General features: G+C 45.8%; 2 protein-coding genes, 2 long non-coding RNA genes and 1 pseudogene across 23 annotated transcripts in view; 2 read left to right on the forward strand and 3 right to left on the reverse strand.

Annotated features, from left to right (window-relative positions):
- Positions 1–21,328: 21,328 nt before the first annotated feature.
- On the reverse strand, positions 21,329–67,869 carry LOC148142773 (uncharacterized). Of its 5 annotated transcripts, none has more exons than XM_087973832.1 (4): positions 67,744–67,869; positions 42,412–42,595; positions 27,484–27,546; positions 21,329–24,208 (listed from the first exon to the last, which is right to left on the reverse strand). In XM_087973832.1, the coding sequence occupies exon 4, from the start codon at positions 23,823–23,825 to the stop codon at positions 22,650–22,652; it is 1,176 nt and encodes a 391-aa protein (XP_087829958.1). In that variant the 5' UTR covers positions 23,826–24,208; positions 27,484–27,546; positions 42,412–42,595; positions 67,744–67,869; the 3' UTR covers positions 21,329–22,649. The 5 variants fall into 5 exon arrangements, with proteins under 5 accessions (XP_087829958.1, XP_087829957.1, XP_087829959.1 ...); XM_087973831.1 differs by lacking the exon at positions 67,744–67,869 and adding an exon at positions 47,291–47,427; XM_087973833.1 differs by lacking the exon at positions 67,744–67,869 and adding an exon at positions 47,171–47,284.
- Positions 67,262–68,306, reverse strand: LOC148142774 (uncharacterized; annotated as a pseudogene).
- Positions 68,307–69,565: 1,259 nt separating this feature from the next.
- On the forward strand, positions 69,566–94,004 carry LOC122545675 (uncharacterized). Of its 4 annotated transcripts, XR_015751028.1 has the most exons (4): positions 69,566–69,799; positions 70,573–70,700; positions 80,093–80,286; positions 93,200–94,004. It is a non-coding gene; the product is annotated as an uncharacterized LOC122545675 (long non-coding RNA). The 4 variants fall into 4 exon arrangements; XR_015751026.1 differs by lacking the exons at positions 69,566–69,799; positions 70,573–70,700 and adding an exon at positions 72,622–72,686 and having other exon boundaries at positions 93,200–94,002; XR_015751027.1 differs by lacking the exons at positions 69,566–69,799; positions 70,573–70,700 and adding an exon at positions 78,179–78,292 and having other exon boundaries at positions 93,200–94,002.
- Positions 94,005–95,934: 1,930 nt separating this feature from the next.
- Positions 95,935–111,957, reverse strand: LOC148142775 (uncharacterized). Of its 13 annotated transcripts, none has more exons than XM_087973839.1 (4): positions 111,239–111,957; positions 101,998–103,791; positions 98,919–99,861; positions 95,935–97,557 (listed from the first exon to the last, which is right to left on the reverse strand). In XM_087973839.1, exon 2 carries the CDS (start codon positions 103,396–103,398, stop codon positions 102,583–102,585), a length of 816 nt encoding a protein of 271 aa, XP_087829965.1. In that variant the 5' UTR covers positions 103,399–103,791; positions 111,239–111,957; the 3' UTR covers positions 95,935–97,557; positions 98,919–99,861; positions 101,998–102,582. The 13 variants fall into 13 exon arrangements, with proteins under 13 accessions (XP_087829965.1, XP_087829970.1, XP_087829962.1 ...); XM_087973844.1 differs by lacking the exon at positions 111,239–111,957 and adding an exon at positions 104,975–105,090 and having other exon boundaries at positions 103,446–103,791; XM_087973836.1 differs by lacking the exon at positions 111,239–111,957 and adding an exon at positions 104,975–105,090.
- Positions 111,958–133,512: 21,555 nt separating this feature from the next.
- Positions 133,513–144,179, forward strand: part of LOC148142776 (uncharacterized) — a 17,309-nt gene continuing 6,642 nt past the window's right edge. The window contains exons 1-2 of the long non-coding RNA XR_015751023.1: positions 133,513–133,633; positions 141,617–141,994. This is a non-coding gene — a long non-coding RNA (uncharacterized LOC148142776). The remainder of the gene's footprint in view (positions 133,634–141,616; positions 141,995–144,179) is intronic.

Raw genomic sequence — 144,179 nt, forward strand, 5'->3', positions numbered from 1 at the left:
TACCTGATCTGCTGTGCTTTTCCAGCACCACTCTAATCTAGACTCTGGTTTCCAGCATCTGCAGTCCTTGTTTTAGCCTTTTACGTCGGGTATACTCAGATCTACTTATGTTCTGTTCAATGCTGGTGCAAGCTCGACAGGCTAAATGCCCTATTCCTGCTCCCAATTTGCACACTCCTAGTCCAGAACAGCAAGAGACCATAAAACACAGGAGCAGAAATTAGGCCTCTGAGCCCATCAGGGGTGCTGCACTATTAAGTTCTGGCTGATAAGTTTCTCAATCCCATTCTCCCACTTTCTCCCTGTAACCCTCCATCCCCTTGATACTCAAGAACCTATCTATCTCCATCTTAAATCTACTCAGTGACCTGGCCTCCACAGCCTTCTGTAGCAATGAATTCCACATATTCACCACTCACCGGCTGAAAATGTTTCGCCTTATCTTTGTTCTAAAAGATATTCCTTTTACTCTGATGCTGTGCCCTCGGGTCCTAGACTCTCCTACCAATAGGAACATCTTCCCCATGTGCACTTTGTCCAGGCCATTCAGAATTCTGTCTGTTTCAATTAGATCTCCACTTCCCCCGAGTGTGGGTCTGTTAATCAGCATGAACCACACCCTTCAGGATGAGTTACAGCAGGAATTAGGTTCAGCAAAGTCAGAACGGGGGGAGTGTGTGTGGGATGGAGATTCTCAGCTTTTAGGGGATGAGAGAGGAAATAAAGTTCAATATAAATTAGAATTGATCGGATGGGCTGATGGGCCGAGGAATGGCAACATGAATTTAATTTAGATAAATGTGAGGTGTTACATTTTGAAAGGCAAATCAGGGCACGACTTACATAATTAATGGGGAGTGTTGCTAAACAGTGTCCTTGCAGGTTCATAATTCCTTGAAAGTGGAATTGCAGGGAGACAGGATTGTGAAGAAGGCATTTGGTACACTTTCCTTTATTGGTCAGAGCATTGAGTACAGGGGTTGGGAGGTCATGTTAGGCCACTTTTGGAATGAGTTGGACCGAGTTGGACCGAAGGCTCTGTTTCTGTGCTGTATGACTTTAATCATCTTGTGTGAAAGCAGAAGTGTTGTTGTGAAGATTGGACTTTCAGAGCAGCTTTCAAAGGTGTTTTGCCTTTACTGGAAGCAGAAGAAGTGACAATGAATGGTGAGACAGCAACTGAGTACGCCTAGGATTTTGGTGGAAATTGGGAATCATTGCACTGTGGGGGTGAAGTGCTTTAAGGCTTACCAGCAGTAAGGACAGTGTGCTGATTGGGGTGCCCAGTGAAGGGTTAGGTGGAATTTTGAGTGAAACTGCTCATTTCTGCCAGCCTCCAACATTGTATTTCCAATGTTGTCCATCAGGAGGACGGTGAATCAGTAACTGGTATTGTTAGAAGCCTTACGATTTTCAGTACTGCAGGAATGGCATTGTTTCATCAGCATTGTAAACGTTACTGGCAGCAGAGGGAGGTGTGGGCTGTATTTACTAGAAACAATTAAGCATTTAGATAACGTACATACGAGAGGGCAGGGTGGGATTTGTCTTTCGATTTGCAGAAGGTGGGAGATTCTGGGAGCTGTGATCTGAGGCAAACACAACTGCGGTAAATCATAGAAGCCCTAGAGTGTGGAAGCTGGCTATTCAGCCCATCAAGTCCATTCTGACCCCTCCAAAGACCATCCTGCTCATACACCCCTCGCGCCCCCACCCCTTAGGGAATCAAGAGTTTGAGATAACACAAGTAAGAAGAGCTGAGATGATGGATAGATCAGCCACGATCTTAATAAATGGTGAAGCAGACTCAACAGGTCAAACGGCCTACTCCTACTTCTATTACTATGAAACAATAACCCTGCATTTCCCATTGGCTAACCCACCTAACCTGTACATCCCTGGGCACTATGGGCAATTTAGCATGGCTAATCCAAATCAAGGTTGGTAAGCAATGTAGTGATGTGGAAAATGGACGTCAGAGAAAAATAGAAAGGAACAAGGAGAATAAAAGTACCAGCAATTAATACTGGATTCAAAAGATTACAAACAATAAAACTAAAACCTCAGTATCTGAATTTGTGCTTGTTATGAAGGGTTAGAGGTACTGTACCTTGAAGGGGTAGAGGTACTGTACCTTGAAGGGGTAGAGGTACTGTACCTTGAAGGGAGTTAAAAAGCTGAGCAGAACAAAGTGTTCTAAACAAGGTGAGAATGTAATATTTGGTCAACACAAATAGAGCAACTGGGTTGCCATGAGGCACAAACAAATTCAAATTTGGCCAATCAGTTTAAATTTTGCCCCAAAGTCCAATCAAGTTTGAATTAAGTATTTTGATAATATTGATACCAATAAAATGATCCGATGATTTGGACTATAAAACCCGGCATTTTTGTGAGTTTTAATACTCTGTGTTGGACATAAAGAGTAAAGTTGTTAATTCTTACTTTAAATATTTACCTCTGGGATAGTACTTTGCCTCTCAAACTTTTACATATTACTGCGTGGGGTGAATCATTTCTGTGTTTCTGGTTTAATTTAGCAGAGGGGGTTACTCTGTGTCGTAATAGCGCTGCAACATAACAAAAGTGAATGAATTGACTGCACACATTGAAGAGAATAATTATGATCTGGGACTCCTTACAGAGACATAGCTTCAGGATGACAAGGATTGGATCATAAATATTGAGGGGAGATGTGGCATGCAAGTCGAATGAGAAGCTAGGTAAAGGTAGCGGGTTGACGCTGCTAATCAAAGCACTGATCACAGGGTAGTCTGGTGTCAGCTCGGATTTCAGGTCCTGGTTTCTTTGTCCTCTATTGATCTCCCTGTTCCCACACAGTTGTTGTCCGTTCTCAGCTCTGCTTCATTTCTGCTGAAGCTTTAACCTCCTTTGACACCTTCCGGAACAATAAAAGTCAATCAAAGTCCAACCCACAATCTCCCAGCCTGTCAACCATCCAGACACAGAGTATCATACCAGAAAATATAACAAAAAAGGCGAAAAGTTAGAATTAAACAGGTGCTTGTGTCTGTTCATTGGCAAGTAAACTAGAAATAAGGGTCTGCCAGGATTCTTATAGTGCCCTGATTGAAGAATTCTCTCTCCCTTACATCTAAGTATTAGTACCCAGCTATGATTTATAACAATATTTACATCAACAGAAATAAAGCATCTGTTATGCAATAGACATAGAGATATACAGTATGGAACTAGACTTTTACTCTCTCTCGTGTGTGCGCGCGCGTGCACACACACACCGAGGTCTATGGGGTGAATTTGTATTTGCAGATACCATCTATTTTGCTCAAAAAATGCACAATCTGCAGGCAGATAATACATGGAATATTTTATAAATTCCACTTTGGAAATAGAACCAGTCTGACTCAAAAAATGGGATACAGACAGACTCTGGCCTCACACCTTTAATGCATTGTCTGAGCTAAGTTGTCATCTTTTCTTATAAAACCTTAAGTTATCTCGAGTAGGTGTCTTATAAGAAGTTCTGGGGTTTACATATTAATGACACCAGCAACTCATTCTAAAGATGAAAGACTTTACAATCCAGGTTTCTTCAATGTATCATTTCAGTGGCATGACTCTGTAATGTTTTGCTGTAGACTCAGTGTCTTATGATCTTATACTCCACAACCACCTGATGAAGGAGCAGTGCTCTGAAAGCTAGTGCTTCCAAAATAACCTGTTGGACGGGCGTCATGTGATTTTTAGCTTTGCCAAGGTTCGGGTGGATTGGCCCTGCTAAATTACCCATGGTGCTCAGGGTTTTGCAGGTGTGGGAGAATTGTTAGAAGCGATTTGATTCCACCTTCTCATGACTGTCTGTGTGAACTTTGGTATGTTCTCCCCCTTCTGTCTGCGCGGGTTACCTCTGGGTGCTCTGGTTTCCTTCCACAGTCCAAGGATCTGCAGTTTCGGATGGATCGGCTGTGCTAAAGTGTCCAGGGATGTGCAGGTTAGAGTGGGTTAGCCATGGGGAACAGCAGGGCTGTAGAGTAAGTTGATGAGTCTGGGTGGGATGCTGTGTGGAAGGTCGGTGTGAATTTGATAGGTGAAATGGCCTGCAGGGATTATATAATTCTTCTCCTTTAGCCATATGTGGATTGAGAAATGACCTGCTGTGGGAGGAGTAGGCTCCAGTTCATGGGACACTGCCCCAGTCCTGGGGAAGGTGGGAATTGTGCTGTCTTTCTCCCCACCCACCGCCCCCATCCATTCTCTCTCACCCCGCAACTCTCTGCCCCCCATTTTCGCTCTCTCCCCCTCATTCTCTTCCTCCACCCTTTGACCCCCTAGTCTTTCCTTTCAGCCCCCACCACCCTCTGTTCCCCCCACTCTCGCAATGGCCCCCACACTCTGTCACCCTGTCCATTCTGTATCTCTTCCAACTCCCACTGAACTTTCTCATGCCTCACGCTCTCTTTGATCGCTGTATCAAGCTCTTAGAAGAGAGAGAGAGAGAGAGAGAGAGAGAATGGTTGGTGATGAAACTGCCTGGGAGATGGGGGTGCACGAGAAATGGCTGATCTTTCAAATTGAGAATAGCTAACATAATATATTCAGAAACAGCATTAAAGTTTGAATGCATGTTCAATTTTATATGAAGACAAAGCTGCAGCCATCTTTCTCAAACTTGCTTTGAACTATGTGCAGTTGAGGACAGGCTGTTCGGGGTGAATGAGGCTTTTGCTCGAAATGTCAATTTTCCTGCTCCTCGGATGTTGCCTGACCTGCTGTGCTTTTCCAGCACCACATTCTTGACTCTAATCTCCAGCATCTGCAGTACTCACTTTCTCCTGTTAGGGGTGAATGGCCGAACCCTAGTCTTGAAAAATTGGTTCTGTTAGAAGGTGTAGAGGTGTATTCTACCTTCAAGAGAATTGAAAAGCGAGCAGAATCACCTGACATAGCACCAAACGTTGTGAACAAGGTAACAATTTAACATTTGGTCAAACAGCTCAGCTGGGTTGCCTGGAGACAAAAACATACTCAATTTTGGCCAATCGATTTAAAATCTTGCCCCAAAATACTGAATTCCAATCAAGTTTGAATTTAGTATTTTGAGAATATTGGTTAGCACTGCTGCCTCACACCACCAGGGTCGATTCCAGCCTTGGGTGACTGACTGTGTGGAGTTTGCACATTCTCCCCGTGTCTGCGTGGGTTTGCTCTGGGTGCTCCAGTTTCCTCCCACAGTCCAAAGATGTGCAGGTCAAGTGAAGTGACTATGCTATATTGCCCGTAGTGTTAGGTGCATTCGTCAGAGGGAATTGGGTCTGGGTGGGTTACTCTTTGGAGTGTCAGTGTGGACTGGTTGGGCCGAAGGGCCTGGTTCCGCACTGTAGGGAATTTAATCCAATCTAATATTAACACCAATGAAACGATTTGATGCTTTGGAGTACAAAATCAAAACAAAAAGTTGAACAGTTACAGGAGAACTGTCAAAAGACCAATAAATGTAGGCTGCGAGTGAGAACTCTGAGAGGTACCTGTCCAGAGAAGGAGTCTGCACAGAGAAATAAACATCGACACTGACTTGGAGAGCAAATCTACAGAGGAAGGTACAAAGAGAAGATTTAACAGCTGGCTGGGTTTAAAGTTTGAATCTTTCGGTAAATCTTAATCAGGGTTTTTATTGGACTGGTATCATACAGGGGAAGGTAGAAGATAGGTTAGAGACAGGAGTTGTAAATAGTTGTTAATTAATTATTCTCCGTTAGACTTTAATAAATAAAGTTGTTGATTTTTACTTTAAATACTGACCTTTGGGAATAGTTTCTTGGTTCTTGAATTTTCACCGATTACCACATGGGTTAAACCTTCTCTATGTTGCTGGTTTAAATTAGGTAGGGGAGGTTGCACCCAGTGTTGTAAAATTTGGGGGCTTTCGTCCGAGATTTGAACTGGTTTAGACAGATTTGAATAGATTTGGCGGTACGAAAAATCCCAGCAGATTTAAACACTTGCAAGTTAGTGTCCTCGATCATTAAATAAAACTTTAAATAGTGACTTTTAGAAACAGTTCCTTACCTCTTGAATTTTCACATTACCACATGGGGTAAATCTTTTTTGGGTTTAAATTAGTTGGGGGGGGGGGGGGGGGGGGGGAAGGTGCAGTCCGTGTCATAACAATTCTGACTATGTAGAAACAGTAGTGGAGCGTGGAAACAAACTGTTTGTTCTGTGCCAGTCGGATATCCTAAATTAATCTAGGCCCATTTGCCAGCTCCTGGCCCATATCCCTCCAAACCTTCCTGTTCATATACCCATCCAGATGCCTTTCGAATATTGTAATTGTACCAGCCTCCACCACTTTCTCTGGGAGCTCATTCAATCCACGCACCACCTGCTGCGTAAAATAGTTGCCTTTTAGGTCCCTTTTAGTCCTTTCCCCTCTCACCCTAATATAAATCAATTGCTGCTTTTTCTGAACAGGCTCAGTGGCTGGCATTGCTGCCTTGTAGCGCTAGGGACCCGGGTTTGATCCCAGTTTCGGGCAACTGTCTGAGTGGAGTTTGCACCTTCTCCCCATGTCTGCGTGGGATTCCTTTGGTGCTCCGGTTTCTTCCCACAATCCAAAGATGTGCAGGTTTGGAGAGGGCACTTGTGGGGAATTAACTTTCACACTTTTTTTCTACTCCTTAGGTCCCTTTTAAATCTTTCCCCCCTCACCTTCAACCTATACCCTCCAGTTTGGGAGTCCCCTACCCTGAGGAAAAGATGAGTAGTCAAATAAAATGCAAAAGGAATAAAATGGGCGGGGGGGGGGGAGCAGAAAGGAGATGCATTGTTTAAATGGTGATATATTGGGATGTGGAGAAAGTGAGGACCGCAAATGTTGGAGATCAGAGTCAAAAAGTGTGGTGCTCGAAAAGCACAGCAGATGAGGCAGCATCCGAGGAGCAGGAGAGTCAGCGTTACAGGCACGAGCCCTTCATCAGGAATGTGTATAAAGGGGCCTCAGCGTCCTTCCATACCAGTCAATGCCTGTTGTGAGGTAGGTGCAGCAAGCAATGAGCAAAGCAGGTGTTATCTTAGCAAGAGGAATTGAGTTCAGAAGTGGGGATGTCTTCCTGCAGTTATGGGATCATTGAATATATTCAAGGCTGAGTTCATCTGATTTTGGAACAACAACGAAGTGGATGTTTATGGGGGAAGGCAAGGGAATGGTTTTCAGACCATTGCAGAACAATTACCGAGTCAAACAGCACAGAAACAGTCCCTTCAGTCCAACTACTCCATGCTATGTTCTCAAACTAATCTAATCCCATCTGCCAGTGTTTGGCCTATATCCCTCAGTCACAAAGCTGGTCCTTTTTACTAAAAGCTGGTCCTTTTTACTAAAAGCTGGTCCTTTTACTAAAAGCTGGTCCTTCTTCTCAAGGATGCTGTGTCCTTGGTTTTTTTTCAGAGGGGTGGTAAAAAAAAACCCGGGCTCCGAAGTGACTGGTTTAGTACAGAGATGTAAAATGGTATTGGGAGGCATTTTTGGTTATATGTGAACAGATGAGACTTGAGGCCAAAGCTTTTATGTTTTAGAAGTGACCTGTACAATGAAAGGGGAGTGGTCAGTCCTGAAAGCTGAAGTCTTGTTTGGGTGAGTTAAGCAGTGGACTATGTGGAGAAAGGCTGCTAACACTGTCTCCTTCTGCCCTTCTAACTTCAACTGTAAGCCTCTGTTCAGTTTTACTTTGTTTTAGGGATTTGTTTTTTTTTTTCGTACTGTTGTGAACCAGCATTGTGAAGAGTGTTAAGAGTTTCTCCACAGCTTGTACTGTACTTAATAAAGTTTGGTTGTTCACAGAAGTTGGCGTATTGCAGTGTAAGAAGCTCAAGCAAAAGAACTTAACAAAGGAACCTAAGGGATAAGTCTTTCATGCAGAAAGTGGCATGTTTAAGGAAAGAGCTGTCAGAGGAAGTGGTGGGTGCTGGTACAATTATGACATTAAAAGGCATCTGGATGGGTATACGATTAGGAAGGGTTTAGACGATATGGGCCAAATGCTGGCAAATTGGCCGAGATTAGGTTAGGTTATCTAGTTGGCACGCATGAATTAGACCGAAGGGTCTGTTTCTGTGCTACATATCTCTATCACTCTGGCTTGCCACTAACATTTGCCACATCTATATGTACAGTTTCTCTCTGGTGTCAGTGTCAATGCCTTGATATCTCATTCTTAACTGGACTGGCAGTACTTGAAATATAATGCAGCAAAATGAGGACAATTCACATAAAACATCCCCCTATGCACCGATAGTGGGAGCATGGGGATTCCAACCGGAGTTTACAGATGCCACTTTTAAACTCTGGAGATCCAGGGGTATCTCATGTTGAGGGGATCTATTTAAAGATGGGGTCCTGATGTCTTTTGAACAGCTGCGTCAGAAATTCGGATTACCTAATGGAGACCTCTTTTGATACTTCCAAATTCGAGATTATATACAGAAGAAGACCACGTTATTAGATAGTCTTTATAAATCAGATAGAGAATGTAATGTCCTACGACCAGTGGGGGTATCTTCCGTCAGTACTATTTATCATTTACTACATGATGAAGTATCGGGAGATATGGATAATCTGCTTAAAACATGGGATCAGGATTTGGGACTAGAAATCTCTATAGAAACGTGGAATGATATTTGGGAAAATGCTAGAAGAATTACTATCTGTAACAGAACCCAGGCTATCCAGCTGAAAATACTTCATAGGGCCCATATAGCACCGTTTCGATTGGCAAAATTTAAGGCAGGAGCATCTCCAATGTGTCCTCAATGCAAAATAGAGGTGGGCACTCTTATACATTGCCTATGGACCTGTCATAAGATCCGTAGATATTGGACTAAAGTAGCAAGTACCCTGACAGAAATTTTAGGAACGGAAATTAAAGTGGACCCTGTATCTCTCCTCTTGGGCTTTTCGAACCTTCCCTCCCTGGACACCTACGGGAAGAGACTATTTTCTATTCTTTCTTTCGTGCAAGGAAAAATATTTTGGTGAACTGGGCGGCTGAGGGCCACCCTGGACTTTCAAATTGGCACAGATTAATTATGGAATGTATTCCCCTTGACTTCCTTACAAATATGGTGCACCGAAAGACTGAATTATTTTATAAAATATGGCAGCCCTTTTTGAATTACACAAATACAGATATTTTGGCTATCCAAACAAGGGCTTTTATTTAATTGAGATTACAAACCTGGCTGGTCCGGGGCCCCTCGAGGGAGGAATCCCGCACGAATACGGGTTTTATTACATCTGATGTTAACACATTCCGAGCGTGTAAGAGACTTAAATATACACTCTGGTTAGTTGTAGGTTAGATTAGTAGATAGTTGAGTTTTGTTTGTTTTTTCTTCTTCTTTTTCTTTTTTTTCTGTTTTTTGTTAAATTTTGACTATTGTATATTTGAGTTAATTGTATATCAATGTTTATATCTGAGAGTTTTGTTTATTTTTGTAAACTTGTTAAAATGTTAAATTTCTAATAAAAATATCTATAAAAAAAACCGGACTGGCAGTGATGACTTTTGTAATCTTTTCTTACAGACTATCTGAAGACAGAAGTTTCAAGTCAACAGATAAAGGGCTTATGTCCAAAATGTTGATTCTCCTGCTTCTCTGATGCTGCTTGCCGTGCTGCCCTTTTCCAGCGATGCAGTTTTTGACTCTGACTCTCCAGCGTCTCCAATCCTCACTTTCACGTCAATGTCTGATAGTTACTCAATCCATCAGGACCGCAACAATTTTTAACTATGATTCTGTGAGAAGGAGCAAAGCTTTCTTTTTGGTCCCTGTTTGAGTACGGAGGCACTGGTTGAAAGACCCTACTATTGCAGCGCACTGAGTGTGGAGTTTGAAACAACTCTACTGCCTGGAAAGAAGAATTCATGGCAGGGTTGTACACGTGTGTGTGCAGCTGAAGCTTCGGCCATGGAGAAACCCGAGGAAACACGCCCTGTTGAGAAACCATGGAGTTGTGGCGACTGCGGGAAGGGCTTCCATGTCCCACCTGTTCTGGCGGCTCATCAGTGCAATCACACTGGGAAGAGGCCGTTCTCCTGCCCCAAGCGGGCAAAGGGCTTTACTTGCTCCTGTGTCCTGCTGGCCCATCAGCATATAAACACTTGTGAGAGGAAGTTTTACTGCTCCATGTGCGGGAAAGGATTCACTTGGGTGGACAACCTCCAGACCCACCAGCGATTCCACGCAGGGGAGAGGCTCTTTAGTTGCCATGAGTGCGGGAAAGCCTTCAGCAATTCCTCCAACCTGCTGACGCACCGGCGGGTCCACACAGGGGAGAGGCCATTCAGCTGCCCTGAATGCGGGAAGGCCTTCAGCGATTCCTCCAACCTGCTGAGGCACCGGCGGGTCCACACGGGGGAGAGGCCCTTCAGCTGCCCAGATTGTGGGAAGGCTTCAGCAATTCCTCCTCCCTGCTGGCCCATCAGCGGGTCCACACGGGGGAGAGGCCCTTCAGCTGCCCAGAGTGTGGGAAGGCCTTCAGTAAGTCCTCCAACCTGCTGGCCCATCAGCAGGTCCACACAGGGGAGAGGCCCTTCAGCTGCCCAGAGTGTGGGAAGGGCTTCAGTAAATCCTCGGACCTGCTGAGACACCGGCGAATCCACACGGGAGAGAGGCCCTTCACCTGCTCTGAGTGTGGTAAGGCCTTCAGCAATTCCTCTGACCTGCTGTCCCACCAGCGGGTCCACACCAGGGAAAGGCCATTCAGCTGCCCCGAGTGCGGGAAGGGGTTCACCCACTCCTCCAAACTGCTGGCCCATCAATGGGTCCACACCGGGGGGAGGCCGTTTGCCTGCCCCGACTGCGGGCGGAGGTTCACATTGTCCTGCAACTTGCGGAGGCACCAGTGCATCCAACAATCAGATTCCACCAGTGACGCTGCAGTGGGTCACCCCCAGGGCTGAACCTCCTGCCCATTCTGACAGTGGGTGCAGTGAGCTTTTGTGTTTTGTGCTGGACTCACCCCCACCAAGCCCACCTACGTGGCTCAGGGGTGGCATGGTGACTCTGTGGTTAGTACCACTGCCTCACGATGCTGACCTGGGTTCAATTCCACCCTTGGGGAGACAGTCTGTATGTAGCTTTCACATTGCACGCCCCACGTCTGTATGGGTTACCTCTGAGTGCTCTGGTTTCCTTCCCCTGGTCTAAAGGTGTGCAGGTTAGGATGAATTGGCCCATCTAAATTGTCCCATAGTGTTCAGGGATGTGTCGGTGTGGTGCATTAGTTGGGGTAAATGTAGAGGAATAGAGATAGGGGAATGGCTGGGTTACTCTGCGGAGGGCCAGTGTGGACTTGTTGAGCGAAAGGACCTGTTTCCATACTGTAGGGAATCTAATCTTTAAAAAAAAGAATTCCTCCAAGCAATCTTGATAAAATATGCCGAGTTGGACAAAGTATCCCATCAAGTTTGAGTTGAAGAAGTCAGAAGTGACACGACACCATGTTACAGTGCAACAAGTTTATTTGAAATCACAAGCTTTAGGAGCATTGCTCTTTCATGAGTGCTGCTCCTTCATCACTTCATCTGGTGTCGTGTGACTTCTGACCTTGTCCACCCCAATTCAACACCAGCACCTCCGCATCAGAGTTGACGAATGAGATTGGATTTTATTCGGCCTGATTGTGAGATGTTCCATTTGGAAACTCAAAACTGTCTGACCAACAAAGAGATGCAAATCATAGAGTCCTACAGCAGGAGACAGGCCCTTCGGCCCAACATGGTCCACACCGACCAAACTGTCCATCAACACTAAGCCCATTTCCCTGCAGTTGGCCCATTTCCTACCATACCTTTCCTATCCACGTATTTGCCCAAATGACTTTTAAATGTTGTTAATGTACCCACCTCAACCACTTCCGCTGGCATCTCATTCCATATGTGTACCACCGTCTGCGTGAAAAGAAATGTTGCCCCTCACATTCCCTTTTATTCTTTTTCCTCGAACCTTAAACTGATGCCCTCTAGCCCTCACTTCCCCAACCCCGTGCATTCACCCTCTCATGATCTCTTCACTTCTCTAAGGGCCTCTCTCAGACTCTTAATCCTCTAAATAAAAATATCTTAGCTTGTCCAACCTCTCCCTTTTACACAGACCCTTGAATCCTGGTAACATCCTTGGAAATGTCTTCAGCACTCTTCCAAGTTGAATAACATATTTGTTATAGACACTGCCCTGTCTACCTGTTTTGTTGGAAATATAGGACCTAATCCAAACTGGATAATCTGGCTGATGGGGCAGGAAACCACTTCCTTTCTTGAGAGACAAGTCTCCTGGAGAGAACTGGCTGGCTGACTGATCTACTGACCCTCAGTGTCCCACTGCCCTCAGTTATCTGGAGGGAGTCCACACATTTGTCTAAGGTGGTGCTTGAAAACTTTATCATCTTTGGGATGGATCCCCATTCATTCCGTGCTATGGAGTCATGCAGCCTGGAAACAGACCCTTCAGACCAACCAGTCCATGATCCCCAACTAAACTAGTGCCACCCATCTGCTCCTGGCCTGTATCCAGTATGTTAATACTTTTGTTCATTTGTTCACCGTGAGAGTTGGATAAATAAATTGCTGATTGTTGATTTTAAAGTGTTGGGGATTTATTCTTATCACTAGAGCAGGTTACACCACTTTTCATGCTAATTTTACAGATTATTGGGTGACACGCTCCTCTGGGTGTTTCTGTTTGAGATAGGTGTGGCTGTCAGCCTTTGCTTTATAAAAGTATTGACGTAATGTAGTGCTGAATGCAATGGAGTCAACATGAATCCCAGCCTCTCACTGTGGTTGTGGGTGAATCGTCTTAATTTGGCTCTTAACTCAGAAACTGCACACAATTAACTGCTGAAACAATGATTAATACTTTATTGTATGGAGCAACCAAAAATAAAACTCCTCAAGTTTTCATTGGAGAAAAGAAGGTTTAGGGGTGACTTGATAGAGGTGTACAAGATGATAAGAGGTTTAGATAGGGTTGACCATAAGAACCTTTTTCCACGTATGGAGTCAGCTATTACAAGGGGGCATAGCTTTAAATTAAGGGGTGATCGGTGTAGGACAGATGTTAGGGGTAGATTCTTTACTCAGCGAGTAGTGAGTTCATGAAATGCCCTGCCAGTAGCACTGGTGGACTCTCCCTCTTTATGGGCATTTAAGCAGACATTGGATAGGCATATGGAGGATAGTGGGTTAGTGTAGGTTAGGTGGGCTTGGATCGGCACAACATCGAGGGCCAAAGGGCCTGTACTGCGCTGTATTCTTCTATGTAACCAAGTTCAACCTCACTCACAACTTGGCTATCACCCAATTGATGGCAGAATTTAACTGAGTTTCCCCCAACAGTATCTGTCTCTGGAAGTGTCCAGGGATTCAATGCAACATTCTTCTTCCAAGTACTGCTGCTACATCATTCTGGAGTTGAATTCTGGTGGAGATTCCTCGCTTTCAAATCTGTGATGTGATGCTTATTTAGATTCTAACACCACCTCCCCACACTTCTGGAGATCTCTGGTCTGTAGCTTGCCTTCTCATCCTCGAGGTTTAGTGGTTTGTTTGATACAGCGTTTCCTGCAAAAAACTCCTTTACGTCAGGGCCTTCCTTCCACAGACAAACTTAATTGTCCTTTTATCATGAGCTTATTAAACACTTCGCTCATCTGTCCCAGGAAACAGCTTGTTGTTTTGCGTCCTTCTTCCCAGGGATGGTTAACTACCAGAAATTAGGCCATTCAGCCTATTGAGTCTGCTCTACTATTCAATCGTGGCTGATACGTTTCTCAACCCAATTCTCCCTGTAACCCTTGATACTTAAGAATGATTGAGTCTGCTCCAACATTCAATGGGCTGAATGGCCTAATTTCTGCCTCCTGATGTAGCAGTTTCTCAGTGGCCCTTTTGTTTCTTGGTCCAGAAAGAGTTCCTGCTAACTCGGGGAGTTGGAAAGTTCTGCAGTTTACAGAACCACACCACATTCCCCTCTGCCTCCTCCTGAGATACTGGCAATTCCCAAGATCCCTTGGTATCCCTGAAAACAATCGAGGTGTCTGGAAATCTCTGCTGCTACTCTGGAACAGAAGGATTATGGGGAGAAAATTCAGAAATCTGATGTGCAAAGGGACTATGGAGTTCTACTCCAGGATTCTTTCAAGGTAAACTTACAGGTTGAGTCAGTAGTTGGAGAGGCAAATGCAATGATGGCATTTATTTTGATCAGACTTGAATATAAATGCAGGGATGTACTTCTGAGGCTCTGTAAGGCTCCGGTCAGCCCACAATTAGAGTACTGTGTGTAGATTTGGGCCCCATATCTCAGGAAGGATGTACTGGCCCTGGAACATGTTCAGAGGAGGTTCACAAGAATGGTCCAGGAATGAAAAATTTAACATATGAAGAACATTAGAGGACTCTAGGTTTATACTTCATGGAGTTCAGAAGGATGAGAAGGAATCTAATTGAAACCTACAAAATAATGAACGGTGTGGATGTTGGGAAGGTGTTTCCATTGGTAGGACAGACTAGAACCTGAGGGCTCAGCCTTCGCGTCAAGGGAAGACCCTTTAGAACAGAGGGAAGAGAGGCTCCTTCAGCCAGAGTGTGGTGAGTCTATGGAATTCACTGCCACAAGGCTGTGGAGGCCAGGTTACTGAATATATTTAAGACGGAGATAGATAGGTTCGTGAGGATCAAGGGTTAAGGGAGAGAATGGGGTTGAGAAACTTATCAGCCATAATTGAATGGCGAAGCAGACTCAATGGGCTGAATGGCCTAATTTCTGCTGCTATGGTCTTATGATATGCTGATGAGTGGAGGGATGAGAAGGAGGGAAAGAGATGAAGAGAGAAAGACAGTCAAGGTGAAGCTCGATAGAGATGAAGGAAATATAAGAATTGTATGATAAATGGCAGAACACATAGGAGCACTGGCATACAGAGAGATCTTGGCATATAGATCCGTGGAAGTGGTAATGCAGGTGGGCACGGTGGTCAAAAAAGCACAAAGCACACTTCCTTGAGTGTAAGAGTTACGTTACAGCTGTTTATTATGGCCACATTCAGAATATAGTGTGCAGTTCTGGTCACTGTGCTACTGGAAGGATGTGGGTGCTCTGGCAGAGGGTACAGACAAGGTTCACCAGGACATTGTCTAGTCTGGAGGGCTCTCGTTATGAGCAGAAGAGGCATAAACCTAGATTGTTTTCTTTGGAAAAACAGAAGCTGAGAGGAGACCTCGACAAAATGCTGAGATACACAGATTGGCTGGACAGGGGTGGCAGGGTAGCTCAGTGGTTCGCACTGACGCCTCACAGTGCCAGGGACCTGCGTTCGATTTTAGTCTCAGGCATCTATCTGTGTGGAGTTGGCACATTGTCCCTGCACCCCACCTCCCATATCTGTGTGGGTTTGCTCCAGGTGCTCCGGCTTCCTCCTACAATCCAAACGTGTATAGGTTAGGGTGGATTACTGAAGCTAAATTACCCATAGTGTCCAAGGAGAGGCAGGTTCAGTTGGATTGTCTGTATGTAAATTGCCCCAATTTTCTGGGATGTGTAAGTTCGGTGCATTAGTCAAGAGTAAATGTAAATCACAGGGGTAAGGGAACGGGTCTCTATGTTAATCTTTGGAGGGCCGGTGTTGACTTGTTGGGCTGAATTGTCTGTTTCCACGCTGGAGGGATTCTATGATAGTCAGAGGCGTTTTTTCCCTCCAAAGTGGAAAGGTCAACTAAAAGAGGGCACAGGTTCAAGGTGAGAGGGGGACTGTTTGGGGGACAAGTGGTGGGGGTGGGGAATTTATACAGAGGAGTGGTGGGGTTCTGGAATGCACTGCCAGTGGAGGTAGTGGAAGCAGGCACCTTAACAATGTTTAAGGTGTATCTTGATAGACACATGAAGGGGAGGTGAATAGAGGAACAGAAACCACACATGGGCAATAAATTGCAGGTCTAAGTAAGGATTAAGAATTAGTACAGGCTTGAGGGGGTGTGTGGGCCTAAACCAAGTGAGAAGGGCCTGTGACTGTGCTGTATTGTATTGATACAGCTTTCCCCCACTATTTGAAAGTAGAGTGTTCCTTTCATAAGCCGAAATGGCCTAAAGCGAAGAAGCAGTTACCATGAATTAATTTATGTTATGCCTTTCTTTGTAAAAGCGACAATCCTCTTCGAATTTCTTTCGGTTTGTGAGAACAGGTATTAATGTAGGTCTTTTGTAAAAGTGAAGTAGTGTAAAGTGAACTTTCGAAAAGTGGGGGATATCTTTATGCTGATGGAGGGGAGATGGGGGAGCAATGAAGAGGGGTAGATGGAGGCTCAGATGGAGAATAAACACTGAGACACCAATTGAGCAGCCCAGCCTGGCCCTGTGCTGGAGACTCAATGGGACAGAGACAAATGTATCTATTTCGGTATACCTGCAGTATGCTCCATCCAGGATAAAAAAAAAAATGTCCTTCATCTGCTTCAGCATACAGGGCAGATGAGCAGTTTCTCCCCAATGTGGACCAGGAGGTGATGCGACTGAATTAAGCCTTTCCTGTGCTGAATGTAGGTGAATGGCCGCTGCCCAGTGTATAAATGCTGATGAATATCGGGCAGGTGGGGAAGGAAAACCGTTCCTACACTCCCTGCATTTTCATGATTTCTCCATGGTGCAGGTGTCCTCTTATTTCTCCAGGTTCAACAATCAGTTGAAACTCGCTCACACTTACAGCACAGGTGTGGTGTTACTGGTGGACTGGTAATTGGAGGACTCTCATTCAGTCTGTAAAGCATGTTCCAGTCACTGCTCTGGTGTGTGGGTATGTGAGACTCTGAGTTTCCAGTCACACTGACGTTTAAAACCTAACTAAGCAGACAGACCTTCTCCCCTTTGTTTTCAAGGCTATCAATATCCAAGTCCTGGTGAATCAAGCGACTGTCAGACTTCGATGTGATGTTTGGTCTGAGATTTCTGCCTCCAAATTCTTCTCTTGTAATATTCCTGTGGAAATAGATTGCAAAGGTCATTGCTGTCAGTCCACAATAGAAAATCAGAACACACAATTCTAGTTTCTGTGGATCATTCTTTCCTCTCTTAATACCCAAGATCTTTGTGCTGATCTATATGTAAATGTATACAGCAGGGTAATGTGGTGGATTGCATACTCCATGAAGAGTCCACTCAAGTTGCTGAATGGACATCTATCATGCGGTATTGACGTTCTTACTGAAGATATACAATATGCTGCAGTGCAATATTATGAGCCCAGAAACACTGAAAATCAGGCTTTTAGAGCCAATAAACATTCCATCAAATATGTACCATATACCCCAGACTTATCTGTCTTATATTAACGCACGGTTGTCTTAGATTCCCAGAAGACTCGGATTTACGTGTGAGTTTCTGTAAAAGAAGCCGTCGTTTTGGACTCCTTCCATGCCATACTGACTATTACTGGAAATACAGCCATACTACACCAGGATTCATTGATCAATGACGTGAGGTTTATCTTTACCCTCTTATAATTTTCTGTTGCATAAATGTTTCGACGAATGTCAATGCTTTTCACCAGTCATACAGTCAGAGACATAAAGCACAGAAACAGATCCTTCAATCTAACTTGTCCATGCCGACCGGATATCCAAAATTAGTCTAGTTCCATTTGCCATCACTTGGTCCATATCCATCTAAACCCTTCCTTTTCATATACCCATCCAGATGCCTCCACCACTTCCTCTGGCAGCTCATTCCATATACGCATCACCCTCTGCAAAAAAAGGTTGACTGCAAGGTCCTTTCAAATTTTTCCCCCCTCGCCCTAAACCTATGCCCTCTAGTTCTGCACTCCCCATATCCCAGGGAAAAGACCTTGTCTATTCACCCCATCCACACTCCTCAATTTTCATAAGCCTCTTTAAAAAACACACACTAAGCCTGCGATGCTCTAGGGAAAACAGCCCCAGCTTATTCAGCCTCTCCTTGTGGTTCAAACCCTCCTACCCTGGCAACAGCCTTGTGACTCTTCCCTGAATCCTTTCAAGTTTCACAACATCCTGCCTATAGGAGGGAGACCAGAATTGCACACGATATTCCAGAAGAAGCCGACTGAAACTGACTTTTGCAGAGTCTGATCCCTGCTTGGATTCATACTCTCTGCCTCCCGTTGCTGCAAGTGAACAGTGCTTCCCCCCTTCTCTTTCCCTCCCAGGATAAGGAATGGAAAGGGGGAGACATTGCTTCATTCCCAGAAGAGCCCCCCTATTGTCTGAATGCGCAAGTTGGACCATGAGCTTCTGAAGCTACTGCTGCTCCTCTCTTTCTCTGAATGAAGATTGAGCTTCACCCCAGACTGCAACTCCCTTTCTCTGTCCAAACATCTGTGAGCACAGCACATTTTTGTTGAAATAAGGCATCTTTCCTGAATGTTAGAATTGAAGGGGGTGTCTTCCCCCTGATATTCAAAGGGATGGTAAGTCAGAGAAGGACCACGCCTTGTGTTGTGTGGCATGTGTGACAGTTGCAACAGGATGTCCCAACTTCAATGCTCAATTCAAAGTTTGTGAGAAGATTTGTAGCTCGGGTGCTCATTGTTGTGGTTCTGTTCCCCGAGCTGGGAATTTTTGTTGCAGACGTTTCATCCCCTGTCTAGGTGACATCCTCAGTGCTAGGGATCCTCTTGTGAAGCGCTTCTGTGATGTTTCCTCCAGCATTTATAGTGGTTTGTCTCTGCCGCTTCCGGTTGTCAGTTCCAACTGTCTGCTGCAGTGGCTGGTATATTGGGTCCAGGTCAATGTGTTTGTTGATAGAATCTGTGGATGAGTGCCATGCCAGAGAACAGCCTGGGAATTCCGAAAGGCATGGCCTCGAGGCATTTTTTCAGCGCCACATTTGTCAACTCTGGATCTGGGACAAGGTGTGTGGTATGGGGGGGGGGGGGGGGGGGATGAATAAAGAAACTGGTGAAATTTACATTGATCCCATGTAGTTAGTGGGTCCCAAGGCAGAAGACAAGGTGTTCTTCCTACAAGTGTCAGGTAGCTACAGCTTGAAGGGGGAGGCAGCAGAGTACTTGCGTGTCTTTGACAGATTGGGAGGGGAAGTTAAAGCATTTAGAAACAAGGCAGTGGGGTCGTTTAGTTTAGGTGTCCCAGGGCTGTTCCCTGAAATGTTCTGCAAGTTGGTGTCCAGTCTCCCAATATGGCAGAGACCACGTCGAGAGCAAGGGACACATAAATAAATCTTATAAACAAATTGTACAAATCTTAGCCTGCTAGGGTTATTTTCTTCAATTAAGTCAAAGAAAATTTTAATTAAATTGGGTGACTACATGAAATGGTTTGTTGGTCAGACTCAAATGAGACAATGCCATGAATATCAGTGAACTGCTTTTTTTGTCAGAACCACAAGTTCTTGATTTATTTTCACAACTTACTGATATTCACATCTGCACATTCAATGTCAAACTCTGACATCAGAAATGACATGACACCATTAATTTTTTCTTACAATAATCCAACAAATTAATAACACACAGTGAATACCAAGTCTCATTAATATGAAATTAAATTTGACCAAATAAAATGTAAAATCAAATGGGAGATAACAAATGGGGGAAGGGCAGAAGGCAAGAAATGCAGCATCATAGAAGGTGCTCCTCCAGGGAGTGTATTTTACCAACTACAACTGCTAAATATAAACAAACACTCTGACATGACCCTCCGGTTTTAATGTAAACCATATCCCCATACAGTAGGTACCATTTAAATAAGTTCATAGATACAAGCCTTGAGCAAATCCAGCCTCCAGCCGGACCCCCCGCTTCTTGGAGCTCGGACCTTCCTCCAGCTCTGGGGGGGTTGTTGAGCTCCTGGGCTCCGGCCGCCGGCTCTCTCTCTCTTCCACCGCCGACATTTTTAATTTGTTTTCTCGTTCACCCGGTTACCGTCACCTCCCCCTTCCCGGGCCCCGGGAGTTATACACAAATAAACAATAAACCCCACCGGGGACTGTCTCCTTTTTTTCACAACTTTTGTTTGAAAAGGTCCGACTTTAATTTGAAATGTATTTTAAAGGTATTTTCTGAGGTAAACGATGCCTGTCTGCCCCCTTCCTCCGTCAGAAACCGCCCGCTGAGTCAATGAGAAAACCGCAGACTCGCGCCATCTTTGTTTTTCTTCTTCTTTCCGTCTCCTCCTTCAGTGGCGCTTGTCATCCGCGTCCCCTCCAATCAGAGCGCACCTTACTCCACCTGACCAATGGCAGCTGGCATTCCGTGTCGTGTTGGTCTAACCTTCTGTAATCTCTCTCTCCGATTAGTTGGTACCGACCACAAGCTTTGGGATTGGTTGGGAATTTCACAACCACGTCAGTGTATCCGCCCTTTTCATTCCCGTTCATTCATTCAACAGCAGATGACCCGCTTTACTGCAACGGGCTCTGGGGCTATAGCGGTAGTGTCACATATTCAGTGAGAAGATGTGATTTTTAATGTTATCAACCAATTCAACTCTGGCACCTCCACATCCATTCATTCAATCGAAGAGGGCTCAATTTAGTGTCATGGGCTCTGAGGGTATAATATTTGTATCCCATGGTGAGAAGGAACCTCTGCCCATTCATTCAATAGAAGAAGGCCTATTTGCTGCAGAGGGTTATTTTTATGGCGCAGTGGTAGTGTCCCTATCTTCGAGCCCTGAAATCCCACAGCTATGAGGATGCGTAATAACAAATTTTTTAGTCATAAGTCACATGACACCAGGTTATAGTCCAGCAGGTTTGTTTGGAGGGGATCTTACAGAAATATATTAAATTATGAAAGAAATAAAAGTAGGATGTTGCATTGGTAGGTGAGACTAGGATAAAAGCGCATGGCCTCAAGATTAGAGGAAGCAGGTTTAAAACTGAACTGAGAAGAAACTTCTTCACCCAGAGGGTTGTTAATCTATGGAATTACTTGCCCAGGGAAGTATTTGACATTACTTCAGCAATCACTAGAATCAGTAGATACGTTTTTGAAAAATAAAAGAATTAAGGATATGGTGAAAACGCAGATAAGTGCAGCATAGTCCACGAAAAGATTAGTCATGATCTTATTGAGTGGTGGAGCAGACTCGAAGGGCCGGAAGGCTGAACCTTGCTCCTAGTTCTTATGCTCTTATGTTGAAATCACAAGCTTTTGGAGTGTCGTCACTTCAGCAGATGAAGTCATGAAAAAACAAGTGCAGGAAAGAGAATTTAGATAAATGAAAGACAGAGCATCTCAACGGTCAATTACTTACTCCCATTCCTATTTCTGATGATCTTACGACACAGCAAGTTGTGTTTTCCAAACATTAATTTTATTTCCATTGTTTAAAATCAAATATTTAAGATGAACAGTTTGTTTTTTGTCACTTGGACACACTGTGAATATCATAAACCCTCTCATGAGATATCATAGGAACAATTCATAAACTAGATTTGTCACTGAGTCACTCAAGGAGATATAGAAAGGAGAAAAAATCCCAACATGTGCAGGATGCTAACGAAAAGTTAGCAACCTGAAATGGAAACAGGAGCAAGTGAACAGCCCCAAACAGGAAACTCATATTAGATTAGATTACTTACAGTGTGGAAACAGGCCCTTCGGCCCAACAAGTCCACACCGCCCCGCCGAAGCGCAACCCACCCATATCCCTACATCTACCCCTTACCTAACACTACGGGCAATTTAGTATGGCCAATTCACCTGACCTGCACATCTTTGGACTGTGGGAGGAAACCGGAGCACCCGGAGGAAACCCATGCAGACACGGGGAGAACGTGCAAACTCCACACAGTCAGTCGCCTGAGGCGGGAATTGAACCCAGATCTCCACTGTGCCACCGTGCCGCCCACTGTCCTAACCACTGTGCCACCGTGCCGCCCACTACAGTACCTTGTACTATTCTTCACTGAACACTGCAATTGCTTTCCTTTTCAGTTTAATGATCCATAATTGAATCTGACTCCAACACACTCTCTGGCAGACAGTTCCAGAGGTCCAAGTAATTTCAATCATTAACAAAGTTAGTTTTGGATCCATCCCAAAGACAATTCCGATGGACGTTTGCTTCCAAACATTTACAGTAAGTTCTTGGTATGGACACATTTCCAACTTAGTAGGTTTATTCCAGTTTTATAACATATTGGGGTGGCACACTGCTTAGCATTGCTACCTCACAGCATAAGGGACCCAGGTTCAATTCCAGCCTCAGGTAACTGTCTGTGTGGAGTTTGCACGTTTTCCCTGTCTGCACAGGTTTCCTTCCACTGTCTAAAGAGGGGCTTCGGTACATCCATGTGGACCTCCTCCAATTAACTGAGGGCAATGGGGCACTGTGAGGATCAACAGATCAGACAGTCAGTCAGCAACTTCTCTCCGGGAGACTTGTCTCAAGAAAGGCAGCGGTTTCTTATCTCATCCATTCTCCTACCCTCCACAAACTCCACACAGACAGACGCCCCAAGGGTGGAATTGATCCTTGGTTCCTGGTGCCATGAGGCAGCAGTGCTAATCACTGAGCCACCATGCCACCCCTGAGCCACCGTGGGGTTGCAGTCCAATGGAAAACAAATACAGTGCACCAACTCTCCCACTGCACCCACTGTCAGGAGAATCAGTCCTGGGGGGGACTCATGGCAATGTCAGCAGTGGAATCTGATTGTTGTGAGCGCTGGTGCCCCCGCTGGTGCTTCCGCAAGTTGCGGGAAAATGTAAACCTCTTCCCGCACTCAGGGCAGCTGAAGGGCCTCTCCCCGGTGTGGGCTCGCTGGTGCTTCAGCAGGGCAGAGGAATCACTGAAGGTCTTCCTGCACTCGGGGCAGCTGAATGGCCTCTCCCCCGTGTGGACCCGCCGGTGGGTCAGCAGTGTGGAGGAGCGGGTAAAGCCCTTCCCGCACTCGGGGCAGGAGAACGGCTTCTCTCCAGTGTGGACGCGCTGGTGCCGAAGCAGGGCAGAGGAATTGCTGAAGGCCTTCCCGCACTCGGGACAACTGAATGGCCTCTCCCCTGTGTGGACCCGCCGGTGGGCCACGAGGTGAGAGGAAACAGCAAAACCCTTCCCGCACTCGGGGCAGGAGAATGGTCTCTCGCAGGTGTGGATCCGCTGGTGGGTCAGCAGGTTGGAGGGCTGGGTAAAGCACTTTCCGCACTGGAGGCAGGAGAAGGGCCTCTCCCCAGTGTGGACCCGCTGGTGCCTCAGCAGGTGGGAAGACCTGCTGAAGGCCATCCCACACTCGGGGCAGCTGAAGGGCTTCTCACCCGTGTGGACCCGCAGATGGGTCAGCAGAGCAGAAGAGCGGGTGAAGCCCTTCCTGCACTCAGGGCACGAGTACGGTCTTTTCCCCGTGTGGACCCACTGGTGCCTCAGCAGGGTAGAGGAATCACTGAAGGCCTTCCCGCACTCAGGGCAGCTGAATGGCCTCTCCCCTCTGTGGACCCGTTGGTGCTTCAGCAGGTCCGAGGATTTGCTGAAGGTCTTCCCACACTCAGAGCAGGGGAAGGGCCTCTCCCCAGCGTGGACGCGCTGGTGGGCCAGCAGGTGGGAGGAGTAGGTGAAGCCCTTCCCACACTCAGGGCAGGAGAATGGCTTCTCCCCAGTGTGGACTCGGCGGTGATCCAGCAGGCGGGAGGAGCAAGTAAAGCCTTTCCCGCACTCGGGGCAGGAGAACGGCCTTTCCCCAGTGTGACTTCGCCGATGAATCTCCAGGACAGATGGTGCATGGAAGCCTCTCCCGCAGTCGCAACACTTCCATGGTTTCTCCACGGTGTGGGATTCCTGTGGTTTCACCATGGCCGCAGCTACAGCCCCTGCCCACAGTAAATTCCTTTTTCCTGGCTGTATAACTGTTTCAGGCTTTACACACAGTGCGCTGTAACAGTAGAGACTCTCATCCAGTCCCAATAATGCTGAAAATGGTCTGAAACAGGAACCAAAATGTTTTGCTCCTTCTCACAGAATCATAGTTCAAAATCGTTGAGGTCCCGATGGATTGAGTGACTGTCAGACATCGATGTGAAAGTGGGGACTGCAGACGCTGGAGGGGAGTTGAAAAGTGCGGTGCTGGAACAGCACAGCAGGTCAGGCAGCATCCAAACAGCAGGAGAATCGACGATTCAGGCATAGGCCCTTCATCTGTTGATTTTTAAACTTCAGTCTTCAGATCTTCAAATACTCTGGAAAAAGAGATTACAAAAGTCATCACGGTCAGTCCAGGGTAGAAATTCAGAACAAGCTACTCCACTTTCTGCAGAACATTTTTTTCTTTTGCTGTTCCACAAAATTGAAAGCATCCCACACTCTCTCTCTTCCTCTATTCTCACTCCCTCAAATTAATTCTCCTGAAGTTGCTGATTCAGGATCTTACAGGGACAGAAAAAGCAAAAACGTCAGGACTGACACCTTCGAATTTTGGATAACACCACGTGAAAATTAATATCTTTCAGGATATTGGGTTATTGCTGAGAGTGAGCAAGTCTGATTTTGGGAAGCAAAACAAGTGTAAATTCAGGTTGAACCTGCAATACAGCTTCTTGATAAAAAAAAAGACATGAATTGGTTATCGTCCCTGTGGTGGTGGTGGTATGTGGTGGGTGGAATGTGACATTAAGGCATTGACACAGACAACCCGAGAGAAACTAAACATACAGACAGGGCAAATGTTAGTGGCAAGCCAGAGTCAGATCTACAGCACAGAAACAGCCCCTTCGGGCCAACCAGATATCCTAGCCTAATCTAGTCCCATTTACCAGCACTTGGTCCATATCCCTCTAAATCTTTCCTATTCATATACCTATCCAGATGCCTTTTAAATGTCATAGCTGTATCAACATCCACCACTTCCTCTGGCAGCTCATTCCTTACACACACCACCCTCTGCATGAAAAGGTTACTCCTTAGGACCCTTTTAAATCTTGCCCTCCTCCACCCTAAACCTTTTACCCTCTAGTTCTGGACTCTCTCACCCAGGGAAATGTCCTTGTCTATTTACCCTATCCATGCCTCTCATGATTTTATTATTGACTCTCAGTCACCCCTCAGCCTCTGATGCACGAGGAAAAACAGCCCAGCCCATTCAGCTCAAACCCTGGCAACATCCTTTTAAATGCGTTCTGAACCCTTTCAAGTTTCACAACATCATTCTGATAGGAGCGAGACCAGAATTGCACACAATATTCCAAAAGTGGTCTACCCAATGTCCTGTACAGCCACAACACAACTTCCCAACTCTTATCCTCAGTCAGAGGATTGGGAAAGTTTTCAAAACCCACAAAAGACAGCCAGGAAAGAATGCAGGGACAAACCAAATTTGAGGGTTAGCTTGGAAGCAATGAGAAATCGGCGGACTGGGTTTATTGGGTATCCGTTCTTGAGTACGTATACATATTTCTCTTCTGCTCTTCGCAGTTCCTCTGTGCTGCAATGTGTGGTGGCTCGTTGAAATAATCTTCTGATGCAGCTTCGTTTGTGGGCGTTGGGATGATTGCTTCTGTAGTTAGGTATTTGGTCCGTGTGTATTGTTTCTTGTAGACGCTAGTGTGAAGTTCCCCATTGACTGTTCGCTCGACTGTGACATCTAGGAAATGGCACTTTGTTGTTGTCCTCCTCCTCTGCAAACTAGGAGCCCCCCGCCCGCCTCAGGCCCATAGTCTCACTACCCGGAACACCACCAATATACAGACTAGTCAAAGACCTCCAGTGAAGACTAAAACACCAAGTCGAAGATTCATGCCACTCCATTCACTCTACCCAAGAATTCCTGAACACCAAAGACACCAAGATAGAAGAGGATGAAATTATGCTGTCCTTTGACATAACAGCCCCGTTCACATCCATTAACATCAACGTGGCCAAAGAAACACTGACTACACTACAAGAACCACCAAAGACACAAACACCAAACAGCACCAACTTCATCAGCAAAGATAACATTGTCAAGCTTGTGGACCCGTATCTTATTACCCACTTCACATTCAATAACAAGACCTACAAACAAATCAACAGAACACCCATGAGACCACCAATATCAAGGTTCCTAGCAGAAGCAATAATGCAGAGACTCGAACAAACAGCCCTCCCAATGCTCCAACCCAAATTTTGGGTCCGCCACAGTGACGACACCTTTGTCATCACAAAATGAAACAAATGAGAGGAAACCTACAACACCATCAACAATATCCTTACTGGCATAAAATTCACAAAAGAGGAGAACAACAACAAAGTGCCATTCCTAGATGTCAGTAGAGCGAACAGTCAATAGGGAACTTCAGACTAACGTCTACAGGAAAACAACATACACAGACCCAAGTACCTAATGCAGAAGCAAATCATCCCAAACAAATCTGCATCAGGACACTATTTCAACGAGCCACTACACACTGCACCATCCAGAAACTACGAAGAGCAGAAGATAAATACTTATACAACATATTCAAGAAGAACGGTACCCAATAAACCGTGTCCGCTGATTTCTCAACAACAAACTCAAACAAGCAGACACATGCGAAGAAACCCTAGCCACATTACCTTACATCAAAGACATCTGTGAAATGATGTCCAGACAACTCAAACCTCTCCGCATCATGGTAGCCCACAAATCTACCAACACACTTAAGCAGCAGCTAATGATCCTGAAAAAACAAATGTTATTTACAAATTACCATGCAAGGAAGTATACACATGGACTCTGCCCCCATAGTTCTCGGTGGCAAGAAATGCTGGGATGAGATAAGGAAGATTTTTTTCAGTCAGAAAGAGCTGACTCTGTGGAACTCATTGCCACTGAAATGAGGAAAGTAACTGAGTGCTTTTAAAACAGATACAGATAGGCTCTTGATTAGTAAGGAAATCAAGGGTTACAGGGGGGAGGCAGGAGAATGGGGTTGAGAAACATTGGCCATGATCGAATGGTGGAGCAGACTCAACAAGTCGAATGGACTGATTCTGCTTCTGTATCTTATGGATCTGTAACCACAAAGATCTGACTTAATTTTCATACTTTTACTGTGTCCCTGTCGTATTTATGGCAAGCATGTGGCAATACGTTGTAGATTTCTCAAGCTAGATCTTCTAATTTCATATCAAATATTGATAATTGGAGCTAATATTAGAGAGAGTAAAGGTGCTTATTTCTTGGATAAATAAACCTGTCATGCATTTTAAGCTTAAACCTTGCATACTTGCGAAATTAGAGTTGCCATTTTGCCCGCTGTCATCAAATCCCCAATACTTCCCTTTTACTTGATAACCCATTTTGGGAAATAATGAACATAACTGTGGTTGTGTTTTATGCAAGCGCTTTAAGCTTTTAATATAATGATTTTAAGCCATCTACACAGAATGTGATTGAATTTCTAAACTTAATTAACAGCCTTAAAGTATTGTTATTTGTGTCACTCACATAACTGTAATTAATGTAAATATTGAATTAAACTTATTGAAAAGAACATACTTGCTGAATTAGAGTCAGCATTGTTTTCATTGCTTTGTCCATTATTCCCTTTCACCTCATTACCTATTTTAGAGAAAGAAAAATTTTGCATATGTTGAACATTTACTTTTTTTGGCAATATTTTAAAATGAATAAAGCAGTTCAGTCAACTTCAATCTTCATCCGGTCACTTTTTAGAAAAGGTTTTGAGCACAGTTATAAAATAATAATGCAAGGTTACCTAATTTGCAGCATTGCTGGAGACAGATTTAATAGTACAAGAAGTTATGATTTCCATTCAGTAATGTCTCGATTTGAACATAGTTTAAGTTAAGCTAAGGGTGTTGCAGGAATTGAAGTCATTGTGAAAATGTTACCAGGGAAAACATTGGATAAAAAAATTTCTGGTTTGAGTTTCTTCTTTGGGTATAAACAGATACTGGATCCAAGTGTCCTCCCAATCTTCTTAAAATATCCCACAAAATAAACACATAGCAACCTAAATAAATCAGTCCCAAAAGAAATTCAGAACCCACACTAATACATGGCAAGGAGGAAAGTTTTAGACTACAGGGCAATAAAGATGGGTTAGTCAGATGGGCAGAACAATGACAGATGGAGTTCAATCCTGAAAAGATTGAGATGGTACATTTCAGGAGGATCAACAGGCAAGGGAGTACATGATGAATCACAAGAACTTAGAATGTACTGAAGATCAGAGAAAGGTATATGTGTTCATAGATTCTTGAAGGCAACAGGACATGTGGATGAAATGGTTAAGGCGGCAGATGAAATACTTGCCCTCAATAGTTAAGGCATTGAACATGAGAGCCAGGAGATCATGATGGAACTGTACAAGACATTCGTTGGGCCACAGCTGGAGTAGTGGATCTGGTCGTCACATTATTAGAAGGATGTGATGGCACTAGAAAGGGTGCAGAAGGGAATACTAACCCTGGGTGGTGCATGTTGGTGGGTTTCAGCTAGGAGAGTGATTAGATCGGCTGAGGGTATTTTCCTTAGAGCAGAGAAGGATGGGTGAGGACCTGTTTGTACAGATAAGACACTTAGGGTCTAGATAGGAAGAAACTTTTCCCCTTGGTGGACGGCTTCAGCAATTAGGGGGCATAGATTTAAGGAAAGAGATAGGACATTTTAATGGAATTTAAGGAAAAATATCACCTAGAATGTGCTGGAGATGGATGAATTTACTTATGGGAAGAATTGGTTTGTTTGAAGGGATGGATATAATGAAATAAAACTAGTTCAGAAGATCATTATAATGTGCTAAGAAAAAGAACTGGAGGTAGACCTCCAATAGTGGAAACAATCTAAAGAAGTTTCACTGTCCCATCTGAGAAAAACAATTCTGCTAAACTTCTCAAACGAACCTGAACATGTGTCAGAACTTGTTTGTTTAAAATTAATTGAATCTATTTCAAGTATTTAGGAAAATGAGAATCATCTTTAATATTGGCCCTATTGGCTGCAACCAAAAGTGATAGGAAGCTTTTTCAGTTTCATTGAAATGGAGCTATCAGAGATATTGGCTCATGAGAAGAACAGAAGAGGGTTGTTTGAGCTTATTGAGCAGTTTGTAGACTCAAACAAGGATCCAGAAAACAATTTTTTGTGGCACAGAAGCAAGGACAATTAACAAGGATTGATGTTGGTACTGTGTGTCCAAGTGTCTCAGTCTTCAAAGTTCTAGATAAGTTAAACTTCTGAAAAATTGAAGGTGTCAAAGGAAGATCAGTGGGGAATCAAGGGTTTTGGGGAAAAGGCAGGAAAATGGAATTGAGGGTTATCAGATCAGACATGATCTCACTGAATGGTGGAGCAGAATGGCCAATACTGCTATTTCTTGCGGTAAATCGATCTGGGTGTTGATAAATGCTTTTGTGTGATTTTTCTTTGTAGTCAGCAACATTTTGTATTTGGAAGAAATTGGCTTTTGTGTTGGATCTCAAATAACGCTTGAGGCTCCACTGAGGGTTGTTTAGCAACTGAGGTTACATATCATCATCAAGTTAAATCAAAATAAGCAGCAAAATATATGGTAAAACTGTAGGTGTGACTGCTGAAGGCCAAATAAAACATTTTCAGTCGCAAAAATGTCTTTACTCCATAATGTTTCGTTTTACATGCAGTCAGCGACAACCAATCAAGGTGTCGCAGAGTAAAGTTAGGTCTCACCAAGACAGCTGACATGTCCGTACAATACTGTTGTAGCGCTCTTTAACCACAGGGTATATACCAGTGATTCATTTATTTTGCACTTTCCCCAACATCCCAAATTAGGTTGAGGTTTGTGACAGCATCCTGATGGGAAGCCCGATGTGACGTGCTCAGATACTGCTGCAGTAGTGTGATGTGTTAAATTCCCAATGATTTTCAAAAAAAAGTGTGAAAGGCAGTGGTTGCATGTGTTGACACCACAGGTATTATTTATATTGGCTTTGAGATAGGGAACAACCATCACCTCCCAAATTGTGTTTTGTTTGCACAGCAACTTTGAGTATGAAAAGCATTCTATTTTTAGACAGCCTAAATGCATACATCGTTTCTTATCAGCGTACCTTAAAATCAACATTAAAAAGCACAAACAATTCATTTTCACTGTAAATTACATATTTTAAAATCAAATATTGCAAGACGTACAAACACATCAAGAAGTTAAAATTTGTGAAGAAAGCACATCTTTGACAGTTCAGACAGGGAAAAACTTTGTTCTTGTGGTGGTCAGTGGAGACTTACTCGATCAAATATTAACTCCCATGTATCTCACATAGATGCTGTATCAATCAAGATCTTATTGATCACTGGACAAAATTAAACCTATTGACCTGACTCTTTACAAAATAAGAACAGATTTTAGTACATAACATTTTCCCATAATACAGACATTTGCAGTAGTGCAGTTATGTGAAAAGAAACCTGAGTTGTTAATTTAGTTTGTTGCTCCAATTCATAAATGTTGTTTTTATTTATTTTGAAAAATCAACCCTTCCACTCTTTCTAAAGGTACATGACATTTTAATTTTCTTTTCTTTGCCAATTTTCTTTCACAATAAAAGCATTCACTTTTTTGGCATTGGGTGGGGGAGCTCTGCCAGCTGCCAATTTCTTCCTGAAATTGTTTCACTTGACATGAGTCTTGCCAATAAATGACAGCAACAGCAGCAGCTAATACTGATGATAACATTTCAACAAAAGTATACCAAGGTGCTTCACATTATGTATCACCCAAGCTGGAGAAATGTGAGGATCTCCTTCTCGGCCTTTCCCCTCAGCTGAGGTGTGGTGACCCTCAAGATAAACCACCACCAGCCATCTCTAATGAGAGAGAACAGTCTAATCCTCTGGGAAGACTGTGATGAATGTGTTTAAAGTTGAAAGACTGTTGAAATACAAGTGGTTAGCACTGCTGCCTCACAGCACCAGGGACCCGGGTTCAATCCCATCCTGGGGCGACTGTCTGTGTGAAATGTGCACAATCTCCCAGTGTCTGTGTTGGTTTCCGCCGGATGCTCCGGTTTCCTCCCACAATCCAAAGATATGCAGGCGAAGTGAATTGGACATGCTAAAATTGCCCATAGTGGTACATAAGTCAGGGGTAATTGTACAGGAATGGGCTTGGCTGGCATACTCTCTGCAGGGTCGGTATGGAGCTGTTGGGCCGAAGGGCATATTCCCACACATAGGGATTCTATGACTGTAACAAACACTACATCTGACAAACAGGAATAAAACTAGCCACCAGGATATATGAACATCAACTAGCCACAAAAACACATGCTCCACTATCACTAGTATCTTTACATACAGACAAAGGAGGACACCATGTTGACTGGGACCATACATCCATCCTATGACAAGCCACCATCCAATAAGCCAACCAGAAACACACACAAGAATTTCTTGGAACATGTCATTCCAACTGGAAATCTATTGATTTGGACCCCATCTACCATGCTCTGAGAAAAATAACGGAAATGATATCACCCATCCTAAAACCAAAAGACATAAATAGAAAGCAGGACATAATACCAGCGCTTCACTCGACTCACTGATGTTGTTACCAAGTATGGTGATGAAACATCTGAAAATGATGTTCCAGCTCAGCGAGCAAACTTACATACAGAATGAGAAAATCCTAGTTGACACAAAGGCTGCCACAAAGTTGGAATTCTCTCCCAGAAATGACAGTTGATGGTGCCCACACCAACATGAATGCTCGCGCTCCCCGCCCCAAGACAACATGCGTCTTACCCTCACAAATATGGCGACCAGTTGCCCCCAGAGGTCCTTCCCCAAGCAAAGTAAACACTGGGCCTGTGGAGCTTTTATTCGCAGCCTCAGGCCTCCCCTAGGACTTTATAAATCCCCAGTCTCCCTCCTCCCGCAGTTCCCAATCCTCCCCTGTCTCACTGTCTCCTCTCGGTAAAAATAATGACTGCAGATGCTGGAAATCAGAGTCTAGATTAGAATGGTGCTGGAAAAACACAGCAGTTCAGGCTGCATCCGAGGAGCAGTAAAATCGACATTTCGGGCAAAAGCCCTTCATCAGGAATACAGGCAGAGATCCTGAAGGGTGGAGAGATAAATGAGAGTAGGGTGGGGGTGGGGAGAAAGTAACAGAGTACAATAGGTGAGTGGGGGTGGGAAGAAGGTGATAGGTATGGGGGAGGGTTTGGTGGAGTGGATATGTGGAAAAGAAGATAGGCAGGTAGGACAAGTCATGGGGACAATGCTAAGCTGGAAGTTTGGAAGTGGGGTGAGGTGGAGGAAGGGGAAATGAGGAAATTGTTGAAGTCCACATTGATGCCCTGGGGTTGAAGTGTTCCAAGGCTGAAGATGAGGTGTTCTTCCTCCAGGCATCTGGTGGTGAAGGAGCAGTGGTGAAGGAGGCCCACGACCTCCATGTCCTCGGCAGAGTGTGAGTGGGAGTTGAAATGTTGGGCCATAGGGCGGTGTGGTTGATTGGTGCGGGTGTCCCAGAGGTGTTCCCTAATGGCTCTGCTAGGAGGCGTCCAGTCTCCACATCTGGATCAACAGATACAATAAATGATATTGGTGGATGTGCAGGCAAAACTTTGACGGATGTGGAAGGCTCCTTTAGGAGGGAGGTGGTGAGGGAGGAGGTGTGGACGCAGGCTTTGCAATTCCTGCGGTGGTAGGGGAAGGTGCCAGGATGGGAGGGTGGGTTGTATGGGGGCATGGACCTGACCAGGTAGTCACAGAGGGAACGGTCTTTGCGGAAGGTGGAAAGGGATGGGGAGGGAAATATATCCCTGGTGGTGGGGTCTGTTTGGAGGTGGCGGAAATGTCGGCGGATGATTTGGTTTAAGCGAAGGTTGGTAGGGTGGAAGGTGAGCACCAGGGGCGTTCTAACCTTGTTACGGTTTGAGGGGTGGGGTCTGAGGGCGGAGGTGCGGGATGTGGACAATATGCTTTGGAGGGCATCTTTAATCATGTGAAGAGAAAATGAGGTCTGCAGATGCTGGAGATCAGAGATGGAAATGTGTTGCTGGAGAAGCGCAGCAGGTCAGGCAGCATCTAGGGAACAGGAGAATCGATGTTTCGGGCATTAGCCTTTCCTGAAGAAGGGCTAATGCCCGAAACGTCGATTCTCCTGTTCCCTAGATGCTGCCTGACCTGCTGTGCTTCTCCAGCAACACATTTCCATCTTTAACCATGTGGGAAGGGAAATTGCAGTATCTTAAGGAGGAGGCCATCTGGTGTGTTCTGTGGTGGAACTGGTCCTCCTGGGAGCAGATACGGCGGAGGTAAAGGAATAGGAAATACGGGATGGCATTTTTGTAGGAGGTAGGGTGGGAAGAGATGTAATCCAGGTAGCTGTGGGAGTCGGTGGGTTTATAAAACGCCGGTGTCAAGTCGGTCGTTATTAATGGAGATGTAGAGATCCAGTAAGGGGAGGGAGGTGTCAGATGGTCGAGGTAAATTTAAGGTCCGGATGGAATGTGTCAGTGAAGTTTGCTCAACCTCCTCGCGGGTGCACGAGATGGCGCCAATGCAGTCATGAATGTAGCGGAGAAAGAGGTGGGGAGTGGTGCCGGTTTAATTACGGAAGATGGACTGTTCTACGTAGCCAACAAAGAGACAGGCATAGCTGGGGCCCATACGGGTGCCCATGGCTGTCCCTTTGGTCTGGAGGAAGTGGGAGGATTCGAAGGAGAAATTGTTAAGGGTGAGGACCAGTTCAGCCAGATGAATGAGAGAGTTGGGGACGTCGGGAGAGGCAGAAACTGAGGGCTTGGAGGCCCTGGTCATGGCGGAGGGAGGTGTAGAGGGATTGGGTATCCGTGGTGAAGATGAGGCGTTGGGGGCTGGGGAAACGGAAGTCTTGGAGGAGGTGGAGGGCGTGGGTGGTGTCTCGAACGTATGTGGGGAGTTCCTGGACTCGGGGGGAATAGGACAGTGTCGAGGGAGGTACTCACTGTCCCCTCTCCCCGGGCGCTCATGCCTGGCGACCTCTCCGGGATGTTTCCGAAACCTGTTTCTGTTCTGAAGGAGGATCACTGGACCCGTAACGTTCCCTCGGATTCTCTTGACACATGCAGCCAGGGCTGCTCAGCTTTTCCAGCGGGTCCTGTTCTTGTTCCTTAAGCCACCGGCGCCATTCCTCTCCCACACTCAGTAACACTCCCTTTGTCTCGCTACATGACCTACACTGCACATGCGCCAACTCACAAGGGGCTAGGTGGCCAGACCGTGACGTCACCCCGCGTGTCGTGGGCGCGGTTCGACGAGGCATCCAACCAATCGGAGACAATGGGGGCGGGGCGAATGTGTTCCCTGCTCCCCTCGCCAGCCACCTGAAAGGTGGGTTTGTCTTTAAGTTTTAACGTTGTTTTAAACATTTTCAGTCTTTTCCGAAATGTTATTCCAGACCTCGAAGGCTGAAACATTGGAAAACTTGCAAACATAAAACGAAGGGATACTAAAAAAAATGAATAAAGATAAATTACCAAAGAAACCTTGCGCAAAATATCAAAAAGAATAGCAAAAGCTTCTGTTGGCATGCAGAAGAAAACAGAGTCGCTATGGCCCCTTGGAAAATGAAACCAGTGAGTTAATAGGAGGAACACTGAAATGGCAGAGATGCTAAGTCAATCCTTTTCCTCAGTTTTCAAGCTGGAGGACAATAGTACCATTCCTATTGGAACGGCAAGTCAGAGGTGATAGAAAGGATAGAACTTAAACAATCAACGTTGAGAGGGAAAAGGTACACAGCAAACTTTTAGGATTGAGGGCAGACAAGTCCCCTGGGCCTGACGGCCTACATGCCAGGGTACTAGATAGACTTTAGTAAGGCGTTTGACAAGATTCCCCAAGGGAGACAGATTCACAAGGTTAGATATCATGGAATACAGGGAGAACTAGCCATTTGGATACAGAACCAGCTCACACGTAGGAAGACAGAGGGTGGTGGTGGAGAGTTGCTTTTCAGACTGGAGGCCTGTGACCAGTAGTATACCACAAGGATGGGTGCTGGGTCCACTACTTTTCATCATTTATATAAATGCTGTGGATGTCAATATACGAGGTATAGTTACTAAGTTTGCAGATGACACCAAAATTAGAGGTGTAGTGGACAGTGAAGATGCTTAGCTCAGAGGATAACAGGGTGGAGTTTAATTTAGATACATATGCGGCACTGCATTTTGGAAAAGCATATCAGAGGAGGACTTATACACTTAATGGTAAGATCCAAGGGACTGTTGCTGAACAAAGAGACCTTGGCGTGCAGGTTCATAGCTCCTTGAAAGTGGAGTCACAGGCAGATAGGATAACGAAGGTGGCGTTTGGAATGCTTTCCTTTATTGGTCAGAGTATCAAGTATTGAAGTTGGGAGATGATGTTGCAGCTGTACAGGGCATTGGTTAGACCACTTTTGGAATATTGTGTGCAGTTCTGGTCTCCTTCCTGTCAGAAGTTTGTTGTGAAACTTGAAAGGGTTCAGAAAAGATTTAGAAGGACGTTGAGCTATTGGGAGAAGCTGAATAGGTTGGTGCTGTTTTCCCTGGAGCGTCGGAGGCTGAGAGGCGACCTTATGCCCGAAACGTCGATTCTCCTGTTCCCTGGATGCTGCCTGACCTGCTGCGCTTTTCCAGCAACACATTTTCAGCTCTGATCTGCAGCATCTGCAGTCCTCACTTTCTCCTCAAAGACTTCAACCTACTGCGAATCCTCTTACAAGGATGCCTTCCTTGAAGAAGCTCTCTTCCTCCCTCTACAAAGATTTCAGTGAGTCCCTCTCTCACTGCACCCCCCAGGTCATCTCCACTTCAAGTGCCCTGGCAGGTTACTCTGATATACTGCTACAAAGTGGTTTCCTTTACACAAAGGTTTACAAAAACATTGCATGTTCTTAATTCGTAAGGAAGAAAAGTTAATTGACAGGTCCCTGTACGCTTGACTAATCACTCCTACAGGCCCTAAGCCATTCATCAGGTGAGAAAAACATATCCAGCCGAGTTAGGTGCCTGCTAGCGAGATAAACTCCCATCATAAAGAGGTACCAGTCTGAGCTAATTGGAGAGTTCCTAACCTTGCACAGGTCACAAGTCAGATACACTTATTTTCCAAAACGGCTTCTTAGCAGGAGGGCAAACTTTTGACCATAAAATGGCTTCCTGACACATTGTGCCTGAATCTCTTCAATGTTAGGCTGAGAATAATTTCTAAGCTAGGAGTAAACTCCTGCTTTTTAGGCACTGAATCATACTGTACCTGAAGCTGAGATGTTACCAAAAGGTTGCATTTAAACTGATTCATTAGTCTTCGAATTAAACATGTTCTCTTTTCAGGGTTGTGATTCAAATAAGACATAAGATCTGATTAGTTGGAATTGACAGTGGGGTAGTCTGAAAGGTCTGTAGAGTGGTCTGCAAGAACAGCAAGTAAGTTAAAGCTTCGTCAATGTTACCTTTTACAGAGTTCATATTTAATAACCAGGAATGGCAACTCAATACCATCATAAAGTCTCAAAAATACAATTACGTTCAATCCAAAGCAGGTAATTTTTTAATGGCTTCGGGAGCCCCAGCGCTACAATGGTTTCTCTCTCTTGTCCTTTTGAACTCTCAAGTCAGGGACTTTTAACAGCAAAGATGTTTTCCCTCTGTTTGCCTAGCTTGCAAAGGGTAATAGGAATCTATTATAATTAACAGGACCTGACTGTCAATTACAAGGTTTTTGACAGTACCAAGTTTCGTTTCGGGGTCAGAATCAAACGCTGTCATTAATTTCACAAGGGAACAGCCATGAATGTTATCACTCTGTGTCCTATTTGCACAGATTCACTGTTAAGGCAAATGTACTTAATTGCCTTAGGGTATCCTGTTATCATTTGGTTATCTTCTGCATACCTTGAGTTCTCCCCTTTTACCAAGCCTCCCTGCCTGTCTATTTTCTAGTGTGCAGCAAATGTGCTCTATAATTCAACATTATATTTTAGTTTAAATGTTTAAAAACAAGTTTTATGCTATAGACTTTCTTATTCCCTTCTTTTGTTATTTCATGACAACTACTTGGCTTATAACAATAATTAGTCCATTCAGTCAATTTGTATTTTCAAATAAGTCAAGTGCCTCCTCTGCCAGGTCATCGTCCAGAGAAGCAGAGTCTGAAAGATACTGGATTTCAGCATGGAAGTTCAGGCATAGAGGTAGAGGGTTAGACAAGGGTCAATTAAGCAGACTCTTCTTTGGCTTAGGTGAAAAACAATGTACAGTCCATTTCATGCATAAGCGGACGACAGTGTATATTCCTAGGATGAGACCAAGGACTATCAGTACAATCCATCCACACAGCGATCATAGCCAGCAAGTAAACTTCCATCCATTTGAATCAGACAACAGTTGGGCAAGTATCTTCCCTGCATCTTGACCAGTTTTGTTGATCACATCTGTGTTGTCCGTAAGATCAGGACATGGTTTAGTAACAAGTTCATTTATGAGAACACAATCATGGGGAGGATCAGGCAGTTCAAGCGGTTCTTCCTGCAGGAATGTAGAGGGTTAATGTTAGAGCAGCATTTAAAGGAGAGAAACGGATTCAGAAGTAATGAAACCTCACAGCGACTGAGACGAACCTTAACGAGGTGTTGAGTATATTTAGAAATCAGCAAGGATACTGCAGAATGCGAGGTACAGACTTCTACATTTTGATGTAAAGTTTTATTAGAGGCAGCCACTACCATAGTATGGATGGCAGAGAGAATCTGGGTGCAGGAAGGCATACCTTGAGCAATGGGGTCAAGTTGAGTAGAAAAATAGGCAATAGGGCGCCAAGAGGAGCCATGCTGATGGGTGAGAACAGCTGAAGCACAGGTATCAAGGATGGCAACATAAAGATGAAAGTGGCAGTCATACAAACATCGGCCTAGTGTGGGTGCTGAAGAGAGGGCAGTTTTAAGCTCCATAAAGACTTGTAGTTGCTATGGGGTGAGTTCATACCGTTAAGGCTCATTAGACGAGGACAGGGGAGATAATGTTTGGGTCAGAAGGGCACAATTAGGAATCCATTGTCGGCAATAATTGATGAGGTTGAGAAACTACCTTATGTTTAGGAGTGGTTGGAGGGGCAATACAAAGAATAGGATCAATACGTTCAGGTGTCAAGCACCAATCGAATTCAGAAATGAGAGTACCTAGGAACTTAACTTCTTTCTGATTAGTCTTAACTTTGCTGGGGGGTACAAGAGAGCCACATTGATGTGGATGGTTGAGAAAGGTAGTGGAGTCAGTGTGATTGGACACTTTGTCAGGGCTAGCGAGGAGGTCATCGATGTATTGAACTAGGGTAGCGTCTCCAGAAAATTCAAATATTTCAAGCTGGGCATGAAGAGTCTCTGAAGAGAGTGTCGGCGACTGAATAAACCCTTGAGGTAGGCAAGTCCACATATATTGGTGGCCCTTAAAAGGAGGCAAAAATGTATTGGGCTATCTGGATGTAAAGGAAGACAAAAGAATGCATGTTGGAGGTCAACGATAGTGAAGAGCTTGGCATCAACTGGAACTTGGCTGAGGATAGTAGCAGGATTAGCAACTGGAGGATTATGAGCCTCAATGATTTTATTTACTTCACGAAGGTCGTGAACGACATTCAGGACATCCCGGTGTAGGGATCGGAAAGATAGGTGTATTGACAGAAGAATGGCATGGTACTAGAAGGCCTTGCTGTAGAAATAAAGCAATGACAGGTTGAATGCCAGCTTCACCTTCTGGTTTCAGGGGGTATTGAGATATAGACAGGAGGACAGAATTAGGTTTGATCAGAACAATGATGGGTGGGACCTTAGCAAGGCCCACTTGTGTTTTAGAGTCCATCCAGATTCCAGGGTATACTGAGTCCTGCGGGTGATGGTGGGCATGATGATGATGCAGGCTGCCATGAATCGACTAAGGTTGTGCATAAAATAGGATTGATCCTTGAGTGAGCGGCTGAATTTCACAGCAAGTTTGATCAGCATGATCAAAAAGAGTCTTAGTGTCAAAACCTACTTCTTAGGTTTTATGTTCTGGGTTCAAGTGAGTGGTGACACAGGGGAAAATGAGAGGGCCAGTTTTCCAGCTATGAAGAGGAACTGACACCAGCTGGTGATCTGATCTCACCAATCACCCAAGCGTGCGGAGTCGTGCCCAGTAAGGGATTATAGTATCTGTTCAAACCTGAGATCATTCCCGGATGAGTCATAAGCTAAAATAATGTGGGGGTGAGGGACGTTATGTAAAATAGGATCAAAAGCATAAGGATCCAAATCAAATGACCACCATCGAGGAGGCTTTGGTTTGGTATTGATGCATTGAACAAAATGAGGTGGATCCTGAATCAGGATGCCATCATGACATTCAATAGTAATATTTAGAGGACAGAGGAGATCTCTAGCGAGTAGAGGGATACGTAATCCATTAGTAACAACAAAGCAAAAAGGGAGCATGGCACAAGTTTTCCACACCACTGTCAGAGGGACAGCGTATGCATGTTTATTAGAGGAACCATCAAAACATTGCAGGATTTCATCATCGTCCGAGATTTGAAAATCAAAAGCATTAGAAAGATGGATGGGAAGTGATGAAACAGTGGCTCCTGTGTCAAACATAAATTCAATATCGTGGCCATTATGGTTAAGAATTAGCATAGGTCCATCTTCTGGGCTAGCGGTAAGTATGGGAAAATTCAAAGCAGGAAGCTGCTCTATATCCGGGAGTCAGTTTTGAAAAGGGTTTTGTGCAGTAAAAGGGGCAACCTGCTGAGGTCACTGGGGAGGGAGACCAGGAGATTGTCTGTTGTTTTTACTGCGGTGATGAACCAGGGTCTGCTACGGAAAGGGCAGTTCTTGGACCAATGTCCTGGTTCACTGCAATTGAAACAAAGGTGTAGTTGTTGGGGGACTCTAGGGGGTGGGGGAGGAAGTGAAGAGTAATGAGAGGGTGTATAGGGGCATCATGGACTGTTGGGGAAGGATACATAGGAGGACCGCAAGGTCCATTGGGATGTTGTGAATACACAGTACCATTTCTACTGTCGTGCCATACTGGACGATAGTATGAGAGTTTCATTTGCTAGCTTGACTGACCTTGCAGACGTAAAGGTCTTCTTTGAATACCGGGTTTAAGGTTAGCCACTGTAGTTTGGGCAAGTTCTGTCTTGACCGTGCCGATGGTAGCCTTACTCTTGGGATCCTTTAGTTCTCAGAAGTAACAAACCTCTCGGCTGAATTGTGCATCCTCAGCATCTTGCCAGTGGATATTGTGTGTTTTAATAGCTTTCTGTACCTGATCAGGTAAGAATCATACATAGGGCATTAAATTGGGATGATCATTCTTGTAGGTAGTTAGTGTCACCAGAGGAAGCGCCATAGCATTCCTTAAAACAGGTAAGGAACTCCTCAGCCTCTTCGCCTGAGCTGGGTTTACATGTTAAGACTTTACCCACATCAACTACACGATGCACTGCTTGATGGAGACAGGTAATAATCCAATCTGATAGTTTCCGCCGGGTGCCAGACTACAAGCTGGGTATGATTATTACCTTGTAAAATTTCTCAGAACCCGCCCATTTTTCAGGCAAAAAGCTGCATTCTGAGGTGAATTAGGTCTTGGGAGGCAGCATTATAAATGGTCTTAGTCCTATTAATGTAATTAACAGATCCCTCAGGATTCCTTCAATAATCTGCAGCCTTATTGATAATGCTTGACAGTCATGAGGTTTCCATGGTTGATAAAGATCCATAAATTGGGCTTGTCCCGGATTCAGAGCCTGTGGGTTAGGGACCTCTTCTATTCGGGAAATTTCTTTTTGGCCCTCCCACATCAGGGTGAGTGCAAGGTCTGATATTAAGGTCCTGAGACTTTGATTGCAAATCATCAGTGTCTTCGGGACTTATTAGTTTAGGGGCAGTGGAAATCAAAAGGAGTCTCTTCAGTGTTTCTTCCAGGTTTTAATTTTAATTGACTCCTAGTACAGTAGGCACCGGGTTTGTGGTAAGCCGAATTCTTATTCGGCAGGACAGCTGGGGGGAGGTCATGAGCCTTGGCACGTTCGTCATCAGAGTAAGGGGGGAGGGTTCAGGCAGGGAACCGGAGGTGGTCAGCTGACAGGATTAGAAGCATAAAATATTTCCTCCTCCGAATCAATATCTCCCCCACCATCTACAAACTGATCAGGATTCCTTTGTAATGGGTCTATGGAAGAGGGGAGGGTGGGGTATAAGGAACAGTCCTTGTCAGCTTCGTACTGCGCAGCTGCAATTGCAGTCTGTTGTTTGTTCATCAGTTTCCTTTTTCTTTGGTGCCCTTGACGTTTCAACGTAGATTCTGAATCTTCGCGTTTTTTAAATTTTCTCCCTTGCCTATCCCAATTCTGCTTCTAAATCATGTGCTTCACATTTATGTTTTAGTTCTGTCCAATTTAGTTCACATCCTTCCTCAGTTAATGGACTATCTCCCCTTTTAATACAGTTTTGTCTCCATGATGATTGCATGGATTTTTCCCATTTTTCCCCGAGCTACCCTTTCCCACTCTGATAAGACTTCTTTCTGCTTACTTCCCTTTCTTTTTTCCCAAATCCCTTGTTCAATTTTAGTGAATAGAGTTAAATCATGTGTGCCTCCGAGAGACCAATCCTTATTCTGTTGAGCAGCTGCAGCTGATATCCTCCTTAATTGTTTCTCATAATTAATAATACAGACTTGTTATTTCTGTTAGGGGACATTTGTCTTCCATCTTATCTAGGGGCACACTCACAGTTATCCGACCTACTTTAAATCTTCACAAAACTACTGATCAACAAGGGCTCCAACCCCACAAAGTACAAACGCAAACATTCATTCATCAACAAGCAAATGTGCATCCAAACCAAATCTCACAGGATTAAACTTTCTGCAAGCTGCAGGGAATCAGTGCTGAGTCTCTGTCTGTCTCACATGCGCACTCTCTCGTACATACACATGAACATTTTAAGAGAAATGAGGCACTCACATTCCAGATTTCTCATAAATCCTGGATGTGGCACATAGTTGCTTAACCAAGTATGCAAGAATTGTATCACTGGCCAGCTTTTTTTTGATATAAATGACAAAAGCAGCAGCCACCCTCTATTTCATAAATGAAGAACACCCAACAGAACAAAACTATAACTAACAAACAACACAAACAGCAAATCAAGACAAGCCAAGATGAATAGATACAACAGAGAAGATAATCTCGACTTAAAACTTTCACTAATCAACAACCCGACAATGAACAACAAGACTAATGATTTCTGCAAAACATTCTCAACATTGTAAAATCCTGACAGTTTCTGTTTTTAGTCCTATTTAAACGATCTCATTTAGGGTTCCGTCAGGGTACCGAGAGAGTGAAATGGGGGAAACACCACACAGATGTAGACAGAGAGTAATCAAGGTACAATTTTACCTTTGGGCCCATTGGTCTTGAGTCCAACCCTTCGATGGAACTCCTCTTTTCCAGTTTCACTCAAATGTAGCCCTTGTTGGAACCCTGCTTGCAGCGCCAAATTGAGACAGCCCAGGGAGTCCCTTGTGGACTCAGACCTGTCAGCCTATCTTGGTTCATCCCGGAGATCGTACTCTTTGGAAGTCTGGAATAAAAATAAAACTCTTACAGACAGTTTAGTTTAATTTTAAATTATCCCCTTCATTAATACCATCACCGTGACAGCATAACACTGATACCTATAAGACAAGCTAACTGGATTCTATTAACCCAGAAGAGTAGCAATCTCTCTTCTTCCAAGAGCCCTGGCGGGCTACTCTGTATAATATCTTTATACACAAGTTTTTTTACAAAGGCGGTGCTGTGACAAACACGCTTTCTTTATATGAATTTTTTTTTTTACAAAAGCACTGCATGTTCTGAACTAGACAGATAACAGTGAAAGGGCTGAAAATGTGTTGCTGGAAAAGCGCAGCAGGTCAGGCAGCATCCAGGGAACAGGAGAATCGACGTTTCGGGCATAAGCCCTTCTTCAGGAATGAGGAAAGTGTGTCCGGGGGGGGGAGGGGGGGGAGGGGGGGGAGGGGGGGGAGGGGGGGGGGAGGGGGGGGGGAGGGGAAATGAGGAAACTGGTGAAATCAGAGTTCATCCGTTGTGGTTGGAGGGTTCCTAGGCGGAAGATGAGGCGCTCTTCCTCCAACCGTCATGTTGTTGTGGTCTGGCGATGGAGGAGTCCAAAGACCTGCATATCCTTGGTGGAGTGGGAGGGGGAGTTGAAGTGTTGAGCCACAGGGTGGTTGGGTTGGTTGGTCCAGGTGTCCCAGAGGTGTTCTCTGAAACGCTCCGCAAGTAGGCGGCCTGTCTCCCCAATATAGAGGAGGCCACATCAGGTGCAGAGGATGCAATAGATGGTGTGTGTGGAGGTGCAGGTGAATTTGTGGCGGATATGGAAGTTTCCTTTGGGGCCTTGGAGGGAGGTGAGGGGGGAGGTGTGGGCGCAAGTCTTGCACCTCCTGCGGTCGCAGGGGAAGGTGCCGGGAGTGGAGGTTGGGTTGGTGGGGGGTGTGGATCTGACGAGGGAGTCACAGAGGGAGTGGTCTTTATGGAATGCTGATAGGGGAGGGGAGGGAAATATATCCTTGGTGGTGGGGTCCGTTTGAAGGTGGCGGAAATGACGGTGGATGATGTGCTGTACATGGAGATTGGTGGGGTGGTAGGTGAGGACCAGTGGGGTTCTGTCCTGGTGGCGGTTGGAGGGGCGGGAAGTGGAAGAGATGCGGTGGAGGGCATCGTCGACCACGTCGGGGGGGAGATTGCAGTCCTTGAAGAAGGAGGACATCTGGGTTGTACGTTTTTGGAAGTGGTCCTCCTGGGAGCAGATGCGGCGGAGACGAAGGAATTGGGAGAATGGGTTGGCGTTTTTACAGGGGGCAGGGTGGGAGGAGTGAAAGGCAATAATTCGGGAGAGAAGTAATTGATACCGAGTTTCATTTCGAGGTCAGAATCAAACACTTATTCATTTCACAAAGGAACTGCCGTGAATGTGATCACTCAATATCCTGTTTATACAAATTCACTGATGTTAAGGCAAATGTTCTTATATGCCTTACCCTCCCTGCCTGTCTATTTTCTAGTGTGGAGCAAATGTGTTCTATAATTCAACATTACATTTTAGTCTAAATGCTGAAGGACAAGTTTTCCTTACAAACATTCTCACGACCCCTTTCAAATTTTCATAAGTTCTTTCCTATATCAGGGGGAGCAGAAATTAACGTAGTTTCCAAAAATGCCCTCACCAATGTACAGCCACAATGTGACCTCACAACTCCTTTATTCAATGCTCTGACCAATAAAGGAAATCATACCAAACGCCTTCTTCACTAGCCTATCGACCTGCAACTCAAAGATCTCTTTATTTAGCAACACTCCCCTTAACTGTCAGTCCTGCCTGGATTGCTCAACCAAAATGCAATACCTCATTTCTCTGAATTAAACTCCATCTGACACTCCTCAGCCTGTTGCCCACCCCAGAAATTCTAACTTCTAGCAAACTCTCTTTGCTCTCTTATACCCTAGAAGCTGAAAGTCTCCATACCACACAGGCCCCCTCTGTTTTCACTTTGCTGAACCGAATCCCTACTCTGAAGGGTCAAAATACTGACCAGCCGGGACAGAGTGGACGTTGGGAAGATGCTTCCATGGGTAGGAGAGACAAGGAGCGGAGGGCACAGCCTTAGATAAAGGGAAGACGTTTTAGAAAGAGAGAAGGAGAAACGTCTTCAGCCAGACAGTGGTGAACTTATGGAATTCATTGCCATAGACAGCTATGGAGGCCAGGTCACTGAGGATAGGCAGCAAATTTTGAAGGTGAGAGAACAAAGATTTTAAAAAGACTTGAGGGGCAGCATTTTTTAAAAAAAGAGTGTGGTTTGTGTGTGGAATGAATGTCCAGACATTTTCTCACCTTCCCCCCGCCCCATAAACATCCACTTCTTTGTTGTTCAAAAATCACATGAACTCAGCCTTGAATATGTTCAATGACCCCTTAACTGCAGGAAGAAATCCCCACTTCTGAACTCAATTCCTCTTGCTAATGTACCACTTGCACTACTCATTGCTCGCTGCACCTGACAACTGGCATTGTCTGGTGAGGAAGGACGCTGAGGCCTGAAAATGTGTTGCTGGAAAAGCGCAGCAGGTCAGGCAGCATCCAAGGAGTAGGAGAATCGACGTTTCGGGCATGTGCCCTTCTTCAGGAAACTCATACCCGAAACGTCGATTCTCCTACTCCTTGGATGCTGCCTGACTTGCTGCGCTGTTCCAGCAACACATTTTCAGCTCTGATCTCCAGCATCTGCAGTCCTCACTTTCTCCTAGAGGATGCCGAGGTCCCTTTGTACATCCACACGTCATTCCTGATAAAGGGTTCATGCCCAAAATGTCAATTCTCCTGCTCCTGGAATGCTGTTTGATCTGCTGTGCTTTTCTAGCACCACACGTTTCGACTCTGATCTCCAGCAACTGCTGTCCTCACTTTCTCCAAATCCCAAAACATTATATCAACATTTAAACAAAGCACCTCCTTTCTGCTTTTTTTTTACACAGCAAAAGCTCTAACTTCACATTGGCCACGTGTTTGCCAATTGTGGTCTTCTCTACACTGGGGAAACTGAGCATAAACTTGGGGACCAGTCCGCAGAGGCTGACCAGACCTCCCAGTCGCCACCCATTTTAATTCCCCTTCCCACTCCATTTCTGATATGACCATCTTTGGCCTCCTCCATTGCCACAACGAACCAAACCGCAAATTGGAGGAACAACATATCTTCCACCTGGGCAGCCTACAGCCTGGTGGACTCAACATGGAGTTCACCAATTTCAAATAACCTCCCTCGCCACCCCTTGAATTCCTTCCTAGCCCCTCCCTGCCGCCACCAACCAGATTCCTTCCTACCACTGACCTACCAGGTTGTACCCTCTCCCTGTCCCCGCCTATCCCCAATTCACCACCTTGCCCCCAGCACATCATCGTTCTGCAGCTCTCCCTACACCCATCCCCAGTCCTCAACAAGGGTGACACCCAAAACATCGACTTGACCTCCTGATGCTGCCTGGCTTGCTACGTTCTTCCAGCCTCCTGCATGTCTATTTTGCCAATTAAGTCACAGACCTGGCCCAACTTTTCCCAAGTCTGTCCCCTCCCTGGATTCACTCCCTTTCCTTTCAGTTGCAGCAAGTCAACAATTGAACATCACAATGGAAAATAAATGGAAAAGGGGATGAGAAATGAGTGTGTCGTACTCTTGGTCAATCAAAAGAAGGTCTCACACCTTTCTGCCGACAGTGAGGAACATGTGCAATGTTTTGGTGACACCGGTGAACATGGCCGTGCTTGTTAACACAGGAACGCACACAATATGCTCAGTGGCGCTGCTGGTATTATTGACAGATTTTAAGTGTCAAATGCCAATAGGAGAAAAAAAAGGGTAGAGCCATAATTGTTTTCCCCATACGGCACAACATTTTATTGCTTTTCCATCTTGTCTGGCTGCTCAACGTTTTTGACTTTTCCCCAGTGTCGGGGTGAAGTTCAGAACGAGAGGGCATAGGTTTAGGGTGAGCGCGGAAATATATAAAAGGTATACATAAGGGGCAACTTTTCGATGCAGAGGGTGGGGTGGTGTGTGTATGGAATGAGCTGCCAGAAGAAGTGGTGGTGGCTGGTACAATTACAGCACTTAAGAGGCATCTGGATGGGTATATAAATGGGAAGGGTTGAGAGGGATATGAGCCAAGTGCTGGCTAATGGGACGAGATTAATTTAGGATATCTGGTCGGCATGGAGGGGTTGGACCAAAGGTGTCTGTTTCCGTGCTGTACAACTCTGACGACTCTAAATAATACAAAGTATAATTTGACAAATAACAAACTATATCCATGTTAACCAGGCTTAGCACACCACATGCTTTACTAACCATTCTCCACAGGTCCTGCCCCTTCAATGACTGAGGAACATATGCTGGTGCATAATCTCCTTCACTAGTATTTACACACTAGTCTAAGGAATTGCACAAGTAACAGTGAGGGGTAAACAGCACAAGCGCCAGTAAAAGCAGATGGAAAGTGAGTGTAAAATGTCACTATGACAGGACAGGCCCCACATTCCTTCCCCTCCGTCCCCCCCCAACCTGCCTCATCTTTCACCTCCCGGGCCCAGTACCTTCCAGGTGGCCCCATAGTTGACACAGGGGCCGCCCCACGACCAGTAGAACTCCACCACCCAGGCGGCCGACGAGTTCCCAAGCAGGCCCTTAACCCCATCCGCCTCCAGAATGTTCACCGGCTCCTGCCTGCTGTACAGCCGGCCGGTGTGGCCGTGACACAGCAGCTGCGCCAGGAAGGCGGCGGTGCCCAGTGACGGGTGTCTGCCCCGGGCCGCACGGCGCCATTTTCCTAACGGCCGCCCTCCCGCCGCTTCCCCGCTCGAGCGACTTCTCCTCCCAACCGCCTTCACCCCCGCGTGACGTCTGCACGGGGGGATGGGCGGGGCCGGGGGAGCCTCACCGTCACCAAGCAACAGCCACCTCGCGCTACAACTGCTCATTCACAAAAACAAACTCTCCTGTCTCACTCTGCAGCTGCAGGGGGGACACTGCCACGTTTCCAGGAGCCCTGTCTACATTGGGAAAGCTCACGGCTCAATTTAAACAGATATTCCGACATCCAACGGAACGGCGTCATATCTAAAGGGGGAAATCTGCATTTTAAAAGGCATGGACATTTTAACGGGCTATTTCTGCAAATAAAGAGATTTAAATGGACAAGATTATATTTCAAACGGATGCGTGCACATTAAAAGGAATATCTTAATATGTAAAGTGACGCAGTCATATCTAAATGAATCTACATTTCGAGGAGACGTTGCCCTATTTATAAGCAGAAATATCCCTTTAAGAGACAATAGGTGTGAATTCTGTCTGAGTCCCAATGTTGTCAGACTGACATTTTTCTTAGAAAAGTTCTGCATTTAAATTACATTCTCGAGAAGGTAATTTATAGATAAGGGTGTAGGGTAGGGTGGATTGGTTGTACTATATTGCCCATAGTGCCCAGGGATGTGCCAGTTAGGGTGGACTGGCCATGGGAAATATGGAGTAACGGGATGGGTATGGGTGGGATGCTCTTCGGAGGGCCAGTGTGGAATAGATGGGCTGAAAGGCCTGCTTCCACATTGTCGGGATTCTATGACTCCTTCCACAATGGAGCATTTTATCTGCATCTATCCTGTCAAGCCCCTTTCAGAATTCTATTGGTTTCAATAAGATCACTTCTTTGGTTCAGAGACATATAGCACAAAAACAGACACTTCGTCCAACTCATCCATGCCGACCAGGATTCCCAAACTAAACTAGTCCCACTTGCCTGCAATTGGCCCATATCCCTCTTAAACCTTTGACAAAGGGTCAGTTAGACTCGAAACGTCAGTTCTTTTCTCTCCTTACAGATGCTGCCAGACCTGCTGAGATTTTCCAGCATTTTCTCTTTTGATTTCAGATTCCAGCATCTGCAGTAATTTGCTTTCATCCCTCTTCAACCTTTCTATTCATGTACCCATCCAAATATCATTTAAACGTTGTAACTGCCCCTACATCTACCACTTCCTCAGCAAGTTCATTCCACATGCAAACCACCCTCTGTCAAAACATTGCCCCTCAGGTTCCTTTTAAATCTCTCTCCTCTCATCTTGAAAAAAATGCCCGTAGTTTTGAGCTCCCTCTTTGCTGTTCACCTTACCTCCACTCCTCATGATTTTATAAATCTCAATAAGGTCACCCCTCATCCTCCTGTGCTCCAATGAAAAAAGTCCCAGCCTCTCCTTATAGCTCAAACCCTCCAGTCCTGGGAACATCCTGGTAGATCTTTACCGAACCCTCTTAATAGAATTCTTCCTGTTACAGAGCCACCAGAAATGCTCTCCGTACCTGGAAAGTGTCCTCACCAACATCCTGCACAACCTCAACATGATGTCCAATCTCCTATCCTCAATGGTGAAACAGTGAAGGGAATGGTGCTAAATGACTTCTTAACCGCCATGTCTACCAGTGATGCAACTTTCAAAGAACTATGTAGCTGAACTTCTCACTGTTTTGCAATACAACCCAAGGTCCTACCATTAATTGTACAAGTCTTGCACTTCCTTGTTTTAGCAAAATGCAACCCCTCGCTTTTATTCACACCTCTCTCATACACACACACACATACAACCCCCCAACACTCTCACAGGCTTATATTCCATCACACTCACAATTTACCAAGCATGCAAACACTCTTACACACACTCTCACGCACAAACTCTCATGCACACAATCACACTCTCTCATGCACGCACACACACACATATAACTCTATGGGGTGAATTTGTATTGGCAGAATTACATTTGCAGATACTTTCAATTTTGCTCAAAATGTGCACAGTCTGCAGGCAGCCAATTCATGTAATATTTTATAAAGTTCCTACTTTGGAAATAGAACCAGTCTAATTCAAGATTGGGATACTGACAGACTCAAACCCTACACCGTTCACGCATTTTCTGAGCTATCACTTTTTTTAATGAAATCTTAAGTCATCTTGAGAACGTGACAGAAAGGATGTTCTGGGATTTACATATTAATGAACTGAAACCTGCAACCCATTCTAAAAGGTGAATGACTTAACAGCAATCCAGGTTTGTTCAATATATCCTATCAGTTGCATGACACTGAACTTTGGCTACAAAATCTGTGCCTTTTGATCCTGCTTCACAGCTACCCGATGAAGGAGCACTGCTCCAAAAGTTAGTGCTTCCACATAAACCTGTTGGATTATAACCTGGTGTTGTGTGATTTTTAACTTTGTCCTTCCCAGTCCAACACTGGCTCCTCCATATCATTTCTAGTGAACGCAGCCCACACCTTGGTGCTGCCAGTAAATTGTACAATGACGATGAAACGATGCACTCTGCGCTCCTGAAAAATTTACAATTTCTAATGATACCAGCTACTCATTCACTGCTCCACCTGATACACGACATTGGAAAGAAATGAGCAGCTTTAAAACAAAAACCTCTTGGAGCACAAAGCTTTCATTGAGAGTCTGAGCCTGGCCATAAGTTCAGTAACCTTTATTGTGACCCAACTTTGTTACAGCTTCAGATCTCCCCAGCAAAAAAGGTGTAGAAAAAGTAGCTACTTTTTAAACAGCTCGAGGTCAAAGCGCGCACACTCCCCTCCGCTCCCCCCCATGCCACCTCACTTCTTTTACTATTGGTCCAGTCAATAATGGCACTCGGCCATTGTTCCTTCACTACCCTTGCGATGGCACATGAACTCGCTGGTGGCTCTGTCGGTGGGAGGTGCGGGTGATGCCCTTCCTGCACAGAGTGGGTGATTGGCCTCTCCCCAGTGTGAATCTGCTGGTGCTTCAGCAGGGTGGAAGAATTGCTGAACGCGTTCCCACACTTGGGGCACGAGAACGGCCTCTCCCCAGTGTGGACCCACTGGTGCTTCAACAGGGCAGAGGAATTGCTGAAGGCGTTCCCACACTCAGGGCATTTGAATGGCCTCTTCCCTGTGTGGACCTGCTGGTGCTTCAGCAGGGCAGAGGAATTGCTGAAGGCCTTCCAGCACTCGGGGCAGGAGAATGGACTCTCCCCAATGTGGACCTGCCAATGCCTCAGCAGGTTGGAAGAATTGCTGAAGGCCTTCCCGCATTCGTGGCAACTGAAAGGCCTCTCCCTGTGTGCAACCGCTGGTGCTTCAGCAGGGCGGAGGAATCGCTGAAGGCCTTCCAGCACTCGGTGCAGGAGAATGGCCCCTCCCTCGTGTGGACCCATCAGTGGGTCAGCAGGTTGGAGGAATTGTTGAAGGCCTTCCAGCACTCAGGCAGCTGAAGGGCCTCTTCCCAGTGTGGACCCGCCGGTGCTTCAGCAGGGAAGAGGAATTGCTGAAGGCCTTCCTGCACTTGGGGGAGATGCCTTTCTGCTGCCCCAACTGCGGGAAAGTCTTCAGCAATTCCTCCACCCTGCCGAAGCACTGGCGGGTCCACACGAGGGAGAGGCCTTTCAGCTGTCCTGTCAGGGCCCGCCAGTGCTTCAGCAGGATGGAGGAATCGCTGAAGACTTTCCCGCTGACAGGGCAGGAGAACGGCCTTTCCCCAGTGTGGCTGCGCCAATGAGACTCCAGGACAGATGGGACATGAAAGCCTTTTCCACGGTTGCCACACTTCCATGGTTTCTCCAAAGGGCAGGATTCCTCTGGTTTCTCCATGGCTGAAGCTTGCGCTGCACACAAATGCGTGTACAGTCCCTCTCTGCCGTGAATTCCTCTTTCCAGACCGTATCGCTGTTACATGATCCACATTCAGTGCGCTGCACCAACAGGATTTCTCATCCAGTCCCACTGACGCTGAAAATGTACCGAAACAGGAACCAAAAAGCTTTGCTCCTTCTCACAGAATTATAGTTGAAAATTGTTGCGGTCCCGATGGATTGAGTGACTGTCAGACATTGACGTCAAAGTGAGGACTGCAGACGCTGGAGAGTCAGTGTTGAAAAGTGCGGCACTGGAAAAGCACAGCAAGTCAGGCAGCATCCGAGGAGCAGGAGAGTCAATGTTTTGGGCAGGCGGCCTTCTCTGTTGATTTTGAAACTTCTGTCTTCAGATCTTCAAATACTCTGCAAAAAGAGATTACAAAAGTCATTATTACCATTGCAGGGTTGAAATTCAGAACAAGCAATTCTACTTTCTGCAGAATATTCTTTTCTTTTGTTGTTCCTCAAAAAGGAAAACACCATCCCACTCTCTCTCTCTCCCTCTGCTCTAACTAATCCTCCTGAAAGTGCTGATTCAGGATCTTACAGGGGCAGAAAAGCGAAAACATCAATTGGGTAACTCCACCTGAAAGTTAATATCTTTCACAACATTGGGCTCCTGCTGACAGTGAGCAAGTCTGATTTTGGAAAGCAAAACAAAAGTTTGTCAATTCAGGGTGAACCTGCAATTCAGCTTCTTGATGAACAACCAGACATGAAATGGTTAACATCCCCAGAAAGGTGGGAACAAAATGAGACATCAAGGCATTAACACCGACACACTTCAGTCAAATTCTTCTGTTCCCAGTAAGAGCAAAACATCCTTGAAAGCTGCTTTGAAAGTCCAGTCTTCACAACGACCCTTTTGCTTTCACCGCCGACGACTAGAGTCATACAGCACGGAAACAGACCCTTCGATTCAACTCGTCTGTGCCAAACAGATATCCTAAATTAATCTAGTCCAATTTGCCTGCATGTGGTCCATATCCCTCTAAACCCTTCATATTCATGTACCCATCTAGATGCCTTTTAAAATTCCCCTCTCATCTCAAACTTATGCCTTCTAGTTTTGGACTCCCCTACCCTGGGCAAAAGACCTTGGGTATTCACCCTATCCATGCCCCTTATGAACGTGTATAAGGTCACCCCTCAGCCTCCGATGCTCCAGGGAAAATATCCCCAGCCTATTCAGCTTCTTCTTGTACCTCAAACCCTCCAACTCTGGCAACAGCCTTGTAAATCTTTTCCGATCCTATTCAAAGTTTCACAATATCTTTCCTATAACAGGGAAACCAGAAATGAACGCAGTCTTCCAAATGTGGCCTAACCAATGTCCTGTACAGTCACAACATGACCTCCCAACTCCTATACTCAATGCTCTAGCCAATAAAGGAAAACCTACCAAATTCCTTCTTCACTGTCCTGTCTACCTGAGACTCCACTTTCAAGGAACTATGAACCCGCACTCGAGGTCTCTTTGTTCTGCAACACTCCCCTTAACTGTGTCAGTCCTGCCTGGATTACTTGACCAAAATGCAAACCACACACTTCATTAAATTAAACACCATCTGCCACTCCTTGGCCCATCAGCCCATCTGATCAAATCTAATTTATAGTGAACTCTCTTTCCTCTCTTATTCCTTTGAAGCTGAAAATCTCTATCCCACACACACTCCCTCCATTCTCACTTTGTTGAACCTCATCCCTGCTGTATCTCATCCTGAAGGGTGTGGTTCATGCTGATTAACAGGGCCACACTCAGGGGGGTTCCAATTGAAACATTCAAAATCCTGACCAGCTTGGACAGAGTGGACGTTGGGAAGATGTTTCCATTGGTTCTAGTCTCTCCAACCAGTGGGCACAGCCTCAGAGTAAAGGGAAGACCTTTAAGAATGGAGATAAGAAGAAACTTCTTCAGCCAGACAGTCGTGAATCTATGGAATTCACTGCCACAGAAGGCTGTGGTGGACAGGTCATTGAGGATATTGAAGACTGAGATAGATAGGTTCTAGAGTATCAAGGAGATCGAGGATTACGGAGACAAAGTAGGAGAATGGAGCTGAGAAACCTATCAGCCATGATTGAATGGAAGAGCAGACCCGTTGGGCTGAATGACCTAAATGTGCTCCTATGTCTTATGGTCTCTTGCCGTCCTGGACACAGACTGTGAGAATTGGGAGCAAGAGTCAGCCATTGGGCCTTTGAAGCCTGCACCAGCATTCAACAGATCCTAACTCGACATGAATCTACTAACATCTAGGTGAATAGGCTGGGAAGTTTTCATTGGAGCATAGTTTGAGAGGTGATCTTACAGAGGTTTATAAAATCATGAGTTGCATAGATGAGATGACTGCTGGGTATCCTTTCCCGAGGGTGGGGTTTCAAGATTATGCGGCAAATTTGAAGGAGAGAGGAGAAAGATTTTAAAAAGGCATGAGGGGCACTTTTTTTTTGTTTACACAGAATGGTTTGTGTGTGGAATGAAGATCCAGAGGAAGTGGTGGATACAGGTACAGTAACAACATTTAAAAGACATTTGGGTAAGTACATATATTGGAAAGATTTGGAGGGATATGGGCCAAACACTGGCAGGTGGGACTAGTTTAGTTTGTGTGAATATAGTCAGCATGGACTAGTCCGACTGTAGGGTCTGTTTCTGTGCTGTATGACTCTGTAACTGTTCTGTACCGGTCTTAAAACCATTTTCTTGCCTTTTCCCATAAACATCCACTTCTTTGTTGTTCAAACATTAGATGAAGTCAGCCTTGAATATATTCAATGTCCCCATAACTGCAAGAAGACATCCCCACTTCTGAACTCAATTTCTCTTGCTAAGATACCACTTGCCTTGCTGATTGCTTGCTGCACCCATCTGACAACTGGTATTGACTGGTTCCAAAGGACGCTGAGGCCTCTTTGTACATCCACACATCAGTCCTGATGAAGGGTTCGTGCCCGAAACATCGACTCTCCTACTTCTTGGATGCTGTCTAACCTGCTGTGCTATTCCAGTACCACACTTTTGACTCTGATCTCCAGCATCTGCACATCCCATTATATCACCATTTAAACAATACACCTCCATTCTGCTTTTTCGTCACATTAAAAGCTATAACTTCACATTGTGGTACTGCATTTGCCACCTGTTTGCAAATTGTGGTCTTCTCTACATCAGGGAGACAGAGCGTAAACTTAGGGAATGGTTCGCTGAACATCGCAGCTGAGTCCACAGAGGCCAACCAGACCTCCCAGTCATCATCCATTTTAATTCCCCTTTCCACTCGCTTTCTGACATGACCATCATAGACCTTCCATTGCCACAACAAACCAAACCGCAAATTGGAGGAACAACATCTCATCTTCCACCTGGACAGCCTACAGCCCGGAGAACTCAACATTGAGTGCTCCAATTTCAAAACAAAATCGCCCTGCCCTTCCCTTCCCATCCCTTGATTCCATTCCTCCCTCCCTCCCAGATTCATTCCTCCCATTGACCAACCAGGACGTACCCTCTACCTGTCTTCACCTATCCCCACTTCACCACCCTGCCCCCAGCACACCCTTTATCTGCACCTCTACCCCCACCCACACCCCCACCCCTGTCATGAAGAAACCGAAACGTCCACTTCTCCTTCTCCTGATGCTATCTGGTTTGCTGTGTTCTTCTTCCAGCCACCTGTCTGTCTATTTTGCTCATTGCGTCACAGACCTGGACCAACGTTTCCAGAGTCTGTCCCCTCCAGAATTCACTCCCTTTCCTCTCAGTTTCTGCAAGTCAACAATTGAACCCCAGAATTAAAAAGAAATGGAACAGGGGGCGAGAAAATAGACTGCCATACTCACAGATCTTAGACAGAGGAAGGAATTTGCAGTCTGGGTGAAGCACAATCTTCATTCAGAGAGAGAGGAGCAGCAGCTTCAGAAGCTCATGCTGAAACCTCCGCATTCAGACAATGGGGTGGCTCTGATTGGCAGGAGGGCCAATCTCCTTCCGATCCTCCAGGGTTCTCTATTGGTTCGTCAAAAGAAGGTCTCGCGCCTTTTTTGCGGACAGCGATGAGCATGCCCAGTGTTTTGCTGACACGGCAGACATGCGCACTGCGTTGCTGACACCGGCAAACATACATAGAATGCTCAATGGGGATGCTCGTGTTCCTTGACAGATTTTGAGTGTCCAAATGCCAATAGGAGAAAAAAAAGGTTGGAGCCACAAGTTTTTGTTCCCTGTGGCTCGACATTTTGTTGCTTTTGCATGTCTTTTCCCCTTATGGCAAAATGCAAAACATCACATTTCTCTGAATTAAAGTCCCTCTGCTACTCCTTAGCCTATTGGCCCATCCGATCAATTCTAATTCGTAGCGAACTCTCTTTCCTCTTCTATTACCAAGTAACTGAAAATCTCCATCCCACACACTCTCCCTCCACTCTCACTTTGCCTATCCTAATCCCTGCTGTACCTCATCCTGAAGGGTCTGTTTCATGCTGATTAACTGGCCCATACTCAGGGGGTATCTTATTGAAACATACAGAATACTTAATGGCCTGGACAGAGTGGACGTTGGGAAGATGTTTCCATTGGTTGGAGAGATTAAGATCTGAGGGCCCAGCCTTAAAGTGAAGGGAAAACCTTTCAGAACAGAGATAAGGAGAAACGTCTTCAGCCGGAGAATGGTGAATCTATGGAATTCATTGCCACAGAAGGCTGTGGAGGTGAGGTCACTTAGGATATTCAAGACTGAGATAGATAGGTTCTTGAGTATCAAAGGGATCGAGTGTTATAGGGAGAAAGTGGGAGAATAGGGTTGAGAAACTTATCAGCCATGTTTGAATGATTGAGCAGACCAGATGGGCTGAATGGCCTAATTTCAACTCCCATGTTTTATGGTCTCTTGCTATCCTGGACACAGTGCGAGAAAATTGGGAGCAGGAGTAAGCCATTCGGTCTTACAAGCTTGCACCAGCATTCAACAAATCATAACTGGATATGGATCCACCAACATCTAAGTGAATAGGCTGGGACATTTTCCGCTGGAGCACAGTAGGTTGAGAGTTAACCTTATAGAGGTTTATAAAATCATAAGGGGGAGTAGATGAGGTGAACGGCAGGTGTCCTTTCTGTCGGGTGGGGGTTTTCAAGATTCACGAGCAAATAATGAAGGTGAGAGGAGAAACATTTTAAAAAGACATGTGGGGCACCTTATCTTTCCCCACAGAGAGTGATTTGTATGTGGAATGAATGTCCAGATGAAGTGGTGGATGCAGGTACTGTAACAATGTTTAAAAGACATTTGGATAAGTACATGAATACGAAAAGTTGGAGGGATTTGGTCGAAACACAGGCAGGTGTGACTAGTTTAGTTTGTGAATATAATTAGAATGAACAAGTTGAACTGAAGGGTCTGTTTCTAAGCTGTATGACTAACTGTTCTGTACTGGTGTTTCAACCATTTTCTTGCCTTTCCCCATAAACATACACTTCTTTGCTGTTCAAAAATCATTGAACTCAGCCTTGAATATATTCAATGACCCCCAAACTGCAGGAAGACATTCGGATTTCTGAACTCAATTTCTCTTGCTAACATACCACTTGCCTTGCTGATTGTTTGCTGCACCTGTCTGACAACTGGCATTGACTGGTGTAGAAGCATGCTGGGGTCCCTTTGTACATCCACACATCATTCTGATGAAGGGCTCATGCCAAAAACGTCAGCTGTCCTGCTCCTCGGATACTGCTTGACTTGCTGTGCTTTTCCAGCCCACACTTTTCAACTCTGATCTCCAGCATCTGCAGTTCTCACTTTCTCCACGTCTCAATATATCATCATTGAAACAATAAACCTCCTTTCTGCATTTTTTCACAGCAAAAGCTCTAACTTCACTTTGAGGTCCTGAATTTGCCACATGTTTGCCAATTATGGTCTTCTCTACATCGGGAAGACTGAGTGTAAACTTGGGGAATGGTTTGCCAAGCATCGCAGCCGGGTCCGCGGCGGCCAACCGGACCTCCCAGTCACTGGCCATTTCAATTCCCCTTCCACTCCCTTTCTGACATGACTATCTTTGGCCTCCTCCATTGCCACAATGAACCTAACTGCAAATTGGAGGAACAACACCTCATCTTCTGCTTGGGCAGCCTACAGCTCCCAGAACTCAACACTGAGTTCTCCAATTTCAGATATCCTCCCTTACCATTCCCCAACTCCCTTCCACTCCTCCATGCCACCAACCAGATTCCTTCCACAAATTAACCAACCTGGTTGTACCCTCTCCCTGTCTTCACCTATTCCCACTTCACCACGCTGACCCCAGCACACCCTTGTTCTGCAGCTCTCCCTATACTCACCCCAAGTCCTGAAGAAGAGTTGCACCTGAAACTTCAACTTCTCCACCTCCTGATGCTGCCTGGCTTGCTACGTTCTTCCAGCCTCCTGCCTGTCTATTTACAAATTGAGACACAGACCTGGACCAACATTTCCTGAGTTGTCCTCCCTTTGGATTCACTCCCTTTCCTTTCAGTTGCTACAAGTCAATAGTTTATAGAATCCCTGCAGTCCAACACATCCACACTGACCCACCGAAGAGCAACTCACCCAGACCCATTCTCCTACCGTATTACTCTACATTTACTACTCAATAATGCACCTAACCTACACATCCCTGATGACTATAGGCAATTTAGCATGGTCAAAACCCACGCCCTTTGATCCCAGAATGAAAAGGGGGTGAGAAAAAAAAAGAGTGCCATACTCACAGATGTTGGACAGAGGAAGGAAGTTGCAGTCTGGGCTGGAGCTCGATCATCTTTCAGATCGTGGAGCAGTAGTAGGTTCAGAAGCTCATGGTCCACCTTCCGCATTCAGACAATAGGGTAGCTCTGAGTGGCAGGAGCACCATTCTTCTTCCGGTCCTCCTTGACTTTCTATTGATTCGTCAAAAGTTAGTCGCACGCCTCTTCAGCGAACAGCGAGGAGCATGCGCAGTGATTTGCTGACACTGCCAAACGTGAGTAGTGCCTTACTGACATCGAGGAGCACACGCAGTATGATCTGTGGAGATGTCGCTGTTACTGACAGTTTTTAAGTGTTCAAATGCCGATAGGAGAAAAAAAGGGTGGAGCCATTTTTTTTCTCCTGTGGTTCAACTTTTAATTCCTTTTGCATTCTGTCTGGCTGCTCAACTTTTGTATGCCTTCTCCCCAGGGTAGTCGGAGCGAGCCTAGGACTACAGGGTATAGATTTATGGAGGGAACTAAGGGGCAAATTTTTCACAGAGTATGTTGTGCGTTTGGAATGAGCTGCGAGAGGAATTGGTGATGACTGCTACGATTACAACATTTAAAACACATCTGGATTGGTATATGAATATGAAGAGTTTAGAAGGAGATGGGCCAAATGCTGGCAAATGGGTCATTAGATTAAATTGGGATATCTGGTCAGCCTTGCCTGAAAGGCTTTGTGTCCGTGCTCTACAACTCTATTTCTACATAGTTAGAAGCAATTACACAAGACTAGGAATTGTCCATTCACCCCTTACAGCCAGTCCTGAGCTGTAGCCTAAATGCAAGTTTCAGAAAGATTTCAGCAGGTATTTTTTAAAAAAAGAATGTATGTACTTTCAGACTTTAACGATGTTTCTGAATATATCATTTTAGCTATTGTCAATTGTAAAGATCAGCCATTTCTCATCTTTCCCTTCATCACCACCCATTCTCTCTGTCTCTCTCCTTAGAAGGGCTTGATACAACGTCAAAGAGGGCTCAAGACACGAGAAAGACTGGAGTGAGGGGGAAGCTGGGGAGAAGAGAGACAGATTCGGGGGGGGGAGTAGAGAGAGAGAGAGAAAAAATGGACAGGGGGGCAGAGGGTAGAGCGGAGAGAAAGACTGGGGGTGACAGAGAATGAGAGAGGGGCAAGAGAGAGAGAAAATGGGGGAGGGGATGCAGAGTGCTGGGGAGGAGTGATACAGAATGGGGTGAGGAGAGAGCGAATTGGATATGCAGAGTGTTGGGAGAGAAAGAAACAGAGAATGCACAGGGGCACTGGGTGGGTAGAGAATGGATGGGGTTGGAAGGTGGGGGGAAGAGGGAATGGGCTGTGTGGCAGAGGGTGGGGGAAGTGATGGAAAATGAATGGCGACAGAGGGTGAGGGAGAGAGAATGGATGGAGGGGAGAGAGTGCGAAGAGAAACAACAGTGGTGCAGAGGGTGGCGTGAGAGACAACGGACAGGGTGTTAGAAGTAGAGAGGGAGAATGGACAGGGGGCGCTGTATGGGGCGGGGGGGGAGAAATTGACAGGGGGCGCTGTGTGTGCCGGCTAAATGGACAGGAGTGCTGTGGGTGGCAGGGGGAATGGACAGTGAGGGTGATGGGAGCCATGGGTGAATGGACAGAGGGTACTATGAATTGCGGGGTAGTGGAATGGACAGGGGGTGCTTAGGGTGGGAGGGGAATGGACGGGGGTGCTGTGGGTGGCGGGGGAAATGGATAGGGCACTGTGGATGGTGGGGCGGGCAGAATGAACAGGGGGCGTTGTGGGTGGCAGGTGTACATACAGGGGGCACTGTGGGTGACGGGGGTGAATGAATGGGGCGATATGTGTGGCAGGGGAATGGACAAGGGGTGCTGTGGGTGATGGGGGGTTAGATCGAGGGATGTAAGGGACGATCTTTTTATGCTGATGGTTGCGTGTGTGTGGAACAAGCTGCTAAAGGAAGTTGTACAGTTGAGTACGATTACATAATTTAAAAGGTGTCTGGATGAATCATTTGGGTTTAGAGTGATATGGGCCAAATGCTGGAAATTAGGATTTGGTCAGTCTCGGACAATTGGTCAGCATGGATGTGTTGAACTGAAGTTTGTTTCAGTGCAGTATGACTCTAAGTCAATAACACTTAGAGTCATAGAGATGTACAGCATGGAAACAGACCCCTCGGTCCAACCCGTCCACGCTGACCAGATATCCCAACCCAAACTAGTCCCACCTGCCAGCACCCGGCCCATATCCCTCCAAACCCTTCCTATTCATATACCCATTTAAGTGCCTCGTAAATGTTGCAATTGTACCAGCCTCCACCACTTCCTCTGGCAGCTCATTCCGTACCCGTACCACCCTCTGTGTGGAAAAAGTTGCCCCTTAAGTCTCTTTTATATCTTTCCCAAAACCTATGCCTTCTAGTTCTGGACTCCCTGACCCCAGGGAAAAGACTTTGCCTATTTACCCTATCCATGCCCCTCATAATTTTGTAAACCGAGCGAAACTTGACCTTTTTAGTGATAATCTTCCCACTGGATTTGTTATAATGCACCCAGTGTCCGGAGCTTTTTGGTGGGTAAAAGTGGCACAAATCCACTAGATCTTGTGGAAGCAGTGCATTTGTCAAATACTTTCATCTATCCATCTTCTACAAGGCACAATTTAGCAGTGAAGTGGAATACTCTCCCACCAGCTTAGATGAGTGCAGCTTCAACATCTCTGAAAAAAACTTGATACCATCCAGGACAAAGTAACCTGATAGATTGGCACCATATCCACATACATGCACTCCCTCTGCTCCACTGTTCAGAACCAGTAGTGTGTACTATCTACAAGACGCACCACAGAAATTCAGCAAAGAACCTGAGAAAATACCTTCCAAACTAACAACCACTTCCAGCTAGAAGGACCAGGACAAAAGCTACTTGGGAACACAATCTCTTGCAAGTACCCCTCCAAGCCACTCATCATATTGACTTGGAAATATATTGCTGTTCCTTCAGTGTTGCTGGGTCTAAATCCTGGAATTCCCTCCCTAAGGACATTGTGGGTCATCGTGAAGCGTGTGGACCACAGCAGTTCAAAACGGCAGCCCATCACCACCTTCTCAAGGGGAACAAAATGCTGGCCAGCCAGCAACTCTCATGTACCACGAATAACTTTTAACAAATGATTGAAACAGAGTGTTGGAATGTGCAAACAAAAAACAAAATCAACGTTCAGGAGTGACAGGTGGAGGGTATTGACTCGGTCCTTATTTGAGGACAGATACAGAGCAACATACTGACACTGAACTGGAAATAGAGTTTAGAGGTAAACACCTGTAGTCTTTCATTCAGTGTATACATTTAAAATCGATTAAAGGTTGGTTCCTGAGATGTACTACAACAACACACGAGTAGGACAGTTAAGGAAGCATATGAGACACTTGATTTAATCTCTTTAATGGCAGCTATATCTCCCACACTCCCATGCGATGGAGAAACCCCTCTTCTGATGGCGGACAGTGCACGTGCGCTGAGAGGGAGGTGCTGTTGCGCATGTGTCAGATAGGCATGGGGCACCGCCCCTCATCGTTCTGGTCGATGGCTGACCAATCTTTGGGAAACCCTGGAGGACCGGAAGGAGTCTAGTCATCCGGCCAATCAGAGCGCCCCGTATTGTCTGAATGCGGAAGGTGGACCATGAGCTTCTAAAGCTGCTGCTGCTCCTGCTCCTCTCTCTGAATGAAGGTTGAGCTTTAACTCAGACGGCAACTTCCTTCCTCTGTCCAACACCATCCAAATGGTCCAATTTGAAATCTAAATGTTGACCTTCCTTTTGTGCACCCCTTGTGCAGCCGTGACCCTGCACGCCTCGCTCGGTCTAAGCGCCGTATGACCTGCATGTCCTTGTTTGCTCGGATCTGACTGTACTGCTCACAAATCCGAAACTTTTGACATAGAACACAGAACAGTACAGGCACTTTATCCTACTCTCAGATGAGGCATACCCTTCAATGTACTAACTTCCATGTGCCAATCGCTTAAATGTTGCTAATATATCGGACTCTACTACCACCGCTGGCAGTGGATTCCATGCACCCACCACTCTGCGTGAAGAACCTACTCTGACATCTCCCTCAAACCTTCCTCCAATTACCTTAAAATTATGCCGACTTGTAACAATCATTTCTTCCAATGCTATCTACTCTATCTATGCCTCTCAACATCTTGTATACCTCTTTTTAGACATCTCTCATCCTTTTTCACTCCAATTTCCATTTCATACCTTGTGCTAATATTTTTTGAAGGACTTCTTCAGAAGGATAATATATTACAAGGGGCAAAGACAGTGTACATACATAATATGATGTCTTTAAACTTGGTTACATTTTAATTAACAGAAGAGCTTATTTATTGTAAAATGGGTAAACTGAACACGCATTTTGAAGGGTGAGAGTGTGGAATATTTCGAGGTGCGTGGTAAAACAGAACTGAATCGGCATGGCTTTGACAAGAGGAGGTCATGTCTGACAAATGTATTAGGATTCTTTGAGCAGCGAATGAGTAAGTTAGACAAACGGAGAGCCAGTGGATGAGAGTGATTTGAATTTCCAGAAGGCCTTTGACAAGGTGCAGCGCAGGAGGCTGTGAAATAAGATAAGAGTCCCAGGTGTTAGGGGCAAGGTGCTGACATGGATTGAGGATTGGCTGGCAGAAGGCAGAGTGGTGGTATAAAGGGACATTTTTCAGGAGGGGGCAAGTGGAGTTCCAGAAAGGGTCCATGCTGGAAACACAAAGAGACTTAGGAGTTCCCAGCTCAGGATTCTCAGGGGAGAATTGTACCATTCTGGGGGGAATGGGGAACTGAGAAGGATCCTACTATTCATGGGTTGTGGTGGGGGGGGGTGGAAGGATTGTACCATTCACATGGGAAGGGGACAATTATACAATTCAGACAGCAAGTGTCATACCATTCATGTCAGATGTGGGTAGGGGAGGACTGTACCCTGAATGGGTGTGGGGGCGGAAAGGATTGTAATTGTTCATTGGAGAGGTAGCAGTGGGGAGGATTGTACCATTCACAGGGAGAACTATTTATTTTTATTTTCCAGAATTTCCATGATACAGGACAGATGCCAATTTTACCCACCAGAAATCTCCTGAAATTGGGTGCTCTAAAAAAAAATCCAGTAGGAAGATTATCAGTGAAGAGGTCTGGTTTTGGTCATAGAGGATAGATATAGAGTCACACTAGACGGAAACAGACCCTTCGGTTCAACTCATCCATGCCGACCAGATGTCTCAATCTGGCCCAGACCCAAGTTCCACATTTAGCCCATATCTCTCTAAACCTGAACCCTTCATCCAGATACGTTTTAAAATGTGCAATTGTACCCACTTCCTCTGACAGCTCATTCCATCCAAATATCACCTTCTGCATGAAAATGTTTCCCATTAGGTCCTTTGTAAATATTTCCCCCTCTCACCTTAAACCTATGCCCTCTAGTTTTGAACCTTCCCCCCCACCCCCTCCCCTCCCCGAGAAAAAAAGAGCTTGGCTATTCACTCTCTCCATGCCCCTCATGATTTTATAAATCAGTATAAGGTCACCCCTCAGGCTCTAACGCTCCAGGGTAAAAAAAGGCCCCAGCCTCTCCCTATAACTCAAAACCTCCAGTCCCAGTAACATCCCTGTAAATCTTGTCTGCAGCCTCACAAGTTTAACAGGGTCCTTCCAAATGAATGGCGACCAGACTTCTATGCCGTGTTATAAAAGTGGTCTCACCAATGTCCTGTACAACCACATGACGTCCCAACTCATTTAATCAATGCTGTGACCCACGAAAGCAAGCACTTTCTTCATCACTCTGTCTACCCGCAACTCCACTTTCAAGGATTAACGTCTGCACTCCTGGAGCTATTCATTCAGCAACAATCCCCAGGGGTCTACCATTCACTGTATCAGTCTACCCTGCTTAGTCCTCTCCAATTTTGTTCCATTTGCTCACACAGGCATGTCTTGTTGACTTTGTTCTGAGCAGTGTGGATGCTTTCTCCCTTTCACACTTCCATTAACACCCATATGATACCTCAATCTCACCTTCACCATCATTAGCAATCTATCTCTTTGGCTCGGGGTACTTCTCACCAGATGTTCCCCTCGGTCTTACTCCCCCCTCTGTCTATGCCATAAAAACGAGCATTTTCCAGCCCCTTTCAGTTCTGAATGAGAGTGAGATCAGACACGAGACATTAACCAATTCTCTCTCCACATACGTTCCCTGATCTGAAGACTTCCCCCAGCCCCCACAAGGATAGAAATGTCAGCACCTATTTCTCCAAATGTCATGTTTGATCTACTCATGACACATTCCTTGGATTTGGAGTGTTCTGATGTAACGTTTAATAGGGATCCATCAAAATCAACATCCAGTCTTGTCTGAGAGCAGGACCAACTCAACTGACCGAACAAGCTGCACAACTCTTCTGTCGGATCTGTAGATGTGACATCCTCTCTCTCTCTCTCGTTAACACAACAGGATTAGAGAGGCTTGGAGTACCATTCTCTCTAAACACGATTCCTAATCCACTGTTATTCCAGATTTATATGCATAACATCTAAACCTAAAAATAGTTAAAGCTCCTCAGCCTGATCTCCCACCAACAACAGAATGGTTTCAGCGCAGAAAGAACGTGCTCTAATGGAATGATGTCTGTTCTTAAATTCCACGTTAAAGTTATTATTGCATTAATCTGTTATAAATGGTGTCCGATTCAGAGAGCATTCCTTTTTGTGGAACTCTACAGGAGTTTTCTGATCACAGAATCATACAGTACAGAAAAGGCCCTTTGGCCCATCAAATGTGTACCACCAATATGTTATCACTTACACTAGATTCATAGAGCTGTACAGCATGGAATTAGACCCTTTGGTGTCCAAAACTAGAGGGCATAGGTTTAAGGTAGATGGGGAAAGGGATCTAAGGGGCAACCTTTTCACACTGAAGGTGATGCATGTATGGAATGAGCTAGCAGAGGGAGTGGTGGGATTGGTACAATTACAACATTTCAAAGTCATCTGGATGGATAGATGAATCGAGAGAGATATGGGTCAAATGTTGGCAAATGGGATGAGATTAACTTCAGATATCTAGTCAGCATGGCCAAGTTGGATGGAAAGGTCAGTTTCCATGCTGTCCAGCGCTATGGTGGGGACATAACCCATATCCACATTCCCCCCTCTAACCTGCCACTTGTTGTGTGGCTCGGGAACATCGTTGGGTCACCCAGACCCTGACAATTTCCACATTGCTCCGGGGATTTCTCACAAACGCCACTCGGAAACTTTAGTTTTCCTTTTTGTCCAACCTTCAGCACTGGGCGAGCATTCTCTGTTCCTGTTGTGGGATCGTGTTCAAATAGCCTCTTTATTCAGCAACCGCAAGTTGCACAAGCTTGAGGTGGAGATGGAATCCCAAAATACCGTCCTTACAGCAGCCTCTTTACACACAGTTCTTACAGAGATTAACACCCCGTCACTATGGTGTCCCATTGTTTTAACTATTGTACATAAACGCTGGCTGCTACTCCTGATAGGATTGAGATTGTCTGTGTGGTCTGCTTGCAGAATTAAGAGGTGTTAGTCCTTTCGTCTTTTAAGTCAGCAAATGTTAGTAAAACTACTCGGCCTATATGCTCTAAATAAGTTAGACATTGTACCTGCACTGAATAAAATAATAAAGGATATTAAACTGTTTATCACTGCTGGATTGTGAGATATGTTTAGTATTTGCCAGCATGAGTTTCATTCATTCCTGCAATTTCATAGAAGCACAGTCTCGATAGTCAGCTTCTTAAAGGGGACAGTGGCAGCGAGTCAGGAACTGTGCTTCTATGAAATTGCAGGAATGAATGAAACTCATGCTGGCAAATACTAAACATATCTCACAATCCAGCAGTGATAAACAGTTTAATATCCTTTATTATTTTATTCAGTGCAGGTACAATGTCTAACTTATTTAGAGCATATAGGCCGAGTAGTTTTACTAACATTTGCTGACTTAAAAGACGAAAGGACTAACACCTCTTAATTGTGGGCGGCACGGTGGCACAGTGGTTAGCACTGCTGCCTCACAGCGCCAGAGACCCGGGTTCAATTCCCGACTCAGGCGACTGACTGTGTGGAGTTTGCACATTCTCCCCGTGTCTGCGTGGGTTTCCTCCGGGTGCTCCGGTTTCCTCCCACAGTCACAAAGATGTGCGGGTCAGGTGAATTGGCCATGCTAAATTGCCCGTAGTGTTAGGTTAAAGGGGCAAATGTAGGGGTATGGGTGGGTTGCGCTTCGGCGGGTCGGTGTGGACTTGTTGGGCCAAAGGGCCTGTTTCCACACTGTAAGTAATCTAAATCTAAAAACTACTTGATGTATTTATGTATTGATGTATTTATTCAGGTCCCGATAGACAGTTGGCAAGTGCTGATTAATATTCTATTCTTTCATGGTAATAAGATGGCAGGGAGGCATTGTTCTGAAAACATTACTATGTTGACAGTTATTCAGAGGTAGCTTTTGATGCAGAAATAGGCCTACAACACTGCTAGTAGCAAGGGCTGGTAAGGGATGAAGGTGTGAAAAAGCAGGAATGAGTCAAAAGAGGTGTTTTAACTTATTCTATTTTGTAATAGTAAAATATACTACAAAACTGCAATTTTATGAATGAACGAATAAAGCTATGTTATAGGAAAGAGTTATGAGTGAATGAAATGGGAATGCAGTATTATTAGATATAGGGCTCCTGTGAGCAGCTTAGAAAAGAGTTATGAATGACTAAATAGAAAGCGTTTGAGAGTGGGTTAGTAAAGAGACCTATAACACAATATGTCACACCATGTTATCATCCTGGCGGGGTTGGAGAAACTGGAGCCAGATTTCTTCGGAGTCAAACATGACAGATACACACCTCCTGACTTCAGTACATGCTCCAAATCAGTAAGTGTGTCTTAATAGGTGCTCAACTCACCAGGGAATATATGCCCTCTTGAATATTAAGGGAAAAAGTGAGGACTGCAGATGCTGGAGATCAGAGCTGAAAATGTGTTGCTGGAAAAGCACAGCAGGTCAGGCAGCATCCAAGGAGCAGGAGAATCGACATTTCGGGCATGAGCCCTTCAGGATTCCTGAAGAAGGGCTCATGCCCGAAATGTCGATTCTCCTGCTCCTTGGATGCTGCCTGACCTGCTGCGCTTTTCCAGCAACACATTTTCAGCTCTTGAATATTAAGACAAGTAACACCCACAAAGCATCCAAATGTTCACTACTCAGTGTGACTGGATTGGTGTCTGAGCAGATGGTATGACTGACTGAATCCCTTCCCGCACTCGGGGCAGGTGAACGGTCTCTCCCCAGTGTGGATAGGCTGGTGTCTCCGCAGGGAAGACCAATCAATGAACCCCTTCCCACACACTGAGCAGGTGAATGGCCCCTCCCCGGTGTGGACCAGTTGGTGACTCTGCAGGTTAGAGGACTGAATGAATGCCTTCCCACAGATGGAACACGTGAACAGTCTCTCCCCGGTGTGGACCCGCTAGTGTCTCCGCAGAGAAGACGAATCAATGAAGCCCTCCCCTCACATGGAGCAGGTGAATGGTCTCTCCCTGGTGTGGACCCACCGGTGTCGCCGCAGGGTGGATGAATCGCTGAAGTGCTTACCACACACAGAGCAGGTGAACGGCCTCTCCCCGGTGTGGACCCGCTGGTGGTTCATCAAGGCAGAGGACCATGTGAATACCTGCCCGCACACTGAGCAGGAGAAAGGCCTCTCCCCGGTGTGGACTCGCTGGTGGGTCAGCAAGGCAGAAGACTGGGTGAACGCCTTCCCGCACATGGAGCAGGTGAACGGCCTCTCCCCAGTGTGAATCCGCCGGTGGGTCACCAGGGTGGATAACTGAACGAACGCCTTCCCGCAGACAGAGCAGGTGTACAGCCTCTCCCCGGTGTGGACCCGCTGGTGACTCTGGAGGTTGGAAGACTGGTTGAATGCCTTCCCACACACAGAGCAGGCTTCTCCCTAGAGTGGACCCGCTGGTGACTATGCAGGGTGGATAACTGAACGAACGCCTTCCCACACAAATTGCATGTGAAAGGCCTCTCCCCTGTATGGACCCGCTGGTGGGTCACTAGGGCGGATGAATGGGTCGGCGGCAATGGCTTTCAAGCAAGCATGGGAATTTGAATTCCTTCCCGCAGTCTCCACATTTCCACGGTTTCTTCATCACGTGGGAATCCCTACCGCCTTCTAGTGTTGACAATTAGTTGAAGGACCATTCACAAATGGAAGGTGTTCTATGTCTTGCTGCTGCGAACGGATGTTGTTATTTCAGACTTTGTACCCGCTTAAAGCTCTTCCCACAGTCAGTTCACTGGTACACGCTCACTGAGGCCTGTGTACTTCAGCCTCACTGAAGTTTGAAACATTTCAAAGCAGACAAGACAGAAGAGAAATAAAATTTCCAGTGAGATTCAAAAGACTGATAACATTCCTGTGCCAGTGAATCGATTGTCTCGATCAGATCTTGTTTTGAGATTTATGGCTGCAATTCCATCCATTCTCATATCCTGTAAAATAGAGAATACAGAAGACATCACTATCTACAAAGGATAGAAATTCCAAACAGACAATTCTGGTTCCTGTGGAACATTCTTTCTTCTCAATGCCACAGTGTCCCTCCATTCTCACTAGGTATTATTGCCCCATGCTCCACATTCTCCTAAAAATGCTGAAAAATGTTGACTGATGGATCTATACTCACCTCTTCCTGCCCTGACACAGGTTGTCACAGATTGAACCAGGAGTGAGCCATTCAGCTTCTGGGGTTTGCTCTGCTGTTCCATAAAATCATATCTGTGCTGCTTTGGCCGTCACTCCATTTCCTGCTGTTCTCCATAACCTTTCATATCCCTGTCATTTAAAATTCTCTTCAATTAAGTCTTGAATACATTCCATGAGCCAGTCTCCATTACCTTCTGTGGGGGAACATTCCATAAACTAACAAGAAAAGAATAAATTCCTCATTTCTCCCTGAAATGGGAGACCACTTCCAGGCAGGTGGAAACTAGCTAGTTTAGAATCATGTTCAGCATGGACTGGATGGAATAAAGAGTCAGAAACTGAGCAGTTTAACCCCAGAATAGAAAGGTGGGTGAGAAAAGAAAGTGCCGTACTCACAGATAGTGAACAGAGAAAGGAAGTTGCAGTCTGAGGTGAAGCTCAATCTTCATTCAGGGAGAGAGGAGCAGCATCAGCTTCAGAAGCTCATTGTCAAACTTCCGCATTCAGTCAATACGGCGGTTCTGATTGGCCTGCGGACCAGTCTCCTTCCGGTCATCCAGGGATTCCAATTGGCTCACGGTTTACCTGTGTGATGTCATAACGCGTGGTCAATAGAAGAGAACCATCTTGGAACACGGGATCGTCATCGGCCAGCTCCCTCCGGACGTCCCGCCCCGTATGAGGACGTCACAACGCGGAAGTAGTGCGATCAGTTTCAGACTGAGACCTCCCCAACTCTGGGCAATATCTGGGAGCAAAGCAATATCTCCCCCTTTCTATTCCTCATTCTGGGAGGGAGAGAGAAGAGGGAAGGCACTGTACACTTGTACCAACTGGCGGCGGATAGTGTGAATGCAAGCGAAGAGGTTTCAGATTCGCCCTCTCTTAAGGCTTTCTGATCCTCATGGCATTTATCAGAACTGGAACGTGAAAAGGGTCAGAGATTTGTCTAGTGTTATTGAGTTGTTAAACATTCAACGTGCTCTTCGTGGTTTTCTCACATTCGATTATAATTAATTGTTGTAATTATGTGTTGTAGCTATGTCATATACTTCCAATTATGCTGTTATTGAAGGGGACGGTAAGTGAGCATTGGACAGAGTCATAGAGATGTCTAACGTGGGAACAGACCCCTCAGTCTAACTCGTTCATGCTGACCAGTTAATCTGGATAAATCTAGTCCCATTTACCAACACTTGGCCCATATCTCTGTGAACCTTTCTTAATTCATTCACCCATCCATCCAGATGCCTTTTAAATATTGTAATTGTGCAAGCCTCCACCACTTTCTCTGCAGATCATTCCATTTGTACAAAGAGAGTCCATTCATCAGTCTAACAATGGCAGGGAAGAAGCTCTTTCTGAATCTGTTGGTGCATGTGTTTCCAGATTCTGTATCTTCTGAAGTTGTGAGAGAGCATTAGGGGGTTGGCAGCATTTCTGCGGCAAAGAGAAGTGTAGGTGGAGACCATGGATGGTAGGTTGACTTCCATGATGGTCTGCGATGCGCATAAAACCTTCTGGGTATCTTATCATTCTGGACAAAGCAGTAGCCGGACTAGGTTGTTACACATCCAGATAGAACACTTTCTATAGTGCATCTGTAAAAGTTAGTGAGGGTCATTATTGACACACTGAATTGCATAAGCCTCCTGAGGAAGAAGTGTTGTTGTGCTATCCTGACTGAGATTGCCCCTTCATTTTTCCAGATGGTGAGAACAACCCACCGTGCAGTTTGCATTGCTGACAGAAAGCAGTTTGTGTTCAGCAGCAGCTTAGTCATTCACGCACTAGGTGCTGTGAGATTAAAAGTACGGACAGCCATGAGGAACCAGAGGTATTTCCAACCAACATTCAAACTGATCAATCTAAACCTTGAAGTCTCAAACGAAATCTAAAAGTTCACTTCGCCAAAAGCTAATGGAGGCATCCTCATAAAATTACCAGATATACTTGGAATCCTGAGAAGAATTCAAGTGAATCCTAGAAAGGATTGTCTTGGACTATTCCCAGTAAGTGAATGAACTATCAAGATTCATATAAAGATTTGTGGGAACTATGGCAGGGAAGGAAAGAAAACTAGATTTACAATTTAATGCCATACATAGTATTCTGCAAAGTTACTCCTGTTGATTAGGTTTTCACATTTTTAAACAAAAAAAAAGTTGTTCTTCCAGTTAATGACTGGGTTTTCAAACTTCTCTTCAAAATGAATCATTTTTCTCTTCAAACTGAATGATTGTAACAAAACTGCATCTCATTGTTGAATTTTGAATCTGTAGGATGTGCTTGGTAAAGTTTGAATGAACAATATTTCAAAGTGAATTTTATCATGTTAAGTACCAAGACGTTCTGGAGAGGAAAGACTTGTCCTTGTGTGTTTTGCAACACTTAATCAAGGTCAGTTCAATAGAAGAAGCAGACAGGTTGATGCTCGAGTTGACAGCTCGGGCAAAACAGCTGAAATAATGCAGGCAGTAGCACAGCAATTAGGGTTCGAAAGTTAGCCAAAAATATAAAAACAGGTTGGAAAGTTTCTTCAGCTTTCTTTAAAAAAAGTTAACAAAATAAGTGTTGGTTCCATAGAAAATGAGTCTGGAGATTCAATAACGGAGTATAAAGAGATGGTAGATGAATTGAAAAGAGCTTGAATCTGTCTTCACTAGAGAGGATACAAGTAACACCCTGGAACTAGCTGTAAATCAGGAATTGAAAAGGAGGGAGGAACTGAAGAAAATTACAATTACCAGGGAAACTGACTAAACTGTTGGAACTATAAGTTGACAAGTTCTGGGTACCTGAAGGATTTCATCCAAGACTCTTAAAGAAACACTAACCAGTGAAATAGTTAAAACATTGGTTTTAATTTTCCAAACGCCATTAGTTTCAGGGAAGGTTTCTTTAAATTGGTAAACTCTTTTTTCTTCGAGGAGGGAGACAGAGAATGGGAAACTGCAGACCATTTACCTTAACATATGTCATAGGGAAAATGTCGAAAGGTATAATTAAAGATGTTATGACAAGGCACTTGTATAAGTTCAAGGTAATCAGGCAGCGTGAATGTATTTTTGTCAATGGGAAATAATGTTGTAGTAATGTTTTGAAGAACTGCCTCTTCCCAATGCGACTGAGCTGATGAATCTCCAGTGCTGACAGGGAATGGTATCCCTTCCCCCAGTCCCCACATTCCCACGACTTCTCCGCAGTTCTGGTGTCCTTTTGGCTCTCTGTTTCTGATGAACAAGTGAAACTGTGATCACACTCAGGAAACGTGTACAGTCACTCCCTCCTGCGAATAGTGTAATAGTTCTTCAGTCTGTGTAACTGGTTAAAGCTCCTTCCCACAGTCAGCTCACTGGGGGACACTGTCTGTCTGTCTGTCTTTCTCTCTCTCTCTCTCTCTCTCTCTCTCTCAACAAGGGGAAAAGATGTACAAAAGTTGAGCAGCGAGACAAAATGCAAAAGCAATAAAACAATTGTGGCTGTACCCTTTTTTTCCCTTTTGGCACTTGGACATTTAAATGTATAAATAACACCATCTCCAAAAAACGTATTACGCATTCCTGCCGGTGTCAGCAAAACACTGGGCATAGTCATCGCTGTCCGGAAAAAAACAGCGCGCGACCTTCTCTTGATGGACCAATAGGACGCCCAGGAGGACCGGAAAGAGACTGGTCTTCCTGCCAATCAGAGCTATCCCATTGACTGAATGCGGAAATTGGACCATGAGGTGCTGAAGCTGCTGTTCTTCCTCTCTCTCTCTCTCTCTGCATGAAGATTGAGCTTTAACCAGACTGCAAATTCTTTCCTCTGTCCAATATCTGTGAGTGCGGTACTCTCTTTTTGCACCCGCTTTTCCATTTCTTTTTCGTTCTGGGGTTCAATTGTTGACTTGCAACAACTGAAAGGAAAGGGAGTGAATCCGGGAGGGGGCAGACTCTGGAAACGTTGGTCCAGGTCTGTGTCGTAATGGGCAAAATAGACAGGCAGCAGGCTGCAAGAACACAGCAAGCCAGGCAACATCAGGAGGTGGAGGAGTCAATATCTTGGTGTAACCTTTGTTCAGGACTGGAATTGGGTACAGGGAGTGATACAGAGAAAAGGGGTGCTTGGGACACGATGGTGAAGTGGGGATAGGTGAAGACAGGTGGAGGGTGCGACCTGATTGGTCAATGGGAGGAAGGAATCTGGTTGGTGGCAGAGAGGAGTGCAAAGGAGGGGTCGAGGCTGAGAAAGTAATCGGGGGATGGGAAGTGAAGTTATTTGAAATTGGGGAACTCTGTGTTGAGTCCTCTGGGCTGTAGGCTGCCCAGGTGGAAGATGGGGTGTTGTTCCTCCAAGTTGTGGTTTAGTTTGTTGTGGCAATGGAGGAGGCCAAAGATGTTCATGTCAGAAATGGAGTGGGAAGGGGAATTAAAATGGGTGGTGACGGGGAGGTCTGGTCAGCCTCTGCGGACCCGGCTGCAATGCTCGGCGAACCATTCCCAAGTTTACGCTCGGTCTCCCCGATGTAGAGAATACCACAATTTGCAAATGGATACCGTAATGTGAAGTTATAGCCTTTGTTGTGAAAAAAAGCAGAAAGGAGGTGTATTGTTTAAACGTTAATGTATTGGGTTGTGGAGAAAAGGAGAACTGCAGATGCCGGAGATTCGAGTCAAAATGTGGCACTGGGAAAACACAGTAGGTCAGGCAGCATCCAAGGAGCAGGGGAGTCGATGTTTCGGACCCGACCCCTTCATCGTGAATGCTGTATGGATGTACAAAGGGGCCTCAGCGTCCTTCGACACCAGTCAATACCAGTTGTCAGACAGGCGCAGCAAGCAATCAGCATGGCAAATGGTATTTTGCCAAGAGGAATTCTGTTGTAAAGTGCAGATGCTCTCCTCCAGTTAGGTGGTCGTTGAATATATCCAAGGCTGCATTCATCTGATTTTTGAACATCAAATAAGTGAACGCAAGAAAATGATTTTACAGAGTTACATTTAGAGTCATACATCCAACTAGTCCGTGCTGACTATATTCACAAACGAAACTAGTCCCACCTGCCTGCGTTTTGCCCATGCCCCTCCCAACCTTTCCTATTCATGTATTTATTCAAATGTCTTTTCAATGTTGTTACTGTACCTGCACCCACCACTTCTTCTGGACATTCATTACACACACAAACCACTGTATGCCAAAAAAAGTTACCCTTCCTGCCTTTTTGAAGTCTTTCTCCTCACCCCTTCAAATTTGCTGCCTAATCTTGAAACCCCCACCCGAGGGAAAGGATACACAGCGGTCACCTCATCTATGTCCCTCATGATTTTATAAACTTCGGTAAGGTCACCTCTTACCCTCCTATGCTCCAGTGAAAATGTCCCAGCCTATCCACGTAGATGTTGGCAGATTCATATCCAGTTATGATCTGTTGAATGCTGGTGCAGGCTTGAAAGACCAAATAGCTTACTCCTGATTCCAGTTCTCACACTGTGTCCAGGATAGCAAGAGACCATAGGACATAGGAGCAGAAATTAGGCCATTCAGCCCATCGGGTCTGCTACACCATTTAATAATGGCTGATGGGTTTCTCAACCCCATTCTCTCACTTTGTCCCCGTAACCCTCTATCCCCTGGATATTCAAAGTCTCCATCTCAGTCCTAAATATCCACAATGACAGGCCTCCACAGCCTTCTGTGGCAGTGAATTCCATAGATTCACCACTCACCACCATACCACTCTAAGGCTGTGCCCACTGGTTCTAGTCTCTCCAACCAATGGAAACATCTTCCCAATGTCCACTCTATTCAGGATTCAGTATTGTTTATGTTTCAATTAGAACCCCCCTCCCCCCAAGTGTGGGCCTGTTAACCAGCATGAACCAGACCCTGCAGGTTGTGGTACAGCAGGGATTAGGTTGAGCAAACTGAGAATGGAGGGAGAGTATGTGGGATGGAGATTTTCAAATTCTAGGGAATGAGAGAGGAAAAAAGAGTTCACTATAAATTAGAATTGATTGGATGGGCTGAAGGGCCAAGGAGTGGCAGATGAAAATGCATGGTTTGCATTTTGGTCAAGCAATGCAGGCAGGACTGACACACTTCAGAGGGGTGTTGTAGAACAAAGAGACCTTGGAGTGCAGGTTCATAGTTCGTTGAAGGTGGAGTCGCTGTAGACAGGATAGTGAAGAAAGCATTTGGTATGCTTTCCTTTATTGGTCAGAGCATTGAGTATAGGAGTTAGGAGGTCACGTTGCAGCTGTACAGGCCATGTTTGGAAGACTGCATTTGTTTCTGGTCTCCCTGTTATTGGAAAGATATTGTGTAACTTTGAAAGGGGTCAGAAAATATTGACAAGGCTGTTGCCAGAGTTGGAGGGTTTAAACTACAGGGAGAGCCTGAATACACTGGGGATATTTTCCCTGGAGCATCGGAGGCTGAGGGGTGACCATGTTGACATTCATACGCGGCATGGCTAGGGTGAATCCCCAAGGTCTTTACCCCAGGGTAGGGGAGTCCAAAACTAGAGGGACATATGTTTGAGGTGAGAGGGGAATTTTAAAATTCTTCTGGTTGGGTACATGAATAGAAAGGATTTAGAGGGATATGGACCACATGCAGGCAAATTGGACTAGATTAATTTAGGATACCTGTTTGGCACAGACAAGTTGGACCGAAGGGTCTGTTTCCGTGCTGTATGACTTTAATCGTCTTCTGTGAAAGCAGAAATCTGATGGTGAAGACTGGAGTTTCAGGATGTTTTGCCCTTACTGGGAGCAGAGATGTTTGACTGAAATGTGTTGGTGTTAATGTCTTGATGTTCCATTTTGCTCCCACCTTCCTGGGGACGTTAACCATTTCGTATCTGGTTGTTCATCAAGAAGCTGCATTGCACCCTGAATTGACAATTTTTTTTTGCTGAGTGAGGCAATACTTCCTTCGAGTTACGCTGTACCAAGGATCCAGTTACAAAGGGACAGCTTGGTGGTGACAAACAGTAAAGAAGGTGAGGTGGGATGGGTGGAGAGTGTGTGCTTTGAACTGTTTAAAAAGCAGTTCATTTTTCTACGCTTTTTTGCCGGGGGGGTTCTGAAGCTGTAACAAAGCTGGGTCACAATAAAGGTTACCCGAACTTACTGCCGGGCTCAGATTCTCATTGAAAGCTTTGAGCTCCAAGAGTTTTAATTTTTAAAGCTGCTCATTTCTTTCAGCCTGCTGCACTAAGTTTCCAATGTCGCATATCAAATGGAGCAGTGAATGAGAAGCTAGTATCTTGAGAAATTGGGAATTTTTCAGATGTGCAGAGTAAGTCATTTCATTGGCATTGTAAAGTATAATAGCAGCACCGGGAGGTGTGGGCTGTGTTCACGAGATACGATATGGAGGGGCTGGTATTGGAGTGGGGTGGATAGAGTTAAATATCTCACAGCACCAGGTTATAGTCCAACAGGTTTATTTGGAAGCACTCGCTTTGGAGTGCTGCTCCTTCATCGGGTAGCTGTGGAGCAGGGTAATAAGACAGAGATTTTATAGCAAAAGATCACAGTGTCATGCAACTGATAGGATATATTGAACAAGCCTAGATTGCTGTTACCTCTTTCATCTTTTAGAATGGGTTGCAGGTTTTGGTTCATTAATATAAATCTTTTAAATCACATTCTCGAGATTACTTAAGGTTTTATAAAAAATAGGTGACATCTCAGTTCAGACAATGCTTTAAAGGTGTGAGGTTCGAGTCGATCAGTATCCCAATCTTGAATCAGACTGGTCCTATTTCCAAAGTAGGAATTTATAAAATATTACATGGATTGACTGCCTGCAGTTTGCGTGCTCTTTGAGCAAAATTGAATGTATCTGCAAGAATAATCCTGCCAATACAAATTCACCCCCTTATTCCATATTTCCCATGGACCATCCACCCTAATTTGCACATCTCTGGGTACTATAGGTAATTTAGCACAGCCAATCCACCCTAATTTGCACCCTAATCTATAAATTACCTTCTCAAGAGTGTAATTTAAATGCAGAGCTTATCTAAGAAAAATGTCAGTCTGACTCAACATTGGGACCCAGACAGAATTCACACCTGTTATTAGAAAAACTCTGCATTTAAATAACATTCTTGAGAAGGTAATTAAAAATAAATTCAGGGATTAAGAGCAGAAACCCATTCTAAAAGATGGAAGATTTAATCTAAAATTGTTTAATGTATCACATTTTCATGATACTGGACTCTTTTGCTACAAATTCCGGGATCACGATCTAATTCTCCACAACCACCTGATGAAGGATCAGCGCTCCGAAAGCTAGTGCTTCCAAATAAAACTGTTGGATTCCAATCTGATGTTGTGTGATTTTTAACTTTGTCCATAGGAAACTCATGAGTTGTGGGACTGGTAACAATTGTTATTTTGTGATCCATTCCAAGTGAAAATTATCCTCTGCGCAGACATGGGTGAACAGTCTGTTTTTGTGCATTGTGCAGGATCAGGCTAGCAGCTTTTAAATCCTTATGTTCAGCAGCAGAAGCAAACTATAGATCAACAATCGTATTCTGAGAGTGGTACTTCCAGCCCTGGTTAATCCCATTGGGTCAACAGAGAGAGAGGGAGAGGATGTCACATCTAAAGTTCATACAGAATAGTTGTTTCGGTTGTTCAGTCAGTTGAGTTGGTTCTGCACTCGGATGAGACTGGATATTGCTTTTTAATGGATCATAATTGAAACAACAATGGAACACCTTAAATTCAAGGAATTTTGATGGGCAAATCGAACCTTGAAGAGATAATGTTCTTCCATTAATAACGTTGGGTGACCCAAATTAGACATTTTTAGTGATAGCTCCACAATCATATTCCTGCTGGATTTTTTTTCTGGGCAAACAATTTCAGATGAGAGCAATTCTGTATCCTGGGAAGGCAGTGAAATAAAAAAACGGTTGTTTAAAGCATTTTAACTGTGGACCCACGAGCTCTTGTCCATTAAATCTCTTTATTTACAGAAATAGCCCTTGAAAATGTTCACGTCCCTTTAAAATGCAGATTGCCCCCTTTAGATATGACGCCGTTCCGTTATATGTCGGAATATCTGTTTAAATTGAGCCGTGAGCTTTCCCAATGTAGACAGGGCTCCTGGAAACGTGGCAGTGTTCCCCCTGCAGCTGCAGAGCGAGACAGGAGAGTTTGTTTTTGTGAATGAGCAGTTGTAGCGCGAGGTGGCTGTTGCTTGGTGACGGTGAGGCTCCCCCGGCCCCGCCCATCCCCCCGTGCAGACGTCACGCGGGGGCGACGGCGGTTGGGAGGAGAAGTCGCTCGAGCGGGGAGGCGGCCGTTAGGAAAATGGCGCCGTGCGGCCCGGGGCAGACACCCGTCACTGGGCACCGCCGCCTTCCTGGCGCAGCTGCTGTGTCACGGCCACACCGGCCGGCTGTACAGCAGGCAGGAGCCGGTGAGCATTCTGGAGGCGGATGGGGTTAAGGGCCTGTTTGGGAACTCGTCGGCCGCCTGGGTGGTGGAGTTCTACTGGTCGTGGGGCGGCCCCTGTGTCAACTATGGGGCCACCTGGAAGGTACTGGGCCCGGGAGGTGAAAGGTGAGGCAGGTTGGGGGGGGGGGACGGAGGGGAAGGAATGTGCGTCCCGTCCCGTCCCTACACTCTCGTTCCATCTGCTTTTACTGGGGCTTGTGATTTTTACCCTCATTCTTTTAATCCTTGTGCTGTTTATCCTCTCTTTTTCAAAATCCCTGCGCTGTTTACTCCTTGTGCAATTCCCTAGGGTAGTATGTAAATACTAGTGAAGGAGATTATGCTCCAGCATGTATATGTTTCTCAGTCATTGAAGGGGTAGGATCCTGTTGAGAATGGTTAGTAAAGCATGTGGTGTACTAAGCCTTGTTAACAAGGACATACACTAGTTTGTAATTTGTCAAGGTATGCTTCTCAGAGTTGTACAGACCCTTTGCTCCAACCTGTCCATGCTGACCAGATATCCAAAATTAGTGTTGACAGTATAGTGCTGGATAAACACAGCAGCTCAGGCAGCATCCAAGGAGCAGGAGAATCGATGTTTCGGGCATAAGCCCTTCATCATAATGAAGTGCTTATGCCGGAAACGTCAATTCTCCTCCTCAGGTGCTGCCTGACCTGCTGTGCTTTTACAGCACTACACTCTCTCTCCTCTGATCTCCAGCATCTGCAGTCCTCACTTTCTCCTAGTTGATTTCAACATTACTGCGAAGTCTCTTCCATGGATGCCTCCCTGGAAGAGGTTCTACTCCTCTGTCTATAAAGATCTGAGAGTCCCTCTCTCACTGTAACCCCCCCCCCCCCCCCCCCCAGTCCTCTCCTCTGCCCAGAATTTCTTCAGCCATGTCCTCAAACAATTTGACTACCACAGCCATATCTCCTTTCTCATTGCTTAGCTATGGAACCATCTGATCCCACATGGACTCCAGACCACATTCAGACCAACCCAATTTGGACCTGAACAGGATACCCAGTACACACTACAAATCCAAAACCTTCACCAACGATTCTCTTTTTGGATCCTCCACTGCACACTATCAGCCATCGACTTTACCTGCAGTCAGTCCTGCCCAAGCTCAGAGCCTCACTTTTCCCAGAACTGCAACCCAGATTCTACATCCTCAGAAAAGATTCCTGTTGAAGGGCTTATGCCCAAAATGTCAATTCTCCTGCTCCTCTGATGCTGCCTGACCTGCTGTGCTTTTCCAACACTCTCAACTCTGATCTCCATCTGCAGTCCTCACTTTCTCCGAGATATCCTAAATTAATCTAGTCCCATTTGCCAGCACTTGGCTCATATCCCTCTAAACTCTTCCTATTCATATACCCATCCAGATACCTTTTTAAATGTTGTAATTGAACCAGCCTCCACAACTTCCTCCGGCAGCTCCTTCCATACACGTACCACACTCTGCATGGAAACGTTGCACCTTAGGTACCTTTTATATCTTTCCGCTCTCAACCTAAACCTATGCCCTCTAGTTCTGAACTTTACCGCTACACTGGGGAAAACACAAAGAGATTGAGCAGCCAGACAAAATGCCAAAACAATAAAATGTCAAGCCATGTGGGAAAGAAAAATTGTGGCTCTACCCTTTTTTCTCCTCTTGGTATTTGGACACTTAATATCTGTCAGTAACACTAGTATCGCCACAGAGCATATTGCAGGGCGCGTGTTCAGTGGTGTCACCAAAATATTGGGCATGTTCCTTGCTGTCGGCAGAAAAGGCGCAAGATCTTCTTTTGATGGACCGATAAGGAACACTGGAGAACCTGAAGGTGACTTGTCCTCTTGCCAATCAGAGCTCCCCTACTGTCTGAAAGCAGAAGCTGGACCATGACCTTCTGAAGCTGCTGCTGCTCCACTCTCTCAGAATGAAGATTGAGCTTCAGCCCAGACTGCACCTTCCTTCCTCTGTGAGTACAACACTCTTGTCTCACCCCTTTTTCTATTTATTTTTCATTCTGGGGTTTAATTGTTGAGATGCAGCAACTGAAAGGAGAGGGAACAAATCCAGGGAGGGGGCAGACTCGGGAAATGTTGGTCCAGGTCTGTGTCTCAATTGGCGAAATAGACCGGCAGGAGGCTGGAAGAATGCAGCAAGCCAGGTAGCTTCAGGAGGTGGAGAAGTTGACGTTTCGGGTGTAACCCTTGTTCCAGACTGGGGATGGGTGTAGGGGAGGATGCAGAACAAGGGTGTGCTGGGGACAGGGTGGTGAAGTGGAGATAGCTGGAGAGAGGTAGAGGGTACAACCTGGTTGATAAGTGGGTGGAAGGAATCTGGTTGGTGGTAAGGAAGAGTGGAATGGGAAGGACTGGGAAGGGAGTCGGTGATGGAAAGGGAGGTTATTTGAAATTGGAAAACGCGGTGTTGAGGCCTCCGGGCTGTTGGCTGCCCAGGCGGAAGATGAGGTGTTCCTTTAATTTACAGTTTGGTTCGTTGTGGAAATGCAGGAGGCCTAAAGTGATTATGTCGGGAAGGGGAATTAAAATGGGTGGTGACTGGGAGGTCCATTCGGACTCTGCGGCTTCAGCTGTGGACCATTCCCCAAGTTTACGTTTGGTCTCCCCGATGTCGAGAAGACCACATTTGGCAAACACATGGCAAATACAGTACCGCAATTTGAAGTTATTGCCTTTGCTGTGAAAAAAAAAACAGAAAGGAGGTGCATTGTTTAAATGGTGATATATTGGGACGTGGAGAAGATGAGGTCTGCAGATACTGGAGATCAGAGTTGAAAAGTGTGGTGCTGGAAAAGCACAGCAGGTTAGGCAGAATCCGAGGAGTAGGACAATCCACGTTTTGGGCATGAGCCCTTCATCAGGAATGATGTATGGATGTACAAAGGGGGCTCAGCGTCTAGCGAACGCCAGTTGTCAGACAGGTGCAGCAATCAATGAGCAAAGCAAGTGGTATATTAGCAAGAGGAACTGAGTTCAGAATTGGGGATGTCTTCCTGCAGTTAGGGGCTCATTGAATGTATTCAAGGCTAGGTTCACTTGATCTTTGAACAACAAAGAAGTGGATGTTTATGGGGGGAAAGCAGAAAATGGTTTTAAGATCAGTACAGAACAGTTAGTCATACAACACAGAAACAGACCCTTCAGTCCAACTACTCCATGCTGACTATGTACTGAAACTAAACTAGTCTCACCTAGATTGGCCCATATCCCTCAGAACCTTTCCTATTCATGTACTTATCCAAATGCCTTTTAAACATTGTAACTGTACCTGCATCCACCACTTCCTCTGGACATTCATTCCACACAAACCACTCTGTTTAAAAAAAAAATCATGCCCCTCATGACTTTTTAAACCTTTGTCCTCTCTCCTTCAAAATTGCTCTCTAATCTTGAAACCCCCACCCAGGGAAAGGCCCCTGCCTTTCATCTTATCTATCCCCTTCATGATTTTGTAAACCTCTATAAGGTCACTTCTCAATCTCCTGTGGTCCAGTGAAAACGAGTGTGGTGCTGGAAAAATACAGCTGGTCAGGCAACATCCGAGCAGCAGGAAAATCTACGTTTTGGGCATAAGCTCTGATGAAGGACATATGCCTGAACCGTCGATTTTCCTGCTTTTCAGATGCTGCCTGACCTGTAACTTTCTAGCACCGCACTCTGGACTCTGACCTCCAGCATCTGCAGCCCTCACTTACTTCCAGTGAAAACGTCTCAGCCTATCCACCGAAATGGAAGTAGATTCATATCCAGTTATGATCTGTTCAATGCTGGTCCAAGCTCGAAAGACCAAATGGCCTACTCCTGCTCCCAATTCTGACACTGTGTCCAGGACATCAACAGACCACAAGACATAGGAGCAGAAATAATGCTATTCTGCCCATCAGCTCTGCTCCATCATTTTATCATGGCTGATGAGTTTTGTCAAACCCATTCTTCCACTTTCTCCCTGTAACGCTCAATCTCCTTGATACTCAAGTCTTAAATTTTCTCAGTGACTTGTCCTCCACAGCCTTCTGTGGCAATGAATTCCATAGATTCACTGCTCTCTGGCTGATGAAGTTTCTCCTTGCCTCTATTCTGAAAGGTTTTCCCTTTACTCGAAGGCTGTGCCATCGAGTCCTAGTCTCTCCTACCAGTGGAAACATCTTCCCAATGTCCACCCTTGGCCAGGCTGTTCAGTATTCTATATGTTTCAATTAGATCCCCCTGAGTGTGGACCTGTTCATCGGAATGATCCAGACCCTTCAGGATGAGGTTCAGCAAAGTAAAAATGGAGGGAGAGTGTGTGGGATGGAGATTTTCAGCTTCTCAGGAATAAGAGAGGAAAGAGAGTTCATTATGAATTATAATTTATCAGATAGGCCAATGGGCCGAGGAATGGTAGATGGAGTTTAATTTAGAGAAATGTGAGGTGTTGCATTTTGGAAAGGCAAATTGGGACAGGACTTATACACTTATACACTAAATGGTCAGGTCCTGGGGAGTGTTCCTGAACCAAGAGACAGGGAGTGTAGGTTCCTTTCCTTGAAAGTGGAGTCACAAGTAGAAATGGTAGTGAAGAAAGTGTTTGGTATGCTTTCCTTTATTGGTCAGTGGATTGAGTATAGGAGTTGGGAGGTTATGTTGAGGCAGTACAGGAGATCTGGAATACTGTATACAGTTCTGGTCTCTCTACTATAGGAAAGATGTTGTGAAACTTTGAAAGGGTTTTGAAAAGAGTTACAAGGCTGTTGCCAGAGTTGGTGAGTTTGAGCTACAGGGAGAGGCTGAGTAGGCCAGCAATGTTTTCCCTGGAGTATTCAAGGCTGAGGTGACCTTAGAAGTTTCTAAGGGGCATGGATAGGGTGAATAGGGTTTGTTCCCAGGGTAGGGGAGTCCAGAACAAGAGTGGCATAGGTTTAAGGTGGGTGAGGAAAGGGACCTGAGAGGCATTTTTTTCATGCAGAGGGTGGTGTATGTATGGAACAAACTAACAGAGGAAGTGGAGGAGGCTGGTACAATTACAACATTTTAAAAGGCATCTGGCTGAGTACATGAATAGGAAGGGTTTAGAGGGATGTGGCCTAAATGCTAGCAAATGAGACGAGATTAATTAGGATATCTGGTCGGTACGGACGGGTTGGACGGAAGGGTCTGATTCCATGCTATATGATTCTAATCGTCTTCGGTGAAACCAGAAATGTGGTTATGAAGAATGGACTTTTTTGCCCTTAGTGGGAGCAGAAGAAGTTACAGTAAAATCTTTCAATTGTGAGACTGCAACTGAGTACATCCGGGATTTTGGTGGGAGATGGGAATTCATTGCACTGTGGAATGCAGCCCTACCCTATCCACACATTTCTGCTGGTGGATGAGACCAGGTCTCAAGATTAGGGGGAGTAGATTTAGGACAGACATTAGGAGGAACCACTATTCCCAGAGAGTCATGAATCTATGGAATTCTTTGCCTGTGGAAGCAGTAGAGGCAGCTTCATTAAGTATATTGAAGACACGGTTGGATGGGTTTTGCATGGTCAGGGACTTAAGGGTAGTTGGTACAATGCAGGGAGGAGGAGCTGAGACGATGGATAAATCAGCCATGATCTTAATAAATGGCGGAGTGGACTGGGTGAGCCAAATGGCCTACTCTTGCTTCTATTACTATGAAACTATAACCCTGCATTTCCCATGGTTCACCATGGCATGTTGGAACCGGCGGTCAATGAGTTGAGCATCCCTGAATACTTCTAAGTGCCCGTCACGTTCCTCCTCATCTGAACAGATCCTGTGTATGCGTAGGGCTTGTCCATAAGGGGATGGCTGTTTTGGGTGGAAGCTGGAGAAGTGTAGCATTGTGAGGTTATGTGTGGGTTTGAGGTTGTGTGTGGTGCTGAGTTGCTGTCCATCCTTGATGGAGATGCAGGTGTCCAAGAATGAGACAGATAGAGAATAGTCCAAAATGAGTTTGATGGTGGGATGGAACATGTTGATATCACTGTATAGCTTTTTCCGTGACTCCTCTCCATGCGTCCAGAAGAAGAAAGTGTCGTCAATGTACCTGGTGTATAGTGTTGGTTGGAGGTCCTGCGTAGAGAAGTCGTCTTGTTCGAACCTGTGCGTAAAAATGTTGGCATATTGGGGTGCAAATTTGGTCCCATGGCTGTTCCATGTGTCTGAAGAACTGGTTGTCAAAGGTGAAGATGTTGTGATCGAGGATAAAGTGGATGAGTTGTAGGACGGTGGTCAGAGATTGGCATTGAGTAATGAGGCTGTTGCCGTGATGCCGACATTATGAGAGTACTGGTCCATGGGTGCTGAGTTTCTGTAAGAAATCTGTAGTGTCGTGACAAAAGCTAGGGGTTCCCTGAATGATGGGTTTCAAGATGCCTTCGACATTGTGTGAGAACCTCTCCAGCTGAGTCCTATTGCCAGGGATGTGCAAGTTAGGATGGATTAGCCATGGGAAATACGGAGTAAGGGGGTAGGTATGGGTGGGATGCAATATAGAGGGCCAGAATGGAATAGATGGGCCGAATGACCTGCTTCCACGTTGTCAGGATTCTATGACGCCCCCAACAAAGGAGAATTTTATCTGCATCTATCCTGTCAAGCCCCTTTCAGAATTCTACTGGTTTGAATAAGATCACTTCTGGTTCATAGAGGTATATAGCACGGTCCAACCCCTTCATACCGACCAGGATTCCCAAATTAAACTAGTCCCATTTGCCTGCATTTGCCCATATCCCTCTCAACCTTTCTCTTCATGTACCCATCTAAATGTCGTTTAAATGTTGTAGCTGTACCTGCATCTACCACATCCTCAGCAAGTTCATTCCACATGCAAACAACACTCAGTCAAAACGTTGCCCTTCAGGTTCCTTTTAAATCTCTCTCCCTCTCTCATTAGAACAATATGCGCCCCCACCCCACCGTTTTGAGCACCCCGATGCTAAGGAACAGCCCTTTGCTATAATCCTTACCTCCACTCCTCAGATTTTATAAATCTCAATGAGGTCACCCCTCAACCTCCTGTGCTCCACCCTCTCCTTATAACTCAAACCCTCCAGTCCTGGTGACGTTCTGGTAAATCTTTACCAAACCCCCTCTAATAGAGTTCTTCCTATTACAGGGTCACCAGAACTGTACTCAGTACTCTAAAATGGCCTCACCAACATTCTGTATAACCTCAACATGATGTCTCAACTCAGAAACTCAACAGCATGAACAATGAAGGCATTTGTGCTAAATGCCTTCTTAACCACCCTACCTACCAGTGATGCAACTTTCAAAGAACTGTGTACCTGAACTCCTACTCCCCCATGTCTCTCTGTTTTACAACATGACCCAAAAACCTACCATTAACTGTACAAGTCCTGCCTGCCCTTGTTTTAGCAAAACACAATCCCTCGCTTTTATTCATAGCACACACACACACACACACACACACCAACACTCCACCACACACACTTTACCAAGCATGCGCACATGCTTACATGCACTCTCCACACAAACCCACATGCACACAATCAGACTCTCTCATGCATGCATGGACACACACACTTAACTCTATGAGATTACTTTGTATTGGCAGTTATATTTGCAGATTCATTCAATTTGGCTCAAACAGCACACAATTTGCAGGCAGTCAATCCATGTAACATTTTATAAATTCCTATTTTGGAAAAAGAACCAGTCTGATTCAAGATTGGGATACTGACAGACTCGAACATCACACTTTTCATGCATTGTTTGAGCTGAGATGCCACCCTTTTTTTTAAAATAAAACCTTAAGTCATCTCGAGAACGTGACTTAAAAGAGAAGCGAGTCAAACAGTCAGGGCAGGCAGGGACAAGGTAGGACTAATAAGTTAAACTGCATTTATTTCAATTCAAGGGGCCTAACAGGGAACGCAGATGAACTCAGGGCATGGTTAGGAACATGGGACTGGAATATCATAGCAATTACAGAAACGTGGCTCAGGGATGGGCAGGACCAGCAGCTTCATGTTCCAGGGTACAAGTGCTACAGGAAGAATAGAAAGGGAGGCAAGAGAGGAGGGGGTGGGGTGGCATTTTTGATAAGGGATAGCATTACAGCTGTGCTGAGGGAGGATATCACCGGAAATACATCTAGGGAAGTTATTTGGGTGGAACTGAGAAATAAGAAAGGGATGATAACCTTATTGGGATTGTATCATAGACCCCCTAATAGTCAGAGGGAAATTGAGAAACAAACTTGTAAGGAGATTTCTGCTATCTGGAAGAAAAATAGGGTGGTAATGATAGGGGATTTTAACTTTCCAAACATAGACTGGGACTGCCATAGTGTTAAATGTTTAGATGGAGAGGAATTTGTCAAGTGTGTACAAGACAATTTTCTGATTCGGTATGCGGATGTACCAACTAGAGCAGGTGCAAATCTTAACTTACTCTTGGGAAATAAGGCAGGGCAGGTAACTGGGGTGTCAGTGGGGGAGCACTTTGGAGCCAGCGACCATAATTCTATTAGATTTAAAATAATGATGGAAAAGGATTGACCAGATTGTAAATTGGAGAAAGGCCAATTGTGACGGTATTCGGCAAGAACTTTTGAAAGCTGATTGGGGACATATGTTCGCAGGTAAAGGGACGGCTGGAAAATGGGAAGCCTTCAGAAATGAGATAATGAGAATCCAGAGAGAGTATATTCCTGTTAGGGTAAAAGGAAAGGCTGGTAGGTATAAGGAATGCTGGATGACGAAAGAAATTGAGGGTTTGGTTAAGAAAAAGGAAGCATATGTTATGTATAGTGAATCCTTAGAGTATAAAAGAAGTAGAAGTATACTTAAGAGGGAAATCAGGAGGGCAAAAAGTGGACATGAGATAGCCATCAGTATTTACTGTGGAAAAGGATATGGAAGATATAGATTGTAGGGAAATAGATGGTGACATCTTGCAAAATGTCCATATTACAGAGGAGGAAATGCTGCATGTCTTGAAACCACCTAAAAGTGGATAAATTCCCAGGACCTGATCAGGTGTACCCTAGAACTCTGTGAGAAGCTCGAGAAGTGATTGTTGGGCCTCTTGCTGAGATATTTGTATCATTGATCGTCAACAGGTGAGGTGCCGGAAGACTGGAGGTTGGGTAACGTGTTGCCACTGTTTAAGAAGGGTGGTAAGGACAAGCCAGCAAACTAGAGACCAGTGAGCCGAAGTTGTTGGAGGGAATCCTGAGGGACAGTATGTACATGTATTTGGAAAGGCAACGACTGATTAGGGATAGTCAGATTGAGTTTTTTGAGGAAGTAACAAAGAGGATTGATGAGGGAAGAGTGGTAGATGTGATGTATGTGGACTTCAGTAAGGCGTTCGACAAGGTTGCCCATGGGAGACTGATTAGCAAGGTTAGATCTCACGGAATACAGGTAGAACTAGCCATTTGGATACAGAACTGGCTCCAAAGGTAGAAGACGGAGGGTGGTGGTGGAGGATTGTTTTTCAGGCTGGAGGCCTGTGACCAGTGGAGTGTCACAAGGATCAGTGCTGGGTCCTCTACTTTTTGTCATTTACCTAAATGATTTTGGATGTAAGCATAAGAGGAACAGTTAGTAAGTTTGCAGATGACACCAAAGTTGGAGGGGTAGTGAACAGCGAAGAGAGTTACCTCAGATTACAACAGGATCTTGACCACATGGGCCAATGGGCTGAGAAGTGGCAGATGTAGTTTAATTCAGATAAAAGTGAGGTGCTGCATTTTGGGAAAGCAAATCTTAGCAGGATTTTTTCACTTCATGGTAAGGATCAACGAGGCAAAATGAGGACTGCAGATGCTGGAAACCAGAGTTTCGATCAGAGTGGTGCTGGAAAAGCACAGCAAGTCAGGCTGCATCCGAGGTGCAGGAAAATTGATGTTTCAGACAAAAGCCCTTCGTCAGGAATAAAGCTCTATTCCTGATGAAGGGATTTTGCCCGAAATGTTGATTTACCTGTTCCTCGGATGCTACCTGACCTGCTGTGCTTTTCCAGTGCCACTCTGATTTAAACACTTAATGGTAAGGTCCTAGGGAGTGTTGTTAAACAAAGAGACCTCGGAGTGCAGGTTCATAGCTCCTTGAAAGTGGAGTTGCAGGTAGATAGGATAGTGAAGAGGGTGTTTGGTATGCTTTCTTTTATTGGTCAGAGTATTCAGTACAGGAGTTGGGGGGTCATGTTGTGGCTGTACAGGACATTGGTAGGGCATTTAAGAGGCATTTGGATGGGTATATGAATAGGAAGGGTTTGGTGGGATATGGGCCAGGTGCTGGCACGTGGGACTAGATTGGGTTAGGATATCTGGTTGGCATGGACAAGTTGGACCGAAGGGTCTGTTTTCATGCTGTACATCTCTGTGACTCTATGTTCTGGGATTTACATATTAATGAACTGAAACCTGCAACCCGTTCTAAAAGAGGAAAGACTGAATAGCAACCTAGGGTTGTTCAATATATCCTATCAGTTGCATGACACTGATCTTTTTCTATAAAATCTCAGTCTTATGATCGTGCACCACAACTCCCCGATGAAGGAGCAGCGCTCCAAAAGCTAGTGCTTCCAAATAAACCTGTTGGACTGTAACCTGGTGTTGTGTGATTTTTAACTTTACCCACCGCAGTCCAATACCGGCACCTCCACCACAATTCTAGTGAACACAGCCCACACCTCCTGGTGCTGCCAGGAAACATTACAATGCTGATGAAGCGAAGCACTCTGCACTCCTGAAAAACTTACAATTTCAAACAAAACTAGATACTCATTCACTGCTCCTGCTGATACATGACATTGGAAATTCAGTGCAGGAGGCTGAAAGAAAGGATCAGCTTTAAAACAAAACCTCTTGGAGTTCAAAGCTTTCAATGAGAGTCTGAGCCCGGCGATAAGTTCAGGTCACCTTCAATGCGACCCAACTTTGTTACAGCTTCAGATCTCCTCAACAAAAAGACACATAAAAGATAGCTCAAGGTCAAAGCTCACACACTCCCCACTCCACTTTCTTTACTATTGGTCACCACCGAGTTGTCCCTTTGTAATTGCATCCTTGGTACAGCCGTAACCCGGAGGAGGTATTGCCTCACCCAGCAATTTCATCCCATACACTGCATCCAAGTCAGTTTCTCCCCACACATTTGCCCGGCTGGGGCAGTGTTGAGTCAACCATATTGCTGTGGGTCGGCAGGGCACAGGCATGGGTAAAGCTCTTACTGCACTCTGGGCAGCTGAAGGCCTCTCCCTGGCATGGACCCACTGGTGCCTCAGCAGAATGAATAACTTGTATAGGCCTTCCTGCACTCTGTGCAGAGGAACAGCCTTTCCCGCAGTTGCCACACTTCCATGGTTTCTTCATGGGGCAGGATTCCTCAGGTTTCTCCATGGCCAAAGCTTCAGCTACAAGTGAGTGACTGTATAGCAACTTCATGCCGTGAATTCCTCTTTCCAGGCTGTTTCAGGTTCCAAACTCCAAGGTCATGTTGCGGCTGTATAGGACATTGGTTCGGCCATTGTTGGTATATTGCATGCAATTCTGGTCTCCTTCCTATCGGGAAGATGTTGTGAAACTTGAAAGGGTTCAGAAAAGATTTACAAGCATGTTGCCAAAGTTGGAGGATTTGAGCTATGGGAGAGGCTGAACAGGTTGGGGCTGTTTTCCCTGCAGCGTCAGAGATTGAGGGGTGACCTTATAGAGGTTTACAAAATTATGAGGGGCATGGATAGGGTAAATAGACTAAGTCTTTTCCCTGGGGTCGGGGAGTCCAGAACTAGAGGGCATATGTTTAGGGTGAGAGGGGAAAGATATAAAAGAGACCTAAAGGGCAACTTTTTCACACAGAGGGTGGTACGTGTATGAAATGAACTGCCAGAGAATGCGGTGGAGGCTGATATAATTGTAACATTTAAAAGGCATTTGGATGAATAGGAAGGGTTTGGAGGGATATGGGCTGGGTGCTGGTAGGTGGGACTCTATTGTGTTGAGATATCTGGACGGGTTGGACTGAAGGGTCTGTTTCCATGCTGTACATCTCTATGACTCTTATGATAATTGGTAAACGAGTTAAGTCATAAAGGTTAGGTCATCTTTATCTTGAGATACAAAGGACTTGCAGCTTGCAGAGTGTGGTTAGTACTTTCTCATTGGTCTACTTCTGCATTCTAGTGGTTTTAGTAGTTAGTTGTTTATACAGCTACAGACACAAGCAGCAGCTCGTCACGTAGCAATGCAGAAGCCATCTTGTGCAGCTCCTTCAGCCATTTTATCCTACCTTCCAGAGGCCCCATATCCTCTCACTCCCTCCATTCTCACTTTGTTGAACCTAATCCCTGCTGTACCTCCTCCTGAAGTGTCTGGTTCTTGCTGATTAACAGGTGTCACAAAGCTAGTACCTTTTTTTCCTAAAAGATGTTCCTTGGCTCAAGGAGACTGTGTCTTTGACTTTTTTTCCCAGAGGGGTAATAAACTGGGTCAATCTCCGAGCAGTCTGGTTTGGTACAGAGATGAAAAGGATTTTAAGAGGTCTTTTGTTTATATGTAAATTGATGAGATTTCAGGCCAACGTGGTCATATTTTAGAAGTGACCTGTATAAAAAAAGGGACGTAGTCAGCTCTCGAACTGGTTGGAAGTTCAGGGAGCTGTGTGGAAACTCTGTCTCTCTTTTCTGCCTCTCAACTTCAATCTGTAAGTATGTGTTCTATTTATACTGGTTTTCAAATTGAGTTTGCTTATTGGGACTGTTGTATATATTCGAACAGCATAATTAAGTCTAGTTGGATAGGCTGAGTTCTGTAGGGGTTCTTTATTCTGATCTTTGTGTTTTAATTGTGTAATTTTGTGAATAATTGTTGTCTGTTTTAAAATCTAGTAATCAACCAAGCTAACTTACTCCAGGTAATTTTTACTGTACACTTACTGAAACAAATTGCAAAGTTATAGTGTGGGTCTGCCTGCTTAAGAATGTTTTGCATGGTCTGGTTTAGTCCATAACACAGGCCCCCACAAAGGGTAGATCTAATTGAAACATACCGAACACTGAACGGCCTGGGCAGAGTGGATGTTGGGAAGATGTTTCCACTGACAGAAGAGGCTAGAAACCGAGGCCACAGCCTTTGAGTAAAGGGAAGACCTTTTAGAACCGACATAAGGAGGAACCTTTCAACCAGAGAGTGGCGAATCTATTGAATTCATTGCCACAGAAGGCTGTGCAGGCCAGGTCGCTGAGGATATTTAAGACTGAGATAGATAGGCTCTTGAGTATCAAGGGGATCGAGAGTTACGGGGAGAAAGCGGGAGAATGGGATTGAGAAACTTATCCGCCACGATTGAATGGTATGAAGATACCTGATGGGCTGAATAGCCTAATTTTGTGCTCCAATGTTTTATGGTCTCTTGCTGTCCTTAGACTCATGAGGGTGAGAATTGGGAGCAGGAATAGGCCATTTGGTCTTTCGGGCCTGCACCAGCATTGAACAGATCATAACTGGATATGAATATACCTACATCGAGGTGGATATGCTGGGACACTTTTCACTGCAGCACAAGAGGTTGAGAGGTGACCTTAGTTTATAAAGTCAAGAAGGGATATTGATGTGCATGGCAGATGCTGTTTATTTCGGGTGGTTTATTTCAAGATTAGGAAGTACATTTTTAAGGTGAGAGGAGAAAGATTAAAAAAAAAAGACATGAAGAGCACCTTTTTCTTTTGGTTTAAGTGTGGAATCACTTTCAATGTCCTGAGGAAATGGTGGATGCAGGAACTGTCAACATTTAAGACATTTGGATAAGTACATTAATAGGAAAGGTTTGGAGGGATATAGGTCAAACTAGATGGGACTAGTTTAGTTTGTGAATATAGTCAGCATGGACTAGTTGGACTGAAGGGTCTGTTTCTGTGCTGTATTACTTTGTAACTATTCTGTACTGGTCTTAAAAACATTTTTTTTAATTTCCCCATCACCATCCACTTTGTTCAAAAATCAGATGAATTCAGCCTTGAATATATTCAATGACCCTTCACAACTGCAGGAAGACATCCTCACTTCTGAACTCAATTCCTCTTGCTAATATATCACTTGCCTTGCTGATTGCTTGTTTCACTTGTCTGACAATTGGCATTGACTAGTGTAGAAGGACGCTGAGCTGAAAATGTGTTGCTGGAAAAGCGCAGCAGGTCAGGTAGCATCCTAGGAACAGGAGAATCGCTGTTTCGGGCATGAGCCCTTCTTCAGGAATGAGGAGAGTGTGCCAAGCAGGCTAAGATAAAAAGTAGGGAGGAGGGACTTGGAGGAGGGGCATTGGAAATGCGATAGGTGGAAGGAGGTTAAGGTGAGGGTGATAGGCCGGAGTGGGGGTGGGGGTGGAGAGGTCAGGAAGAAGATTGCAGGTTAGGAAGGTGGTGCGGAGTTCGAGGGTTGGGACTGAGACAAGGTGGAGGGAGGGGAAATGAGGAAACTGGAGAAATCTGAATTCATCCCTTGTGGTTGGAGTGTTCCTAGGTGGAAGATGAGGCGCTCTTCCTCCAGCTGTCGTGTTGCAATGGTTTGGCGATGGAGGAGTCCAAGGACCTGCATGTCCTTGGTGGAGTGGGAGGGGGAGTTGAAGTGTTGAGTCACAGGGTGGTTGGGTTGGTTGGTCCGGGTGTCCCAGAGGTGTTCTCTGAAACGTTCCGTAAGTTGGCGGCCTGTAGAAGGCCCTTTGAACATCCACACATCATTCCTGATGAAGGGCTCATGTTGGAAATGTTGACTCTCCTGTTCCTCGGATACTGTCTGACCTGCTGTGCTTTTCCAGCGCCACACTTTGACTCTTAACCTCTAGCATCTGCATCCCAATGTGTCACTTTTAACAATGCAACTCCTTTCTGCTTTTTATTCCACAGTAAAGGCGAAATTACCACATTGTGGTAATGCAATTGCCATGTGTTTGCCAACTGAGAACAGATCTGGACCAACGTTTCCGTAGTCCGTCCCCTCCCTGGATTCACTCCCTTTCCTTTCACTTGCTGTAAGTCAACAATTGAAGCCCAGAATGCAAAACCAGAAACGGAAAAAAGAGTGCTGTACCTCACAGATGTTGGACAGAGGAATGAAGTTGCAGTCTGGGGTGAAGCTCAACCATCATTCAGGGAGAGATTAGCAGCTTCCAAAGCTCATTGTCCAACTTCCGCATTCAGAGAATGGGGAGCTCTGAATGGCAGGATGTCCAGTCTCTTTCCGATTCTCCAGGGCTCTCTATTGGACCATCAAAAGAAGGTCACAAACCGTTTGTGCGGAAATCTAGGAGAATGCGCAGATTTTTGCTGACACCGAAGAGCATAAGCAGTCCTTTGCTGACTCTGTGACTCTTGTTCTAAATAGTTGGAACCTATATCACAAGACTAGGAATATGCCATTCACCTATTACAGCCTGTATTCAACTGTGGCCTAACTGCGCATATTTCAATGCAGGTTCAGAAAGGTGTCTGCAGCTTTTTAATAAAATTGAAGATGCTTTAATGATGTTTCTGAATATATAATTTTAGCTATTCTTCATTTTAAAGATCAGCCATTTCTCATACACCCCCATCTCTCATATAGACTCATCAACATCCATTCTCTCTCTTTTCTGAGAAAGTCTTGATACAGCAATCAAAGAAGTCTTGAGGCACAAGAAATAACAGGTGCTGGGGGGAAAAAGGGAAAGAGAATGGCTGGGGGTCGAGAGAGAGAAAATGGACAGGGGTTGGGGGGACAGGGAGAGAATGGACAGCGGGCAGCGACACCACAAATCCCACCTTTCCCAGGACCACAGCAGTCACTTCTCAATATACATGTGGTCATGGCAGCAGAATCATATAATCCCTGCAGGCTATTTGGCCCATTTAATTCACACCAAACTTCCAAACAGCTTCCCACCAGACCAACTCACCTACCATATAGCTCTGCAGCTTCCCCTGGCTTATTACCCTAAACTGCAGATTGTTGGACTGTGGGTAGAAACCGCAGCACCCAGAGGTAAACCATGCACAAAGTCCACACAGACAGTCCTCAGAGGCTGGAATCAAACCCAGGTCCCTGGCAATGTGAGGCAGCAGCACTAGCCACAGAGTCACTGTGCTGCCCATAGCTTTGGGGTTCTGTTTGTCTTTGTAGTTTCTGACTGGCTGTCGTCTCCTGACATTGTTGGACCACACCCACTGCAGCCTCCCTTTCCCACTTCTCCAGCCCTGAGCACATTGGTTCCTGAATCCTGCTGCTAACTGCAGAGAACAGAGACGATCTCTGTCACTATTGTCCCTTACCACCACCACCTTCTCCTCCCCCCCCCAAACTTTGTTCTTCCTCCCACCACCCAGCCAGTTAGCTCCTCCCCCCTGCAGCCCTCTCTCAGATCCTCTTTACCTGCGTGATTCACACTCATACCCACCTGATCCTGTCCACTGACCCAATGAGAAGGCTCTGTCTGGAGATGAATGACCATTACCCGGAATAAAAAGCTGGTTAAGTTTTCCCCTGATGTGTATGCAGCCTGGCTTCCAGCTCCAACTCTGAGCTGAAGGTCTTCCAGCATGTGTTTGCTCTCATCCAGAGCCTCCCACCTTCTGCAAAGCAAAAGATAAGTTCCACCCAGTACGCTCCAATGCATGTTGTATAACTGCTCAATTGTTTTTAGTGGCCAAGCAGAGGCTGATAGCCAAGTTCGGAACCCATGAGGATGGTCTCAACAGGGACCTTGGGTCACTCCACTACATTATACACTCACACGCTCTCTTACATACACATGGTCTCTCAGACACACACATACAAACACACCCCACACACGCCTTCTCAGAGGCTTATACTCCATCACACAAACGTTACCAAGCATGCACACTTGCAAACACATACACATGGGTCTATGTGGTGAATTTGCATTTGCAGATACATTCGATGTGCGCTTTGAGCAGAAATCGGCAGGTAGTCAATCCATGTATTATTTTATAAATTCCTACTTTGATAATAGAACCATTCTGATTCAAGATTTGGATACAGACACACTCAAACTTCACACCTTTCATACATTGTGAGAGCTGAGATGTCACCTATTTTTATAAAACCTTAAGTCATCTCGAGACTGACTTAAAAAATATTCTGGGATTTATACATTAATGAAGCAAAACCTGCAACCCATTCTAAAAGATGAAAGACTTAACAGCAATCCAGGTTTTTTTCAATATATCATTTCTGTTGCATGATACTGTGATCTTTTGCTTTAAATTCTGTGTCTTATGATCCTGCTCCACAGCTACCTAATGAAGGAGCAGTGCTCTGGAAGCTAGTGCATCCAAATAAACCTGTTGGACTATAACCTGGTGCTTTTTAACTTTACCCACCCCAGTTCAACACCGGCCCCTCCACATCGTTTCTAGTGAACTCGGCCCACACCCTTTACTGCTGCCAGTAAACTTTACAATGCTGATGAAATGGTGCAGTACCTGCACTCCTGAAAAACTTACAATTTCTAACGATAGTAGCTACTCATTCACTACTCCATCTGATACACGACATTGGAAACTTAGTGCAGGAGGCTGAAAGAAATGAGCAGCTTTAAAACAAAAACCATTTGGAGCTCAAAGCTTTCAATGAGAGGCTGAACCCGACGTTAAGTTCAGGTAAACTTTACTGTGACCAACTTTGTTACAGCTTCAGATTCCCCCCAGCAAAAAGGCATAGAAAAAGTAGTTCTTTTTAAAAAACAGCTCAAGGTCAAAGCGCACACACTCTCCACACCCAACACCACCACCAACCCGTTGCTCCTTCAATCCTCCTGCAATGGCGTGTGAACTCGCTGGTGGCTCCGCAGGTTGAAGAAGCGTGTGAAACCCTTCCCACACTGAGAGCAAGTGAAGGGCTTCTCGCCCGTGTGGACCCGCTGGTGGTTCAGCAGGTTGGAGGAATTGCTAAAAGCCTTCCCGCACACGGTGCAGGGGAACAGCCTCTCCCCCGTGTGGACCCGCTGATGGGTCAGCAGGTGGGAGGAACTGTTGAAGGCCTTCCCGCACTCTGGACAGCTGAAGGGTCTCTCCCCTGTGTGGACACGCCGGTGGGTCAGTAGGTTGGAGGAATTGCTGAAGGCTTTCCCTCACTCTAAGCAGCTGAAAGGCCTTTCACCCGTGTGGACCCGTTGGTGGTTCAGCCTGTAGGAGGAACTGCTGAAGGCCTTCCCACACTCGGGGCAGCTGAAGGGCCTTTCCCCGGTGTGGACCCGCCGGTGGGCCAGCAAGGCAGAGGAATAGCTGAAGGCCTTCCCACACTCGGGACAGGAGAACGGCCTCTCCCCCGTGTGGACCCGCTGGTGCTTCAGCAGGTCAGAGGATTTGCTGAAGGCCTTCCCGCAGTTGGGACAGCTGAAGGGCCTTTCCCCTGTGTGGACCCGCCGGTGGGTCAGCAGGGCAGAGGAATCACCGAAGGCCTGTCCGCAGTCAGGGCAGGAGAATGGCCTCTTCTCTGTGTGGACCCGCTGGTGCTTCAGGAGGTCGGAGGAATTGCTGAAGGCCTTCCTACACTCGGAGCAGCTGAAGGGTCTCTCCCCCGCCTGGACCCGCTTGTGGGTCAGCAGGGTGGTGGAACTGCTGAATGCCTTGCCGCACTCAGGGCAGCTGAATGGCCTCTCCCCTCTGTGGATCTGGTGGTGCTTTAGCAGGTCAGAGGATTTGCTGAAGGCCTTCCTACAGACTGGGCAGGAGAATGGCCTTTCCCCGGTGTGGCTGCGCTGATAAGTCTCTGGGGCAGACGGGGCATGAAAGCCTTTCCCACAGTTACCACACTTCCATGGTTTCTCCACAGGGCGGGATTCCTCCAGTTTCTCCATGGCTGAAGCTTCAGCTGTACGCAAACACTTGTACAGCCCCTCCCCACTGTGAATTCCTGTTTTCAGGCCGTATAGCTGTTACACGCTCCACGCTCAGTGCGCTGCAACAATAGGGTCTCTCATCTAGTCCCATTGATGCTGAAAAAGTACTCAAACAAGAACCAAAAAGTTTGTTTCCTTCTCACAGAATCATAGTTGAAAATTGTTGCGGTCCTGATGAATTGGGTGACTGTTAGACATTGATGTCAAAGTGAGGACTGCAGTCGCTGGAGAGTCAGAGACAAAAAGCGCAGCACTGGAAAAGCACAGCAGGTCAGGCAGCATCCGAGGTGCAGGAGAGTCAATGTTTCCGGCATAACGCTTATACCTGTTCATTTTGAAACTTCTGTCTTCAGATCTTCAAATACGCTGCAAAAAGAAATTATAAGATTCATCACTGTCAGTGCAGGGTAGAAATTCAGAACAAGCAATTCTACTTTCTGCAGAATATTCTTTTCTTATTTCACAAAATTGAAAACACCATCCCACTCTCACCCCCTCTGTTCTCACTCTGCTCTAATCAATTCTTACGGGGCAACCAACAAGGTGACTTTGTCACTGTATAAGTTCAAAATTAATATGAAAGAAGTCTTCGATAAGCTGTTGGCACTTAGAAGTTGACAAGGCACTGGGACTTGATGAAATATATCCAAGGATCTTGAAGAAAGGGACGACAGAAATTGTGGGAGCATTCGACATAATTCAACAGTCTTCCATGGAATTGGAGGAAGTGACTGGAAAACTGTAAACACTTTAGCCTTGTTTAAGAAAGGTTGTAAAGATATACTCAGCAATTAGAGGGCAGCCAGTTTAAATTTGGTGGAAAAGCAGAAATAGTTATTCTGGTCAAAATTTGTAGTCACATGGAGAAAGGTGGATTAAGAAGAGCCAGCGTGGGATTGCTGAAGGGGACATTGCATTTAATTAACTTGATGGTGTTTTTTGCAGAAGTTACAGGCTTGACGAGGATAACACCTCAGCTCTCCTCTTTGTTATCCATCCTGGCTGTCCTCGGGAGTCTGGTACACCTACAGCCTTGACGTAATGCTGAATTTGAGGGGATTAAAGCACTAAAGTGTGACTTCAAATTACTTGGCTTCACGGGTTTTGCTATCATATCTCTCCCATAAACGCTGACAGAACAGGCTGTGTGCAGGAGTCTGCTGGGCACCATCTTCATTAATCAAAAGGGAAAGAGCTATTGGTTCAGCACCTCAGTAAATCTTGAGGCAGTCTTAGCTCCTATGCACATGTTGGGATACATGTAAGGAGATGTTTATATTTTGCTTCTGTACTTAGAATTCAGAAATTGAAGCCAGTGTACATTTTAAAAATATTCAAGATTAAAAGTACAGAGGAGATCAATATTATACAACAATCCAACAACCCCGTCCCAAGACAACAGGCGCCTGACCCTCACAAAGCTGGCGGCCGGTTGCCCGGGCAACCCGAGAGCTTCTTCGCCGGTGAAGTAAACACTGAGCCTGTGGGGCTTCTATTGGAGGCCTGAGCCTCCCCCTAGGAGTTTATAAACTCCCCAGTCTCCCTCCTCCCGCGGTTCCCAATCCTACCCTGTCTCACTGTCTCCTCTCCCCGGGGGCAGGAGCCAGGTCTTGGCGCTCGGGCCTGGCGACCTTCCCGGGATGTTCCTGAAACCTGGTCCTGTTCTGAAGGAGAATCCCCGGACCCGAAACACCTCCTCACATTCCTCCCGACACGAGCTGCCGGACCTGCTCAGCTTTTCCAGCGGCTCCTGTTCTTGTTCCTTCAGCCGCCGGCGCCATTCCTCTCCCACACTCAGTCACACTGTCTTTGTCCCATTGCACATGCGCCAACGCAGGGGGCGGGTCCCTCCTGGTGACGTCATCACCGCCGAAGTGGCGCGGTCGGAGGAGTCCTCCAAGAATTCGGTGACAATAGGGGCGGGGCGATCGCTTTCCCCGCCCCCAGCCACTTGCAAGGTGAGTTCCTTTTAAGTTTGAACGTATTTTCTTTCAATTTTCAGAAATGTTATTCCAGACTTCTGGAAGGCTGAAGCATTGAGAAACTTTCAGACATAAACAAACGGATATGAATAAATTTCATAAAAATAGGTAAGGTAAATTGCGAAATAAACCCAGCACAAAATATCAAAAAGAATAGCAAGAGCTTGTATTGGAATGCTGAAGGGAACAGAATCGCTGAAGTAAATGTTGGTCCCTTGGAAGGTGAAACCGCTGAGTTAATGGGGGAACACTGAAATAGCAAAGCTGCTAAATCAAAACTTTCCTCAGCTTTCACATTGGAGGACAGCAATACTATCCCTATTGGAACAGGCAAGTCAGAGGCTGTAGAAAGGGTAGAACTTAAACAATCAACGTCGATAGGTACACTATCGGGATTGAGGGCGGACAGGTCCCCTGGGCCTAATGGCCCATATTCTAATGTACTAAAGGCAGTGGATACGTTAGTTACAATATTCCAAAATTCCTTGGACACAAGAAAGATTTATTGAGTTTATTTAAGACTGAGATAGGTAGATTCTTGATTGTCAAGGTGATCAAAGGTTATGAAGAGAAAGCGCCAGAAAGGAGTTGACTTCAGCCATGATTGGGTGACGGAGCAGACTTGCTGGGCTGAATGGCCTCTGATATCTTATGAATCCACTGGAGTGGAAAAATACTAATGTAACACCTGTATTCAAAAAGGGAGAGAAGCAATACGAGAGAAATTGCAGACCAGTTAGTTCAACAGCTGTTAATGGGAAGTTGTTAGAATCAATTATCAAGGAAGCAATATCAGGATGTTTGGAAAGTCAAAACTCTTTAGATAGCTCCTTTCAAACTACTACCGTTAAGAAGGTCAAGAGCAGCAGTTACATGGGAGACCATTACCTGCAAGTTCTGTTCAAAGACACTCACTATTGGAGCAGCACACTCATCTCAACATACAGAGATTACAAAGATAAAGATGGGAGAAACCATTGGAGAGATTTGAAGACTAAAATGAGAATTTTAAAATTTGGTTGTTGCTTGAATGGGCACAAGCACAGGTCAGTGGACACATGAGCCACAGAGGAATGAGAATTGTTGCCATGATACAAGAGCAAAGTCTTAGATGATTTCAAGTTTACAGAAGGGCAAATGCGTAAAATTATTGATTGCAGCAGTGAAGTAGTCAAGCCTGGAGGTAAGGAAGGGACCAAAGATGATTCCGGCAGCAGCAGCTACTTTGGGAATGGGACAGGCTCGAATGAGATGACAGAGGCGGATACAGGAGGCTTTGTGCTGGCACAGGTCAGAAGCTCCTCTCAGAATCCAATGCAGCAAGTTATGAACAGCCTGGCTGAATCTGAGAGTTATAAGGGAGAGAATGGAGGCTGAGGAATGAAGATGGATGCAAAAACTGGAAACCAGTGGCTTCATTCTTCCCAGTGTTTAATTGGAGTGGATCCATCAATATGAAGAATTTCAGCAACCAGATTGGACCATGAAACTGGTGAGTTTTGAGAAGGTTTGTAGCTCAGGGTGAGGTTCTGGATGTTTGCTCGCTGAGCTGAAAGGTTCATTTTCCATCACTATACTAGGTAACATCTGCAGTGAGCCTCCAGATGAAGCACCAGTGGTGTAGCCCACTTTCTATTTAGATGTTTGGGTTGGTGATGTCATTTCCTGTGGCGGCATCATTTCGTATGGCAATGTCATTTCCTGTTCTTTTTCGGGGGGGGGGGGTGTAAATGGGATCCAAGTCAATGTATTTGTTGATAGAATTCTGGTTGGAATGCTATGCTTCTAGGAATTCTCATGCGTGTCTCTGTTTGGCTTGTCCTGGGGTGGATGTGTTGTGCCAGTCGAAGTGGTGTCCTTCCTCATGCATCTGTAAGGATACTAGGGATAGTGGGTGATGTCTTTTTGTGGCTAGTTGATGTTCATATATCCTAGTGGCTAGTTTTCTGCCTGTTTGTCCAATGTAGGGAACACCACATCCATCCTCGGATAAGGGTCTGTTTCTGTGGTGTCTGACTTTAACTCTTCTTTTACTGGTCGTCACAACCATTTTCTTGCCTTCCCCAATACCCATCCAATTCATTGTTGTTTAAAATATCAGATGAACTCAGCCTTGAATGTATTCAGTGACCCCATACCTGCAGGAAGACATCCCCACTTCTGAACTCAGTTCCTCTTGCTAATATACCACTTGCCTTGCGCATTGCTTGCTGCACCTGTCTGACAACTGGCATTGATTGGTGTGGAAGAACATGTTGCTGGAAAAGCACAGCAGGTCAGGCAGCATCCAAGAAGCAGGAGAATCAGCCCAAAACGTCGATTCTCCTGCTCCTCTGATGCTGCCTGAACAGCTGTGCTTTTCCAGCAACACTCTCAACTCTGATCTCCAGCATCTGCAGACCTCAATTTCTCCTGGTGTGAAAAAACGCTGAGACCTCTTTGTCCATCCACACAACATTCCTGATGAAGGGCTTGTGCCTGAAACATCAACTCTCCTGCTCCTCGGATGCTGTCTGACCTGCTGTGCTTCCAGTGCCACATTTTTTTACTCTGATCTCCAGCTTCTGCCATCCCAATATATGATCATTTAAACAATGTTTTGTGCTGTTTTCTTTTTCCACAACACCGGCTATAACTTCACACTGAGGTAATACATTTGCCATGTGTTTGCCAATTGAGACACAGACTTGGACCAACTTTTCCAGTCTGTCCCCTCCCTGGATTCCCTCCCTTTGCTTTTAGTTGCTTCAAGTCACAAATTGAATCCCAGCATGAAAAAAAAGAGAGTAGAAGAGGGGGAGAGAAGAGAGATCGCTGTGCTCACAGATGTTGGACAGAGGAAGTTCCAGTCTGTGGTGAATCTCAATCTTCATTCATAGAGAGAAGCAGCAGCAGCTTGAGAAGCTAATGGTCCACCTTCAGACAATAGAGAGGCTGTGTTTAACAAGAACACTAGACTCCTACCGGTCCTCCAGTACTCCTCATTGGTCCATCAAAACAACATAGCGCCGTTTTTGCGGACAGCTACAAGCATGCGCGGTGTTTTTGCTGACACTGAGGAGCATGCGTAGTAGACTCTGTGGAGATGGAGTTACTGACAGTTTCTAACTATCCAAAGGCCAATGGGAGAAAAAAAAGATAGAGCCACACTGCTGTAGGTCTGGAGTCAGTCATGCGTAAGCCAGACCAGGGAAACAATGCAGCTGGGACGGCTGAGTGAATCCTTTCCCCTAACAACAGTTTCCTTCCCTAAAAAGGACATGAGTCAGTCAGATGGGGGTTTTCTTTGCCCCGAAAAATGGTTTCATCGTTAAATACTGAACTCCAGGTTTCTGATCGAATTCCAATTCCGTCATCTCCCGCGGCAGGGTTCGCCGGAACTGGGTTGTTAGTCCAGTTGATAATGGCACTAGGCTGTCATTCCTTCAACCCCCTGCGATGGCAAATGAACTCGCTGGTGCCTTCGCAGGAGGGAGGAGCAGGTGAAGGCCTTCCCGCACTCGAGGTAACTGAAGGGCCTCTCCCCTGTGTGGACCCGCCGGTGGGTCTGGAGATTAGAGGAATCGCTGAAGGCCTTCCCGCACTCAGGACAACTGAAGGGCCGCTCCCCCGTGTGGACCCGCCGGTGGGTCTGGAGATTGGAGGAATCGCTAAAGCCCTTCCCGCAGTCGGGGCACCCGAAAGGCCACTCCCCCGTGTGGACCAGCTGATGTCTCAGCAGGGCAGAGGAATCACTGAAAGCTTTCCAGCACTCGGGGCAGCTGAACGGCCTCTCCCCGGTGTGGAGCAGCTGGTGCTTCCGCAAGGTGCCCACTTGACTGAATCCCTTCCCACACTCGGGACAGCTGAAGGGCCTTTCCCGCGTGTGGACACGCCGGTGGGTCAGAAGGTGGGAGGAATTGCTGAAGGCCTTCCCGCATTCTTGGCAGGGGAATGGCCTCTCTCCTGTGTGGACCCGCTGGTGGGTCAGCAGGATGGAGGCCCGGGTAAAGCCCTTCCCACACTCGGGACACCTGAAGGGCCTCTCCCCTGTGTGGCGCCGCTGGTGCCTCAGCATGGAGGCGGCCTGGGTAAAGCCCTTCCTGCACTCGGTGCAGGAGAATGGCCTTTCCCTGGTGTGACTGCGCTGATGAATCTCCAGGGCCGACGGGACACGGACGCCTTTTCCACAGTCGCCACACTTCCACGGTTTCTCCACAGAGTGAGATTCCTCAGGATTCTCCATGGCCAAAGCTTCAGCTGCACACAAACACGTGTATAGCCTCTCCCCACCGTGAATTCCTCGTTCCAGGCCGTATCACTCTTCCAGGCTCCACATTCAGTGCGGTTCAACAGTGGGTCTCTCATCCAGTCCCACTGATGCTGAAAATGTACTGAAACAGGAACCAAAAAGCTTTGTTCCTTCTCACAGAATCTAAGTTGAAAATTGCTGAGGTCCTAATGGATTGAGTGACTGTCAGATATTGATGTCAAAGCGAGGATTGCAGATGCCGTACAGTGAGTCGAGAAGTGTGCTGGAAAAGCACATCAGGTCAGGCAGCACCTGAGGAGCAGGAGAGTTGATGTTTTGGGCATAAGCCCTTCATCTGTTGATTTGAAACTTCTATCTTCAAATACTCTGTAAAAAGAGATTACAAATGTCATCACTGTCAGTCCAGAATAGAAACTCAGAACAAGAAATTCTACTTTCTGCAGAATTTTCCACAAAATTGAAAGCACCATCCCACTCTCTCTCTCTGTTCTCACTCCCTTTTAACTAATTCTCCTGAAGGTACTGATTCAGGATCTAACTGGGGCAGAAAAGCAAAAATATCAAGACTGACATCTCTCTGAAGTTTGGATAACTCCACCTGAAAGTTAATATCTTCCACGACATTGGGATGCTGCTGCTGAGAGCGAACAGGTCTAATTTTGGGAAGCAAACAAAAATGTTAATTCAGGGTGAACCTGCCATGCAGCTTCTTGAGGAACAACCAGATACAAAATGGTTAACGCCCCCAGGAAGAGGGGAACAAAATGAGACATCAAGGCGTTAACACTGACACCAGAGAGAAACTGAACATACAGATGTGGCAAACATTAGTGGAAAGCCAGAGTCATAGAGATATACAGCACAGAAAATGACCCTTCAGCCAAAGTCTTCCAGATATCCCAAAATTAATCTAGTTGCATTTGCCAGCACTTGGCCCATATGCTTCTTAACCCTTTCTATTCATACACCAATCCAAATGTCTTTTACATACTGTAATTGTACCAACCTCCATCACTTCCTCTGGCAGCTCATTCCAAACATGCACCAGGTTCTGCGTGAAAAATTTGCCCCTTCTGATGCTTTTAAATGTCCACCCCACCCACCCTCACCCTAAACCTTGTTACTACCTCGTCCTGGACTCCCCTATCCCAGGTAAAAGACCTTGTCTATTTACCCGATCCACACCACTGATGATTTTATACAAGTCTATAAGGTCACCCCTCAGACACTGCCGCGCTCGGGAAAACAACCTATAGTTCCATCTTCACTCACACGGGTAATTAAGATTCATAGCGGAGTTTGTTCACTCCAGTTGCTAAAGTGAACAAATGTCCCTCCCTTCTCTCTCTCGCCCCCCGGATGAAGAGTTGCCCAGACGGAAAGAGTTTCACTCTGAAACTGACAGGGCCATTTCCGCGTTGTGACATCAATAATGATTCACAAGGGCGGACCGAGGCCAACACCCAGCCCCCGCACTGCGCCGGCTCCGGACGCCGGCGTGCGATTGACCCGCATTACGCCTGCTCCAGATGGCCGGCGTCCCACTGACCTGCATTACACGTGCTCCGGAGGGCCTGGATCCGGCTGGCCCTCGCTGCGCCCGCTCCGGACGGAAAGCGTCCGGCTGACCCTTACTGCGCCTGCTCGGATTGGATGGCGTCCGGCTGGCCCTCACTGCGCCTGCTCCGGTCGGACGGCGTCTGGCTGGCCCTCACTGCGCCTGCTCCGGACGGACGGCGTCCGGCTGGCCCTCACTGCGCCTGCTATGGATGGACGGCGTCCGGCTGGCCCTCACTGCGCCTGCTGCGGATGGCCGGCGTCCAGCTGACCCTCACTGCGCCTGCTGCGGTCGGTGTCAGACTGACCCGCATTACGTCCGCTCCGGACGGCCGGCGCTGCCCTGCACAGTTGGGAAAATCCCTTCCCTTCAACAAATCCCCATAGTGTGGAAGCAGGCAATTCGGCCCAACGAGTCCACACCGACCCTCCAAAGGGTAACCCACCCACACCCATTCCTCTACATTCACCCCCTGACTAATCCACCCGAGCCTGCACAACCCTGGCACTATGGGTAATTTAGCATTGTCCAGGTAAAGGTGGATTGGCAAAGTTAAAAATCACACAACGCCAGGTTATCATCCAACAGGTTTATTTGAAAGGAGTAGCATTTCGAGCGCTGCTCCTTCATGTGGTTGTGGAGAATAAGATCATAACGCATAGAATTTATGAAAAAACATGACAGTGCCCTGCCACTGAAATGATCTATTGAACAAACCTGGATTGTGTAATCTTTCATCTTTTAGAATGTGTTGCAGGTATCACAAATATGTAAATCCCACAATTTCCTGCAAGGCACCTTCGAGATAACTATGGTTTTATAACAAAAGATGACATCTTTCAGTCTGGGGGGATGGGGGGTTGGGGGAGGGGGGATGGGGGGTTGGGGGGGAGGGGGGATGGGGGGTTGGGGGTTGGGGGGAGGGGGGATGGGGGGTTGGGGGGGAGGGGGGATGGGGGGTTGGGGGGGAGGGGGGATGGGGGGTTGGGGGGGAGGAGAGTGGGGGGTTGGGGGGGAGGAGAGTGGGGGGTTGGGGGGGAGGAGAGTGGGGGGGTTGGGGAGGGAGGGGGGAATGGCAGAACTAGAGGGCATATGTTTAGGGTGAGAGAGGAAAGATATAAAAGAGACCTAAGGGGCAACCTTTTCACAAAGAGGGTGGTACATGTACGGAATGAGCTGCAAGAGGAAGAGGTGGAGGCTAGTACAATTGCAACATTTGAAAGGGATCTGGATGGAATATATGAATAGCAAGGGTTTAGAGGGATATGGGGTGGATGTGAGAAGGTAGGACTAGATGGGTTGGGATATCTAGTCGGCATGGACAAGTTGGATCGCAGGGTCTATTTCTGTGCTGTACATCTTTACGACTATTTCAGCTCAGACAATGCATGAAAGGTGTGAGATCAGAGTCTGTCTGTATCCTAACCTTGAGTCAGGCTGGTTCTATTTTCAAAAGTTGAATTTACATAATACTACATGTATTGACTGCCTGGAGATTGTTCATTTTAGGAGCAAAATAGAATGTATCGGCAAATATAATGTTGCAAATACAAATTCACTGCAATGGACTTGTGTGTACACACACACACGCATGAGAGAAATAAAAAGTCTATTTCTGTGCTGCATATCACACAGACATTGAGACAACATGCTTTATTTCTGTGGTTGTAAATGTTGTTGTAAATTATAGCTGGGGACTAATAGTTAGATGTAAGGGACAGAATTCCTCAAAATAGGGCACTATAAGAATCCTGGGAGAACCCTATTCTGGTTTACTTACTAGTGAACAAACATTAAGCACGAGGATCTATTTATTTTTAATTTTGATTCGTTTTTCTTGTTTGATTCCCTGCTATGACAACGCTGTATCTGAATGGTTGACAGGCTGAGAGATGGTGGGTAGGGTCTCAATTGACCCAATGTTTTATTGTTCCAAATGGTGTAAAAATGGGTGTCAAAGCTTCAGCAGAAATCCAGCAGAGCTGACAGGCCAACATCTTACTCTAAGCGAACAGGGAGATCAACAGAGGAGAGAGAAATCAGGACCTGAAATCTGAGCTGACACCAGACTACCCTATGATCAATGCTTTGATTCGCAGTGCCAACCCTCTACCTTGACCTCGCTTCCCATTTGACTACCCCCTCAATATTCAGGATCCAATCCTTGTCATCCTGAAGCTGGGTTAGCCATGGGAAATGCAGGGTTATAGTTCCATAGTAATAAAAGCAGGAGTAGGCCATTTGTCCTGTCAGGCCTACTCTGCCATTCATTAAGATCATCGCAGCTCCTCCTCCCTGCATTGTCAAAGCTACCCTGAATTCACCAACCATGCAAAAACCCATCCAACTGTGTCTTCAATATACTGAAGTGGCCTTTACTGCTTCATTGGGCAGAGAATTCCATAGATTCTCTCCTAATCGGTGTTTGAAAGCTACTCCCCCTAATCTTGAGGTCTAGTCTCACCCAACAGCAGAAATGACTGGATAGGGAAGGGCTGCATCCCCAAAGTGCAATGAATTCCCACTTACCCCCAAAATCCCGGACGGACTCACTCACTCAGTTGTTTGCTCATAAATGAAAGATTTCACTGTTACAACTTCTGCTCCCAGTCAGGGCAAAACATCTTTGACAGCTGCTCTGAAAGTCCAATCTTCACAACCACACTTATGAATCATTCTCTTCTCACCTCAAATATGCACCGTCTAGTTTTGGACTGCACCATCCCGGGGAAAAGATCTTGGGTATTCACCCTATCCATGCCCGTTACAACGTCAATGCCCTCAGTCTCTGATGCTCCAGGGAAAATATCCCTGGCCTATTCTCCCTCTCCCAGTAGTTTAAACCCTCCACGTCTGGCAACAACCTTGTAAATCTTTTCCAACCTCTTTCAAAGTTTCACAACATCTTTTCTATATCAAGGAGACTAGAATTGAATGCAGTGTTCCAAAAGTGGCCCAACCAATTTCGTGGACAGCGGCCACATGACCTCCCAACTCCCATACTCAATGCTCTGACCAAGAAAGGAAAGCATACTGAATGCCTTCTTTACTATCGTAGCTACCTGAGACTCCACTTTCAAGGAATTATGAACCTGCACTCCAAGGTCTTTGTTCAGCAACACTCCCCTTAACTGTGTCAGTTCTGCCTGGATTGCTTGACCAAAATGCAACTCCTCACATTTGTCTAAATTAAACTCCATCTCCCACTCCTCAGCCCAATGACCCATCTGCTCAATTCCCATTTATAGAAAACTCTTATTCCCTAGAAGCTGAAAATCTTAATCCCACCTAATTCCTGCTGCATCTCATCCTGAAGGGTCTGGTTCATGCTGATACACAGGCCCACACTCTAATTGAAACATACAGAATACTGAATGGCATGGACAGACTGGATGTTGGGAAGATGTTTCCATTGGTAGGAGAGACAAGGACCTGAAGGCACAGCCTTAGAGTAAAGGGAAGGCCTTTTGGAACTGTGATAAGGAGAAACTCCTTCAACCAGAGAGTGGTGAATCTTTGGAATTCATTGCCACAGAAGGCTGTAAAGGACAGGTCATTGAGAATATTTAAGACGGAGGTAGACAGGTTCTTGAGTATCAAGGGGATCAAGGATTACGGGGAGAAAGCAGGAGAATGGGCCTGAGAAACTTATCAGCTGCGATTGTGTGCTATCAGCAGGCCTGATGGGCCGAATGGCCTAATTTCAGCTCCAATGTGTTATGGTCTCTTGCTGTCCTGGACACAGAGGGTGAGAATTGGGAGCAGGACTAGGACATTTGGTCTTTCGTGCCTGGACCAGTATTGCACAGATCATAACTGGATATGAATATACCTACATTTTGGTGGACAGACTGGGACATTTTTCATTGGAGCATAGGAGGTTGAGAGGTGACCTTACTGAGGTTGATTAAATCATGACAGATCTAGCTAACGAGAATGGCAGATGTCCTTTCCCTTGGGTGGGGGTTTCAAGATTAGGGAGCAAATTTTGAAGGAGAGAGGAGAAAGATTTGAAAAACATGAGGGACATTATTTTTCATTTTACAGAGAGTGGTTCGCGTGTGGAATGAATGTCCAGAGGAAGTGGTGCAGTTATAGCATTTAAAGGACATTTGGATAAGTATCTGAATAGGAAAGATTCAGAGGATATGGACCAAATACTGGTAGGTGGGACTAGTTTAGTTAGAGAACATAGTCAGCATGGACTAGTTGGACTGAAGGGGCTGTTTCTGTGCTGTCTGACACTGTAACTGTTCTATGCTGGTCTTGAAACCATTTTCTTAATATCCCCCATAAACATCCATTTCATTGTTGTTCAAAATATCAGATGAACTCAGCAGTGAATACGTTCAATGACCCCCCTAACAGAAGGAAGACATCCCCACTTCTGAACTCAATTCCTCTTGCTAATATACCACTTGCCTTGCTGATAACTTGCTGCACCTGTCCGACAACTGGCAGCGACTGGTGCAGAAGGACACTGAGGTCCCATTGTACATCTACACATCATTGTTGATGAAGGGCTTATGCCCAAAACATCAACTCTCATGCTGCCTGATTAGCTGTACTTTTAGGAGAAAGTGAGGACCGCAGATGCTGGAGATCAGAGCAGAAAATATGTTGGTGGAAAAGTGCAGCAAGTCAGGCAGCATCCAAGGAGCATGAGAATCGACGTTTCGGACATGAGCCCTTCTTCAGGAATGAGGAAAGTGTGGCAAGCAGGCTAAGATAAAAGGTGGGGAGGAGGGACTTGGGGGAGGGGCGTTGGAAATGCGATAGGTAGAAGGAGGTTAAGGTGAGGGTGATAGGCCGGAGTGGGTGTGGGGGCGGAGAGGTCAGGAAGAAGATTGCAGGTTAGGAAGGTGATGCTGGGTTTGAGGGTTGGGACTGAGACAAGGTGGGGGGAGGGGAAATGAGGAAACTGGAGAAATCGGAGGTCATCACTTGTGGTTGGAGGGTTCCTAGGCGGAAGATGAGGCGCTCTTCCTCCAGCTGTCATGTTGCCATGGTCTGGCGATGGAGGAGTCCAAGGACCTGCATGTCCTTGGTGGAGTGGGAGGGGGAGTTGAAGTGTTGAGCCACGGGGTGGTTGGGTTGGTTGGTCCGGGTGTCCTAGAGGTGTTCTCTGAAACGTTCTGCAAGTCGGCGGCCTGTCTCCCCAATGTAGAGGAGGCCACATCGGGTGCAGCGGATGCAGTAAATGATGTGTGTGGAGGTGCTGGTGAATTTGTGGTGGATATGGAAGGATCCCTTGGGGCCTTGGAGGGAACTAAGGGGGGGAAGGTGTGGGCTGAAAATGTGTTGCTGGAAAAGCACAGCAGGTCAGGCAGCATCCAAGGAGCAGGAGAATCGTTGTTTCGGGCATGAGCTCTTCTTCAGGAATCTGAAGGTGTGGGCGCAAGTTTTGCATTTCTTGCGGTTGCAGGGGAAGGTGCCGGGAGTGGAGGTTGGGTTGGTGGGGGCTGTGGACCTGACGAGGGAGTCACGGAGGGAGTGGTCTTTTCGGAACGTTGATAGGGGAGGGGAGGGAAACATATTCCTGGTGATGGGGTCCGTTTGGAGGTGGCAGAAATGACGACGGATGATATGATGTATATGGAGGTTGGTGGGGTGGTAGGTGAGGACCAGTGGGGTTCTGGCCTGCTGGCGATTGGAGGGACGGGGCTCAAGGCCAGAGGAGCGGGAAGTGGAGGAGATGCGGTGGAGAGCATTGTCGATCATGTCTGGGGGGAAATTGCAGTCTTTGAAGAAGGAGGCCATCTGGGTTGTTCGGTATTGGAACTGGTCCTCCTGGGAGCAGATGCAGTGGAGATGAAGAAATTGGGAATATGGGTGCAACTCTGATCCTCAGCATCTGCAATCCTCACTTTCTCCACATCCCAATGTATCACATTTAAAAACGCACCACCTTTCTGCTTTTCTTGCCACGGTAAAGGCTATAGCTTCACATTGAGGTACTGCATTTGCCATGTGTTTGCCAACTGAGACACAGACCTGGTCCAACATTTCCTGAGTCTGTCTCCACCCCAGAGAATCACTCCCTTTCCTTTCAGCTGCTGCAAATCAACACTATATGAACAGGGATATCGGCTGGGTGCTGGCAAGCGGGACTAGATTAGGTTGCAATATCTGGCCGACATGAACGAGTTGGACCGAAGGGTCTGTTTCCGTACTGTCCATCTCTATGACTATAATTGAACACCAAAATGAAAACTAAATGGAAAAGGGGGTGAGAAAAGAGAGTGCTGTATTCACAGATGTTGGACAGAAGAAGCAAGTTACAGTCTGGGCTGAAGCTCAATCTTCACAGCAGCTACAGAAGCTTATGGTCCTCCTTCTGCATTCAGACAATAGGGGTGCTCTAACTGGCAGGAGGACCAATCTCCATCCGGTCCTCCAGGCTTTACCATTGGTCCATCAAAAGGAAGTCGCGTGCCGGTCTTCGGACTTCGAGGAGCATGCGTACTACTTTGCTGACACCGGTGAGCATGCGCCTTCCTCGCTGACACCTCGGAGCATGCGCAGTGTGCGCTTTGGGGACTACTGTTAATGACGGATGGAAAGAATCTAAAGGCCAAAAGGAGAAAAAACGGCTGGAGCCACAATTTTATTTTTCCCTGTAGCTCGACGTTGTATTCTTTTTGCATTTTGTCTGGCTGCTCAACTTTTGTAAGTCTTTTCACCAGGGCAGATGAAGTTGTAAACTGGAGGGCATCGGTTTAAGATGAGGGGAGAAAGATTTAAAATGGTCCGAAGAAGCAACTTTTTCGCACAGAGGGTGGTGTGTGTACGGAATGAACTGCCAGACGAAGTGGTGGAGGCTGGTGCATTTACAATGTTTAATAGGAATCTGGATGGGTATATGAATAGGAAGGGTTTAGAGGGATATGGTTAGGTTCGGATATGATTAGATTAGATTAGATTCCCTGCAGTGTGGAAACTGGCCCTTCAGCCCAACCAATCCACACCAACCCTCCGAAGAGTAACCCACCCAGACCCATTTCTCTCTGACTAATGCACCTAACACTATGGGTAATTTAACATGGACTATTCACCTGGCCTGCACATTTTTGTACTGTGGGAGGAAACCAGAGCAATCTGAGGAAACCCACGCAGACACGGACAACATGCAAATTCCACACTGACAGTCACCAGAGCCTGGAATCGAACCTGGAACTTTGGTGCTGTGAAGCAGCAGTGCTAACTACTGAGCCACCGCGCCGTCATTCAAGTAAATTTCTCCCCGGGGGGAGGAGGGACAGTCAAGAGTCAACCATACTGCTACATGTAGGCCAGACTGGGTAAAGAATGCAGCTAGGACAACTGAGTGAATCCTTTTCCACAACGGCAATTTCCTTCCCTAAAAAGGATATGAGTGAATCAGATGTCTTTCCCCCCCTACCAATTCTGAACTCAATCCTTCTGACCGAATTCCAATTCCGCCATCTGCCGTGGCAGGAATTGAACCCATGAGTCCCCAGAACTGGGTTGATCGTCCAGTTGATAATGGCATTCAGCTGTCACTCCTTCAATTGCCCTGCGATGGCACATGAACTCACTGGTGCCTATGCAGGTGGGAGGAACTGGTGAAGCCCTTCTTGCACTGACAGCAGGTGAATGGCCTCTCCCTGGTGTGGATTCGCTGGCGTGTCCACAGGGTTGCACATCTGACTGAATCCATTCCCACACTCCGGGCAGGTGAATGGTCTCTCCCCAGTGTGGACCTGCTGGTGCGTTAGTAAGGTGGAAGAATCGACAAATCCTTCCTGCACACACAGGTGAACAGTCTCTGGTGGTGTGGTTTTGATCCCCCAAGCTGAGAATCATTAAAGTGCCTTTCACAGTCAGTGCCCTGAATCTTCCTCACTTGCGTATCTGTGTCTCAATGTTCTTCCTGCCACACCAGTATCCAAAATCTCTCACGCAGACAAAAACAAACATTTCTTCTCGATTGGTATGGGTGCTGATATTCTAGTCCCAATGAATCAAGTGGCTATGTCAAAAGTCGATGTATCATTTGCTTTCAGATTTCTTTCCGTATGTCTTCCTGCAAAAAAAAACAAATTGCAAAATAAGTGATCACGGTCAGTACAGTTAAAGAAACATAACATTGGTGGCAATTCTTGTAGATTGCCAGATGCCTGATGATCACATATTATCCAGGACACAAACCTGAAAACCCTCATGCAGCCAGATAGCCCTAAGTGTATATGGAGAACTTCCTAAAGGAGCCAATAGGAGCTACGGTGACAGGTACTGTCATTGGCCAGCTGCCTGGAATCACACAAGACTATTGTTCAGGAATGTAATATTAAACAAATTTAGCTTAAATCTTTCATCTTTTCAAAAGATGAATTAGTTTTGGTTCCTTCATATGTAAATCCCAGAACTTTTTAAAAAGTTACATTCTCAAGATAGCTTTAACAATAGATGCCATCTCAGGTCAGATAATGCATTGAAAGTATGAGGTTAAAGTCTGTGACCCAATATTTCTATCCTACCCATGCCCTTCATGATTTTATAATCCCTATAAGGTCACCCCTCAGCCTCCAATGCTCCAGGGAAAACAGCCCCAGACTTTTCAGCCTCTCAATATAGCTCAAATCCTCCAACCTTGGTTACATCCTTGTAAATCTTTTCTGAATCCTTTCAAGTTTTACAACATTCTTCCAATAGGAAGGAGACCAGAATTGCATGCAATATTCAAAAAGTGGCCTAACCAACATCCTGTACAGCCGCAACACGACCTCCCAACTCCTATACGGAATGCTCTGACCAAAAATGGAAGGCATACAAAACATGTTCTTCACTATCTTATCTACCTGTTTCAAAGGGAGACTCCCTTCCTCTGGGCAACATCTGGGAACAAAGCAATGTCTCCCTCTTTCCATTCCTTATCCTGGGGGGAGGGGGGGGGGGGGGGGGGGCTTGGACTCGCCCACACTGGGGAAACAGCATCAGTATTCACCCTATCCATACCACTCATGATTTTGTAACCTCTATAAAGGTCACCCCTCAACCTTTGATGCTTCAGAGAAAACCAGTCCCAGCCTATTCATCCTCTCTCTTTACCGCAAACCCTTCAACCCTGGCAACAGCCTTGTAAACTTTTTTCTGAATCGTTTAAGTGTTAAATCCTTCCCAAAGCAGAGAGACTGGAGCTGAACATAGTATTCCAGAAATGGCTTCATCAATTTGGGATATCTGGTCGGTAAGGACGTGTTGGACTGAAAGGTCTGTTTCTGTGCAGTGGAGTTTTATGGCTCTATGGTAGGGACATAACCCATGTCTATATTCCCCCCTCCATCCTGCCACTTGTTTGTGGTTCAAACTGTGGATCTCAGTTGGTCACCAGACTCTGACAATGTCCACATACCTTGAGGCATTTCTCACATAAGCTACCAGGATTGTAGCCGCAGTAAGAAAATTTATTGTTCCTAATTTTAATTATCCAACCTTCAGCACTGGAAGAGCTCTCTCTTTTACCCATGTAATCATCCTGACAGCCTCACTGGGAAGGGAGAAAGTGGAGCCAATCTTTACACGGGCAGATTTCGTCACAGACTCAGAGGCAAGGACTGCAGATACTAGAAAGTCAGTGTCAAAAAGTATGGCGCTGGAATTTGATGAAGGGCTTATGCTCGAAACATCAACTCTCCTGCCCCTCGGATGCTGCCTAACCTGCTGTACTTCTTATAGTGCCACACTTTCCAACTCAGATTTCTTCAAAGAGTCAAACATTTCAGGTATATACCTCCTGATGTCACTGCATGTTCCAAATCGTTAAGAGCCTCTTAATAGATGCTCAACTGACCAGTGAATGTGTGCTATCTTGAATACTAATACAAGTCACACCTACACAAAGAATTAAAAAACTCTCTACTCGGTGTGGCTGAAGAGGTGTCTCAGTCGATGGGACAACCGACTAAAGGCCTTCCCACACACTGAGCAAGTAAATGGCCTTTCTCCGGTGTGAACACACTGGTGTATCTGCAGGGCAGAGGAATCTGTGCTCCCTGCAGGTGGAGCAGGAGAACGGCTTCTCGCTGGTGTGAATGTGCTGGTGAGTTAGCAGGGAAGTCGAATGGGTGAAGTCCTTCTCATAAACTGAGCAAATGAATGACTTCTCCCTGGTGTGAACCCACTGGTGAGTCACCAGGGTGGATAGGTGAACGAATGCCTTCCCACGCACTGAGCAGGTGAATAGCCTCTCCCCGGTGTGACCACGATGATGGGAATCAAGCAGACACAGGAATTTGAATTCTTTCCTGCAATCCTCGCATTTCCACGGTTTCTCCATCACGTGGAAGTCCTGATCTCTCTCCAGGTTTGACAACCAGTTGAAAGACCACTCACATGGAATGTGTTCTGTCTCTTGCCACTGCAAATGGGATGTTGCTATTTCAGGCTGTGTATCCGCTTAGAGCTCTTCCCACAGTCAGTTCACTGGGACACTCTCACTCAGGTCTGTGTGACTCAGTCTCACTGATGATTGAAACCTTTCGAAGCAGACAGGGCAGCAGAGAAATAATAAATCCTGAGATTCAAAGGCTGATTATGATTGTCTTGTTTTGATATTTCTGCCTGCAATTCCTTCCCTTTCTCATACCCTGTAAAAGGAGATTATACGAAGCATCACCATCTGCACATGATAGAAATTCAAAACAGACAATTCTGGTTCCTGTGGAACCCTAGGTCTGAATATCATGCATAGGTTGAAGCATTTTATCCATATCTGCCCTGTCAAGATCCCACAGGATGTTTACAAAACCTTCGACCAAAATAATCCATTCAGCCCATTGAATCTGCTCCACCATTCATTACCATAATGTCTAATATTATAATCCACAAATCCACATTAATGCCTTATTATTGATTAAAATTCTGTCCACCATCTGCCTTGACTATACTTAGTGATAGAGCTTCAATAGCCCTGTCAGTCATTACCCTCAGAGAAGATATCCACCTTATCTCCATCATAAATATGCAAACACTTAAGATTAGAGACTATTCCTTCTGGTCTGAGACAAATGAACACTACCTTTTCCCACAAATGAACACTACCTTTTTGGCAACTAACCTTTCAGGCCCACTAAGATTCTGATATTTATTCATTAAGATCTCCTCTAATTTTTCCAAACTCAAATGAATGTGTAACTAAGCTACTCAACCTTGCATCATTAGCAAACACGTCAATTCCCGGGATTAATTTTGTAAACGTTCTCTCACCAGCATCCAATGTTTCTGTCATCTCCTCTACTTTGAGGGACCAGAAGTACAAAACACGCAAGTTATGGCATAATAAAAGAACGATAAATAATAGACATTTTTCTAACAGCAATTCAAAGTTATGCAAAAATTTCAGATAGAAAAAGAGTCCAATCATATAGTGTTAAGGAGTCTGATGGCTTGGGGGAAGAAACTGTTGCTCAGTCTGGTCATGAGAGACTGAATTGGGAGGTGGGTGGGGGCTTGGAGTTCCTCGCTGCCGCATCATTTTGTGCCTCAAACTATGCATAAAATGTTGTTCATCTCATCCAGCAGTGGGGAGGCACCACCAGCACAACCAGGCAATGCTGTTCGGTGGTTAGTGATGGCTTGGATGCCCTTCCACACGCTCAGTTTATCACTGCTGTCCTGAAAGTGGCTGTGTATTTTCTGTGTATGCACATTTTGACTCTTTGATGCCCGGGTCAGGTTGGCCCTCACTGTTGTTAGGCCCGCCTTATCATCTGCTATGGAGGTAGAATCACAGGTCCTCAGCACTGCACACACCTTTACAGTCATTCATAGCTTCTGGTTGGGGCAAGTAGTGATGGTCTTGGACACAATGACACCGTCAATACACTTGCTAATGTAGGAAATCACCGACATCATGTACTCCTCTAAATTGATGGAATCGCTATCATTTGTCGTCTCCCTGAACACCCACCAGTCAGTGTGCTCAAAACAGTCTTGAAGAGCAGAAATGGCTCCACCTGGCCAGGTTTTCACCTGCTTCAGAACCAGTCTGATACGCCTGTATACTGGGATTAGCATAACAGAGATGTGGTCTGAGGAGCTGAGGTCGGGCAGGGATATCAGTTTAACCCCAGAACGAGAAAAGAAATTGAAAAGGATGGGAAGGGTATAGAAAGAAAGTGCCGTACTCACAGATGTTGGACAGAGGAAGAAAGTTGCAGTCTGGGGTGAAGCTCTATCTTCATTCAGACAAGTAGTAGCAGCTTCCCGAGCTCATATTATTTTATTAAACAAATTACAAAACAGTTTACAAAAAAACATTAACAGCTGTACACAAGAGACAGCAATTTTACAAGGGAGAGGAGCAGCACAGCTTGGCCCCAAACCCTACCGTTCAACCATTTTACAGGGAGAGGAGGACAAACCTCAACTCCCAGTTCCACATGTGACAAGACAGTGACAATGACATTTGTACATTAGACAATACCGTTACATACAAAAGTACAGACAATACAGACCCAGCAAGCCCCCGCCCCTCCCACCTTCCGACCACTCTAAGGCAGCCCGCCCCTACCCACCTCTTCCCGAGCTCATTTTTTTTTCCTATTTATATTTTATTAAACAAGTTACAAAGCAGTTTACAAAAAACATTGACAGCTGTACACAAAAGACAGCAGCTTTACAAGGGAGGGGAGCAGCAAAGCTAGGCCCCGAACCCTACCGTTCAACCATTTTACAGGGAGAGGAGGACAAACCTCAAATCCCAGTTCCACGTGTGACAAGACAGTGACAATGACATTTATACATTAGACAATACCGTTACATACAAAAGTGCAGACAATACAGACTCAGCAAGCCCCCGCCCCTCCCACCTTCCGACCACTCTAAGGCAGCCCGCCCCTACCCACCTCTTCCCGAGCTCATTTAGACAATAGGTGAGCTCTGATTGGCAGGAGGACCAGACTCCTTTCGGGTCCTCCGGGTTTGCAATTGGTCAGTCGCCAAGTATGGTTCATTCTTTGTGCGACGTACGGGCCGTTGGCCAAAAGGACTTGGAACACAGCGACATCACCGGTCGGCGCTGCGATTTCTATTGGCTCCTTTACGACGCCCCGCCCTCCATCGTGAACGTCACAACGCGGGACGAGGCCAGTTTCAGAGGGAAACTCCCTCCCTCTGGGCAACATCTGGGAGCAAATCAATGTCCCCCCTTTCCATTCCTCATCCTGGGTTGGAGATGGGGAGTGAGAGGGGGAGGGGGGAAACCATTCAGTTATAGCAGCTGGAAAAAGAGGAAGTGAATCAAATGGAAAGGGTTTCAGATTCTCTCTGTCTCTCAAGGCTTTCAGGTCCGCAAGGCATTTATCAGGACTGGAACTTGAGAAAGGACAGAGATCTATCTAGTGTTATTTAATGGTTATATATTCAATATGCTAGTCTCCGAGATTCAAATACAATTATATGTTGTATTTTTGTCCTTTAGCTATGTCATATACTTCCAATTATAGAATTATTGAATGGAACAGTAAGTGACCATTGGACAGAGACCTCCCAATTCATATACTCAATGCTCTGACCAATATAGGGCTACTTTCTCTGGAGTGTCAGAGGGTGAGGGGTGACATTATACAGGTTTATAAAATCATGAGGAGCATGGATAGGGGAAATAGACAAGGTTTTTTTTCCTGGAGTGGGGGAGTCCAGAACTAGCAGGCAGAAGGTTACGGTGAGAAAATGGACCTAAGGGACAACTTTTTCACGCAGAGGGTGGCATGTGTATGGAATGCGCTATTAAAGGAAGTGGTGGAGGCTGCTACAGTGACAACATTCAAAAAGGCATCTGGGTGGGTATATGAATAGGAAGGGTTTGAGGGATATGGGCCAAGTGCTGGCAAATGGGACTAGTTTAGGTTTGGATGTCTAGTCAGCATGGATAATTTGGAATGAATGGTCTGTTTCCACATGTACATCTCCATGATTCTAAGACTCTATGACTCTCCCTAGAGCTCAAACCCTCCAAGCCTGGCAACATCCTTGTACATCTTTTCTGAGCCCTTTCAACTTTAACATCCTCTGATAACAAGAAGGCCAGAATTGAACACAATATTTCAGAAGCGGCCTCACCAATTTGGGATAACTGGTCAGCATGGATGAGTTGGACAGAAAGATTTGTTTCCATGCGGTCAGGTTCTATGACTCTATGGTAGGGATATAACGCATGTCTGCATTCCCTTCTTCATCCTGCCATTTCTGGTGTGGCTCAGACTCTGGGAACATCAGTGGGTCACACAGATCATGACAATTTCAAAAATACCTCCAAAAGCCACCAGAATTGTAAGACATTATCAGAAACTCTCATTTTTCCAATTTGTCCAACCTTCAGTACTGGACAAGCATTCTCTGTTTCCCATGTTATCGTCCTGACAGCCTCCTGGGGAAGGGACAAACTGGAGCCAATCTTTCCATGGGATAGACTTTTTCACAGAATAAAACATGACAGGTATACATCTCCCGACTCCACTGCATGTTCCAAATCAGTAAGTGTGTTTTAATAGCTGCTCAACTGACCAGTGAATGTAAGCACTCTTGAGTACTAATAGTCGAGAGTGCGTTGATGGAAAAGGACAGCAGGTCAGGCAGCATCCCAGGAGCAGGAGAATCGATGTTTTGGGCATAAGCCCTTCATCAGGATCGATGTTCAGGCAGAAGCCCTTCATCAAAATCAGCTATTCCTCAGAACTGCCTATGGAACCAATTGATCTCACATGGACTCTGGACCACATTCAGCCCAACACAGTTTGAACTTGGACAGGATACCCAGCACACACTACAAATTCGAAACCTTCAGCAACAATTCTCTTTCCGGATCCTCTGCTCCATGCTATCAGCCATGCACCGCCACCTACTCTACCTGCAGTCAATCCTGCCTCAACAGTACTACCCTTCCTCTTGAATACTAATACAAGTCACACCCACAAAGAATCCAAACGTGCTCTACTTGACTGGATTGGTGTCTGAGCAGATGGGATGACTGACTAAATCCCTTTCCGCATACGGAGCAGATGAAAGGCCTTTCCCCAGTGTGAACCCGCTGGTGTCTCTGCAGCTGGAATACTCCGTGAATCCCTTCCCGTACACAGACCAGGAGAACAGTCTATCCTCAGTGTGGATGCACCTGTGCGCCAGCAGGATGGATGAATGGCTAAACTCTTTCCCGCAGACGAAGCAGGTGAACAGCCTCTCCCTGGTGTGAATGTGCCGGTTTGTCTGCAGGTCAGAGGAGTTAATGGATCCCTTCCCACACCTCTCCCCGGTGTGAACCTGCTGGTGGGTCACCAGGGTGGATAAATGAATGAACGCCTTCCTGCACATGGAGCAGGAGAACAGTCTCTCCCTGGTGTGAACCCGAAGGTGCATAAGCAGGGCAGACAAATTAATGAATACCTTCATGCAGACAGAGCAGGAGGATGGTCTTTTCCCTCATATGGACCTATTGGTGGATCAGCAAGGCAAATGACTGGGTGAATCCGTTCATGCACTTAGAGCAGGCGAACAGCCTGTGGGTCACCAGGGTGATAAATAAATAAACTCCTTCCCACACAAAGCAGATGAAAGACCTCTTCCCCGTGAAACTCTGCCGGTGGATCACCATTTTAGATAAATGAATGAAGTCCGTGCTGCACATGGAGCAGGCGAACGGCCGCTTCCTGGTGTGACCGTGACAATGACGTTCAAGGAAAGATGGAATTTTGAATTCCTTCCCACAGTCCTCACACTTCCATGGTTTCACTATAATGTGGGAATCCATGTCTCTGTCCAGCTTCAACAACTGTTTGAAGGATCACTCACACATGGAATGCGTTAAATCTCTTGCCACTGCTATTCATTTGGCTTACTTTCCAATTAAGAAGATCATGCATGTCCTGCTGTGGCCTTAACTTCATTTGCTACCTGTACTCAATAACCTTTCATTCCCTGTCTCTCAAAATTCAGCCTTGAATACATTCAAAGAGCCAGTCTCTATTACTCTCTGTGTGGGAGCATTGCAATAAAGAAGAGAGAATAAATTCCTCATTCTGCCTGATATGGGAAAGCCCTTATTTATAATTTGCGTCATCGAGTTCTAGATTCTCTGACAAGTAAGCATTTTATCGGCATCTATCCTGACATGTTCCCCCCCACCCCCCACCCCCTCAGAAAGTGCCGAACTCTCATGTTGGACAATGGAAGGAAGTTGCAGTCTGGAGTGAAGCTCTATCTTCATTCAATTTCAGTGTAAAGCTCCCTCCTCTAGGCAACATCGAGGAGCAAAGCAATGTCTCCCCTTTTCCATTCTTCATCTTGGGATGGAGAGATGGGGGAAAACTGTTCACTTATGGCAACTGCAGTGAATCCAGGGAGGGACAAGACTCTGCAAAGGTGCTCAGATGCTCTCTGTCCCTCTTAAATGTATTTTCACTTCTTTCCTTAAATTAACACATTCATTTGAATACAATTTGCATCCTAGAAATGGATTGCTTCTATCCTCAGGTACACAATTAAAAGTGTAGTTTCTCATGGAACTGAGCAGCATTTAAGGGATTAGCACATTGATATAAAAAGTACATATGTGTTGCTTCATTTTGTGTATATCTAACATTATTCACTGTTGTAATACTTTCATGGCTAATATGTTTCACCTTCTAATAACATTCTATATTTCTTGTCATCTTTTTCATTTAATAGGATAGAAGGAAGTCATTCAGCAACTTAAATGGCTTTCTTTTCTCAAGCGGCCTTGATATTTCATTTTCATGTCCTTGATTCAGCTCCATTTGCAGCATCTTTGACAGCATCTTGTTCCAGGTAATTGTGTATGGAGGAAAGCTTCACTTAGGTGATTCTTAAGGCTGGCTGGCTGGCTGCATGACAGTTTTCAGGTTTTGGTGTCCTGGAAAGCATGTGATCAGAAGGCATCTGGCAGTTTGCAAGAATTTGGTGTCTATGCTATGTTCATTTAACAGTACACTTACTTTGTTAATTTTTCTGAAGGATATCAAGTGGAAGACATGCAGAAAGAAATCTGAAATCAAGTGTAATATCAACTTCTGACAGAGCCACTTGATTTATTAGAACGTGATTATCAGCAGTCATTTAAATCAAGAATAAATGTTTGTTTCTGTGTGCTTCAGAGATCTTGGACACTGGTGTGGCAGGAAGAACACAGCGGAATAGATACCCAAGTGAGGGAGATTCAGGGCATTGACTGAAAAGCGCTTTACTGAATTACTCAGCTTGGGGTATCAACATCACACCACTAGAGACTGTGTATCTGTTCTCTTTGCAATTGCAGCTGGCCGGCAAACCCAGAGCAACGCCAGGAGAACCCAAGCTCAAAAATGAAAAACAAACTATGGAAATGTGGGGACGCTTGGAAAGGATTCCCTTCCCTTTCGGCACTTGAAATCCACAGATGCTTTCATAACGGGGTGTGGTCCTTCACCTGCTCTGTGTGCGGGTAGAGATTCATTGATTCTTCCACCCAACTGACGCACCAGGGGGTTCACACCAGAGAGAGGCTGTTCACCTGCCCTGTGTGCCGTAAAGGCTTCAGTCAGATGTGCAACCTGCGAACACTCCAGCGGGTCCACTCGGGGGGAGAGGGCATTCACAGCCCTGCGTGTGGGAAGTGGTTTGCTCAGTTAGCTGCTCTGCTGATCCACCAGCAGGTCCACACTGAGGACAGGCCATTCACTTGTTTTCAGTGTGGGAAAGAGTTCATTGACTCCTCCTACCTGCGCAAGCACTGGTGAGTTCATGTGTCATCGCAGAGGGATTGAAGTAGCGACAGTCTCGTGCTATTATTGGCTGGATGATTAACCCAGTTCTGGGGACTCCCGGGTTCGAATCCCGCCGTGGCACATGGTGGAATTTTAATCTGGTCAGAGGTCTGAAGCTTAGAATCTAACGATGAAATCACTTTCGGGGGGAAAGGCCATCTGATTCACTAATGTCTTTTATCGGGAAGGTAAATGTCATCCTTTACCTGGTCTGCCCCACACATGACTCCAGACCCGCAGCAGTGAGTTTGACTTTTGACAGTCCTCGCTCCCGCCGGGCAAGAAATGCTGGTCTAACCAGTGACGCCCTAATCCCACAGAGTCATGGGGTTGTACAGCACTGAAACAGATCCTTCGGTCCAACTCGTCCGTACTGACCAGATATCCTAACCCAATCAAGTCCCATTTGCGAGAATTTGGCCGCGTAAAATTTCCAAAGGTCTAACTACGCATGCTCCTCGGTGTCAGCAAGCACGACGCATGTGCATTTGTGTCAACAAAGTATTGCACATGCGCATAGCTCTCCGCGGAAGCGCCTCGCGACTATCTTTTACGGACCAGTGGAGAACCCTGGAGGACCGGAAAGAGTCTGGTCCTCCTGCCAATTAGAGCCCCGCTATTGTCTAAATGTGGAAGTTAGACTATGAGATTCTGAGGGTAAAAACAATGACAGCAGATGCTGGAAACCAGATTTTGGATTAGTAGTGCTGAAAGAGCACAGCAGTTCAGGCAGCATCCGAGGACAGCCAAAATCGACGTCTTGGGCAAAAGCCCTTCGTCAGGGATAAAGGCAGAGAGCCTGAAGCTGGAGAGATAAGTTAGAGGAGGGTGGGGGTGGGGAGAGAGTAGCATAGAGTACAATAGGTGAGTGGGGGAGGGGATGGAGGTGATAGGTCGGAGGCGGGGGGGAGTGTGGAGTGGATAAGTGGAAAAGAAGATAGGCAGGTAGGACAAGTCATGGGGACAGTGCTGAGCTGGAAATTTGGAACTAGAGTGAGATGGGGGAAGGGGAAATGAGGAAACTGTTGAAGTCCACATTGATGCCCTGGGGTTAAAGTGTTCTGAGGTGGAAGATGAGGCGTTCTTCCTCCAGGCGTGCGGTGGTGAAGGAGGCCCAGGTTCTCCATGTCCTCGGCAGAGTATGAGGGGGAGTTGAAATGTTGGGCCACAGGGCGGTGTGGTTGATTGGTGCGGGTGTCCCGGAGATGTTCCCTAAAGCGCTCTGCTAGGAGGCGTCCAGTCTCCCCAATGTAGAGGAGACTGCATTGGGAGCAACGGATGCAATAAATGATATTAGTGGATGTGCAGGTAAAACTTTGATGGATGTGGAAGGCTCCTTTAGGGCCTTGGATGCAGGTGAGGGAGGAGGTGTGGGTGTAGGTTTTGCAGTTCCTGCGGTGGCAGGGGAAAGTACCAGGATGGGAGGGTGGGTTGTAGGGGAGCGTGGACCTGACCAGGTAGTCACGGAGGGAACGGTCTTTGCAGAAGGCGGAAAGGGGTGGGGAGGGAAATATATCCCTGGTGGTGGGGTGTTTTTGGAGGTGGTGGAAATGTCGGTGGATGATTTGGTTTATGCGAAGGTTGGTAGGGTGGAAGGTGAGCACCAGGGGCGTTCTGTCCTTGTTATGGTTGGAGGGGTGGGGTCTGAGGGCGGAGGTGCGGGATGTGGACGAGATGTGTTGGAGGGCATCTTTAACCACGTGGGAAGGGAAATTGCGGTGTGCCCGGATCTACCTCTTTCCCAAGATCCACAAGCCTGACCACCCTGGCCAACCCATTGTCTCAGCATGCTCCTGCCCCACTGAACTCATCTCTACCTACCTCAACACTGTCCTATCCCCCCTAGTCCAATAACTCCCCACAAACGTTCGAGATACCACCCACGCCCTCCACCTCCTCCAAGACTTCCATTTCCCCGGCCCCCAACGCCTCATCTTCACCATGAATATCCAATCCCTCTACACCTTCATCTGCCATGACCAGGGCCTCCAAGCCCTCCGTTTTTTCCTCTCCCGACGTCCCCAACAGTACCATTCCACCGACACTCTTATTTGTTTGGCTGAACTGGTCCTTACCCTTAACAATTTCTCCTTCGAATCCTCCCACTTCCACCAGACCAAAGGGGTAGCCATAGGCACACGTATGCGCCCCAGCTATGCCTGTCTCTTTGTTGGCTACATAGAACAGTCGATCTTCCGTAATTACACCGGCACCACTCCCCACCTCTTCTTCCGCTACATTGAATACTGCATTGGCGCCACCTCATGCTCCCGCGAGGAGATTGAGCAATTCATCAACTTCACCAACACATTCGACCCTGACCTTAAATTTACCTGGATCATCTCTGACACCTCCCTCCCCTTCCTGGACCTCTCCATCTCCATTAATGACGACCGACTTAACACTGACATTTTTTACAAACCCACCGACTCCCATAGCTACCTGGATTACACCTCTTCCCACCCTACCTCTTGCAAAAATGGCATCCAGTATTCCCAAATCCTCCACCTCCGCCATATCTGCTCCCAGGAGGAGCAGTTCCACCACAGAACCTCCTTCTTTAAAGATCGCAATTTCCCTTCCCACATGGTTAAAGATGCCCTCCAACGCAACTCGTCCACATCCTGCACCTCTGCCCTCAGACCCCACCCCTCCAACCATAACAAGGACAGAACACCCTACCTACCTTCGCATAAACCAAATCATCCGCCGACATTTCCCCACCTCCAAAAAGACCTCACCACCAGGGGTATATTTCCCTCCCCACCCCTTTCTGCCTTCCGCAAAGACCGTTCCCTCCTGGTCAGGTCCACGCTCCCCTACAACCCATCCTCCCAGCCTGGCACCTTCCCCTGCCACAGCAGGAACTGCAAAACCGACACCCACACCTCCTCCCTCACCTCCATCCAAGGACCTAAAGGAGCCTTCCACATCCATCAAAGTTTTACCTGCACATCCACTAATATCATTTATTGCATCCGTTGCTCCCAATGCAGTCTCCTCTACATTGGGGAGACTGGATGCCTCCTAGCAGAGCGCTTTAGGGAACATCTCCGGGACACCCGCACCAATCAACCACACCGCCCTATGGCCCAACATTTCAACTCCCCCTCATACTCTGCCGAGGACATGGAGATCCTGGGCCTCCTTCACCGATGCACGCCTGGAGGAAGAACGCCTCATCTTCCGCCTCAGAACATTTCAACCGCAGGGCATCAATGTGGACTTCAACAGTTTCCTCATTTCCCCTTCCCCATCTCACCCTAGTTCCAAACTTCCAGCTCAGCACTGTCCCCATGACTTGTCCTACCTGCCTATCTTCTTTTACCACCTATCCACTCCACCCTCCTCCCCGCCTCCGACCTAATACCTTCATCCCCTTCCCCACTCACCTATTGTACTCTTTGCTACTTTCCCCCATCCCCACCCTCCTCTAGCTTATCTCTCCACGTTTCAGGCTCTCTGCCTTTATTCCTGACGAAGGGCTTTTGCCTGGAACGTCGATTTTGCTGCTTCTCGGATGCTGCCTGAAATGCTGTGCTCTTCCAGCACCACTAATCCAAAATTACGAGTTTCTGAACTTGTTGGTGTTGCTTCTATTTCTGAATGAAGATTGAGGTTTACCCCAGACTGCACCTTCCTTCCTCTATCGAACATCTATGAGTACAGCACTCTCTTTTCTCACCCCCTTTTATACTTTTTTTCATTCTGGGCTTTAGTTGTTTATTTGCAGCAACTGCATGGAAAGGTAGTGAATCCAGGGAGGGGGCAGACTCTGGAAAATTTGGTACAAGTCAGTGTCTCAATCGGCAAACACGTGCCAAATGCAGTATCACAATGAGAAGTTATTCCCTTTGCATTGAAAAAAGGATAGAAAGTGAGGGAAGAGAGGAGTGGGAGTTGTATTTTTGATAAGGTATAGTATTCCTGCTGTAGTCTGGAAGGATATTCCTGGGAGTACATCCAAGAAGGTGATTTGGGTGAAGCCTGGAGATAAAAAAAGGTATGATCACCTTGGGATTGTATTATAGACCATGTAATAGTCAGGAGGAACTGCAAGAAGTATCTGCAAGAATAATAGGGTGGCTATGGTAGGGAATTTTAACTTTCCAAACATAGACTGGGACTGCTATTGTGTAAAGGGTTTAGATGGAGTGAGTATTGTTACAAAGGAATTTAAGGGGCAACTTTTTCATGCAGAAGGTGGTGCATGCAAGGAAAGAGATGGCAGAGGAAGTGGTGGATGCTGGTCCAATTAAGACATTTAAAAGACATCTGGATGGGTCTGTGAATAGGAAGGGTTGATAGGGATGTGGGCCCAATGCTGACCAAATGGGATGAGATTAGGTTAGATATCTGGTTGGCATGGACAAGCTGGACTGAAGGGGGTGTTTCTGTGCTCTGAAGGGGGTGTTTCTGTGCTCTGACTCTGGCTTGCCGTGAACATTTGCCATATGTAGGTGTCAATACCTTGAGGTCTCATTCCAACTACCACCCCCCCCCCCCACCCACCTCCCTGTCCCAGATTGACAGTGATGAATATTGTGGTGTCTTAGAGTATTTGAAAATCTGAAGACGGAAGTTTCAAAATAAACAGATGAAGGGCTTATGCCTGAAACATTGGCTCTCCTGCTCCTTGGATGCTGTGTGACCTGCTGAGCTTTTCCAGCAACGCCACTCTTCGACTCTGACTCTCCAGCGTCTGCAGTCCTTACTTTCACATCAATGTCAGACAGTCACTTAATGCATCGGGATCACAACAATTTTCGAATGTGATTCTGTGAGAAGGAGCAAAGTTTTTTGGTTCTTGTTTCAGTACATTTTCAGCATTTATGGGACTGGATGAGAGACCCTACTGTTGCAGCACACTGAATGTGGAGTCTGAAACAAGTTATACGGCCTGGGAAGAGGAATCACGGTGGTGAGGGAGCTGTACACACTTTTTGTGTATGGCTGAATCTTTAGCCACGAAGAAACCGTGGAAGTGTGGCGACTGTGGGAAAGGCTTCCGTGTCCCATCTGCCCTGGAGACTCATCGACACAGTCACACTGGGGAGAGGCCCTTCGGCTGCCTGGAGTGCGGGAATGGCTTCTCCCGCTTCTGCAACCTACTGGTCCACTGGCGGGTCCACACTGGGGAGAGGCCATTCAGCTGCCCTGAGTGCGGGAAGAGGTTCACTAGCTCCTCCCACCTGCTGACCCACCAGCGGATCCACATCGGTGAGAGGCCATTCCCCTGCCCCGAGTGCAGGAAGGCCTTCAGTGAACCCTCATAAAGCATAGGCAGGTCCACACAGGGGAGAGGCCCTTCAGCTGCCCCGAGTGCGAGAAGGCCTTCAGCTATTCCTCCGACTTGCTGACCCACCGGTGAATTCACACGGGCGAGAGGCCATTTGCCTGCCCAGGGTGTGGGTGGAGGTTCACGGTGTCCTGCAACTTGCGGGGACACCAGCGTTCTCAACAATTGGATTCCGCTGGTGATCCTGCTGTGGGTCACCCCCAGGACTGAACCTCCTGCCTGTTCTGACAGTGGGTGTGGTGGTAGAGTCAGTGGGCTTTTTTTTTCGTTTTGTGCTGGACTGCATTCCCCCCACCCGCCCGTTGGATTTTGGAATCCAAAGTCGGCAAGCAGTAGGCTGGGAAAACACAGCAAGCCAGACAGCACCAGAAGATGGAGGAATGAGCATTAGCCCTTCTTCTACCAAAACGTTGACTTTTCTATCAGACATGATTTACCAGGATGTTGCTCGGGGTTGGAGGATTTGAGCTGCAGGGAGAGGCTGAATAGACTGGGGCTGTTTTCCCTGGAGTGTCGGACATGGAGGGGTGACCTTATAAAGGATCACAAAATTATGAGGGGCATGGATAGGGTAAATAGACAATGTCTTTTCCCTGGATGTGGGGAAGGAGCAGTGCTCCAAAAGCTTGTGTCTTCAGATAAACCTGTTAGACTCTCACCTGATGACATGTGACTTCTGACCTTGATCCAGCCCGATTCAACACCAGCACCTCTGCATCAGCGTTGACGAATGAGATCGGATTTTATTTGGCATGATTTAGTGAGATGCTCATCTGGAAACTCAACTGTCAGAGCAACAAAGATACACGACTCATAGAGTCCGACAGCACAGTGACAGGCCCTTTGGCCCAAACTGGTCCGCGCCAACCAAAACGTCCATCAACACGTCCATCATTTCCCTACTCTTGGCCCATACCCTTCTAAACCTTTCCTATCCATGTATTTGTCCAAATTCCTTTTAAATGTAGTTAATATACCCGCCTCAACCACTTTCACTGGCAGCTCATTCCATATGCATACCACACTGCGTTTAAAAAAAAAAGTTACCCCTCAGGTTACCTGTTATTCTTTCCCCTCTCACCATAACCTGATGTCCTCTAGTCCTCGTTTCCCAACTCCAGGAAAAAGACTGAGTGCATTCACACTATCCATGCCTCTCATGATCTTGGACACTTGTATAAGGTTCCCCCCTCAGTCTCCTATGCTCTAAAGAAGGAAGTCTTAACTTGTCAAACCTCTCCCTATAACTCAAACCCTTGAGTCCTAGCAATATCCTTGTAAATTTCTTCTGCAATCTTTCCAGTTTAATACCATCCTTGTTATAGTAAGGTGACCAAAACTGAACACAATACTCCAAGTGTGGCCTCATCGATGTCTTTGATAACTGCAACGTAGCTTCCCAACTGTTATACTCAGTGCCCTGACTGATGAAGGCCAGTATGCCAAAGACTTCTTCACTGTCCTGCCTACCTATGTTGTCAGAAATATAGGACTTGCTCCAAACTGTATTCACAATCCAACTGATGGGACAGGAAACTGCTTCCTTTCTTAAGACTAGTCTCCCAGTGGGAACTTGCTGGCTGACTGTCTGATGTACTGAACCTTACAGTGCTCCATTGCCCTCAGTTATCTGGAAGGGGTCCACACGCAAGCGCCCAAGGTGATGCTCGAAACCTTTATCATCTCTTTGGGATTAATCACCATTCGATGCTCTTTAATCATACAGTCCGGAAACAGTATGACTCCAACCAGTCCATGATGTCCCATTAAACTAGTACCACCTACTTGCTCCAGGCCTGTATCCAGTAGTAATAGTCAGAGATGCACAGCACAGAAACAGATCCTTCAATCCAACTTGTCCATGCTGATCAGATATGCTAACCCCATTTTGTCTCAGCGTATTTTGAGATTTGTAGCTCGGGTTGAGGTTCTGGATGTAGGTTTGCTCACTGAGCTGCGAGGTTCATTTCCAGATGTTTCGTCACCCTACTAGGTAACATCTTCAGTGGGACTCATGTACATTGCTTCACCTGAGGCCTAGTGACGATGTTACCTAGTAGGGTGACGAAATGTCTGGAAATGAACCTCCCAGCTCAGCGAGCAAACCTACATCCAGCTCATTTTGACCCATTTACATAGAACATAGAAAAATACAGCGCAGTACAGGCCCTTTGGCCCTCGATGTTGCGCCGATCTAGCCCACCTAGCCTACACTAGCCCACTATCCTCCATATGCCTATCCAATGCCCGTTTAAATGCCCATAAAGAGGGAGAGTCCACTGCTACTGGCAGGGCATTCCATGAACTCACGACTCTCTGAGTAAAGAATCTACCCCTAATATCTGTCCTATACCTACCACCCCTTCATTTAAAGCTATGCCCCCTCGTAATAGTTGACTCCATACGTGGAAAAGGTTCTCATGGTCAACCCTATCTAAACCCCTAATCATCTTGTACACCTCTATCAAGTCACCTCTAAACCTTCTTTTCTCCAATGAAAACAGCCCCAAGTGCCTCAGCCTTTCCTCATACGATCTTCCTACCATACCAGGCAACATCCTGGTAAACCTCCTCTGCACCTGTTCCAGTGTCTCCACATCCTTCCTATAGTATGGCGACCAAAACTGCACACAATACTCCAGATGCGGCCGCACCAGAGTCTTTATATCTCTCTAGACTCTTTATATACTTACATAAATGAGGATGCCTTTTACATGTTGACATTGTACCAGCCCTTCACCGCTTTCATTGGCAGCTCATTCTGTACACACATCACCCTCTGTGAAAATGTTGCTCCTCAGGTCCCTTTCGCCTCTCACTTAAAACCTGTTCCCTCTTGTTCTGGTCTCCCCCAAACCCAGGAAATGTCCTTGACTTTTTACCCTATCCATGTCCTTCATGGTTTTATAAACCTCTATAAGGCAAACCCTCAGCTGCTGACACCCCAGGGTAAACAACCTCAGACTATTCAGCCTCTCCCTTTCCCTCCAAACCTTTGCTATTCACGTACTTATCCAAATGTTGCAATTGTACCCATGTCCACCACTTCTGTGTAAAAAAAATGCCCCATGTCTGTTTTTCAATCTCTCTCGTCTCTGTGAGAAACTTACCACTTTGAGATCCCTTTTAAACTTTTCTCCTCTCACCCTAAAACTGCGCCTTCTCATTCTAAACTCTCCCACCTTGAGGAAACTACCTTGCCTATTTACGCTATCAACGCCCTTTGTGGATTTTATAAACCTCTATAAGCTTAGCCCTCAGCAACCAATGCTCCAGGGAAAATAATCCCAGCCTATTCAGCCTCTTCCTCCCTCAAACACTCCAACACTGGCAACATCATTGCAAATGTTTTTTGAACACTTTCAAGTTTCACAACTTGTTACAAACACGTCGACTTTACTCGTCTGATGCGGGAGAACTTTCTGCACAATGTGGTCTGACTGAAAGCACAGTTCCCTGTGCTACAACAGAGCTACAGTGACTCTCAAAATCCTGACAAACTCAGATATCAGTCATAGATTCATTAGGAGAAGCCTCTCAATCACATCTGTAAATGGAGAAAGTGTGTTTAATAATGAGTTGTGAATAAAGGCTGCATTAATCTTTTATTGTGAGTTTTACTCCTCCATCTCAAAACATACCTGACAAATCTGGTCACAAATAGCGTTTGCCATTCGGTTTAAGATGAGGTGAATTTAAGAGGCACTGTTTACAATTGAGAGATCCTTGACACACAAAGAGCTGAAATCATCACTGCGCCACTATTATCAAATTGGAATTAAGGCTGGATCGGCTGGGATGTTTTTCTGCCAGAGCAGAGAAGGTTGAGAGGCGATGTTTATAAAACCACGAGGTGGGTAGATAGGGTTAATGGTAGTTGCCTCTTCCCAAGGATGGAGGATTTCAAGATCAGGGGACACATTTTTACAGTGAGAGGAGAGAGAGTTTGAAAAACAGACATGGGGAAATTTTTTTACACAAAGGTGGTTCGTGTGTGGCATGAACTTCCAGAGGAAGTGTTGGAGGCTGGTACAATTACAACATTTTAAAAGTATCTGGGTGGGTTTATGAGCCAAATGCTGACACATGAGACGAGATTAATTTTGGATTTCTGGTCAGTATCGACGAGTTGGACTGAGGGGTCTGTTTCCCTGCTGGGTATGTCTCCGCCTCTATAACAAGACACATAAGGCCCTCGGGTTCACACACAAATTAACTGTCAGTAACATTGAGTCTCGGAGTTAGGTTGAGTCAATATGGTAATTTTTGAGGCATACAAATGTACCTCAGGGAGACACACCCTCAGAGGAAAGGGGCGGAGACACGCCGCGATTGCGAACCTGTCCACCAATCACAAAACTTGCAGTCGGTGCGGCATGTAAGGGGCGTGTCTCCGAAAGTCGGCCGCCATTGGTCAGGTGAAGTAAGGTGCGCTCTGATTGGAGGGAGCGCGGAGACGGAAAGAAGAAAAACAAAGATGGCGGCGCGAGGCTGCGGTTTTCTCATCGACTCAGCGGGCGGTTTCTGACGGAGGGAGGGGGGCAGACAGGCATCGTTTACCTCAGAAAATACCTTTAAAATACATTTCAAATTAAAGCCGGAACTTTTCAAACAAAAGTTGTGAAGAAAAGGAGACAGTCCCTGGTGGGGTTTATTGTTTATTTGTGTATAATTCCCGGGGCCCGGGAAGGGGGAGGTGACGGTTACCGGGTGAACGAGAAAACAAATTAAAAATGTCGGCGGTGGAGGAGAGAGAGCCGGCGCCCGCGGCTTCTTCGGCGGCGGCCGGAGCCCAGGAGCTCAACAACCCCCCGGAGCTGGAGGAAGGTCCGAGCTCCAAGGAACGGGGGGTCCGGCTGGAGGCTGGATTTGCTCAAGGCTTGTATCTATTAACTTATTTAAATGGTACCTACTGTATGGGGCTATGGTTTACATTAAAACCGGAGGGTCATGTCAGAGTGTTTGCTTATATTGAGCAGTTGTAGTTGGTAAAATACACTCCCTGGAGCAGCACCTTCTATGATGCTGCATTTCTTGCCTTCTGCCCTTCCCCCATTTGTTATCTCCCATTTGATTTTACATTTTATTTGGTCAAATTTAATTTCACAATAATCGGACATTGTATTCACTGTGTGCTATCAATTTGTTTGTTGGAATATTGTAAGACAAAATTAATGGTGTAATTTCATTTCTGATGTCAGAGTTTGACATTGAATGTGCAGATGTGAATACCACATGTGAAAATAAATCAAGAACTCATGCTTTTAACAAATGCAGTTCACTGATATTAATGGCTTTGTCTCATTTCGGGGTGCTGATTCAAGTCTGACCAACAGACTCTTTCATCCCGTCATCCAACTTAATTAAAGTCTGATAGAAAATAACTCTGGCAGACTAAAATTTATACAATTTATTTATAAGATTTATTTACGTGTCCGTTGTGCTTGACGTGGTCTCCTTTGCATTAGGGAGACTGGACTTGCAGAATGTTTCGGAGAACACCTCTGGGAAAAGCGAAGTAAATGATCCACTGTCCTGTGGCTGAACACTTTAACTACCCCTCCCACTCAGGTAAGGCATGTGTGTCCTGGGCTGCCTCCATCGCCAAACTCTAGCCACCTGACATCTGGAGGAAGAACACTTCATCTTCCATTATGGGACCATCCAACAATTTGGATCAGTATAGATTTCACCAGTTTCCTCAATTCCACCCTCCCCCTCCCCCTTAACAAGCTTTATGGGATAGTTAAGTATGGGATCAGAAAAAAAAAATACATTTTCATCTTATACTTTGGTAAACACGGTAACTAGACTTAGTCTACAATAATCTATAAAGAGAAAAGGATCATAAGTCACGGTAATGGAAAAATTGATAAGGAATGAAAGGGGGAATGCTAGCTTAGATACAGTGGAAATGGGGGGAATTTCATGCAAAACTAATTTAGAGGTATGTGGGAAAATATAGACACTGCAGTACTGAACATGACAGCAAACTGTCCTTTCCAGAAAGGTGCATTTGCAAGACGTCAGACAGAGATGCATAAAATTCCTACAGTGCAGAAAGAGGCCATTTGTCACATTGAGTCTGCACTGACCCACCAAAGAGCATCCCATTCAGAATCACCCCATGCCCCTGCATTTACCATGGCTAATCCACCTAGCCTACACATCATGGAGCAATTTAGCCCGGTCAGTCCACCCACCCTCCATACCTTTGGACTGTGGGAAGAAACGCCTGTAGACAGGGAGAACATCCAAACTCCACACAGTCTGTCACCTGAAGTTGGAATTGAACCTGGGTCCCTGGCGTTGTGAGGTAGCAGTGCAAAGCACCGTACTACCCCAATATGTTATAAAATTTGAATAAACCCACTAAGTTGTAAATTTGTTCGTATGAAGAAATTACTGCAAATGATTGGAAGCAATAGTGCAAATGAAATCTTTTTGAGTGTGATCCAAAACGTAATTCTAATCTAATGATTGAAAATGCTTCGACCTCTGGAATGGTCTGTGAGAGTATGTGTTGGAATTAGATTCAATTATGGCATTCAAAAGAGAGTTGGATCATTAAACTGAAAAGTAAAGTAATTGCAGTGTTCGGTGAAGAGAAGTACTAGGTTCTGTGGTGATTATAATGTCAGTTAGGTGGATCGCACAGAATATGAGTTCCTTGATTGGGGCTGTTAACCTGGTCCAATCGGGGAGCCCTGGCTGACAGAAACAGGCATGTCAGAGGTTCTTTTCACTGAGCAAACTGGACCAGTGTCAAGGTTTCTGCACATGTACATAAAGGGTAACATGGTGACACGCCTCTGTGGGGTTGTTTCAGGTACAATCCCCATATTTCCAGGCTGGCTGTCTCCCATTGGATAGTTGACATGTGAATCTCCTGGTCAAGGAGGCGCATGTCTGGGGATTGACCAATAGGAAGCCCAGAAGGACTGGAAGGTGCCTGCTCCTCCTACCAATCAGAGTTCCCCACCCCCTCCCCATGTCTAAATGCAGAAGTTGGACCTTGAGCTTCTGAAGCTGCTGCTCCTCCTCTCTCAATGAAGATTGATCTTCACCTCAAAGTGCAACTTTCTCCCTCTGTCCAATATTTGTTGGTACAACACTTTTTTTTCGAAGGATGCCATCTTTTCTGATCATCACAGTTAAAGGGGTGTCTTCCATATGATATTCAAAGGGACGGTCAGTTAGGAAGGCAGGGTCATGTCTTGTGTTATTGTGTGGTATGTGTGAAAGCTGCAACAAGACATCTCAACTGCGATGCTCAGTGCTCTGACTGATGAAAGCAAGCGGGCAAAAAGCCTTTCCTGTCTACCTGTGACTCCACTTTCTAGGAGCTATGAACCTGCACCCTAGATCTCTCGGTTTGAATACTGCATGTGAAACAGATTCGATGCTTATTGGTAGACGTTATTAGTTGGTGCTTATCTCGACTATTTCAGTACATTATCTCGATACATAATTCCTGGCTCTCTAATCGTATACTTTTGTTATTCTTTTCTGCCTTTAATATAGCACTGAATCTATTTCACATGCAGTGTCTCCAACCAAGAAGTTCGAGACACTGCATGTGACACTGCAGTGTCTCGAAGAAGTCCTAGAAAGTGGAGTCATGGGTAGACAGGGAGGTGAAGAAGACTTTCAGCATGCTTGCTTTCATTGGTCAGAGCATCGAGTATAGGAGTTGGGACATCTTGTTGCAGCTGTACAAGATGTTGGTAAGGAGTACAGCATGCAATTCTAGTCACCCTACTGTTGGAAGGATATTACTAAGTAGAAAGGATGCAGAAAAGATTTACTGAGGTGCTACTTGGCTGGAAGGTTGTTATAAGGAGAGGCTGGATAGGCTAGGACTTCTTTTTTCCAAGGAGCTCAGGGGACTCAGACGTGATATAAAATCACGAGAGGCATAGATAAGGTAGACAGCCAAAGCTTTTTCCCCATGTGGGGGTCTAAACTTAGAGGAAACAAGTTTAAGGTGAGTGGAGGAGAGATATAAATGGGTCCAGAGGGGCAAACGTTTACACGGAGAGAGTGGAGAATGTCTGGAACAGATTGGCAGAGGTGGTGGTGGAAGCGAATACAATTTTGTCGTAGAGTCATGGAAACAGACCCTTTGGTCCAACCCGTTCATGCCGACCAGATATTCCCAACCCAATCTAGTCCCACTTTCCAGCACCGGGCCCATATCACTCCAAACCCTTCCTATTCATATACCCATCCAAATGCCTCTTAAATGTTGCAATTTACCAGCCTCCATCACATCCTCTGGCAGCTCATTTCATACACGTACCACTCTCTGCGTGAAAAAGTTGCCCCTTAGGTCTCTTTTATATCTTTCCCCTCTCACCCTAAACCTATGCCCTCTAGTTCTGGACTCCCCGACGCTAGGGAAAAGACTTTGCCTATTTATCCTACCCATGCCCCTCATAATTTTGTAAACCTCTATAAGGTCACCCCTCAGCTTCCGACGCTCCAGGGAAAACAGCCCCAGCCTGTTCAGCCTCTCCCTGTAGCTTAGATCTTCCAACCCTGGCAACATCCTTGAAAATCTTTTCTGAACCCTTTCAAGTTTCACAACATCTTTCCGATAGGAAGGACATCAGAATTGCATGCAATATTCCAACAGTGGCCGAACCAATGTCCTGTACAGCCGCAACATGACCTCCCAACTCCTGTACTCAATACTCTGACCAATAAAGGAAAGCATACCAAACGCCTTCTTCACTGTCCTATCTACCTGCGACTCCACTTTCAAGGAACTATGAACCTGCACTCCAAGGTCTCTTTGTTCAGCAACATTCCCTAGGATCTTACCATTAAGTGTTTAAGTCCTGCAAAGATTTGCTTTCCCAAATTGCAGCACCTCACATTTATCAGAATTAAACTCCATCTGCCACGTCACAGCCCATTGGCCAATCTGGTCCAGATCCCGTTGTAATCTGAGGTAACCCTCTTTGCTGTCCACTACACCTCCAATTTTGATGTCATCTGCAAACTTACTAACTGTACCTCTTATGCTCGCATCCAAATCATTTATGTAAATTACAAAAAGTAGAGGGCCCAGCACCGATCCTTGTGGCACTCCACTGGTCACAGGCCTCCAGTCTGAAAAACAACCCTCCACCACCACCACCCTCTGTCTTCTACCTTTGAGCCAGTTCTGTATCCAAATGGCTAGTTCTCCCTATATTCCATGAGATCTAACCTTGCTAATCAGTCTTCCACGGGGAACCTTGTCGAACGCATTATTGAAGTCCATATAGATCACATCTTTTGCTCTGCCCTCATCAATCTTCTTTGTTACTTCTTCAAGAAACTCAATCAAATTTGTGAGACTTGATTTCCCAAGCACAAAGCCATGTTGACTATCCCGAATCAGTATTTGCCGTTCCAAATACATGTACTTCCTGTCCCTCAGGATTCCTTCCAACAACTTGTCCACCACCGAGTTCAGGCTCACCGGTCTATAGTTCCCTGGTTTGTCTTTACCCCCCTTCTTAAACAGTGGCACAACGTTTGCCAACCTCTTGTCTTCTGGCACCTCATCTGTGACTATCGATGATACAAATATCTCAGCAAAAGGCCCAGCAATCACTTCTCTAGCTTCCCACAGAGTTCTTGGGCACACCTGATCAGGTCCTGGGGATTTATCCACTTTTAACCGTTTCAAGGCATCCAGCATTTCCTCCTCTGTAATCGGGACATTTTGCAAGATGTCACCATCTATTTCCCTACAGTTTATATCTCCCCCATTTTTTTGTGGCTCCACACAAAGGCCCCCTTGCTGTTCTTTGAGGGGCCCTATTCTCTCCCTAGTTACCCTTTTGTCCTTAATATATTTGTAAAAACCTTTTGGATTCTCCTTAATTCTATTTGCCAAAGGTATCTCATGTCCCCTTTTTGCCCTCCTGATTTCCCTTTTAAGTATACTCCGACTGCCTTTATACTCTTTTAAGGATTCACTCCATCTATCCTGTCTATACCTGACATATGCTTCCTTATTTTTCTTAACCAAACCCTCAATTTCTTTAGTCATCCAGCATTCTCTGTACCTACCAGCCTTCCCTTTCACCCTGACAGGAGTATACTTTCACTGGATTCCCATTTTCCAACCGTCCCTTTACCTGCGAACATCTGCCTCCAATGAGCTTTCAAAAGTTCTTGCCTAATACCGTCAAAACTGGCATTTCTCCAATGAAGAACTTCAACTTTTAGATCTGGTCTATCCTCTTCCATCACTATTTAAAAACAAATAGAATTATGGTCGCTGGCCCCAAAATGCTCCCCCACTGACACCTCAGTCACCTTCCCTGCCTTATTTCCCAAGAGTAGGTCAAGTTTTCCACCTCCTCTAGTAGGTACATCCACATACTGAATTAGAAAATTGTCTTGTACACAATTAAGAAATTCCTCTCCATATAAACCTTTAATACTATGGCAGTCCCAGTCGATGTTTGGAAAGTTAAAATCCCCTACCATAACTACCCTATTATTCTTACAGATAGCTGAGATCTCCTTACAAGTTTGTTTCTCAATTTCCCTCTTACTACTGGGGGCTGTATAATACAATCCGAATAAGGTGATCATCCCTTTCTTATTTCTCAGTTCCACCCAAATAACTTCCCTGGATGTATTTCCAGGAATATCCTCCCTCAGCACAGCTGTAATGCTATCCCTTATCAAAAATGCCACGCCCCTTCCTCTCTTGCCTCCCTTTCTATCCTTCCTGTAGCATTTGTATCCTGGAACATTAAGCTGCCAGTCCTGCCCATGCATGAGCCATGTTTCTGTAATTGCTATGATATCCCAGTCCCATGTTCCTAACCATGCCCTGAGTTCATCTGCCTTCCCTGTTAGGCCCCTTGCATTGAAATAAATGCAGTTTAATTTATTAGTCTGACCTTGTCCCTGCCTGCCCTGACTGTTGACTCACTTCTGTTCTCAGCTGTACCCGTCTCAGATCGATCTCTTTCCTCACTATCTCCTTGGGTCCCGCCCCCCACCTTACTAGTTTAAATCCTCCCACGCAGTTCTAGCAAATTACCCTGCCAGTATATTAGTCCCCTTCCAATTTAGGTGCAATCTGTCCTTCTTGTACAGCTCACTTCTACCCCAAAAGAGATTCCAATGATCCAAAAATGTGACTCCTTCTCCCATACACCAGCTTCTCAGCCATGCATTAATCTGCTCTATCCTCCTATTCCTGCCCTCACTAGCTCATAGCACTGGGAGTAATCCAGATTTTACTACCCTTGAGGGCCTCCTTCTTAAATTTCTGCCTAACTCTCTCTAATCTCCCTTCAGAGTCTCAACCTTTTCCCTTCCAATGTCATTGGTTCCAATGTGGACAATGACCTCCTGCTGGCCCATCTCCCCTGTGAGAACATTCTGCACCCTCTCTGGGACAGCCTTGATCCTGGCACCAGGGAAACAACACACCATTCTGCTTTTTCTCTGCTGGCCACAGAACGTCTGTCTGTACCTCTGACTACAGAATCCCCTAACACGATTGATCTCTCATTGCATTAGAGCCAGTCTCAATACCAGAAACTTGGCTGTTCATGCTACGTTCCCCTGAGAATCCATCACCTCCTACATTTTCCAAAACAGCATACCTGTTTGAAATGGATATATCCACAAAAGACTCCTGCCCTTGGTGCCGACCACTCTCACCCTCCCTGGAGTTAACCCATCTATGTCACTGTATCTGAGACTTTCCCCCCTTCCTATAACTGCCATCCATCACATACTGTTGCTGTTGCAAATTCCTCATCGCTTCTATATGTCTGTCCAACCGATCCACTCAATCTGATAAGATTAGCATCCAACAGCATTTCTGGCAGATATAATCCGCAGTAACCCTTAAACTCTCTTTAAACTCCCACATTTGACAAGAAGTACATATCACTGCAAAGGCCATTTTTGCTACTTCACAATCTACAGACCCAGAACATAATACCGTTTTATTCCTCTACAAACACTGCTCCAGGTTAAATTAATAGCTATGGCTTATATTTTATGTTTAATCAAAAGACTTATCTCCAAAAACACATAATCAAGAAAGAATCCACTATACTCACTACTGCAGCTTTTCTCTTGGGGACAGACTTAAAACAACAATTAACTTATCTAATTCTGTGCTGTGAACTTCGCCCAACAGTTCCTCCAAGATTAGTTGTGAATTTCACTGTTTGTTAATTTTCCCAGATGCACTCCGATGTCCAGCGATACACGAATTCAAACAGTCATTGAAGAAACATTTAGACAGGTACATGGATGGGAGGGGTATGGAGGGATATGGCCTAAATGCAGGGAATGGGACTAAATTAATTGTGAAAACTAGGCATCATGGGAACTGTTTCCATGCTATAGACCTCTATGACTCAATTTCAAGACAGAGGGTTAGAATCGTAGAATCCCTACAATGGGGAAGCAGGCCATTCGGCCCACCAAGTTTTTCACTGACCCTCCAAAGAACATCCCACTCAGATCTACCCCAACCCTGCATTTTCCATGGCTAATCCCCTGAGCTTGCTTATCCCTGGACACTGGTAATTTAACATAGCCAATCCACCTAACCTACACATCCCTGAACACTATGGGTACTTCTGCACGGCCAATTCACCGTAACCTGCACCTCTTTGACTGTGGGAGGAAACCGATGCTGACACTGGGGTAATGTTCACACCCGACATGAACATTGCCCAAGGCTGGAATTGAACCTGGTCCCTGGTGCTGTGAGGCAGCAGTGTTAACCACTGAGCCATTGTGCTGCCCCATGGTTATTATGATACTAAATGTTTTAATTTGATATTTTAAGTTAAGAACAACACCTGTGCCCCCTGTAACCCTGCAAGTTTATTTTTGTTTCAAATACCCATTCAGTTTTGAAATCATTGATCCTTTGACTGGTGGGGAGAGTTTCAAAGAGATTTACCAGATGTTGTTGGGGATAGAGGGTTTGAGCTATCTGGATAGGATGGATCGGTTGGGACTCTTCTCACTGGAGCTTCAGACATTGAGGGTGACCTGGTAGAGCTTTATAAAATCTTGAGGGGTATAGATAAAGTGAATGAGGTGTATTTTCCATCGGCTGGGGGATTTCAAGACTATGGGGCACATTTTTAAGGTGAGAGGAGACAGAAGTGGCAAAGGTCTTTTACACAGTGGTTCATGTGTGGAATGAACTGCCAGAGGGAGTGGTGGTGCTGCTACAATTACAACATTTAAAAGGAGAGGTGTGGGGGGAATATTGGGTCAGCATCAGGCAAGTGGGACGAGTTTAGTTTGGGATTATGTTCAGCATGGACTAGTTGAACCGAAGGGTCTGTTTCCATGCCTTACAACTCGAGGATTCATTCAGGTTACGATGGTCTGACTATCCAGATAACGCATGTGCTCACATCCCTATTAGTCTCTGATCAAATGTTATGGTATATAAGATAACAGAATGTAAAGGAAGATCTTTTGGTTTTGGGGATGTGGAAACCAGAATTGTCTGTTCTAAATCTCTGCGCTGACTTTCATAATCTCTTTATACAGGTTACAAGAAGGGAAGGATCTACAGAGAGAAGTCTGAAAGCAAAAGTCATTTCAGGTCTGAAACAGACACTCAACTCGCCATGATCTGAAGATCACAAGTCTCTGGACCTCAAATGTGAAACATTTATCTATTCTGTTGGCTTCAAAGGTTTTTAAACATCAGTGCGATTGGAAATGCATGGAGTGTGAGAACACGCACAGATGTGTGTGAAAGTGTTCGACTGACCATCAGAGGAAGTATTCCCAGGAACACTACCTGAGTGAGAGTCTTCCTGTGTACTTGGCTGTGGAAGGAGCTTGAACCAGTTAGACAGATCGAATCCTCACTGCACAATTGTTACGGACCAGACCAGATCCCCGGACAAATACTTTAAGAAGGTAGCCGTGACCCTCATTTTTTCTCATTTTAAAGCCATATGTGAAATGTGACTGCTGGCCGTTAAGCAAAACATGATTTGCTTAAAGGCTGTCATTAAAATACAGCTAAAGAGAGGAATTTAGGATAATTCTGCAGACTGCAAACTTAATAGACACAGAGTAACTGTTACTAACTAACTATTCCGATACAGTAACATCCCTTTAAACACACCCTTTTTGGCAAAAAGGCGAATTCCAACACACATTTTCACATCGTGTTCTCCAGAAGGAACAAACCAACGAGCAAATTCAGAGAGAGTAGCAGCCAAGAGACACTCACTGAAGCTTCCAACTCCTCCTGCTTAAGGCAAAAATCTAAAATAAAAGTAGGAAATGTGGTCGAGGGTGCTGGACACACCCAAGCTGCTCCCATTGGTCTGTTCTGAATGTTGTGGTTGTGCTAGCCTCCGCCACTTCCTCTAATGGCACGTTCTGTGTGCGCACCACCCTCTGGGTTGGGGGTGGAGGTTGCCCATTGGGTCCTGTTTGTGTCTTTTCTCTCTCATCTTGGACCTATGCCCCATGGTTCTGGACTCCCCCATTCTTGGGGGTGGGGGGGGGGGGATCCTTAACTATTCACCCTACCCACACCCCTCATGATTTTGTAAACCTCTATAAGGTCACCCCTCTTCTTGTAAATCTCATTAATGCAAAGCCAAAGATTCATCAATGTCCAACTGACAGATGTCCAGCTCCCAAAATAGTCTCTCATATTAATTTCCATCAGAAAGTGGTGATGCCAAGACAATGTCTTGCTCCCTCTGAGGTAAGGACTTGGCCACTTCATCCGGCCGATAGTTGTATGAATCGTAGAAGAATCATGGAATCGCTACAGTGCAGAAACAGGCCCTCAGCCCAACAATCCATACTGAGCCTCTGAAGAGTAACCCACCCACACCCATTCTTCTACCCTATTGCTCTACATTTACCCCTGACTAATGCACCGCACCAACACATCCCTGAACACTATGGGACAATTAAGCATGATCAATTCACCCTAACCAGCACATCTTTGGATTGTGGGAGGGAATGAAGCAACCAGAGGAAACCCACACAGACACTGGGAGACAACTTGGAAACTCCACACAGACAGTTGCCCCGAGGGAGGAATCGAACTCTGACTCAGCCAGCAATTAAGACCCTGGCAATTTCCACTTACTTCCAGCCTCTTGCCTCAAAAGTGATTGGAATTGAAAGATTCCATCTGAAGTTTTATTTCTCTTCAGTTCCGACCTTCACTGTCGGTCAACGAATCTCTGTTTCCTTTGTCACAATTCTGACAACCTTACAGAGGGGAGGGAGCAACTGGAGATTTATTTTCCGAGTCTCGATTTATTTTCAGAGCAACTCCAATTCACGCTGTGTCAGTCGGTTTCCCTTCGTATGATCAACCTTACCCATGTCGTCTTTTCCCCAGAGATGGGGAATTGAAGATTAGAGGGGATGGATTTGAGATGTGAGGGGAAAGACTTAGGAAGGACCTGAGGGGAAACGTCTTCATGTAGAGGGTGGTGCAACAGTTCTGGTTGCCATATTACCAAAAGGATATGGGCGCTTTGGACAGAGTGCAGAGAAGGTTTATGAGGATGTTGCCTGGTGTGGAAGGTGCTAGGTATGAAGAGAGGTTAGGTTTGTTTTCATTAGAAATAAAGGAGATTGAGGGAGGACCTGATTGAGGTTTACAAAATCATGAAATGTATAGACAGGGTGGATAGAGATAAGCTTTTTCCCAGGGTGAAGCCTTGAAGGTCATGCTTTCAAGGTGAGAGGTGGAAAGTTTAAAGGGGATACATGCGGCAAGTACTTTACACAGAGGGTAATGGGCACCTGGAACACATTGCCAGCAGAGGTAGTAAAGGTAGGCATGGTAGATTCATTTAAGATGCATCTAGGCAGATGCATGAGTAGGTGGGGAGCAGACGGATACAGATGCTTAGGAAGTGGGCAACAGGTTTACACAGTAGGTTTGATCGGCTCAGGCTTGGAGGGCTGTAAATTTTCTTTGTTCTTTGTATGTGGAGTTGGTTGCCAGAGAAAGTGGTTGAGACAGATACAATAACAACGTTTAAAAGGTATCTGGATGGGTTTTTGGATCATAGAATTATAGCATCTCTACAGTGTGGCAACAGTCCCTTTGGCCCAAAAC

This window comes from Chiloscyllium plagiosum, unplaced genomic scaffold, assembly GCF_037043375.1.
Source record: "Chiloscyllium plagiosum isolate Xiang-an unplaced genomic scaffold, Cpla_swu_hap1 HiC_scaffold_27, whole genome shotgun sequence".
NCBI lineage: Eukaryota > Metazoa > Chordata > Chondrichthyes > Orectolobiformes > Hemiscylliidae > Chiloscyllium > Chiloscyllium plagiosum.

What these genes read in the sequence shown, in the direction of transcription:
- LOC148142773 (XM_087973832.1), bottom strand. Translation starts at nt 23,825, where the DNA reads ATGGTGAAACCACAGGAATCCCACACCGTGGAGAAACCATGGAAGTGT.
- LOC148142775 (XM_087973839.1), bottom strand. Translation starts at nt 103,398, where the DNA reads ATGGAGAATCCTGAGGAATCTCACTCTGTGGAGAAACCGTGGAAGTGT.